This window comes from Akebia trifoliata, chromosome 5 (assembly GCF_017979445.1).
Source record: "Akebia trifoliata isolate Shusen 1 chromosome 5, ASM1797944v1, whole genome shotgun sequence".
NCBI lineage: Eukaryota > Viridiplantae > Streptophyta > Magnoliopsida > Ranunculales > Lardizabalaceae > Akebia > Akebia trifoliata.
Window position 1 is genome coordinate 31,881,682 of NC_141379.1, and position 135,122 is coordinate 32,016,803.

Consider the following 135,122-nt stretch of genomic DNA (forward strand, 5'->3'; position numbering starts at 1 on the left):
ATCAAGCTTGTCATGTAGCTTAGAGCTTCCGAGTGCCAGAATTGGTTAGGGAGATCATGGAGCTTGATCTAGGTAGGGATGACTATTGTTTCCAAATTTTCTAACTCTATCTTGTTCGCCAATTCCTTTAAGACTATAAGTCTTTCTGTAATAAATCATAGCCCCTCTTAGAGTACCTTCTGTCTGTCATTTTCATCCCTGAACTTAAAAAAGTATAATTTATTCCCTTTTAAGTAGGTTTCTAAGCTTCCTTTCGGTTCCAGAGTTTGTTGACTGTATTCTTCACCACTATGTAAGAGAACTTGTGTCCCAGAAAGTGACATACTAAGTTGTCATTCCATTCTTCCTCTCCTTTTTTGAGTATTTCTTTGGGGCAAGAGATGAGATTTCTATTACTGTCAAGAGCTTGGGGATGGTAGGTCAGTTTTCCTTGTCCTCTAGCTGAGACTTTGGCTTTTGTTCCCACCAGCCCTGCCTAGGACGAAGCCTTGTTGTTGTTATTTGGAATGGGCACCTCCATGAGAAGTACTACTAAGGCTTCGTAGGTCCCAGTTACATGTTCCTGTGTTTGAACTACTGCAGTGGTCCCTCCCCTGGATGCTAATTCTGCCTCGTAACCTTTTGCCAAAGTCCTGGTGGGTTGGATGTCTTTCCTTCCTACAATGATCTCATATGGCTGAGCTTTTATGGAGTTGTTTTGCATAAGGTGATGTCTCTCCAAGTCATTTGTGTTATCTCCTATTTTTGGCATTTCGTTGAGCAAATACTATGTAATGACTTGAAATCTTAAAATGTATCTTAAGGAAAGAATTTTATATCATAGATTCTTAATTTTTAATATTTGAAGAAAATTAACTTCACCAATAGAATTAGAAGGATCGAGAAACATACTTTAGCCTGTAAGCACGCCTAAATCTGAAGTCGATTGAAAAAGTTATCAAATTCTCGAGTTTCGCATTAGATATTTTCCCAATAGGTAAACGATACCTTAGAGACGTAATTTAAGAAAACCGATCATACCATTAAATTCGTGTCGAAAAATCACCCAAACTAGAGTATAAGTTTGTCCAATTCGGCATTCGAGAAAAATAATTCCCAAAATGACAAGTATGTCCCAACTTAAGTGATATAAATATCTAAATTCTATTAGAAAAATCAGATTTTTCTTATTCTCCTCTCCAAACAAATCTCAACCCTTTTTCTTCAATATTTGAAACTCAGATCTACACTAAACGAGAACGATCCGAGCTTAGGCGCAAGAAGGAAAGTTGTTCCTCTCGCCGAGGGTTACGTGTGGACGCAAATAAATCCGATTTTCGCCGGAAGAAAATTTTGGAGATTGGCCGGAGGCGATTTTAAAGTCCATTCAACCGTTGAAAATAGTTTGATGTAGGTTGCCTTCCCTTCTACCTTCTACTTATGCGATAATTTCATAGAAAATCCATATGATTGTTGATAAATCGATTTTTTCATTAAATTTATACATATTTGAAAATTTTGAATCATGTTTGCATGCTTATTTATGATTGGTTTTAGTTCATTTGATGTAATATAATCATTTTATAGTTAATATGATATTTAGATCGATTTTGGTCGAGTTTCGACGAAAAATCAGCAATTCAGAAAAGTATCCGAATGTTGAGTTTGGTTCTAATTTGTTTTGTGTTGCTTCCATATAGTATGTATACCCATTTCCTACATTTATTTCATTAAAAATAATTAAGTATTACTTTAAGTTCTTTAATAAATAAATAAATAGTTCGTTTTCAAATTCGACTTTGAAAAATCATTTTTTTTCAACACTTAGTTAAATTTTCATAGATTTCCAGCTTTTATGTCTTATGATTTTATCTTTGTTTTCGAGTCTCTCGACTCAACCAAAATCATCGAATGGAATTGGTTGATGCTTTATGGATTTCAAATTACTTTAAAGGTAAAAATTACTTTAATAGATATGTAGGAAATTAGATGATAGATTGATCGATTTAATTGATTGATGGATAAAGAGAACATATGTTCTCGACTGATTGATGGGACAATGCCTCCAGTTCTACGTAGTGGCCATGCCACGTAAAACGTAATAGATAAATAGAGGGATGAGATGGTTGGTGGATGAAAATGACAGATAACTGTCACTAGAGGGCACTACCAGATGTTGTTTGTATTTTTGATTAAAAGAAATGATATATTATATACAAAATAAATTATTTTGTTTACCAGTAAATGTTTGTAGAAAACCTATAAAGAGTGACGTGTTGCTGTGTATCCGGAAGCGACGAGTCAATTTAGGATAACACTAGATGTCATATGCTCTTCGGTAGTATGGGATACCTTAGAGCATATTACAACTTATGAAATCCGAAAATTTCTCCTACTTATTTCCCCATGAACGTTGTGTGTAAAGGCGGTCTCTGTACAGTGTAGAGCTAGGCGAGGTTCACATGTATTGCCTCTTGATAGGCTTCGACGAGAGTGGTCTTCTGGACTAGTTAGTGATCACTTTTAGTCTGTAGTTGTTAAACGGTCGACCTAACAGTTAGTTGAACTCAGTATTGGGTTCTTAGTCAACGGCCAGTCTGAGCTGGATAAATGGTCATCCAACCGTGGTATGCTAGACCGGCCACAAAATCAGATTATAACGATGGGATTCCACATCGGAGGTTAAGTTTGGAATATCGTATTGCCATAGTCGAGGCGGTTATATCGACATGTTCCTCTGCTCTCTTATCGATTACACCGCCGTGTTCTTATTATGTATCTTTTTCTTATTTTGTAATGATTGATAGATGTTTTCATTTAAAAGATGCATATGTTACTTTAAATGATTGAAAATGATAGATTGAAAGCTATTGTAACTGTTTACTGATTATGCTTAGAAATTTATCGTATGTTACATTATGAAAACTTGCATTTTTTAATTGTTCTGATGATTACTCGTGCATATATGACTCGCTGTTAGAACGACGTTCATCCTGCTGAGTAACATTCCCCTGTTATTCACCCTATTCTTCCCCTTTCAGATTATTCAGCTATTGAAGAGCCGTTCTTTGAGGAGTCTTTTGAGGAGGTCCTCGAGGAAGAACAAATTGATGTCTTGCCACCACCGTGTCTTTGAGGATTAGTAGGGAATCTTAGTGGTTTTTGTTTGTAGATAAGAAATATGTTAGTTTAGAAATTTTTGTAACCTGATGAATTATGAGATTTAGGATCTTGACTTATATCAGTATTTGTCGATTTCTTCCGCTTACTCTAGACTCTTATATATATGTTAGTCAAATGTTTATTCCGCTGCATATATTTTCTTTTCATAAGTATTATTATTTATGAATGTTCTATCAGGTTGTGTGATTGACTATCTCACACCTCGAAATTCTGACTAATGAATCATAGGGATTCGTGTTGGGATTTTGGGGCGTGACTTACTATCCTTGTTCTCTCATCAAAAGAGGTCATTCTTTGGTGGGAGTCAACAGCTTTCCCCTTTCCAAAAATTCCATGGGGCATACAGGGGTATTTCCAAACCCTCTCCTACCACATCATCTGTTTCCCCTACCGCCGTTAATACCCCTCGACTATCCTCCTCCTCTTCTTGGCATCAGATTTACTCCTTTTCAGGATGTCCAGTGTTGTCCATCGTTTGTTGATTTCTTATTCTTTTCAATGCATGCCATTATTGTCGTCTGCTTATCTCAATTGTCAATCTATTTTGAGAAGTAACGATTTTAATGGCCATATTATGTAACAAGACGTATCTACTTTGTTGGTTCTCACACGTTGACGTGGGCACTAGTGTGTTCCAAATAATTTTCCATTGTGAATGATATATACCTCTGTCCCGAATAGATTCCCAAGCCAATTTCGAGGAGAAATCCCCTGTAGAAAACTCCTTCTACATGAGCTTATTTGATAAGCTATTTTGTAAGCTTGAATGAAAGATGTCTTCTATAACTACCGAATTACCCACCATGGCATTTAGTCTAGCTTCAATCTATAAACCATTTCTCCAAACATCATGAATTTTGATTCTCTTATTAATTAACCTCGAGGGAAGAAGACTCAATCAGGCCATCACCTCTCCAGTTATGAAGAAAAAAGAATACATCCCCCATCGTAGACAAGGTGCTTAGAGTTGAGCATAGTGTGGTGCATTAATATATTTATGCCTCTCGAACTAGAACTAACGGACTACTAATCGTATTTTTTCCATTTAAAGGGAGATCATTTGGTGAGAAATATAAGGAAGATGAGGCTAAAGAAGCTCCACTATTGGCCAATCCATCGGCTACCATATTCCCTTCTCTATGCACATGATCAACTTTCCAATTAACTTAAGTCAAGCATTTGAAAATTTGAAGCAACCATGGTCTTAATCTCCACAGAAGAATAATAACATTGAGGCCGTTAATAACCATGATCATATCCATACCCATGATCACCACCAATCAAGGTCCATACAATCCTTAATTATCAATGCGGGATACTTGTCACCACCATAACCCACATCCCAAAATCATTCTACCCTATCTCATCATTACCCCTAAAAGCTTCACAACCCATACCACAATTCACACCCCATGTCATAACCTAATCCCATCACAATTTTCTCAAAATACTCTATAAGTCATCTCCATACCCCTATACCCCATTTTTCTTAATCAACTCACTTAACCCACTCACCCCATATCATTGGACACATGTCATCATCTCTTCCACCCTTCCAAAATATCTGCAACTACTCCCTTTACACAATCATTATTTTAACTAACACCCACACCCTTTAACCCCACCTAACACTCAACCCATATGGGTTGAAGGATCTAATCCACTTTGATCAATAATGACTCATTTCCACCACCTTCCACAAATATCTCTCTCCAATCCAAAAATAATAACCCTCCAATGCCTACATCTCATGCCATTATCCTTTAATTTTTTATTTTTTACATTTCTAATATCAAAAGTCATCCTCAAAACCTATAAAAATCCCTTTCCCTCTAAAAAAACCCATGCTTGAATCCCCTCTCTCAAGCCTCTCAACTCACAATCTCTTTCTTACTTCTCTCAATCCCTCTAAAGAATCTCTTAACTCACACTAAAGTTTATCCCTCTCAAATATTTACATTACAAATATCTCAATCCATATCAATCCTTACACTAGAACAACTTTTACTTTCATTCTTAAAGTCTCAACACTTCAAGATTAAGATTAAAATGAACCTTTCTTGGATTAAGAAGAAAATCCAAAAAAGAATAAAAAGAAGAAGGAAAGTAAAAGCTTTAAGGTGGGTTTAGAGTAGGATTTTCATTTTAATTCTCCATCTCTCCATTTTCCATATCTCTCACTCATTTCCTTAGATTTGGTTTTAAAAGACCATAGGATGCAATGAGTACCCTCCCCTACCTTTGTTAGATCGGACTTTGATTCGGTCAAAAGTGTAGGGGTTCTAACCACTTAAAAAAATATTTTAAACCCTCAAACACTTAGTGCACACACCATAAAACTTATTTTGAGGGTAAAGGTGATTGGGTCCCTTTTCATTTAATCAGAATGAGCCCACAATCGAGAAGTCGATATTTTTCAAAACTTATTCATTTAAGGCAAAAATATGGAGGGGTCTCTTTTCTTAATGAGACGACCTTCACGATTTAAGTCGATATCAAAAGTCACTCGCATCCGAGGGCACAAAAACACCATTTAATCGATTTTTTATTTTTATTATTTTTATTTCTCTAAAATGATTATGTTGTTAAGATTACCATCTTTTGATAAAGAAAGAGAGAGGTGCTTAACATTTTCCCCTCTCTCTAACTGAACCCTTACCTATATCTTAGGTAGATCGGTGTCCTAATCCGTACGAATCACTACAATGTCAAAATGATATTTTTTCTAAAAATACTTTCTGGATGACCATTCACACCCTTTTACAAAAATAATGACGGCTACTCCAAATCATCATAGAGGTTATCTTTGAATTAGAAAATCATGTATCTATAGAAGTCGTCTGCAAACAAAAGGTGACTGGGAACCAAGACATTTTTGGAACTTTAAAATCATTTTTCCAGTATCCACAAACCGATCAAGGCCTTTGTTGAGAATTTCTTCAACTAGAATGAATAGAGACAAAGATAGTGGATCTCGTTGACGAAGTCCTTTGGTTCCTTTTAAATATCCATGAGTTGAGTCATTTATAAAAATTGATAAGAAAACACTTTGCAAGCATCCTTTCAACTTAATAAACTTATACTAGAATCCTAATTTCTCAAGCACGTTGAATAGGAAAGACCACACCAATCTTTCATGGCCTTTTCTCATATTTAATTTTAGCGCAATGTTACCTCTCAGTAATTTTTATTAAGATCATCATTGACTTTATGGGCTAAGATTATTTATCATAAATATTCAAACCTTAACGAAAGCTCCTTGTTCAAGAGAAATTATTAAGGGAATGATCCCACTAAAATCGGAGTCACCATGTGAAGAATAAGATAAATAGAAATCAAGATGGTTGAAGCCCAAAATAGCTTAGGAACATTCATTTCCTTGAGGACATAACGAGCAACGTCAAAGAGATGTCTATTTTTGGTCCTAGTCTGGTAGTCAATTTTATTGAGATGATCTTATATAAAAAGTTACATAAATTTATACGCCTAAATTTAGAGGAGGGAAGGGGGGGGGGGGTACCTCTACTTTCAGAATAAGTATAATAGAAATAGAGTTCACAGATTTAGAAATTAGAGGCAACGATAACTAGATTGTGCATGTCAGTCCAATTAGGATTCCCAAACTATCAACAAATTTTAAATAGTTAATTAGTTATTTAAATTGCATACATTTGATACACTGAGTAGAAGGATTGGCTTAGACATACAAATATTTAATTAAAATTTTAAGGATAGACAACATCAATTACATGATAATCACTACGTGAAAAAGGGGTAAATTTGACGTCAAGGTTCGTCGAATTTACTTGGATTTAGCCTAATTCAACGGATCTTGGCATCGAATTTACCCATTTTTCTCATGTAGTTATAGCAAATCTGTAGACCTTTACAAGAAAAGGATAAAACTGATAGATTTAGGGAATGATTCCAACCCAATGATGTTACAAAGTCTTTCATCTTAATACGATGGATTATCAAATAGACATGTAGAGGATACAAATACAATCAACCAAACTAGAGGATATTGTACTCACTCTTATAGTTCTTTCCACATGGAATGAACTTAACCACCAAAACTCAATTCTTTCTCTTAATCTCCATGCATGGGATGTCCCTTTTCCTTGGGCTTTTATAGGGTTTTTTATTCAATCCCAATCATTCATAAAATAAAAAAAATTTAAATACATTAATTCTTCAACCACTTTCATAAATCGAGTTCTAGATGTTACCACCCAATATATTAAAATTGTTAAGAATCGTGATAATCTGATTACCCCATGTGACACACTCAATTGACTCTCCTGATGTGACAACGTTGAGAATCGTAGATCTGTATGCCTTGGGATACAAAACTGCATTTCCCCATAAAAATGTGTATCCCTAGTGAACTGTGTATCCCGAGGTGCACATATCTATGGTTCCCAAAGTCGTCATGTCAGAAGAGTCGATTGAGTGTGTCATCACATGGGGTAGTCAAATTATCACGACTCAATTGTTAAACATAAGTCCCATACATACATATATATATATATATATATATATATATAGGGAAATGTTCAGCAACAAACATTTTGGCAAAACATTTTTCAAAACATGGGTTAGAGGTTTTGGAATGGGCTGATTTTTGGTGATGATGATCTCTTCGGTGAGGAGATCATCATCACCAAAAATCAGCCCATTCCAAAACTTCCAACCCCATCAAAAATGATTTACAAAAAATGGACGGTTCACGATTTTTCAACTTGTAAACTAGGGCTAGAAGTTTTGGAATGGGCTGATTTTTGGTGAGGATGATTTCCTCACCGTAGAGATCATCCTTACCAAAAATCAGCCCATTCCAAAACCTCTAACCCATGTTTTGAAAAATGTTTTGCCAAAATGTTTGTTGCTAAACGGGACCCATATATATATATAACTCAAAACCCATGAATTTAAATTTAAAGTCCAATAAACCCAAATTGTCCTGTACGGATGTCGATTAGAAGATTTTTCATTCCTGAAAACTTTCTTCAAGAGATGATTATAATGATTAGACATGCTACATAGATAATCAAGTGATTCAGGCCTATTTAAATATAGAATCCGTAGAATTTTTGTCAGAGGATTCCAAGTATGACATGATTGAACCATGCAGGAGACTTGGATGGATGGAATTTTGTGCTTAAAACAGAATAGAGAGTAAGGTTCATAAAGTAGTAACAAGATCTAAGAAGGGAAGATTGAGGATGAGGTCTAGGTCTCACCTGGGCCCTCCGATATTTAGCATGAATTCTAGATTTATTTTTTAGTACTTTTCGTCAAAACAACTTGGGAATAGATTCATGTTTACTGTTCTTGGATATCGGCATAAGAGTGGTTCTAGGAAAATAAATTATCAATGAAGTTTCAACTTTTGGCTTGAAAATTTTGCACAATGTTTGTCTAATGGACATGGAGAGATGAAAAATTTAGTATCCTAGTTATGTCTCGATCGATATACTTGGTATCAAAATGACTAAAAGAGTCGATTAAGCATCTCTTCGTTCAACATTTAGCAACTAATATAGTTCTTTCCTCATAAAAAAATTATTGTTATGTGATCGCCCCATGGATTATTGGATGGGGTACTTGGTTAACCCGGAATGTACAATGATAAAAAAAATGTAGTGATCCAATATATAAGAAAGGTGATCAAATATAGATGTAAGAGCCAGTAAATATTCACAAACTTGAAGGGAAATTAACATTGGATAGGAAATTAAAGGTGTCCTATTGGCTTAAACATATTCCAAATATTGAAGTGAGAGAGAGAGAGAGAAAGTTGAGAATAAGTCAATGATGGGCATACCCTTTTCCCATGAGTGGTGATAATATGATGCCCCTTAAGCCTCCATCACAGAATTAGAACCATCCCTCGGGATACATAGAACCATAAATCTTTTTCTTTTGTATCCCAAGGCATTTGATCTATGGTTCTATGATGAGGGTGTTTGTCAAAGGGGAGTGTCATGTTATCACGGTTCTTTTCCCATTTCCTTCAAGTGTTTTTTTTTTGGTGCTCTACGTCAGTCTATTCTAATAGATTGATAAAATGACTTAAATGCCCTCACCATTAAGGTGTAGTGAACACTTTTTATTTTTCTCAAAATCAGTCACCTTTAACTTCTTGATTGAAATTGTTTACCTTCATTTTCAATCTCACGATTCTACCTACTTCACAACCTTCAAATCTCACAAATAAAATAATTTCTTCGGAGAAGTTGAAGGTGATGGAATTTTGAGTTTGAAAAATCATGGGTTTCCCCTACAAAGTGTTAATGTGAGATTGAAAATGTGCAATGGATTGAAGATGAATAATACCCAAAGCGTCGCCCTCTTAGCGTGTGGTAAGATTCCGCGTAATAGGCCTGTATGATGTGCAAAAAGAGGTCTATTACTCATATGTAGACATGTTTACATATTTTTAAATAAGAATATTACACTGCAAAAGTCCCTTTTTAGCAAAATGATTGATATGGGTATCAATGCGGCCCCCATTTTTGGCCTCAATTTGAATTGTATGGCCAATTTGGGTCTATTACAAAATTATAAAAAGCCAACCCTAAATCTGACTCATTGACAGCTCTAATTAAAATTTTCTATTAGACCAAAATCAATCATTAGAGGAGATGATGAAACATGTGACCTTCTTTTACCCATCACATATGCTAGTAAAATAATTAGTATAATCAAACCGAACTGGCAAACCAATGAATTGACATGTCACATGACATGAATTTTATGCAAAATTTTCATTTTAATTAAGAAACAAATAATACTAAGATTTGATGGAATTTATATGTTAATGGGTTGGCATAAGTTGTAAGTATTCTATTGTGTATCCATCATTTGGATATGAATAATGCTGAAGTGACCTCAAGATTGGATCTCACATTGTACGCCCTTACGTGAAAGTGTATGGGAATCATAGATGCTATTCTTTGAGATATGAGTGAAAGAACATGGTTCCTATCCACTTTCACGTCAAGATGTGTGATATGAGGCCCAATCTTGAGGTCACTATGCATCTATAGGTCTTATCAACTTCCATCTGAGCCATGTGGTTGATGCTTAGCAACATACGATGTTTTAGCTTATAAAATTCCTTTTCAATATTTTGGTTGTCATTGATTTATAAAAAGAATCGTGATAATTTGACTACCCCACGTGGCATACACAATCAATTCTCCTGACATGATAAGTTCGGGAATCGTAGATCTGCATGCCTCGAGATACAAAACTACACCTCCCCATATAAAATGTATCTCAAGACGTACAGATCTGTGGTTCCCAAACTTGTCACATCAAGAGAGTCGATTAAGTGTGCCACGTGGGTTAGTCAGATTATCACGACTCTTACAGAAACTAGTGTTTTTAAAACTTGCTGTTTTATGAAATTCTTAACAAATTGGTTCGATGAGTGAATCACCAGTTTTTGTGAGATTGTTTTTTAATTATGAGATATGGTAATTTAAGAAAAAATATTTTATGTTTTATTTTTAACAAATGTTTGTCGATCCGAACAAATTGAATCATGGTTTGAACGTGATTCGACAAATTTTCAATCTAATCATTAGTAGACACTATTTTTTTTAGAAATATGTTTGATTACCTTTGTTGGACACTGGGTTCAACACTGAACTGACCTAACACTATATAGAGAACCGTTGATTTTCTAACTTGTATCTCAAGAAAATAAATCTATAGTTATTTGAATACTGTCAAATTAGCTCAATGTTGAATTTAGCGTTGAACCCAAGCGATATAGCACGACTCTTTTTCTTAATATGGAATCTTTTATTTCCTTTTGTAGAAAAATAACTAAGCAACTAAACATAGAGGGCTTCAATATAAATTATTTTTTCATAAAATATAAAATTCCATAATATTTTTCGTTTTTCTCTATTGAGGAAAAAAAATAATTCTAAGCAACTTGCCATAGAGGGGGCTAAATTAGAACTTGTCACGTGCGATTGCTTGCATACTATACTATACTCCATAGCCAACCTTTTGGGGGTCCCACTGTAAGTCTGTAACCCAACTTAAAGACCAAAATGTCCTTTCAAATGGGACCTTAAAATAAAATTATTATACCCCACGAGTGTAATTACCGTACTAACAAAAGTTTTTTATTGAAGTGTTTGAGGTGATGGGCCCCCAACAAAACCTAATAAACAAATAGCTCACGAGAAAGGTAGAATTAGACTGACACGTCACGGACGATCATATTGCGCGTACCCCGAGACACGTGTCTGTTACTGTCACGAGTTTTCAATACTGATTTCGTCATTAAGACTGATGACGTGGCAACGACTTTCAGTTGACCATGGTGACGTGCCAAGCTATTGGACTGTTCAGTCGGGTAGATAATTGAAAGTGTGGGCCCCCACTCTAATTAAGAACCACAATAATGGCATTCATAATAATTAGGTACATGGACGATAAATTATGAGAATGTTGATGGAGTTTCTTTAGTCGTGTCCGCAAGACGTAAACATCTATTACATCAATCCAACTTATTTTGTCTAAAGTCTTATCTTTTTATTAATATTGGGAGAAAGTTTATATATATATATATATATATATATATATATATATATATATATATATGGGAAATGTTCACTAACAAACATTTTGGCAAAACATTTTTCAAAATATGGGTTAGAGGTTTTGGAATGGACTAATTTTTTGTGAGGATGATCTCTATAGTGAGGAGATCATCATCATCAAAAATCAGCCCATTCCAAAACTTCTAACCCCATAAAAAATGGTTTACAAAAATTGGACGGTCCATGATTTTTCAACTTGTAAACTAGGGCTAGAAGTTTTGGAATGGGTTGATTTTTGGTGAGGATGATCTCCTCACCGTAGAGGTCATCCTCACTAAAAATCAGCCCATTCCAAAACCTCTAACCCATGTTTTGAAAAATGTTTTGCCAAAATGTTTGTTGTTGAACGGGACCCTATATATATATATATATGAGTCCCATTCAGCACCAAACATTTTGGCTAATATTTTAACCAATCATTTTTGTCCTATATGGATTAAAAGTTTTGGAATGGGCTAATTTTTGGTGAGGATTATTTCTACGGTGAGGAGATCATCCTCACCAAAAATCAGCTCATTCCAAAACTTCTAGCCCTATGTTTACAAGTTAAAAAATCGTGGACCATCCATTTTTTGTAAACCATTTTTGATGGGGTTAGAAGTTTTGGAATGGGTTGATTTTTGGTGAGGATGATCTCTACGGTGAGGAGATCATCCTCACCAAAAATCAGTCCATTCCAAAACTTCTAGCCCCAGTTTACAAGTTGAAAAATCGTGGACCGTCCATTTTTTGTAAACCATTTTTGATGGGGTTAGAAGTTTTGGAATGGGCTGATTTTTGGTGATGATGATCTCCTCACCGTAGAGATCATCCTCACCAAAAATCAGCCCATTCCAAAACCTCTACCCATGTTTTGCCAAAATGTTTGTTGCTAAACATTTCCCTTTCCATATATATATATATATATATATATATATATATATATATATATATATAAGTCTCGTTCCGCAACTATCACTTTGCCCAACATGTTTTGTCCTATATGAGTTAGAAGTTTTGGAATGGGCTGATTTTTGGTGAGGATGATTTCTATGGTGAGGAGATCATCCTCACCAAAAATCAGCCCATTTCAAAACTTTTAACCCATATAGGACAAAACACGTTGGGCAAAACGAAAGGCAAATGGTAGTAGGGTGTCAAACATTTCCATATATATATATATATATAGGGTCCCGTTCGCATCCAACAATTTGCCCAATATGTTTTGTCCTATATGAGTTAGAAGTTTTGGAATGGGTTGATTTTTGGTGAGGAGATCATCCTCACCAAAAATCAGCCCATTCCAAAACTTCTAACCCCTTCACAAATGATTTACAAAAATTGGACGGTCCACGATTTTTCAACTTGTAAACATGGGGTTCGAAGTTTTGGAATGGGCTGATTTTTGGTGAGGATGATCTCCTCACCATAGAGATCATCCTCACCAAAAATCAGCCCATTTCAAAACTTCTAACTCATATAGGACAAAACACGTTGGGCAAAACGAAAGGCAAATAGTAGGGTGTCAAACATTTCCATATATATATATATATAGGGTCCCGTTCGCATCCAACAATTTGCCCAATATGTTTTGTCCTATATGAGTTAGAAGTTTTGGAATGGGTTGATTTTTGGTGAGGAGATCATCCTCACCAAAAATCAGCCCATTCCAAAACTTCTAACCCCTTCAGAAATGATTTACAAAAATTGGACGGTCCACGATTTTTCAACTTGTAAACATGGGGTTCGAAGTTTTGGAATGGGCTGATTTTTGGTGAGGATGATCTCCTCACCATAGAGATCATCCTCACCAAAAATTAGCCATTCCAAAACTTCTAACCCATATAGGACAAAACACGTTGGGCAAAACGAAAGGCAAATAGTAGGGTTTCGAACATTTCCCTATATATATATATTCAGCATCAATTAAAAAATCTCAACGTGTTTGACACTTTATTATTACTTTATGTTTTGCTCAACGTGTTTTGTCCTACACGGGTTAGAAGTTTTGGAATAGAGTAATTTTTTGTGAGAAGATCATCATTACCAAAAATCAGCTCATTCCAAAACTTCTAACACCATAAAAAATAGTTTACAAAAAAATTACGGTCCACGATTTTTCAACTTGTAAACAGGGGGCTAGAAATTTCGGAATGAACTGATTTTTGGTGAAAATGATCTTCTACCAGTAGAGATCATCCTCACAAAAAATAAGCCCATTCCAAAACTTCTAACCCATGTAGGACAAAACACGTTAGATAAAACGAAGGGCAAATAGTAGGGTGCCAAACATTTCCATATATATATATGGGTCAGGATCAAGGGCCATATGAAAAAACATATGTAAAAACAATGTAACATTAATAAATTTTCAAAATATGGATTAGAAGTTTCGGATTGAGCTGATTTTTTGTGAGGATGATCTCTATGATGGGAAGATCATTCAGAAAAAAAACCAGTCCAATCTGAAACTTCTAACCCCATTAAAAGTGACTTAGAATGTGGAACATCGATTTTTTGCCAATTTTTGTTAATAATTTGTAAATCACTTTTGATGGATTTAGAAGTTTCAGATTGAGCTAATTTTTTGTGAGAATGATCTTCTCATCATAGTGACCATCATCGCAAAAAATCAGCTATAGGGGGCGGTTCAAGGGACATATGTAAAAACAATGGTTTTTCAAAATATGGGTTAGAGGTTTTGGATTGAGCTGATTTTTTGCGAGGATGGTCACTATGATGAGAAAATCATCCTCACAAAAAATCGATTGGGTTCTCTGAAAGAGAGAGAGAGAGAGAGACGCTGACGAGTCTTCTACAAATCGATAGAGGGCAGAAACAGAGTATCCCCTTCAATTTTTTGGGTTTTTTGTTGAAGGGTTCCCACTGAGACGAAGGGTTTTCTGTCGAGATGAATGGGTTGGGTTTTCTGTCGAGTAGAGAGAAAGAGAGAGAGAGAGAGAGAGAGAGTGAGTGAGAGAGGGAATTCAGTCGAGGTTTTCAATGGAGACGAAGTCGAAAACAATCGGTTTAATCTGGGTTTTCTATCGAGACAAAGGGTTTTCTGTCGGGACGAATGGGTTTGGTTTTCTGTCGAGACTTGATCGAGAGAGAGAGCAAGTTTAGTCTAGGTTTTCGATGGAGACGAAAAACAAATCAATTGTTCTCAGTCGTTCTGTCGAGACGAAAAGAGAGAACGTGAGTTAGTTTAAAAAACCTAAAAATTGAGGGAGTTGTTTGAAATTTTCAGAAATTTCGTTTCTTACAAGTGAACTGACGTGAGAACGAATTTGCGCCATTGTTATCTCTCCATCCAACGTCCAAGAAACATCAGTTTCTTATCTGGTTTTGAAGACGTCCGTCGAACAGTCCCCTATGTATATATATATGTTTTGTCCTACATGGGTTAGAAATTTTGGAATGGGCTAATTTTTGGTGAAGATGATCTCTATGGTGAGGAGATCATCCTCACCAAAAATCAGTTCATTCCAAAACTTCTAACCCCATCAAAAATGATTTACAAAAAATTGATGGTCCACGATTTTTCAACTTGTAAACATGGGGCTAAAATTTTTGGAATGGGCTGATTTTTGGTGAGGATGATCTTCTAATCATAGAGATCATCCTCACAAAAAATCAGCCCATTCCAAAACTTCTAACCCATGTAAGACAAAACACATTTGTTAAAGTGTAGGATAAAGTTTAGGGTGTTGAACATTTCCATATATATATATATAGGGTCGGGTTCTTACGACCCCTGTTACGACTCATATTGCGACACACCATTTTGTCTTATATGGGCAAAAATATTTGGAATGTGCTGATTTTTTGCGAGGATGATCTCTATGGTGAGGAGATCATCTTTGCCAAAAATCAGCTCATTATGAAACTTCTAGACCATCCAATTTTTGTTGAAAAATTATAGACCGTCCAATTTTTGTAAATCAATTTTGATGGGGTTAGAAGTTTTGGAATTGGATGATTTTTTGTCAGGATGATCCTCTCATCACAGAGATCATCCTCACAAAAAATCAGCCCATTCCAAACATTTTTGCCCATATAAGACAAAATGGTGTGTCGCAATATGAGTCGTAATAGGGGTCGTAATAACGCTATTTATATATATATATATATATATTCAGCATCAGTTAAAAAATCTCACGATGAAACTCAATCGTTGGATTGAGCACAATCCAATGGTCATAAATGCTCCCAATTACAAATCATGTCTAACTTAAAATCTTCAAATTATTATAATGACCATCTTACGTCAATTTTTGTGAAATTACTAAGACAACCCCATCAATTGTTTAAAAAAAAAAACCATCTATCTATATATATATAAGACGGATCATGAGACATATGTAAAAATAATGATTCTTCAAAATATGGATTGGAAATTTCAGATTGAGCTAATTTTTTGTGAGATGGTCCCTATGATAAGAAGACCATTCTCACAAAAAATCAGCTCAATCTAAAACTTGTAAACCCATCAATACTGGTTTACAAATTATTGGTAAAAAATCGGCGATCCACATTCTAAATCACTTTTGATTGGATTAGAAGTTTCAGATTGGACTGATTTTTTTTAAGGATGATCTTCTCATCATAGAGATCATCCTCACAAAAAATTAGCTAAATCCGAAATTTCTAACCTATATTTTGAAAAATTATTATTATTACATATGTCCCATGATTCATCCCCATATATGTATATATACATAGGGAAGGATTCGGAGGCCCTAAAGAGAACCAAATATTGTGCCAAACATTTTTCAAAATAAGGGTTAGAAGTATCAAAATGCGTTGATTTTTTTTTTTTTTTGTGAGGATGATCTCTATGATGAATAGATTATCCTCACAAATAATTAGCGCATTACAAAACATCTAACCCTAGTTTACAAGTTGAAGAATCATGCATCGTCCGATTTTTGTAAATCAGTTTTGATGGGGTTAGAAATTTTGGAATGGGCTGATTTTTTGTGAGGATGATCTTCTCATCATAGAGATCACCCTCACAAAAAATTAGCCCATTCCGAAACTTCTAACCAATAGATTGAAAAAATGTTTGGCTCTCTTTAGGGCCTCCGAATGCCACACATATATATTTGATATTCGGGTATCCTTGTAAACAGCGGATCGAGCCCGTATATGAACTTTGCCCAATCCATAGACCATGATCTTGTCAAAGGATTGGTCTCGAGGCACATGCAACTCCATACATGACACGCACTGGGCAAGAAATGGTGCGCCTTTACGGGTGGCTCCTGAGGAAATAATGCTCATATAGGATATCGAACTCAATACCCACTGGCATTAACTGCTTATCAGTCCGAAATTGCCATTGAGCCAACCCCTCGGGGTTAGGTTTATATCTTTGTGTATTTGATTTATCAATTTGTTTGATTCAAAGTTTGATTATCTAGTTTTTCACTTTAGGACAAACTTGATTCGTAGGGATATGCAAAGATAATTCGTTCATCGTATTATCTTTATTATTTGTTCACCGAACTTAAATATAAAAATTGAGTTCTGACGATCTAAGTCACTTTTTCTATACTCACTTTGGATTCACCCTTCACATCACCATACAAAACTATAAATATATGTCATTGTGTATCCTGAATCAAAGGATCTATACTTATGTAAAGGAAAAGTCCAAAGTGAGTACACAAAAGTGAGTCCGATTATCACAACTCATAAAAATTTAATGAATTGAAACGGTCAATGTAGCAAATTGGTTAGTACGTATTTGTTGTCTTCTATTAATCAAGTGCAAATCATACTGTAAATTTGTTTGCTTCGTTCAAGTTGATTCAAGTTGGAACAAATCTAGTAACATAGGTTTACATTAGCTTTCACAATCACCATAAGTTTATGTTCTTTTGGTCTTCCTCTCGTTTAAATTTTCAACTTGAATACTTCTTTTAATCAAAGTTGTAATCGATCTTCATTGAACACGTCCAATTCATCTTAACCTTCTTTATCTTATTTTTCATTCTATTGGATTTATTCTTACATTTTTTTTTTCCAAATACATCCGTCTAGTTCAAAAGATCATGCAAATTAAAAACTTTAAAAGAACAAAAGAAAAATCTAACAAAATGTGAATTAATATGATGAAAAGGGGTGATAATATATATTTACAATGGGTTGGGTTTCCTTGAGTCAAGAATTGACACATGATCTTGATCGTGTAAATAGAAAATCCAACCTTTCGAAAATTATCATCGAGATAACTATCATTGGGGTATGTATGATCGGGAGACATACAATAAAAAATATTGGATGTTGTGTTTACATGTGTGAACATGAGATTCTCCCTTTCGAATATCTCTCCTACTTGGGGTTTGGAGTCGACACTATTCCTTTATTTTATAAAAGGGTGTGTATGATCACCTAGAATGTATTTTTTTGAAAAAAATATTGTTTGACATTTGTGACTCTCGTACGGATAAGATCCATTTGTCCACCTTAAATTTAGGTAAAGGGGTCCATATTAGGGAGTAGGGAAGGTGTTAGGCATCCTACTCCCTCTACCATTGGTGGTAATCTCGGATTTAGTCGATTAAAAATAAAAATGAAAAAATCAGAAAAAATATGATTTGTACCCTTGAGTACGAGGGATTTTGATTTTAATTTAAATTGTTAAGGGCCTCCTTATTGAGAAAAATAGACCTTTTTATGGCTCAAACTTTTTGTAGTGTGTGCATAAGTATAGAGAAATGAAAGAAGTAAAAGAAGAGAAGTAGAGGGGAGAGAAGAATGATTAGTTGTTTCTTTTTTTTCAAAAACCCACTTTGTTTTTTATTTAACCTAAAAAAGATGAGTCTTCTTTAACATGTCTTGGTTTACTTGAGAGTAAGTAGAGGGTTGAAAGTATAGAGAGTTGAGAAAAAGTTTAAATATTTTTTTTAGTAATGGTGTTTTTACATTTTTTTTCATTGGGGAGATTGTGTTGAGAATGAGGGGTGGTTTTATAGGATTTTGAGAGTTATTTTTAGGTGTGGGATGAGGTGAAATAATGAAAAAGAGTAGAATGATATGAGGATTTGAGAGAGATTGTCTATATATTGAGGGTAGTGGAAGGGGGTTTTAGTGGGTCATTTGTAACCCAAATGAATTTGATCCTTCAACCCATTTGGGTTGAGTGTTAGGTGGAGGAATATGAGTAGTGTTTGGTTGAGAGAATGAGGGTGTAAGAAGGTGGTTTGTTTATTAGTATTAGGTAAGTTGAATGGAGTGGATTTTGGTTAGAAGAATGAGTTGTGTAAGGGATTAGGTGATTAGGTTTTGGAGGGTGAAGGATGTGATGACATGTGTCAAAAATGTGTGCTGATGGAGTTTTTAGATGAATTGATTAGAAATAAGGGATGTGGGTATGGCTTGTGAGGATGAGTTTGTAGGGAATGATGAGAGTAGGTTAGAGAAAGGTGTGGGTAGATGATTTTTTTAAAGAAAGATGATGGAGGTATGTAGTTGAATGAGAGAGATGGGTTGAGGTGGTAACATGTATCCCACTTTGATGATCTTAAGTGATTGGTTGTGATGTTTGGGCCTAGGTTTAGAGTTGGACTTGGGTAGGATAATTGGGTAGTTGATTGAATAGGGGTAGTAATGGGTTTTAAGCCCAATGGGCTTAGGGGGTGAGTTGAGTTGAATTTAATTATGGTTGGGTTGGATTGGGTTGAGAAGTGTAAAGGAGTCTTTGGGGTATGGGTCATGTAGAAAGATAAAAGATAATAGATTTTTGAAGGTTTGGGCCTTGGGACCATTCCAATTTTCGTGAATTTTAAGGTATTTTACATTGAGGTCCTGTCCAAATTTTGGTGTCTACAACATGATCAAGATCACATATTATTTCTTGAGTCATATTTCTCGAGTCAACAGACTCGACCCTTTACAACATTAAGACATTGCTCCAAACAACATTGAATTGACGATGTGATGTTTGGTCCAAAAATCAACCCACATGTTCTTCTAGTACAATTGTAGAAGCCTACTGACCCAACTTCTTTGGGTGATCAACCAAGTGGTGGGCCTAACAGTAAGGTCAACAGATCCACTCCACATGGCATGGGTGACCTTTTTTTTTTTTTTTTTTTTTTTAAAACAAGGTACATTTTGGCAATATAAGGGGGTCAACTTGGGCTAGCCAAACCTAACCATGCATTTAAGTAATCCCAGAGATTTGGGGCCAAACAATATTTTCTGGAGTCATCATGTCTCATGTTTTCATACTTATTTTTACTCCTCATTGGCATTCTTTTGGGTCATTTTCTCATTTTATTTTAACCTTTAATTTACAAATTCATTATAATTGTGATTGTTGTCAACTTACGTTAGACATTTTCCAACCATCCAACCGTGACGTAAAAGCACACGACCCATTTCAAATATGGATCTCACAAAAATTGTTTCAAAATCAGTGTCTATTCTTTGCAGAAATTTCTGACCAAGAAAGAGATGTCCTAATAATGTGCTGATAACCGAATTAGAATCTAAAGACAAGTCAAAAAAAATCGAGTGTTGATTAGTAAAAGAACCTATAGAACAAAGAGTGACCAGTGGTCCGAAATTGACTGAATAGCGTTCCAAAATTGACCAATCATTTAACTATAGCTATAAACTAGGAAGTTAGGCTTAGACATTTGATTTTAAGCATGTTGTGAGATGTCTAGTATTCTTATTGGGCTTTGACTTCAAGAGGCAAGGCAGTATCAAAAAGGACTTTTCCTGATGCGAAGTGGGCTCGGCCTAAATCAGGTTAGGCTACTCGATAAGGGCCATGTGGGGGTTCAGAGGCAATGCCCCCAAGGCTATTTATATATATATAGATATTGTATTTCGAGTAGGATTTCTTTATGTTTTCGCTTTGTACGATTCCTTGTGGCTGTGGACAGAGAGTCTGCGATCTTTATCATTGATAGTAGATTTTTCTCCTTCTACTCCGTGGATGTTGGTAATTTGCCAAACCACATAAATCTTGTGTGTTCGTTTTGTTTTTTTTTATCTTTACTCTTGTCCCACTTCTGCCCAACAAAGCAACATTAGCTCCCTAGGCCTCTCTTTTACTGTAGGGAATGTCCAAGGCATTGTCACAAAATTCTCCGCATTTTTTCAAAGATCAAGAAATATTCGTTGAATAAGGCATCAGCTGATTAAATCAACGAATTGACAAATTAATGGGTGATACCATCATCTTCAACCTTCATTCTTTTCTTTCTTCGAAAATCTTGTTAAACATTCTTTAGTATTTTTTCAAATTCATAAAAGTTTGTGTCATACAACTCTGTAGAAGCACTTCATACAATTGAAGTGAGTGACAACAAAAGGAAAAAAAAAATGCAGTAAAAATAGGAATGTAATTTTCCATGAAAACAAATTATCATCCACATCTAATCATGGAATGATCGCACAGATTAGAGTTTTCAAAACTTGCAAATCCTAGATGTAGTTGGGCTTTTCTGGACTACATATACTCAAAAGTGATTTCATTTTCCATTTTGGAGAATGGTTCTCCTGCTGGCCTAGTTGATGATCTGGAGAATCATTCACATACAATCAGCCTCGTTGGTTATACTTGCATGTATTGGTCCTATTAAATCTGGACCATGGGATCACCAATGCCTAAGTTGGCCTGGCCACTTTCGGACTACACCACTAATGAGCATCGAGAACAAATTCTTTTCACATCACACTGACGACTAAATGTGGATGAAAGATTTCGGATCACGTACCTTGTAATCTAATCAAGCCTTGTAATAGTGTTAACCAACCAACTACTCTAAAAGACTGATCTGTTGGAGAAGGGAAGAACTATGAATATAAGAGGGTCACGGGGCTTAACTGGGATATGACACTCCCAAGAGTGGAGGAAAATATACACTCAACAAATAGGCTGCATAAGGTGCCATGATGGTCTAACATTACTTGCATGACTTGTACATCATACAAATAGATCACATTGTGTGCCACAGGAGATGCCACATGCACTCCTGTTGTGGATCCTTTCCACTTGGAATCGAGCAAAGTGGACTAGTTCGTAAGGTTTGGTGGTTGTGAAGGGACAACGATGACACATGGATAGAACCATGGGTGGCCCAATGAAGGTCTCTCACGGAACGAAAGCTAAGAAAGTATTGGACTTACGTGATAAGGCTCCCGTACTAAACAAGTAATTAAAACCATCCCCAAGAGACCCACTTGAGCTCGCCTCGACTCCTGTTCTCTATTCCTCTGCTTCGTGTCCTGCACCACTCTATCCATCATTGATGCAGTGATGACCAAATGACAACTGACTTGGTTTAGATAGAAATCAGAGCCCACCACATCCATTTGGTGGTAGACATGTGCATCCACACGGGCCTCACATAGTTGTTATGTGGCCCAAGCTCAACTTAAGTTGCTAAAAATGTTCTTATTTCCGTGCTCAATGTGAAAGACAGGATTGATGTAGGGCCAATCCATGCCTCAAGAATTAGGTTTGCACGATTAGAGTTGGAACCGTTGAAAAGGTTCAATTTGATCTTGAACATGTTTTATCTAGATGGCTGTTTGGCGTGCATATGTGCGGAGTGATGGGCCCAAATTCAAGCGTTTACAGCCCCAGGGTGTTGCCATCAAATGGCATCGAAAACCATGAGTGCACTGGCATGATATCTTCCAACTCCCAAGGGTATAGGATCTCTGCACTCTTTCATTGAATGGGTCACAGTCCAATATACAAGAAAGCAACCCAAAAAAATTTTAATCCATTATTTTTTTTTTTTTTCTTTTTCTCCAAGCAGAAACTGTCTCCCATGAGCCCATAAAATTGCAGGTTTAGATAAGACCAACTTTAAGTGCACATTGTGGGCCCGGAATGGTCTCAGTGGATCAATTGGATAAGTCTGGATCCATTCAGTATGTGCTACATGGATATGTTTACAATCAAGAATATAAATGTTACATTGCCACTTATCGACAGAACAGAAAAACCAAAAACAAAAACAAAACAAAACAAAAAAAAAGACAGAATTGCAGAAATAAGTACATAAAACTAAGGACTGTTAGTTGGATCAAATATAGCCTTGACATATATATTGCTCCAAAACTTCTTTTTCTATAAAAAACCTTACTTCATTTTAAAATTTTATTTATTTATTTATTATAAGAACATAATTTAAAAATACAGACTATGAGAGAAAAAAGGCTAGGGGCAATTATATCTGTAAAGGCAGTCTTTAGGTCATATTTTTAGTGGCAAACTGGCAAGAAATTGTGCTTCAATGAAATTTTCTCAAAAATCTAAAACCCCAAAAAATCAGGTACCAACTACTGCTTTGGAAATCAAAGAAACCATCTTGGAGTCTGTTTGAGATTGGAGCAACCATTATTCTACTCATCTTCTGTTGAGAAATCTACACTCCATTGAAAAATAAATGAAACTTATATATTAAAAAAAAAAACTAGCAAACAAATCAGTTGGAATGAGTAAATAGAGAACTGTGGGGTCAAGAAAAACTACACCACCACCATTTTGGGGTCTGTTTGAGGTTGGAGGAACCCCCCTCTTGAACTCTTATCTTCTGTTGAGTAATCTACATTCCATTACATAAAATTGATTAAAACCATCAAGCAAGACTATTGGGGTGTGCGTGTATATAGAGAAGTGAGGTCGAGAAAACTACAACACTACCATTTTGGGGTCTGTTTGAGGTTTGAGCCAACCCCTCTTCAATTCATCTTCTGTTGAGCAATCTACATTCTATTACATAAAACTGATTAAAACCATCAAGCAAGTCATTTGTGTGTGAGTGTGTGTGGGTGGGGGCGGTTGTATATAGAGAAGTGAGGTTGAAAAACTACAACACCACCATTTTGGGGTCTGTTTGAGGTTTGAGCCAACCCCCTCTTCCACTCAGCTTCTTTTAGCTAGCTACATTCTTGAAAAATGCATGAAACATATTAATAAACCAGGCAAACAAATCAGTTGGGAGTGAGAATATAGAGAAGTGGGGTCAATAAAAACTACAGCACCAATTTGGGGTCTGTTTGAGGTTGGAGCCACCCCTCTTGAACTCTTTATCTTTATCTTTTTTTTGATTGATCTCTTGAACTCTTATCTTCTGTTCAGCAATCTACATTCCATTACATAAAACCGATTAAAACCGTCAAACAAGTCAATTGGGGTGTGTAAATAAAAGTGAGGTTGAGAAAACTACAACACAACCATTTTGAGGTCTGTTTGAGGTTTGAGCCAACCCCTTCTTCAACTCATCTTCTGTTGAGCAATCTAAACTTCATTGAAAAACGCACAAAACTTATTATTAAAAATAAAAAGCCAGCAAACAAATCAGTTGGAGAGAGATTATAGAGAAGTAGGGTCAAGAAAAACTACAACACCAATTTGGGGTTCGTTTGAGGTTTGGGCCAACCCCTCTTCATCTCATCTTCTCTTTAGCAATCTACACTCTTGAAAAATGGATGAAACATAAAACCCAGGAAACAAATCAGTTGGAATGAGAATATAGAGAAGTGGGGTCAAGAAAAACTACAAAACCAATTTGGGGTCTTTTTGAGGTTTGAGCCAACCCCTTCTTGGACTCTTATCTTCTGTTCAGCAATCTACCTTCCATTGAAAAATACATAAAACTTATTAAAATCATCAAAGCAAACCTGGAGTATGTGTACATAGAGAAGTTAAGTTGAGAAAAATACAAAAACCTTATGACAAATCAAGACAAGATAAGAAAAGACTCTTCCATGCTAAGGCTGCAAGCTGCTAAGACAAGAGAAATGAGAGGGACAGATTCAAAGAAGTTTACTGAAAAACAAACAATTTGGAAGAACACAGCAACACAAGACACTTCTAAGGATACACAGCTTGGTTTTCTTCCCTTCTCTCATTAACTGCTTTTTGTATCTACTAGTGGTCCTGTCAAGAGAGAAATGATTCCATATGAAAATTTCTAATTTTTCCTAGCTGTTTTAGAGAGAACCCATGGTGTCTCCTACCAAGACAAGCGAATTGAAGCCATGGAATCGAAGTGGAGGATCACCAAAGCCGAATAAGTTTGAACTTCATTACTTTGGGCTGGTACCCAAAAAACCAAATTGATCAGCCAAGACACACATGTCTTCATCTTCTCCTTCCATGTCTAACCTCTCGTTGAAAAATTCCTCCCAGAACAACTCATCCAGAGCATTGTCTTCTTCACTCTCGAGTTCTTGTTCTTGTTCTTGCTCTCCTTCTGCTTCCTCTGGCTCTCCACCTCTACTAAATCCTTGAATTTCCAATGCAAGTGTCTCCAACTCCGAGACTTCAAATCCATAAAAATTGTCAAAGTCCCAAGGTTCGGATTTGACGGTGTTCCCTCTTTCGACACCTCGGCTTGACTCACCCGTTCCAATATCACTAGGCCCTTGACCAATTGGCCTTCTTCGTTTCTTAGTAACCAATTCGAATGCCTTTTTTCTCTCTTTCTGTTGAACCAATTGTTGTATAAAAGTTGAATTATGCATTGCCCTTGCCAAGAACGTCATCATTTGTTGTTGCTTTTGCTCTGCTCCTTGAAGCCTTAGATCCATAGCTTCAAGATGCATTTGAGATTTCTGCTGTTGTTGCCTCAGTTTGACTAGATCTGTCCTTAGAACCTGTTTGTCACGCCTCAATTGATCGATCTCTCCATCTAAATCCAACAGCCCGACTTCGACATAAGGCCCCAAAGTAGGCTGTTGAAGGGGAGGCTGAGAAGGTGCTTTCTTCCTCCTGATGTACTTCAGTAGATGCTTCTGCCCTCTTAGAAATCCTTCATTTGCAAACTCCCATCTATCTGGATCCACTTTTCTAAAGCCCTGAATGAATCAAATCTCACACTTAAGACCAAAATCCAAGTACCCCAATTTTGAACCGAACCTTATTAATTCTAACAACCCCAAAGAGTAACAAAGAAGCCCATCAAAATTGAAGAATCAGAGACAAAATCAGCACTATTATGAAAATCAGCTTAGAAACAGTAACCTGTGTAATTGAAATAACCATTAAATCTAACAATTCCACTGAGATCAAAGAAACCATCAAATTTTTTTAAAAAAATGAGATAACTAAACCACCATGAATATGGAAATTCAAGAACAAGAACAAAAGCATTTTAGTAATTCAATAATAAAGCATTAAAAACAATTTCTACTTGTTAAAACATGAACAAAAAACCAATAATAAAGAAAATCATATATGAAACAAGCCAGCCTACCAGAAACCTTTTATAAAGAAAGTGAAGTTCTAAAAAAAATGCCAATAGCTTCATGAACATAAGCATTTTCTAAAGAGCCCACACATGATTGTTAAACAAAATTCTCTCATAACCACCCACATTCATGAAAAACCCAAAAAACCAGGAGAGAGAGAGAGAGATGAAACAAACCAATCTATTAAAAACTGCATTAAAGAGAGGGATTAAAAAAACATTAGACCCACTTCATGAACATAAACATTTCAGTAGTCAAATCTAAAGGAACCCATATGGTAATTTTGATCAAAATTCAACAAAAATAATTCTACTTGTTCTATTGAACTAAAATTAGATCAGCAATTCTAAGTACTTAATATCATTGATTAAAAAAAAGACACTTACATAGGTGTTGAGCTGCCTAATAAAACTGGAGAAGTTGTTGTGCTTGAAGTATCTGGGGAGAAGATTCATCGAGAATGTGTGGAGATCCCATACAACAAAGCTATTGGCCCCTCTGCTCCAAGAAACTACATGGTCTGTGCTTGGGTCATCGATCATATCGAAGGTCTTTGTAAGAAAAGGAGGAGGGCCTGTGTCATGGAGGCCCTCCATTGGCTGTGGAGGAGGAGGAGGAACCATCAACAGTTCACTTGAGTCCCATGGAAACTCTTCTTTCACTGGGTTTGAAGGATTCATGATTGGGACATGAACACAAGTGCTAAAATCATTTATTTTTATTCTTCTTATGAGAAATTAAATTTGATTGTTGAACAGTAATATAGATCAAATGGGTCGTTTCTTCTTCTTTGGGTATTAAATCAAATGGGTTCTTATTGAAAATGCAGTTTACTACATAGGAATATTAAACATGAGATTTCTTAAAGAATAAAGTCTTCAATGAAATGGGTTTGGTTTTGGTTGAAAATGAGATTTTCTTTGACAAAAAGTTTCTAAACAGAAATGGGTTTTGTTTGAAATCCAAAGAAATCTCAAAGAGAAAGAGAGAGAGAAGCAAAAAAAAGTAAAGAAAAAGCCCAAAAACCACAAATGAAGCAAGTAAGCTAGGTCCTTGAGGCAAAAATTAACTTCAGTTATGATTAAAAGATTATGAAAAGAGATCGAAGGACAAAAGGAATCTTACTTAATATTCTTCTTTCTTCTTTTAGCAATCTTCTAAGATTTTACACAACTCAAAAACAAGTATCTATGGAGATGGTTTTATAGGAACTCCATAGGAATTTAAAAATTGTAAAAAAAAATTAGAAGTTTCGAAGAAGGATTCAAGATCGCTAGAACATCTACATTAAATTTTCTATGTACTATATAGTGTCAGTTTGTACCTCTTCTTATCTCTCTTATTATGAGAAGAAAGTGCTAGAAAGTTCTCAAACTTGCAACTTGCAACTTGCAAGTGGGAGGTGTGGAGGGTTCCTGGTTGTATCTTGTGTGTGGGACCCACATTAAATTAAGGGTAAGAGTGGTTTTGGTAGCCAAACCTGGTTTTACAGCAATACCATTGGCGGTTTTCAAAGGCCAAAGGACCCCACATAAATTGGATGACATCATTGCTTTGTTGGGTGGGTAGGGTGGAAGAGAAAAATATCAAGGGAAAAAAATATTATTTTATTTCATAGATAGAACTGCTATTGGCACCTCAACTTTTACTTATTACACTCGATTAAAAATAAAAATAAATAGATTCTTGAATTAAGTAAAAGTTGGGGTGCCAATAAAAGATCTTGTGTGTATACACGCCTGTGCCAGATTTCTATTTTTTGGGGTTAGGATATTATACGAGGACTCTAATCATAATCGTAAATAACTATTGAAATTATTTAAATGATTGTTATAATTTTTTATATTGTTGAGATTATAATTTGAACTAAACCCTTTAAATATTTGAAGAGTGTTTTAATCTTGAGCTGTGATGAATCGACATGGCAAAATATTAGCAAGTGATGTGGCAAAGGGACAAAATCTTAGATCTTTTTCTTCGAGATATGCAAAGAAAAGATCAACGATTCTTTACCTTTGCCATGTCAGTCATGTACCACATATGTTTTGTTTGGCTGATTTATCATTTGTCTTTTATCTTTATTTGGGGTGTAATAAATAATTTAAGAAATTGAAGTGCAGTAAATAAAAGTGGGGGGTGCAATTAGTAGCTCACTTCAGATAGAGATGAGGTCTATTATCATCAATACACCTTGTCTTGCATGCCCTCACAAAATTCACGGAAACCCTACAAGTTTGGACAGACAAAACTTTTGATCTGGTGTTGATAAGTTGGATAGAAGAAAGGATACGGAGTAGGAGTTAGAGGTGTGCACTTGATCTGATTGATTTGTGTCAACTAAGAGATGGTCTACCATCAATGCCTTGATGGATGAATTTGTTGGGACAATAAACTAACTGACAGATGTCTGATTTCTAATTCTAACTCGTCAAATGTTGAGTCAAACACTTGGGAGATTTTGATTGGTTAGAAGCAAATCAATCCAAGTTAACTTGATTAATATATTCTCGTGGCGTGCCACTACACCGCCCATCGATAGCTGCGAAACACCTCGGCGATTTCAATTGGCTATACTTTGTATACTAGGAATTTAAACACCAATAAATGTCCACGTGTCCATTAAAAATTAAGAATTGAGATAATCTGACAACCCTGCGAGGCATATTCAATCGAGAACTGAAGATATTTACCTCTCGAAATATAAAATTGTACTTTCCCATAAAAATATATATATTATGAAGGAATCATGTATCCCAAGATGTATAGATCTACAATTCTTGAACTGACCACTTCAAGAGAGTCGATTGAGTATGCCACATGGGATAGTTTGATTATCACGACTCTTAAATTAATATTCACACTTCTCCAAGTTTTATTTTTAATTTTTCTCTTCATGGCTCTGCGTGCATTCCACCTCACTTTTGGATAAGGTTCTTGTTAGTGTGTGTCTTTAGGGACACGTTAACGTGTAATAAATACACTTGGGAAATTGAAATTTGTATCGAAAATATATTAAAAAAATATTTTTTTTTACCAAAATATCTCAAGATGTGTATTCTCAAAGTGTATTTATTGCATTTTAACGTGTGCCCTAACAACACTCTTTGCATAATTTGGCAATCTAATTTGTTCAATATACGAGGGAGAATGATGGCAAAGACTTATTTGCTGTAAATATGTACTAAAAAGTCTAATGGTTGAGAATTTGCATTCTTTAAAGCACGTTTTATATAACGTCACTCTAAAATCCACTTTTTGAATATATTTTTTTAAACTACCTAAACTACCCTTCAACAACAACGTTTGAAGAAGCTATGCAATTTCAAATGTAGTCCTTCTTCGATTTAGTGAATAGCTGAGATACCCCCCTAAATCTTAGGATTGATGACATGTCCCTTGACCTTGGTCTTCTCCTATTGATTAACCAAAATATCTAAGTGATGATGACGACCAAGAGGATCATCATGACTCAAGTTATTTTTGATGTGTAGGTAGACCAATCTAAAGTCCTAACACATTTCAACCTCTTCAAATATATCTTAAATTTATTAAAACGTTTAACAATAATTTTAAATAATTATAATGTAGTTGTAATATTCGACACAAATGCTCATCAAATCAAATCAACTAGAAGACTTTTAAGTCGATAAATAAGTCAAATAAAATTATATTAATTTTACAAATATTATCTTAAATAAAGAAAAATATTTTTTTTTATTCTTCACAGTTATTATGTATAACTCGATCAAATTTTTTACCTTACCAGGTGCATTTTCGAGTTGACTCGACAAGTTGGTTCCATCGAGTTTAGAAAAGTAACTGTAAAATCCAATAGAGCCGATAAAAACTTTCTATACATCGTTATCAACTTGATTGGATGTCTCACAAAGTCAATCCCAAACTAGATGGAACCAATTTTCCTAGTCATCTTGAAAATGCACCAAGTCAAGTTGGAAACTTGGCAAGTTAGTTGGTTATAAGTCAATATCTTTTATTAATTTTATATATTAAATATTATTTTGTAAATATTCATATAATTAACATAGTTATATTTAATTCATTTGTCGACTCAGAAGTTTTTGAGTTTTTTCGATCCAATAAATATTGGAATTGAATTTTAAAACTATGTTTTAAATATTTAAAGGGCCTAAGTATTCTAGACCTTCGATCGGTCTACCTATACCCAAAAATTAATTTGATGATGATCATCATCAACATTGACATCATCTAAGAGAATGAGATGCCAATTTTGAAAAGATAAAACAAGGGTTAGTTGGTCATTTAACTTATTTTTCATCAATCTAAAAGAGAAGACTATGGTCAAGGAGTTATCTCTCAAACAAACACAGTTGTTGTTAATAGGGTAGTTGTGGTATTTTTTTGATAAAGACTTTCAAAATTCCTATTTAGACTAATATTTTAAAAAATATGTATTAAAGAGTCCATCTTTTTTATTAAGGGACTTGTCAGTACATATCTCTATAATACACCTACTTCATGATTCAATTTTAGAAGTAATTAGAGATGAAACTTGAAAGTGGATTTTTTCATACTTTTAAGACCACAAAAATGTGGAACATATAATTTGCATTCGAATTGTTGGAACCCTTTAAGAGATTTGTCGACTCTCAATTTGTTTGATGGAAATTTTGAGATACTCGAGTAAATTTAATTGCAAAAATATTTGTTTGAGTAGATTTTTGTTTATATAGCAATCTAAAGGGCAAAGTCAAAGCCACAACAATAATAAAAGAATAATGTTGAAGTGACCTTAAGATTGGACCTCATATTGTACACTCTGACGTGAAAATGTATGAAAATCATAGATGCTTTTCTCTAGGTACAAGTGAAAAAGCATCTTTTGCTCATATCCACTTTCATGTCAAGATGTGTGATATGAGGTAAAATCTTGAGGTCACTGCAGCACTACTCATAATAAAAAGATTTAACCCAAAGATTGTAGTCTCTTAGATGAATCTTGTTCCACCATCCCATTACGTCCAAATCCAAAAGAAATTATAATTAAAAATAAAATCGTGTTGGGGTGACCTCAAGATTATACCTCATATCTTACTTTCCTGACATGGAAGTGTGTATGGACCATATAAATGTTTTTTCACTCGTATCTCAATGAAAAGCATCTATGACTCCTACATACTTCCACGTAAAAAAAAGTGAGGTTTGAGGTACAATCTTGAGGTCACTTCATCGCTATTCTTAAAAATAAATTCATATATGCTTTCACTATCTTTTCATCCACAACTCCACGTCTTTTTGGGCCTTATTTTGTTTTTTTTTAAGCCATCAATTTGAATGTCTTCTAACGAAAACTGTAATCATTCTTCGTTGAACACACTCAAACCATCTGAATCGTCTCTCTTATTTTATCATTTATTGGAGCTAATCTTATATTTTCTTGAATGCATTCATTTATTGGTGGTTGTCACAATTGAATGGGTGATGTGATGGTGCTAGTCACGACAATGGTGGTTGTGGCGATGGCGAGGGTAAGAAAACACGTCATATTAAATACCAATCGCAACAATGAAGTTGGTGGTAGTGATTGTGATGGCTACAATGACGGTGGCTTCGACAATGATGGTGGTGATGGTAGAGATTGACAAGTGTTAAATTTGGTTTTGAACGAAGGTTGAAAGACAACGGAGAGTGAGAGATTTGAAGATGAAAAAAATATAACGATTTTTATTTCCTTTGAAAATTAATATACCACCTAAATGGTATCTTATTATTTCTTTTGGACTCCACTAATCCAAATCATGTTTCGTTGATCAACACATTAGAAATTAGATTGGAAAATCCTAGAGTGATTGTGTTTTTTTTTATTGCATTTCACACTACGTTGACGTGGTAGTTTGCTCAGAATCATGGATGCTTTGCACTCGTATCTCAAGGAAAAGCATCTATGATTCTGAGCACAGAAACACAATGTGAAACACAGTAAAAAAATGCAGTCACCCTACGAAGACTCAATTAGATTGAAGGTTGATTTCTTGCTATTAATAGAAATATCTCATCAGGTTGATTTTTTTTTTTTTTAATAATTTTTTTCCCTAAATTTAAGATTTCAACTTTACCTTTGCATCCTATAAAACCATATTTAAAATATATATATATTATCTTTGAAAAATAAGAGATTTATAATATTATGTTTTGTTAATTTTACTATACAAACCCCAAAATTTTTAAAATACCATTAAATAAAACAAAGATCCTCATTGTTTTATAGCCTAAGATGAAATATATATTTTAAATATACTTATGAAAGAAAAATAAAAATAATGATAAGGAGACTACTAACGTCCCATCTAAATTTGATATCCAGGCTTTTATTTTGAGCCAAGAGTTCATGGTTGAGTGGACCCATATGATTGTCATATGGGCTTTTTTTCACTACAACTGATAAAACTGATATCCAGGCTTTTATTTTCAGCCACAAGTTCATGGTTGAGTGGGCCCATTTGATTATCAAATGGGCTTTTTTTATCATTACAAATGATAAAACTGACATCCAGGCTTTTATTTTGAGCCAAGCGTTCATAGTTGAGTGGGCCCAAATGACTGCTATGTGTCTCTTTTGGTCGCTACAAATGAGATAACACACACTCTCTCTCTGTCTCTCAAAAATTTAAGGTGATTTGACATGCCCTCCACTTCATGACAAACATTTGAGATATTCCTACGCTTTCAAACTGATGAGATATTTCTATTAATAAAATGGCCTAATGAGATGATGGCCCAAGCATTCCTAAATGGCATAAAAACCAATGATTTTTCTCCAAGACTATTCATGTCTAACTTCTTAGTTAAAAGAAAAAATTACCTAATAGTCCCTGGCATTAATTTTTCTTTTAATATAGTTATTGACTATTGCGGGTTATCAAAATAATCCATTGGTAAATCCCTCTTTTCAAAGCAGGCCATGAGCCTCACTTTTGGACATTTCTCATGATTCAAATGTCGAAATTGCCCTAACCATTCAAATTCATTATTTTTCGTCCAAAAAAATTGAATTTTGTCGAGTTTTGGAGACTCCATTCCCATAAAATGGATTTGAGAAGGAAGGAAAAGCTATTTTCAAAGGGAAGGGGGAGGGGAGGGGGTGGGGGGGGGGGGTGTTTCAAGCATTTTGAAGATGTACGCAAAAAATTAGGTTTTTCAATTATTTTACTTCCTTTTTAGATAAAATTTGATTAAGGATGGTTCTTTTAGTTTGAAATCTGCACAAATCATTATGTCAAGTTTTAAGTCGATCATTGTACTTTAGTTGAAAAAATTCGAAAAAATAAAATCGAGTGGATTTTATAACATCGAGGTCAACAAATTTTTTTTAAATATTATTGTCAAGATCACCAATTTTTTAATTATTGTTGACCTCACCAATAATTTTAAAAAATTTTGTTGACCTCGACAATAAAAAAAATTTGGTGAGGATGACAATAATTAAACAATGGGTGACTTAGACAACATTTTTTTTTATAAAAATTGTCGACCTCAATGTTATAAAACCCACCTGATTTCATTTCTTTTTTTGAGTTTTTCCAACTAAAATACATGAAAAATTTGACTTAAAACTTGACATAACAACTTGTGTAAATGCTTTCAAGCCAAAAGAACTATCCTTCATCGATTTTCATTCAAAAAGGAAACAAAACAATTATAAAACCCAAATTTTTTACATACATCTTCAAAATGCTTGAAAAAGTCTTTGAAAATGACTTCTTTCTTTTCAAATTCTTTTAATTGGAATGGAGTCTCCAAAACTCGATTGGAATGATAGAAATCTAAATTTTTTGGACGAAAACGATGAATTTGAATGATTAAGGCAATTTCGACATTTCAATCGTGAGGTTCAGGGACTGTTTTGAAAAGAGAGATTTACTAAATGGACTATTTTGATAACCTGCAAAGGTCAAAGACTAAATTGAAAGAAAAATTAGCACAAGAGACCATTAAGTAATTATCCTTTATTAAAACCTTACCTTCAACTTCTAACGATTCTCTCTACTTCAAAAATTGGAATTTTAAGGAAATAGAGAACAATTTATTTTTGAGAGCCGAAAAATCAAGGGTTTTCTACCAAGGGTTACTACAAGATAGAATAGATCAAATAATTTACCATAGGGCTTGAAACTTGATGGTATGAGATGACGGAATTAAATAGAAAAATTGAGGTTTTTTTGTTTTGTTTTGTTTTTTTTTTTTGTTTTTTTGTTCTTGTGGCTAGAGGTGGAATAAGTGAGCTTATACGAAAAATAATTTACTATTCATAAAATATGGGTAAGAGTAGGGGTTTTGCTAGTATGTTTGCTAATATTGAACCCTAAAATGGTTTGATCCAGATTCTAGAACCCTGTTCTTACTCATTTTCTGATTCTAGAATCAGATTCTATGTTTGATTTGAATTATAAAAGCAATTATCCCATTATTAGAATCAGAAATCCGCTAAAATCAGAAATGAAACAGACCCATTTCTTGTGTTTTGGACTCAGGTATATAATTTTTCATATCACGAAGGTAAGAAAGGAAATTATGATTCTAGATTCTGTAATTAGTTTTGAAAAATAAGATGGACAAACAAGATTTGGAAATCAATTTACATAATCTGATTTTGACAATCCACAATTAGAATCTAGAATCAGAATCTAATCTGAACCAAATGCCCCTTCCACCTAAAAACCAACATAAATCAACCCTATCACAACAAAATGGATTAAATAAAAATAAAAAATAAAAACTCAGCATTTGCTATTACAAACATAGATGAGTAGAAAGGGATAATACAGAAAATTTTGTATTACTTGTAAGAATTAAAGAAACAAAACCTTAGGATAGGAAGAAGTTATCCTTCCTCTGTACAAATCTATGGGTCCCATCAAGAATATTTAGTATTTACTGAACCATTCAGACTTTTCTCTTCCATGGTTCAAAGGAGAACAATAGGTTGGATTACAGAAATGGGTCAACCTCGGGTAAAAAATTTGTGGGACCTGACAAATTGTAGCACTCCATCACCTATGCCCTTGTCGAAGGAGGGAGAAATGTCTCTAGACCCGACGTAAAATATTTTACATATGGTATTTTTTTGTTGTAAATGTAATACCTTGCAGAACATGAAGATTAGCTTCAGGGATGTAAGGAAATGAACTGCAAATGATTTAAAAGCCCATGGAATGAATGGAGATACCAAGTTTCTATGTTCAAGTGGTAATATAAGAGAAAAATATTGTACTATTATAAAGTTACGCCGAAGAAAGAATAGGAGAGTACCATTTTAAGCGATGGAAAATTAGCAAGTGTTATCCACATGGTCATGTCTGAGGAGTAGTTTGAAAATAAGGATGCTTCAAAGCCTCATCAACACTCAACCGATCCTCCTGTAATTCAAATGTACTTTAAATCCAAGAGTGATATATATGATAATCAATGAGTTTAGGTAAAAAAATTACATTAAATTAAATAAAATAAAGACAATCTTAGAGAGGGCTACTGAAATTCTAATTTCTGAAGAAAGTGGCAATCCACCTGTCACACTGATGATCCTACAAGAACCTTCATACTAGTCCTTGAATGCTAAAATGATGATCCCTGATCTATCATATAAGATTCCATTTCAACCCTAAGTTACAGAAGAAAGAACCCATAAAAAAGACCATCTCTTTATCTCTAATTTTTTTCTACTATAAGCCAATCTAAACGTGCTCCAATATGATTAAAATATAAAAAATTTCAGTGGCAAGACTTACTGGATCCCATCGTAACAGCTGGCGCACCAACCGCAAAGCCCAAATATTTGGAAACCTGAAAATATTGACAAAAGCTTTACAGTAAGTAGCATAATAACATTTGGTGACATTGTAAAGTAAATATATTGTGGCTTAATTGAGGGGAAAAAAGAGCATTGGCATCCACAACTAACCCTAATTTTAGAGGATCTCTACTCTTCACTTGATTTGAAAAGGACTCTTCAGAGCATTTCCAGGATGCTGGCCAAACTCCATTCTTGATTCCAAGAGATGAACTGTTAGTATACATGCATGATATTTGTATATGCATACAAGGATGACAAGCTTATTTTATTTTTACTTTTTTTCATGAGCAAGGATGCATGCCCTCAAGGTAGTCTCAGTAAGATATAACTTGCTGTTAAAAAAACAGGATGACAGGCCCAAGGTTTGAATCTTTGAAGTTTTAATGAGATATAACTTGTTGTAAGGAAAAAAAGGGTATGAAACCACCATCCTACACTCCAATTTCTAAAATATGATATGTGAATCCAAGTGTAATGCATGGATTAAAGGTAAATGTCTTCGTATCCATTAAGGTTCGTCTGAAACGGGCCGTTTCACCCTTAGCCCTTACTTAGCTAGATGAAGACCAGTTATTTAAGGACATAAGCATGGTATACTACTACATTTGATTTGGATGAAATCCAATCAGATGCAAATTTCCTATCGATCCCAGTCAAAAAGAAACAATTTGAGTGGAAGGTATGCAATTTTTTATTTTTTAAAAATCTTTTTTATGTTATTTCGTACTGTACAATTTCGAACTAACAGTGCTCCCGGGGAGAACACCATCTATGTTGGTCAGCCAATTGTGATGCTTAACAACTTCACGACTCAAGCTCAGGGATCCCCATGGGGTGGCCTGTAGGAATGGGGATGGTGAAATTCTTGAGGTGATATGGTCCACTAGGCATTGTGGATTCAAATGAAGCAGAGATCAAAGCTCTATTACATTTTTTAAATAATTTTCAAAGAAATTCTAGGGACCTTATATTATCATCATCATCAGACTCATCCCAAAATTAGGGGTTCCCCTTTCGAAAAAAAAAAAACTAAATCAATGCCTCTTGTTAATTCAAGTGTCAAATCTGTCCTCACTATCTCAACCCTCATCCGTTTTGGTCTTCCTCTCGCTTTTTAAAAGGTTTAATTTGCACCTTCCTTCTATTTGGGCTGTTACAAGTCTTCAATATGATCAAAACATCTCAAAACACTTACCCTTAGTTTATCACTTACCAAGGCTACCCCTAAATTCTATGGGAAACATCATCCTAAATTTCTCCATCACTAGGATAATAAAACCAAGAAAACAAAACTGGCTCTGGCTTATTTTCTGACAATCAAATTCACAAGACCATTTTCTCTTTTTGTGTCCTTAAGAAAGTTGCACTCCATGTACCGTGTCTTGGTATGCTTTGCAAATTTGCAGTCTTTTGCAATGATTTTTGGATGTTGAAGTTCTGAGTGCATTCCTTAAGAGAATGGGCATGCAAATTGTCAACAGGGAAAGCAAGCACTAGAAGAAAATTTGTAGTGTTTTACACCAATTTGCAGCCATAACAAGCAAAGAGTATAAATGGAAAAGATGGTAGACTCACACAATCCTTCATATCCCGACTCCGATGACATTTTGTCGAACTCCCAGGGATCAAGATGCACATCTCCATGAATGATCTAAATCTGACACCACGATAAATGAAAATTACATTTTACCCACAAAACTTACTTAAATGAAAACATATAAATGACATTCTCTTTTCATAGAGTAAAACTATTATTTTACATGAAGCAAAGATGATCGTGTGAGGAACCAAAACACAACAATACAGATTAGGCATAGCTGGTCGATCATATAATCCACACTGTCCACATCATGATATCCTCAAGACTGAATAGTAAGAAACAAGTATAAATGTCGGAGTGTGAACAAGAATTTCCACAGAAAAAAGACCTTGGTTTTATTAACTTTTAAATGGCATGAGAGCAATAATTTAACAACTTGATAGGATAATGTTATAGGATAGCTTAATTGGAACTTCTGACATAACAATAGGGGAAAAAAAGTGGACAAAGGCAAGGACCACAATGTTTTCAAACAAGGTAATACTAAGTTCATAACTCCAATATTTCAATTGCAATTAATTGCATTGTTGAATGTAGAGACCATAATCTTATTGATGTAAATCGTTCAAGGACAAGTGTAAGCATCAGGCATGAACAATAAAAGAAGATGGCACGGCCATGCTGACATGTCCACACGGTTGATCTTATAAAGTACCTTCCAGGTTTGCTTTGTTTGAAGGTACCCATTATGGTCAAGAAGCTTTGGGCAGTTATAGAAAGTGTAAAAAGGGATTTGTAGCACATCTATTTCCTCAATGCACCCAATGCTCTTCTTACCTATCAATTAAATAGAAATAGTCTACTACCAATGTAATACAGTGAACATTTAAGAGGTCGCAATGCCAGGCATCTCTCAGGTACATGTCAATCCCTCCAATATGGGCTTAGGTCTGCCAATGAAAGCCTAAAGCTTTATAATGGTGGAGACCAATAACTCCTGGGAAAAGGAGTGATTAAGTGCAGGTTGAAGGCTCAAAAAGATTGAGAGGAAGGCCAAAAATGTAAGAACTTTTGTAAGACGTATGCAAGTCAAATGTGTTCATTTCACCAGTGTCGATGTATTTAACACCTTTAGCCTTATCTGATGGTTGTCTTTTCTGTGAATATTCCAGGATATTTATATGAAAAACGCTTGACCATCACATCTAATTCATGCTCACTCTTGGAAGGAAAAAAAGAAGAGAGAGCCTATAAATCAATAAATGTCTATTCACGTAACTTCATAAAGGTAGGACTCACTTATATGCAAGCTCCTTCGTGGCTTCACTCCAACCCTCAAGATGCTGATCTAAAAGAGCACGGGTTCGAGAATTTAATTGGAAAACATGGGGTGATCCTATGATCAACTCTAACATCACAACACCCACACTCCACATATCATACCTGTCAAAGAAAATAAATACTGGCTGTTCAAAAATAAAGTCCATCCAACATAAAGCAATGTGTTTGAACAAATATAGAGTTCTAGATGACGATAAAAATTTTGCAGTTCAGAGTTAAGAAAATGATAAGAGTAAATATTAAATTCTTGAAAAAAAAAAGAAGAGATAAATTGAGTCAATTATTGACTTTTCCACAATTCTATTAAAGGAACTTGACATACTTCAAATTCTTGCTAGTTAGCCCCTCAAACCATGTGGAATTCAGAAAGGCTTCTGGAGGAGTATACTCATACGTCTGTTCAGATCTGAAAGACAATAAATAAATAAATAAATAGTAAAACGACACGAGGAAATATAGTGAAAATCCATAAAAAGAACAGGTTGATATAATTTAATTAATTAATTTTTAGTTCAGTCATATCTTTGAAGGAAAAGAGCTCTGTGTTCAAGACATCATCCTCTTGGTTTTATCTTTGTTGTTGTTTTGGGGTAAAGTCTTTTAGGAATTTGGAGGGGTTTTCTTTAAAGATTTTCTAGTAAGATGGGATAGTGTTTGTAGTTTGACAGCTGCTTAGTTGGTAAGCTATTTTTCCCTTTCTTCGGTCTTTTTCATTGTAATCTTTAGTTTCTTTTGGGTTGGTCACCTCAGCCACCCTCAATAAAATCTTTGCTCATCAAAAAAAAAAAAAAAGAATTGTAGTTCAGTTAAATCAAATTATGAAATTATAAAAGCAACATGAGTCGAAAGACAGAACAGAAAGCAGGGAGAGGATTCAAATTCTCGAAAAGAGTTTCTAGGGGAGAATAAGTTAAACTAAAATTAGTAAATGTATCCCTTGCCAATTCCCTTGGGTTTAAGAAATAATTGATGTGAAGAGTGGCACCACTTGTTTGGTGAATCTTGAAGATTCACGGTTGACTAAGTGAAGTTAGTCTAAAATATTTCAATGCATCTTACTGCTCAGAACAGAACCTTCAAAACTGATGAGAAGAGTTCAAAAATAATTCGATCTTGATTTTTTTTCTATGTTTGTTGCTTTTAACTTTTAAGAGGTTCTTAAAAGGAAAAAATAAACACTCCAATAAAGGTTTTCAAGTCAAAAAAAGAGCATGCATGGGAAAAAAGCTAGATCAAAGACTCCTTTGATTGTGTATTTTAATGATGTTAAATATGAAAATTAGAATATTCCAATAAGGCAAAGTTGAAGCAACTAGAGGAGGTCAGGCATTTAAACAAAATCAAATGTGGACTTCCAACATAAATTTATCTTTAGCTGGGAGTTCTCCAATGATCTCGTAGCTGCATTCTATGATAAATTATTCTTTACTAGTGGGCCCATCAACATTGACTAGGGGAAGAATTGGTCATGGCATAGTTGTAAAAAAAATAAAAAATTGATCTTGAAAAAAACAGATAAAAAAAATTGCATCTTGAAATTAGATGGAAGGGTGGAAAAGACTTAGATCCAGTATAGTTGAGTTCGAAATGGATGTACAAAGATATTGGATGAGGTTCACCATTTGTTTATCACCTATTATCATAGAACTCTAGCATGTAAAATAAGGATGAACAAGGATTTTGGACAGGGTTCACCAACATGATAGTCTCATCATCAAGTTTTTCACTATTAATATGTAGACTTCCAGCAAAAAACTAGTTTTAGTTGGGAATTCTTGTGCTATCACCTTAAATGTTCAATGACCATACGGGATTCTCCTCAGCATTAGACCCTTTGACATCACTGCAAGGGAAGAGAAATCCTACCCAATATAGACAAAATGATGAACTTTTTGATACAGTGTTGGGTATAACCATGAAAATGAGATTGAAAAATAATATTTATTATACATAAAAGGAGCTTCATATTGAGTCCATTGATGTTATTAAAGATATGTATGCTGAAGTAGTAACTAGTGTTAGAACAATTGGTGGTAAGACAAGCATGGTCGCAATTAAAAAGGATTGCACCAAGGACATGTACTAAGCGTGTGCTTTTTGTACCAATTATGGATGGATTAATTGCCATAATCCCAGGAAAACTATTTTGGTGTATGTTATTTGTACATATTGTGTTAGTGGTTGAAAACTAGATGACTACAAAAACTTTCAAGACCTATAATCAATGTGTGGTCTTCGACTATGTACAAGCCTCTGAAAACGTTTGCACGTACTCATCCATCAAAAGCGTTTCTTGACATATAAAAGAATCTATATGACTAGTACAAATATTATTTCTCATTCGTGAAAATGACTCATACCTAGAGGGTCCATTCGACCCATAGAGATGCTTGATAGTGAACTCATCAATTGCACTACCAAAGTCAATAATACGCCTGAAAAATAGGAGAGAAATGATTTAATCATCGTCTTGTCTAACAAAGAAATTATAGTAGCATATGCATTTGGAAATCTACCTTTCATCTGCATGTACTATTATCATTTTTAATGCTTAATTATTTCTTTCTATAACTCTTCGAGTAGATGTAACCATAGAAGCATTGTCAAACTACTCAATACTATAATAGCAAACCCAAGGTAACCTGGGAAAAACATAGATGCCTTGCTTGTTTATGTTGCAGACAGACTACTATATAATTATATAATATCATGCAATTCATGCAAAACCATAATTATCGAGGTGTGACCCTACAGAAAACCAAATAACAATGAGGTATTCCCAATCTTGTAAATGACGATAATTCGTGCTTCAATGTTCTCACACTGTCGGGGAAGCTAGTCACTTAGAAGGACCGCATTAGACAGTTACACCCGTCAAAGATAATTATGGACAACCAAACCAACTCCCATGGAGGGGCAAATTTTATCACAATTATCCTCAACACCATTGAGATCACGAAGATAGAAAAACTGATGGAACCAAACACATAACAACTTGATACACTTGCAAGTGCATAATGAAACACGCATAAATATATTGCCAAAGGATGCATAATTCTTCATTAATATTTGACTATCATGATATTTATATCAGAAATTAAACTACCACCAAAGGGATAGACATAAGAACAAAAATAAAATAAAAATTAGCAGCATAACATTGGCAATTTATTTGTAGTTTACAGTGATGAAATGAAAACTTAGATCTTTCTCTTATGTTTCAACTTCACAAATATAAAACGGGAGAACCATAAAACACAATCAAAATACACAAAAACCAACATCAGGCTGGGATAACTGGGTTATCAATCACCCAGAATTATTTAGCCTTGAAAGGAATCCCTTTCTAATTCACATGGGATTCCACGTGCCCCATGACACACGGGTCAAAGCATAAGCCTACTGATGGCTCAGGCTGAGATAACTAACCCATGGGAGCAAATATGTGGAAAATAAAGCCTAGTTTATGAGGTCGGTTCATTTGGGACAACCTTAAACAAAGAAACAGCAAGAGGAGAGTAGCCTAAAAGAAAGAAATTATAGAGCTGAGTACATTTTGGTGTTATAGCGCTTATCTCCTATTGAACTTCCTTTCGAGCATCTTCCAGTGTTTTCATCTTCAAAGCATATTACCATGTTCTCTGCCAGACAAGACATATAAAGTAATTCTTTAACATAACTTTTGAATGTCTAAATTATCATTTATAAAATCTTTATAAACAAAAAAAGCTCTTCATAAGTGCATATGTAATTTATGCATATACACATGCAAACATAATTGCATAGATACATATAAATGTCTGTTTATTCAAAGCAACAACAGGAGCATTGTGTTTCAACGAGCAATACTCTTGAACTCTAAATACTTTCCAAGTAATCAGATCTTCAGACTGAATTGGTATTATAATGCCAAATACGCCACAATTTCAAATGTCTGTTAATTTAAAGAGTTCCCTTTTTTCTCTACTTAGACAATGAATAATGATGGTCATTGGGTTGCACCAGACAATTATTTGACTGGTCAGCTTCGTCCAATTATCAGAGCTCATGATAGGCTACAAATAATTGGGTCTTGAACAAAGAAGGCAAGCCAAAGAATATCCTTAGCAGCATCACTAGCTTTTTCTTATAAATATTTATGGTAGAACAGCTTTAACACAAAATAAAGTCCATTGTCCTCACCAGGTTTAATATCCCTGTGGGTGATATTGCGATCATGACAGGACTTGAGCGCCATCAACTAAACAAAGGAAAAAAAAAAAGAATTGATAAGCTATATCACTATAAAACAGTAAACCAGTAGAAATGAAAAAACTGACTGAGAAAGCAATAATTAACCTAGAAACAAATTCAAAGACTTTAATAGTGTAGAAACAGATCTAAATGTCTTTGAACATCAGTTCAACATCAACCACTTTAAACCCCACTAACAAGCATATTTTGATGAGGGATTTAGAATCTGAATATTGAGCTTAAATGTTACAGGGATTAAGTTAAAACTTTTGACATTATTATACCTTGATTAGTAAATCACTGAAATTTAGTAGTCTCATTTTGATTTTTTATTTATTTATCAAAAAAAAAAGTCACATTTTGAATAAGATTTCAAACTAAAAATGATTAATACCCAAAATCTTCTTCTTTGCTTACCCCTTCCTTCATCTTTCTTCCAAATTGTATTCAGGAAAATCCAGTTGCCTCTTTTGTCTCACAAAGTTATCTCGATCAAAAAAGCAGATTATTATGTTTCATTTATAGTTTCAGCCAAGTCAACCAAGACCACCGCTTGTTTCAAGTCCATGAAGGCAGCTTGACAACTTTCTGACAAATGCCAAGGTCGGAATAAGTCGGTCAAGGCAGCAGCACGGTGTGATTGGCTAGGGAGAAATATCCGATAAAAAATAGTTGACCAGGCCAAGAAAGGCCCTGTCCACGTAACCACCAGTGCACTTGATTTAGTCAGTCATATGACCAACATAAAATTAGGGTTTGATTATGATTTTAGATGATCTATGTGACGTTTTCAATAGTTAATGCAATATTTCAGTTGTGTCACAGTCAAATCTTTCTGATTTTTTCAGAATACTAAATTGTTCCTTTTAGTGACTACAGATATTTATTCCTTTTTCTTTCTTTTCGATGCATGTCATTGCTGACAGTCTTATGTAACAAGGACACTCCATTTTCTAAGTATTTTTCATCACCGAATCATACCCACTTGTCAGACAGACTTTACCACAAGTAAAATTAATCATTTATTCAAATATTTAATTTTTCAGCTTAAGTTTTGTATTTTCTTCAAAGTTGAAGAACACAAAAACAAAAGAAAAAAGAATAAATATTCCTAGAAACAATGAATGTGTACTCCTACATGACACCATTAGAGATGATAATAAAGACTGCTGTGATTATTACTAGCAATTTTGTAACTTTCTATTACAGCAAACTCCATCAACTAGCAATACCAGATGCCAGAGATGTATGGTCAACCATCAGTAAAATTACATGCCTTTCATGCAGCCGAGGAATGATGCATCCATGCATGAAACAGGTATGCTTGGAAGTCCTTGTGTATATGCATCACATTCAATGCTAAGTTACTCAAACAATCAATCCATAAAAGCTAACATTTTCAAAAGGGCCCAAAGCTATCCAAATGATTCCTATTAAATTGAAGGGGACAATTCTGATCCAGACATACCAACTGCCATATAAGGTTGCGCATTTCCTCTTTCCCTGATTCTGTTGTCCTCAACCAATGCCACCATGTAGATGGATGCAGTACCTGAACATTGTTTACTTGTTCATCCTTTTCTTTGTCTGTTTCTTCAGTTGTATACATCAGCTTCGACAGGGACACGCCTTCATTTCGAAATACAAGCCATATTTCCTTTGATCGAGATTCAAATGACTCAACGTATCTAGCAATATGTTTCAAACCTTCTTCGAAGACAGCGCTATGCGTCCTAAATGAACCTGGGAATATGTTTTCTTGATTCCACATGTCTCCTATCTCATTTTCAATCGCTTTGTTTGCTTCTAAAAGCTTTTGGTTATCATATTGTGCTTCTTTCGAAAATGAATATGACAATCCTTCTGACAGCAAACCTCCAAGAGACACAGAGGCATTTAAGAAAACCTCCCCAAAATACTTCTCCCGTAATCCACTTAAGTAAACAGCAGTTCCTCTCTCCACCTGTTTCAAATTCATTATTGCAATAAGATTTCATGGATTAAAAGTCAATTTAGAAACAGAAGTACTCTTATTCTAAACGAACAGCCTCTCTTAAACCTGACTCAAGATTCAATAGCTAGTAAAACACCAATGTGTAGCATACTCCTTATGCTTTCATGAAGCATAATAAATTAATCAACCATTAAAAGTCAAACAAGAATCTGGAAAAAATATCATAATTAAAAGTAAAAAAACATAAAAACAGTTTTTCCAATCAACTTACCTGCTACATAAGTTGCAAGGTGCAAGGCACAAATATAATAAATAGATTGCAGACCAATAGAACAAAATCAACTAAAAGCATCTTTCTTAAGGTAAAACCCGTAGAATGATAGATTGCAAATGCCAAAATCACAGTAAACAAATGTTACTGCAATTAAACCACTAATAGTTGTTTTCAACAATAGTTACGTGAAGCAGAAGAAAGTCAGGAAGTTTAAAGCTTACATAGTAGAGGCTTCATTTCTTATGATGAAAAATATGCTTACACCAGGAATAGAAGCACAAAGAACATTACATGTATGTCCATCTAAATCGGTGGCTTCATTGAATACATTTTTATTATATAAAATTAAAAAAAAAATTTAAAAAGGCAAAAGCAGGCTGCACTGTCAATGCAAAGTAGCAACCTTCTTGCCATGTTTAGATGGGGTTGTTTCCCTATGAGCCTGATTTGGCAAATCCAGATAGCCCTTGTAATAAAGAATCAACTGAATTGGTCCCACGGTGAGTTCCCTTGTAACACACCCATAACCATACCATACATACCACATATTGAACTTTTCCTGATCATTTTTACTAAGTATGATGCATTAAGAATTAGCCAAAAAGGCTATATTTCCCCAAGAACAGAGTAAGTTAGATCTACAGTAAATACAAGGAAACTGGACAAGGAAAAAGAGCTGTCCAATTACAATGTCTCACCCCTAAATACCAAACTTGAAATAAAAGACCTTTTTAAACTCCAAAAATGAGGTGGACCACCAATAGATCAGCACACCCCTGTATCAGGTCAGTGATGGTGCCAGCTTGCTAAGTTTATTAAAGTCTGTGAGCACCGATTACCATGACTAGGATTCCAAACCCGCCTTCAACTTTCGGGCTAGGAAAATCTGCATTCAGTGTGAAAGGCATCGAAATGAACCTCCTCTAGTGCATTTAGTCCAAACACGAGTAGGACTACTTGCAGATTGAGTGCGAGTGAGGTAGTGGGCGTCAAAATGTCGGGTAGTGGGGGTGATAGGAAGCATTTACATTATAATCAACTAATATGCTTCCCTATTTAATATAATATTAGAAACCAAAACCTTTCTAGTTATAATGATAAAAATTCAACTTTTATAATAATGATAATCTAAAAAATAATAGAAGTGTAAGCAATACAAAATTACTTAACAATGGTTGTCAAGAAAGCACCAGAGCAACGGTTGTCAAGAAGTCCGAAGTGATGTAGGCTCGAAAGCACTCAGATTATTTGAAACTCAAAAATGTTTCTCTTTCACTTAATAGAATACGGAATATAGATCTACTTACCAAATATCGAAAAATAAGATGAGAGATCTTAATGACTGACCATTATACGCTTCAAAATGAAAAAATCGGCATCGTCGGGACCAGTATGACAGTGATGACTGGACGAATTAGTTTGAGAACTTGTGTTATTCCCATTCACGTCAAGATGAAAGTTATTAACTGAACAAGTTTTGTTTGGGTGGATCAAATTCAAAACATCGCCATCTTGAGAACGATTCCAGTGAAAAGCCAACCAAACTTCACCATATGATCCACGACCAAACCTTCTCTTTAATACATACCTATCAACAAGAATTTTAGTCTTCAGAAATTGTTACAAGAAAAACAGAAGAAAACATAACATTTCATGAAAATTACAATACAAAAATAACATTTCTAATTATCAATCTCTAGAATAAAGTTTGACATTTAAAGCTAAGAACTAACATAAAGATGTTACATCCAATATCAACAATCAAACCCAACTATGGTTTGATATCAAAAACATGCTTTTATTAAGTTATGGTTTATAGAAATGTTAAGATGATGTCTCCATAAGAACAATGGAATAAATTTTTGATGTATAATGTCTTAAGAAAGTTAACGCAATTGAGAGCTACAAACTGAAGAATCTTACCTCGAGGCATGTGTGTCATATCCAAATAACCCAGAAGAATTTGAACCACTGTCAGGGAAAGGAATTGATTCAAGTAATGCAAGAAATCTAGCAAAACCTTCGGGATTTACACATTGGCCCTTATCTCCTTCAATATCCACCCCAAAGTGCAAGCACGAATTTTGGTCACTATAAAAATTTAAAGGACCACCTGAAAACAATAGATAGAACATTTACAATGCCTCCATGTAGATGAATACAAGTTCATGACAAAAATCACAATACAGACATTTGGTATTTGAAAGACGGGTTATGGAACCATCAAGCAATATCTATCACTCGCTTTTTTTTTTGGTTGCAATTGCAAGGAAAAATCTAAAAATTAAGAATATTATCCATTGAAAATGCATCTATCATGCATACAGAAATTTCCAGCCATAAACAAGGAATCAATAAGAGTAGTGTAACAATAAAGAACTGATTTCCATACAACAATAAAAATGGATTTTAGAGAGTAAAGTAATAACAGATGCAACAATACTTACTGTGGTGGTGCCCAAGGGCTCCAGGTAAAGCCTGTGGTCGATCATATACTTCATCTTCCCAGTCATCATTTTGTGCTCCAAACATATAGTCCATGTTTTCATTAAGGTTTTTATATAAATAGAAAAATCCAAATCTTCCATGTGCTCCTTCAACCTGAAGTGAGATTCAAGCAACAAAACATCGTAAAACATGAAACATCCGCACAATAAATTTGGGGAAAATATTTCAAAAGTTAAGCATGAGATATCCTTTCTTTTAGCAGTCGCAAGAATACAGTTACCTATCAGTGTTAATACCCCAAGGTATAATTCTAATGAATTTGAAACCCAAAAACAACATTTCAGGGTGGCATGGTAATTAGTTTTTTTTTTTTCGATAGATCAAGCAGATATGAACAAACTTCCAGTAACAAAAGACTTGGCTTTGTACAGAGTGGAATGGAGGAACCGGATTCATTTAGCCGACCCCGGATCTTTAAGAATTAAGAAGGTGCTGGCTAGCTTAGTTGGTAAAGTCTATGGGTAATGATACCATAGACCTGGGTTCGATTCCCACCATCATCAAGTTACTGATCTCATTAAAAACAGGGTTTATCAATAAAAAATAAATCTTTAAGAATTAGGTTGATTTTTAGAAGCTCTAAATAAGCTATTAACTAAGAAACCAACTTGTTAACAGTTTCCACAGTTTTTATTATGAAACAAGAAAAGCCCTTTTCTCATTTCCAATCACAATTACTTTTGAAGTAATGGACATAAAAATAAGAAAAAAGTCAAGCCTAAAATTTCTAGAAAAAAGTGCATTTATGGATCTCCCAGATAATCAGGTATTGGTATTGAGCAATAAGCCTGTGAAAGTGGTGGAAAATAAGCTTCTAAATAATGCTACAGTCATCCTCATAACCAGCCAAACATACTCTGGCAAAAGCAAGCAAGAAGTCAGATACAGTCTCTACTGTCAAGAAATAACAAAGAAAATTTCCTTTTTCAGATAAGTGATAATTAATTTCTACATCATGCAATGAAATTTCCAGTTTTTCCTTTCATCAGAAGGATTTTCTCAAACATAAATTAAGGAATACCATGTTATCAAAGCAGCAGGATGCATGAGGGTCCTTTGGTTGAGGGAGAACTAATGGAGAGGTTCAAATGAAAGTACGAAACCCATCTCAATAGTAATGCCAACACAAGGAGACTACCAAATGAAAATGGTCTACCCCTATGTTACTTCGTTTGTCGGTTGGCTTGGGTCGAATTCCAGTTCGCGGTTTGCTACTCTAAAATGAACCTGGTTCGTTGAGGTAGTTTCATAGAGGCATTTAGGTCATTTATGTTAGTCTCCGAGAAGAAGACCAGGTAATGTCATCCATTTGAAAACACGGGTATCTCTAATATTGACCAACGTGGAGGGGCAGAATATTTTCCAAAAGATGGGGTATCACTAATATTGACCAAAAGACAGGGTACATGGGTTCACTGTTTTCCAAGAACCCAGTACAAACCCAACAGCTAATAAGTTTGCTTCATACTGGTTCTCGGTTCGGCATAGTACGAACGAATCCGGTAACATTGGTCTACTAAATCATGAAATACTAGGAGATGAATCCATAGAGTACAAGAGATGGGACCCGATGGTATACACTAAGTGATAACAAAAGCTAGATAGACATAGACTTGCACAATTCCTCTCAACAGAAAAATGAAAATTGTAAACTAAGCTCAAGCAAACTCTGAAACTAAATCATCCAAGTTTGGAAAACAAGAAAATCACATGGAAGTCAACAGACAGACAGAAAGAGCTAGCAGTGCTTGCATTTCAGCCTTACCAATAACCTGTTGAAATTGGCCATTACTTGAGAAGCATACTCTATTGGTACAAGGCCAGAAGTGATAACATTAGCTGAGAAGAGTCATAAAATATGATCAAGTCAGTGAAAACATCTGATCAAAGTAAGCATGAGATGACAGGAAAATATGATTCAGATAGGAAAATAAAACTGGTACAGATCTTTGGTGGGTAAGCTGGGATTCAATCCCTAACCTCAACGTAAAGGGTACCATAAAATAGGACATATATTTCAGGAAATGTTTGGGTTAAAAATAGAAACATAATGCAATGCAAAACCAATTTCATATTCAATAATGGGATTATTAAACAGTATTACATCTGAAGCAAGGTTGTCAAAGCAAAAACGCCGTGTGTTTTACCCATGTAAGCGCCAAATGTAAGAACAAGTGAAAGATGTTTTTTATTCCTTAGTAACTAACATTAAGACACAAGTAATATTTTTATTAGGCTGGGTTAGCCTAAAAATGAAGAGCTAGGAAAACTTTTTCTGGTAACAGAATTTTTTTTTCAAAAAATAAAAGGTTTCCTCAATTTGGTCAAAGATAATCCTTGTATTTTCTTTTACCTCCAACCTGAACCATTACTGTTTTGCAGGTTTAGATATTTGAAACGAGATTTGATATAAAATGGATCAGATTCAGAGCTAGGAAATAATGGAGATCGAGTTGCTGTTTCCAAGTCTTCTCAAGAACCATTGCAAGGAATTGGCGGTCCGATGACTAGGGCAAGGACAAAGCGGATGGAAGAGGCATTGCAAGGCTTGATTGTGGAAGTCCAATACAAAGAGGCCATTCTAGAAGATTCTAAGGCTAACTTCGGAGATATCAAAGTTTCATCAAGGATGGTCAACTACCTTTTTATGCAAGAGATCAATTTGAATACAAGGGTTAATTGGGAATTTTTATGTTCTAATTGTCTTTAGTTTGAATTCTTTATTTCCTAAGGACTAATTAGACTTTCTTTATTTTTCCAATGACTAATTAGAATTAATCTTGATCTAATTTGTCTATAAAAGGACACCTCATTTTGTAATTGAAACACAATTGATAATTTACATCTTATGAGATTTTGAAGTTTATTCAAAGAAATTTGAGTTTTGTTTCATGTTTTCTTTATGGGTTCTTTATGAGTTTTCATTCGAGTTCTTGAAGAAAAGACATGACTCTTCGACTTATCAAGGAAGTGATCAATCCTTGTGGTGTCATTAGATTGAGGTTTCAAGGACTTAGTTTCCTTGGGGTTTTAGTCCGATCAACATTTTAATTTGTTTTAAAACAATCTAGAATATTCAAAGCCTTCGAATAAAAGGGTTCCTAGAAGAGATCATCAAGAGAAGGTCTTAGTCCAAGAAGGTTCACATCATTTGGTATCAGAGCACCAAGATTGCTGGAAATTAGATCATTATTGAAGGAATCCTTCGAAGATTTGGTTCGGGCGACATTGGATTGGAGAACAAGACGGGTAGATCTTGCTCCCCAACCATAGATTCCCACCAATTCACAACCAAACATTGCTGGAAAATCAGGTTTTCTTTTCTTTTTTTGTTTTAGATTTCAAAATTCTTGCACATGCTTGATTGAAAAGAAACATTCTTTGTTGTTGTGTTCATCACCAATGACGTTGCTATGTTTTCACCATTGTTGCTTGCTGTATTATTATTTTTTTTAATAACGAACATTATTTAAATCATCCTTTGCTGCCATTTTTTTTTTGTTTTTTTTGTTTTTTTGTTTTTTTTTGTTTTGTTTGTTTGTGTTTATCGTTGGGTTTTCATTTGATCTAACTTTGCTGTATTGAGAACAACGTTGTAGTATTAGAATCGCTGTTCGTTCATGATCTTTAACATCGAACAAAACATCTATTGAATTGCTGATCACAACGATTATCTGCAAGGTTTTATCATATACATAGTCATTTCTTGCTGCAACCAATAGAATATACATAGTTGTTGTGTTTTCCACCATCTAGACGTTTGTTCTTGCTGGAAATTTTTGAATAAAATGTTTATTTCATTGTTGATCTTTCATTGAAAATAGAATCTGGCACTAATTACATTGCATGTTTTTCTTCAAAAGAAAAAGAACCCCCACCTTCTCCTTGAAATTTGGTATTTCCCAGCTACTTCTTGATTTAAAAATAAATAAATAAATAAAAATTGTGCAAGCTACCTTCTAGTGGGAGATCCATCAGAATATGCCCAAAAACAAATTCCCCAAATTCTCAAATACTTCTGGTCACCCTACTTCCCACCTTTCTTTTATGAGATCTAATCACATCGGATTCTGCACATGCCCTCAAGCTCCTATTTGTAGGCCTGTACACACCTGTAAGTATCCAAGAAAAGCACTACCCCACTTAAATGCAAGATATCAAAGTGAAGAAAGCTCCAACAAAACACGTCCTCAACCTGGCTAATATCTTATCCCAAATAATTACTACCCACACGAACTGATCTTGAAGCTTGAAGTCGAAACCTACATCTCTAATTTACAAACATTCTTAATAATGGTGTTATCCATGTTGTCCATTTTTTTTCACCTTCAGAACACTCTCCAACCATGCATGAAGAAGAAGATCAATGATATCCAGCCACCATCATCCACGGTGCCGACAACTCTGTATTAACCCATTAGAAAATTCCATATGTTGATATGAGTTCAAATCCCTTAACACCCTTCTGCTACTTCAAAGCCTAATCTGCACTTATCTATGTTTCGGGTTTGGACTTCAAGAATCTCCCAACAAGGCAGCACCTGACAAGCTCCCCTTCATCATTCAACCCTTATGAGCTTATTCTTCCAAGATTACTCCTTCTAAACAAAGAGTGCTTCCACTAGCACTATGACACATGAATTTGTTTGTAGTCTTGGGTTTCAAGTAACAATAATTGAAAATGAAAGGACCTGAGGGTGAACACTATCTTTCTCCTTCTTTTTTTCTGATAAATGTAATATATACCAGTAGACAGCTAGCTCATATTCTGAACTTTGTAATGGGTCCCCCAGACCCATGCAAACAAATTGTGGTTCTATGAGAAAATCCCCGTCGGTCTAAGATAACAAATATTTCCAGCTCCCAATCTAATATCAACCATTTCCCTAAAATACGTTTTAGTACTAAATAGACTGCAGTTGCACATTAGTTAAAGGTAGCTTTTTGCATGGTATATATCTGAAGGTTGGTTTTCTTCCTCTCCCAGAGGAGTTAAGAAAATATATTTATGAATACTAACATTATGGTACACATTGCCTGACAAAATTTATGACAAAAAATGCCTGTATTTTCTGATTAGAAATTAGTTTAAGGGGAAACATTGCCTGATTTAGTGTAGCTGAACTTCTGCAGTCCAGAAACTGAGGCACTTATGCTTCCCTCTCCATCATATCTCTCCTTTAACAGAGTCCCCAAATAAACAGATGGTCTCAGAGGAACCACTACAGCTGCCATGTTATCCATGCTGCCTTTCTCAAAAGCAGTGTTTACTATGCAATCGGCTAATGAGTACATGCATGAAGAAAAAAGTTTTGACTTTTCGCCACCCTCTGTATGCACATCCCATAATAGATCACAAATGTCCTGTGTAGTCAGCTTTTCAAACACGCCATCAGATGCAGCCACCAGGTAGCTATCATTGGCAGTAAGAGGTAGCCAACCTGTCACCTCAGGTGCAGATATAACACCATAACTGACAATAATCAAGAGTAAAACTGAATGAGAAAAGCTTCATCTCTAGTTCTTGAATGAATTACCGCATACAAAGTACAGAATTGGCAGACCATGAAAGAACAAGTAATTGTAGAAAACTCGCCAAAAGATGATTGGAAAATTTGACCTTCATATGGTCTAATTATTACCACCCTGCGCAACTTAACGTAGCCAAGGGGGTGGGAGGATGTATTAAACCAGAGACGTTCTATACTGACTTCCTACAACACTGCATTCAACGATGCGCTAATGTGGTGAGTGAGCATGGAACCATAGATATTTCACTCATATCTCGAGGAAAGCATCTATGGTTCTGTGACAACTCCACGTCAATGCAGTATTGTAGGAAGTATATTTAGCATTTTTCATAAACTATCCTCCCAGTTTGAGAACACACCTTTTGAAGGACACATCACCAATAGCTCGGGACACAGCTAGCACACCATTTACTCGAGCCACACCAGCCCAATCAACAACAGAACCGCCAGCAGCTTCCACTCGGGCTCTTTCATCATCTCTATCTGGATGGTGATCTCTGGTCAGCTCCTTAACAAAAAAATGCGTCAATCCACCAGAGGAGCCTGCCAACTTCAGGTTGCCATTATCATTTACAAGAGATATACCACCACCATTACGTCTTCTCTGCCTATACAACTTCAATAAAGTTCCTGCAATTCAAAAGAGTTGTTGGACCAATCAATTTTTACCTAAAATGTGCATGAAATACAGTAGAAAAATTGTGCTGGGGCTCAGGTAAGAGCATGCAACAGCATAATTACATTGTTTCGTACACATAAAATACAGAAAGCACAATGGCAGTAAACCATTTTGTTGCAATATGGAATCAGTATCTGCAATTTTTAGCAAAAAATTCTAACCTTTAACCTCCTGAGGAGACTGAAATTTTTCGGAGCATAAAAGAGCCTTTGAGTCTCCAACATTGGCAACTAAAATTTGACCATCTACTATAAGAACAACAGTGGCTGTGGATCCCGAATCAAGATTTTTTCTGAAAGCTTCCTACATGTACTATATGGGTAAAAATCAAAGCAACGGAGGAACAGTAATGGAGAAGACAAGTATACAACAACCAGAAACAACAAAACTGATACTTGCCTTAGAAAATGTAGCATCGATATCATGGATAGCCCTTAACAATGATTCCTTCAAGATTTCTAAGTGAAATGATCCATCGAAGATTTCGGGCAACATCCACTTAGATCTGCAATAGCAATAACAACTGTCTTACCCAAATTTATATATCATTTGCGACAATTAAACCATCCAAAAATGATGAATGAGATAATGTATCCTTTGATGTTTTAAATGTTCAAGATATGTAATTTAGATAATTATCACAACAACAGGGAAAATAAAAAGAGTATGATAAGGAACAACCACATTTGATCCATAATTCTTTAAAAAGCTAATAAGCCCAGTCTAAAAGGTCAACAAGGGTGGACTAAAGGCTAAAGGATGATCTGCATCAAATAATATATTGCAGATTGGTATCTACAGGAGCGAGGGTTCAATGAAAAAAAAAAAAATAGAATCGGAAGCTGTGACTGATGCATGACAAAATTCAGACTGAAGACGGGCTGAAACAGAAAATTAGGGGTTGAAGTATATCTCCTCAATCCATAAAGAAATTTTTTTTTTGCCTCAGTTTTTACACTTCGTTTTTTTCAAAATGTTTCAGGTTCCCATGAACTTCTTTCCCTCGCTCTTGATACAACTGGTCATTTCATCCCATGTCACTGTAATTTCTGCTCGACGTTTCCTTCTTCCTATACTATTTTTTCTACGAAAAACACTATAATATCTTTCCATGTTCCACCACATAATTATTGAGCACTTTTTATTTTTTTTTCCTACCACCTCTTATTGGATTCATGACCTCTAAGATATCTTGTATGGTTAAATTCTCCCTTGCGATCACCTCACAATCTTTGCATATTGAGCGATCATTCTTTGAAGAAATCAATCTGAAACCCACACAAGCATAAAATACATAGATTATATTGAGATTAAGAATATATAGGTGAAAATCATATAATGGTCCGTAAATAGTGGCTGGGAATGAAGTATTTGACAAGTTAGTATTTGCACAAACAAGAGTTGCATGCATCCAACACATCAATATAACATTCGAGTCCAATAGTCAAATTTTTAGAATGAAATATCCTTGTTACATGATGTAAGTGCTACTCAATTTCATTAGTATCATTTAATTTTTTTTAAAAAAACGAAAGGAAAATCTAAAATCTGAATACTTAAAACTCTAAAAGACTGATCTTAATCACAATATCCAAGACAGGTAAAGGATAGGGACTCAACATTTCATGGATCCATATAAGAGCTCTATGAGGACAAAATCAACACAATCTGATGATCTAAAATATAAACCATCCAATACCACTCTACTCCTTTGGACAGTATTTAAAATAAATAAAATAAAATAACTTCTAGCAAATTCCCCAAAGGTCTTGAGATCAGATGGATAAAAATCCATCCAATCATGCCAATATATATATTTTGATAAGTACCAATCATGCTGATATTTCACTACGAGATCTTTCAAGTGGGACTATGAACTGTTGATCCTGACCAGTGTACTGTCTAGATATCATACCTTAAAAGTAAACTTATTGGGCTCAAATCCTCAGATATAAGATGCTCCAGATAATATAAATTGTGAGGTCAACTCAATCACATAGAGAACCCTTGAAGCGTTCTCTTTATTGGATACAATAATCAGGCACACCTGAAATTTTCAAATCTGACTGCATCAATTTTAAGAACGCAAGTCCATTTTTTGTTTTTTGTGACTAAACTTTCCCATTTCTTTATAATATATCTAAAGCCACTCAATAAAACTTCCTCCGCATCCATTTGCATGCATTTACCAAACAAAATAGGACACACCTTCCAAGATCCAGATCGTGATTGTGCGCTTCCTCCGGATTGAATACTTGAAAAATGACATCTAGGTCTCCCTTATGCAGCAACTTTCCTGTGGATTTCTTCAATGCAACAGAATATATCCCATCCAGAAGGAAGTATACATGCAGAAAAAAGTACTCCAACAGAAGCTTTGAAGCCATCTCACTAGCTTCAGCACCATTATGTCCATCAAAAATTGCTATCATTCCAACCTTAACATCCTTGATCCCTGTCCTACCTGCTCCAATATCCAATTTTATATGTTACAAGCCATATCTAGCCGTAGAAGTTGGAAATGAATGTATCTCATAAATAAGGTCCTCTATTTTTTGAACATAACAAAACCACCCTATTTTCTTTTTTTTCCATTTTGGAGGGTTTTGTTTTTCTGATGAGCATATACAAAAAAGATTATAAACGCTTAACCTTTGTTCTGTCAGCTTCAAGATAAAAGTTGTATATATGAGAACTCTCTCCTACAATTTAGACTACCCTAAATAAGTTTTTTATCTTCTTTCTCTGTTTTTATTGTGGTAGGTACACCGAAAGGAGGTTTCAACTTTAGTGATTGTTTTAATTTCCTCTGAAATCAGAATTCAGAGAAAAGAAAAAAAGACAACAACAACAAAAAATCAAAACAAAACAAAAATACACCTTACCCTTCTTTAAAGTATTCAGAAATGAATTTATGTCCTTCAGTCAAACTTGAGAAAGTCGCTATATTGACATTACTAATAAGATGTACACTAAAGCCGTAACCAGTTTAAGAACAGTTGGAGATGAGACGAAAGAGTTTCTTAATACACTGGGTTTGTACTAGGGATTGGCCACTTTCTAAACCACTTATGAAAAGATTATCTACCCAAATTCAAGGAGATGCCCCTTCGAGTATGCTATTTGCAGAGAAGTGCCAACTTAGGTAAGTTGGTAAGACGTGTGGAGTGTTGTTCCCACGTTCTAGATTCAAACCCCCTTGAACCCAACTTCACATTGCTAACCATTGGACCTTCATCTATCAAAGGAAAAGTATGCCATTTGCAAATGATGTAAAGCGAGTAAAATCAAAACTAAAACCATGAAGAGATACATAGGAAACCAAGGGTTCTATGATAAGTAGAACCAATAAAAACATATGAGGTGAAACTTTAGTATTGGCACTCATAGGGAATTAGGGTTGAGATGATAGTTAAAATGGACAGGTAAGAAATATCCAAAACAAGCATTTTGGTTCAATTATCCACATAAATGGAGAGAATTGTAACCATTGTTGCTAGAATTATCTAACAAGTATTATGGATTTTATTCACATGAGTGGGTTGTATGGTAGTCCATGCTTCATTTTGCAATTTTTTGGGAATATGGAAAGAACCAAACAATTGGATTTTTGATGGTGAGGAAGATCAAGATGTTGATCGTCATGATCAAAGCATTGTTCTTTTGTTGGTACTTTGTAGATAAGGATTGCAAAGACAAGGTCTAAAATTTTGACTCAAGACAATGCTTCGACTAGGAAAACATTTCAAGACAATCCAAAACATTATCAATGTCTTGTTTTGTACTCAGCGGAAATTGGAATTTTGCCACTAAAACAAAACTTTGAACCATCTGTGAAGGGTTCTTTTTTCTGAAGTTTTGTTTTAGGTGGGATTTTAGCATTTTGAGGAACTTCTAGTCTTCCGAAATTGAAAATTTTGGTAGTATTCATCCCTTTTCTCCTAATACATAATTTACTTGTAAAAGAAAAAAAAATTGGTGCCTGGTAGCCAAATGGGGATACACTAGTAGAAAATTATGCGATCAATGTGTATCGGAGTATCTTAAAGAGGAAAGTTTTCAAAATAGCATTAGGATCAATGTGTATCGGAGTATCTTAAAGAGGAAAGTTTTCAAAATAGCATTAGGACCGTTCTTCCTTATGGAGTTGGATGCTGGTAGACAAGACTAAGAAAGAAAAAACAAAAACTGTATATGTTTAAGTAAACAAAAACCTTTGATTTTCTTTTTTTTACATATAGGTCTAAGTATGAAAGTGGCATTTAAATCTCAATTTTGTGGTAGAACACGCTTCCACCTAGTTGTGCCATAAATAACATTCCTTTTAAAGAAGTAAGACAGGTACTTAAAGAAGTGATTGTGCTCCGTAAAGGGTAAGTAATGAGCACATAGGAAATGTGAGAAAATCGTTAATTTCCTTTTTTTTGGAGAAATATACGCTCGAAGTTAGACAAAACTATCAAATCCACGACCATATTGTTTTGAATAAAAGAAAATCAAAAAATTTATATCTTAGCGATCCACAGGCCCTTCATCTACTTAGTACCAATTCAATTTTTCTCCAAGATAAAACTTTTATAAATTACAAGCCATCCCTTCTACCATTAATAGTGCTAAAAAATTTAACAAACTGAGTATCTCTCCAAATTTGAAGTAAAAGGGCCAAAAAAGGGGCCCTTGATCTACTTAATGTCAATTCTATTACTTCCAAGATCAAACCTTTACAAATTACAAGCCTCCCTTTTTCCTATAATTTAATTCTAAGTTTATATCACAATTAAAGCTCCTCTTGCAACAAAATTCAAACAAACCCAATTATACTCCAAATTTGAACCAAAATTTGCCCAATAATTTAAAAAATAAATAAATAAATCAAAATAGAAAGATTTGGGTAACCAGGGAACGGGATTCGCAAGTCAAGTGCGCAGAAAGCACGATCCTCGTGATGTTTTCTTCTTCCCTGAAGCATGGCGTACTCACAATTCTCCATTCTCCATCGAAAACCTTCTGTAGAGAGAGCCCAACGAGGGCATTTCGGAGATTGAAAAACCGCGGGAGCACCACCTTCTTTGTAAACCATAAGACATGTTGAGGATTCTCCATGAGAACGAGGAAGCGAAGAGCAGAGAAGATGAAACCCTAGAAATAACAGAAACTTGAATCTTTCAATCATGATTTGAATATTGCGAAGATTGAGAACGAAAAAGATTGTAAAAGAGCGGGGAAATTTAGAGGGGATGTTATTCGTTGGCTCATCATTACTTGATTTGTCGGAGAGGAATTTTTCTTTTTTTTGTGTGGAAATTTATAGTTAGCCCCTTTAGTTTTAACACATATTATGTGAACACCCAATATTTATATCCCACTTTACTGTGTGCATTTCAAAACAATCTAAAATTTCCTAAATTATGCCAGGCACATTTTGCATAAATCTTTGGAGGGCACATTAGGATCCAATTCATCACCTCAACCTGGTGATATTCTCCTAGGTTCAATGGGAAAAACAAGTAAATGTTACAACTGGTGAGAAGCACATGAATGAATTTTCATTCTTCCCTCCCTATGGTGTATGTGCTTTTTCCTGCATGTGTGTTTTTTTTTGGTGGGCTCGTCCCCCTCCTCTCTGGTTAGAAGAGGGAGGGATACGACCCAGGAAACCCCTCCAAACAATATTACCCATCCTTCGTGTTGTAACTGGTACGGGCGTACATTGGATCGAGCCAATTTGAGAATCAAACTGAATCAAAGCATTTCGAATTGTAGTTTAACCTTATTGTTGTAACTGGTACGGGTGCACATTGGATCGGGCCAAATTGAGATTCAAAGTATTTCGAATTGGTTTGATTCAATCTTTTAGCTCATTGATTCGATTTTTGTTTACAATTTTGAAAAAAAAAATTGATTGATTTGGATCAGTTATCGATTCAAGAAATCCTAGAACTTTTGAATTGAGAACTGAACCAAATTTATTATATATATATATGGGGACGGTTCAACAGCCCTAAAGTTTGCCAAGTTTGGTGCCAAACATTTTTCAAAATATGAGTTAGAAGCTTTGGAATGAGCTGATTTTTTGTGAGGATGATCTCTATGATGAGGAGATCATCCTCACCAAAAATCAGCCTATTCCAAAACTTCTAACCCCATCAAAAGTGATTTACAAAAATTGGACGGTCCACGATTCTTCAACTTGTAAACTAGGGTTAGAAGTTTCAAAATGAGCTGATTTTTTGTGAGGATGATCTCTTCACCGTAGAGATCATCCTCACAAAAAATCAGCTTATTCCAAAACTTCTAACCCCATCAAAAGTGATTTACAAAAAATGTTTGACACCAAACTAGGCAAACTTTAGGGCTGCCGAACCGCTCCCAATATATATACATTTCTTCAACAAATAAAATGAAATATAACAAAAAAGAACTCTCACTATTTGTTTTTTGTATTCTAACAAATTTAGTCACCAAGTTAAGTGATTCAAAATCCAAATGGCATGGCCCTAACCATCTGTTGAATTTCAATTTTGAAAAAATCACTCATTCTAGTTGATAATTGAGATCATAGAGATATTAATATTATATTACCAATGTCATTCTCTTTATTGTGCCTTTAACTGAAATCATTGACAGTCGTGAATTTTTTAACCATAAGATTTGATAATTGGTGTCTTGATATCTATAGTTAAGAGACCCGAGATTTGGACCGAACTAAAGTTGATTTGTGTTAGTTCGATTCGATTCTAAAGGGTAGTCGCTTCGATTCTGATTTCAAATTTGTAGAACCGATCAAGTTAGATTCAATTCCATTTTTGCCCCCAAATCGAATCATGTGCACCCCTACTAACCAATACATTTTGCACCTTCAGGCCTTGACTCTTGATGAGTTGAGTCCTGAAATTCAAGTTGTGGAGTCACCAATCATCACAGCACCTCAATTTGATTTCAAAAACATATACTAAATTTAAAATCCCATCCCGAAGCATAGCCTTGTTCAGAAGAAGAACAATCAAGACAGTCTCAACTGAACACATTCCAAAACAATGGCTTATATATCGCCACACCACCAACTTCAATATATGACAGAAACTAATGATTGGAAAGAAAAAAAAAAAAAACGATTTTGAAACAAATGAGAGAGTGGGGAGGGTGGTAATCCAATACAAACCATTAACCAGCACTCCATTTCTTTTTCAATCTTTCATTTAAATAACCAGATCCTTTAGTATTCGAAAAAGCTTCTCACACAATAGTAATCTAACAGAAAAAAAAAGAAAATAGGGTGTGATCATTAAAAAGAAGAAAGGTCAATGACACCCAAAATCCATATTTTATTTCATTTTTCGGTGTATTAGAAAGAACAATTGGTTCCTAAAAAATCTCACATTTTTTAGCACCAGAACATCATAAACCAGCCAGATCACATACACAACAATGACAAGCAGTGCTAGTCATCAAACGTTTAGCTCCAAAGAAAGTTCTAAAAAAAAAAACATAAAACACACAGCAGTTGATGACATTTTATTTGGACATGTTTTTATCAGTCACTATCAATAGCAATAGAGCCTCTACAACAGCAGACACCAAGCCATACAAACTCAGTATAAACTAGTTTTTGTATAAGAGTACATATTATTCAAGCCACGTTAGCTTATGAAAACAGCTTTCATGCTGCAGCATTAACAGGATGGTTGGCGACTTCTTTCTTCACGAAAGTATCAAGATACTCCTTCCTGAAAAAGTAAACTTCTATGAGTAAAAGAAGCAAACACCTATAATCCAGAATCGTCACAAATGGGAAGTAGAACCCTCTATGAAAGAGATTGCAAAGACTGAGGGCCGGAGGACCATTACCTGGCAGGAAGATCATCATGAGGACGATTGAACGGAGTCCACACTGGATCACCCACAAACAGTCGCATTGCCTGCACACCATACAACACTTCCTTAAGGCGAGTGCACACGGACACAAACATGCAAGAACAGATATTAAGATGGAAAGGAAATATATATATATATAGGGGACGGTTCAGCAGCCCTAAAGTTTGCCAAGTTTGGTGCCAAACATTTTTCAAAATATGGGTTAGAAGCTTTGGAATGAGCTGATTTTTTGTGAGGATGATCTCTATGATGAGGAGATCATCCTCACCAAAAATCAGCCTATTCCAAAACTTCTAACCTCATCAAAAGTGATTTACAAAAATTGGACGGTCCACGATTCTTCAACTTGTAAACTAGGGTTAGAAGTTTCAAAATGAGCTGATTTTTTGTGAGGATGATCTCTTCACCGTAGAGATCATCCTCACAAAAAATCAGCCTATTCCAAAACTTCTAACCCCATCAAAAGTGATTTACAAAAAATGTTTGGCACCAAACTTGGCAAACTTTAGGGCTGCCGAACTGCTCCCATATATATATATATATATATATATATATATGGGTCAGGTTCAAGGGCCATGTGAGAAAACATGTAAGAAAACTTTCGGCGGTAAATAAAAATTTAAAATATGGGTTATAAATTTTAGATTGAGCTGATTTTTTGTGAGGATGATCTCTATGATGGGAAGATCATCCAAAAAAAAAAATCAGCCCAATCTGAAACTTCTAACCCCATTAAAAGTGATTTAGAATGTGGACCGTCGATTTTTTTTCAATTTTTATCACTAATTTGTAAATCACTTTTGATGGATTTAGAGGTTTCTGATTGAGCTGATTTTTTGTGAGGATGATCTTCTCATCATAGTGACCATCCTTGCAAAAAATCAGCTCAATCCAAAACCTCTAACCCTTATTTTGAAAAACGAAAGTTTTCTTACATGTTTTCTCACATGGCCCTTGAACCTGACCCTATATATATATATATATATATATAATATATATATATATATAGGGTCCCGTTCAGCACCCTAAGCTTTACCACACATTTTAACAAACGTGTTTTGTCTTACATGGGTTAGAAGTTTTGGAATGGGTTGATTTTTGGTGAAGATGATCTCTATGGTGAGGAGATCATCCTCACCAAAAATCAGCTTATTCCAAAACTTCTAACCTCATCAAAAATGGTTTACAAAAAATGGACGGTCCACGATTTTTCAACGTGTAAACATGGGGCTAAACATTTCAGAATGGGCTGATTTTTGGGGAGGATGATCTTCTAATCATAGAGATCATCCTCACCAAAAATCAGCCCATTCCAAAACTTCTAACCCATGTAGGACAAAAAACGTTTGTTAAAGTGTGTGGTAAAACTTAGGGTGCTGAACATTTCCCATATATATATATATATATATATATATAGGGTCAGGATCAAGGGACATATAAAAAAACATATGTAAAAACCAATGTAACATTAATAAATTTTCAAAATATGGGTTAGAAGTTTCGGATTGAGCTGATTTTTTGGGAGGATGATCTCTATGATGGGAAGATCATCCGGAAAAAAAATCAGTCCAATCTGAAACGTCTAACCCCATTAAAAGTGATTTAGAATGTGGACCGTCGATTTTTTGTCAATAATTTGTAAATCACTTTTGATGGATTTAGAAGTTTCAGATTGAGCTGATTTTTTGTGAGGATGATCTTCTCATCAGAGTGACCATCCTCGCAAAAAATCAGCTCAATACAAAACCTCTAACCCATATTTTGAAAAACCATTGTTTTTTACATATGTCCCTTGAACCGCCCCCCCCTATATATATATATATATATATCTTCTTTTTGATACGGTACAAAGAAGAAATGAATGGAGGTTGAAGACATAATACTCCCCAATATGGTCCAAGTCTGGAGGTGCCACTTACTAAGTGGGTTAAAATCTGTAAGCCTTGATACCATAACTGGGGTTCAAAACCTACCAATCACGTTTGCCTAGAAAAGAAAAATATGTTTATGGTTCAAGTCCATGGAAGCAAATAGTAAGAAGAGCTCGGTCAAGGTGTGAAGAGAATGTAGTTGTAGGAATCTAGAGCTACAAAGACTTATTAACAAAGTTAGTGCTGGAGGAGGAAAAGCTCTCTCTATGAGGAAAACACTGTTTGCGATTTGTTGGGGTATTTGGAAGGAAAGTAATGGGCGGTGCTTTTAAAAGGGAAAGAAGCAAATGCAGACACGGACACAGTGTCTTTTCGATCCTTTGTAGCTTGTTCTTTTGGTGTAAGGTGTACAATGAGTTCAGGGGCATCATTCTTAACAATTTCGTGGGTAGAGATGGGAGCAGGTTTGTAGAATTGCTGTGTCGTAGTTGTTGTTTCTGTTTTTTTATAGTTCTCAATTTGTCATCTCGACCACTTTATCAATAAAATTGCTTGCTCATATATACATGAAGAACACCGACTGGTTGAAGTAGCCCTAAGGTGTCCTGTTCCTTTGATCGAATCCAGCTGTTGCTTTCAGTGTCAATCCCTTTATTATACCCATATTTTCTCATACAGTACTCTGCTGAATTGCAATCAACGGCCCACCATTATCCTTTACGAATTTCATAGCCACTTCTAAAAGACAACCAAAATACCCAAAAAGGATTTAAGACAAATTTGTTCTCATTGTGTAAGAATAAGACTATAAGAGGACAGGTGGGTAACCCAGCAGTCTACCAAGAAACCACCAATCACAATGTGAATTTCTCCCCCATTTGTGCTTTACCATTTATTTGATAAAACATGGATTACTATTTTATCCTCAGTCATACACAATAGTTCCATGTACATAGTTTATTGTAAAAATTAATAAAATCAATCACAAACAACATACCTTAATGTAGTTGCTGCTATCTAGAGTAAAACGGTGATAAATCCCCGCAGGTAAGACAATCATTCCTCCTTTCTTCACCCATACACGAATCCAGCCATCATTTTCATCCCGCACATCAAAATATCCTTTGCCACAAAATTGAAACCAATCAAATAACTAGAAATGGATGGAACATGAGTATTAACAACTCAAAACCAGATCAGTAACTAGTAGTCTTACCGCTGCCCGCCACACAGTAGCGAATTTCCTCATCAGTGTGAAGATGTTCTTCAAAAAAGTTTTTTATCTTCTCCTCATAATTTGGCAGCTTCTCTGGGCACACCTCACAGAAGTCCTATATTTTAAAACTTAATTCTGTTATGTAGTTCAATCACATATGGTGTAACACAGAAATCTGGTTATCAAATATGTAAAACAAACCATATAAGAGTAGCCCCGGGCTTCTCGAATCTTCTTCAATTCCTCATCAGTTTCATAGTTATCCGCATCTAAACGCCAGCTGAGCACTCCTAGCTCTGCAATGTTTACATAATTTCTCTTGATGAGTTAATTTAGAGCTTCAAATACCATTGTTTGGTAACATAATAACATGGAGATGCATACCAGCAAGTCGGTCCAAAGTCAAGAATTCCTTGGGCTCACGGTGATGGGGAAGCCTCTGGTCTTCATCGCTATCATCCATGTACCATGCCTGTATGACTTCCTCCCTACCGTCCTGTAAGAAATAAAAGAAATCAATATACACTACATAATTGTACATTTTTTTTTTGCTAAATTATGTCAGTAAGGCCTTGCTTGGTATGCTGCAAATCTTTTGCAATTTCAAATAATTTTCTGAAATCAATTTTACTGGTGCTTGGTTACACAATGCAAATGATTGGCATAGATCAACTAAATTCTTAAGAAATTTTAGCAAATGATTAGTGGCACAAAAAGTACTGCAAATTATTCACAAAATCACAATAAAAATTTTTACTGCAAAGATCTATCACAAAAAAAAAAAAAAGATTCGCAAGAGATTTTTCAATGGTTACCAAGGAACAGTAAATCCTTCATCGCAAACTACTTCCATTGCAAATCATTTGGAAATGTAGATGATTTCTAGTGTACCAAGCAGAGCCTAAGTTGATAAAATTCATGTGGATATTCTACTTGTTTTCCCAAAACTTATACATCGTTAATTAATCTAATCAATGATGTATATCAAAATCATGTACAAATTCTTCCTCTTTTCTCAAAACTTCTCCATCCGTTAATTGATCAATGATGAGCACCACCAAATCTTTTAATAAAAATAGGAGATATTATGTAGAGTCAACAGTTACGATTATTTTGCCTTCTCTATTAATAAATAAGGTTGGAATCTTGTAAGCATGGTTTTAAAACTCGATTTCACTTCTCATCTCATCCATGCCAAATACCGAGTCGTCTCAGACAAGTTTTCCGATATGTTTGAGACGTATCTTTCAAAAAAATGAAAAATGAAGTTTAGTATCTCGTCCATGACTGATACCGAGACAACTCAGGCTATACGTCTCGGACAATCTAGTTGTCACTCATGGTTTCAAAACTAGTCCGAGAAATATTGCCCAAGTCATCTCAGTATTGCCCAGCTACAGGACGGACAGACGGACATGTTTTTTGGGTTTTGTGGAATCTCGTGAGACAAACGATACATCTGAGACATCCAAGACGATCAAGATATATCAGTTTTCACCTCCAAATCGATTTTTCCTCTTCTCAACCAAGTGAACTAGAGAACAAAGGGGTTTGCTATATAAAAAAAAAATCATCTTCCTTCTCTAAATCAGGACAAAATCGAAGAGGGTTTACAGATTTTTTAAATGGTTTAAAACCATTGTCTCATTCCCGAACGAGACTAGATGACTTGCCCGAGACAACTCGTTATCGGGAATGGACGAGACGGGACGTGAAACCGAGTTTTAAAATTAATTGAAGGATTCTCGGGCAAAATTTGAGGACGGATGTGAAGATATAATCAGATCTGGAATAAATATGATGGGACTGTTAATTTCCCGTCATCACATATCAACAGAAAAGGGGAACTAATCGAAATTATTTCGATTCAGATTCAGATGATTCTCAATCTGGTCTAGGGTTTAAGGTTTTTTGAATTCTAGGGTTTAGGGTTTTTTGAAGCAGGGTTACGGGTTCACAGCATCGATCAGGGGAAAAAAAAAAACAAGGCCAAATGTTCGCTATGTTGCGCAGAAGAGAGAGATAAGAGTCAAATTTTCGCTATTGTGCGCAGAATAGGGAGAGAGAGAGAGAGAGAGAGACTAACCTGGCATGAGGACCCCATCTTCGTCTCCAAATAATGGCTGTATTTCTTTGTAATCGTTATTCGTTAGGCGTTGAGGCAACGCCAGAGGCCTTTAAATAGAGGAGATAGGTAAGACCGTAAGAGTCGAGAAAACATGGATTCCTGATGACGTCATCGCTTACTTAGAAAAAAGACAATGTTGGATTGACTGTTTTTTGCACACGGAACGATGGATATTTTCTCGAGATACGAATTAAAAGCATGTAGCGCAGTCAAAAATACAGAAAAAATTTAAATAAATAAAAGAAATTCAAAATCTTATTCCTATTCTAATTTTTCTCACTTTTTAATCCGTAATTTTTTTAACATTTTATAAAATAATAATGCAGATTTCTAAGACATCTTGATATATTTCTTGTACACAGATGTATAAATAAAAAATAATAGATAAAAGAATGATTTTACCAAAAATTTACGATTTTATTCATAAAATTTACACAATGTCGAATCTCATCACTGGAATATATTATAGCGTCGAGGCTCAATAGTATCTAATGTCGAATATCAACGAAATTGTCTAATAGAAAATTTTCAACTTGTAGTAAAATCTCTCATATCCAACATGTATACACACACAAAAAACCATTGATTTTTCTTCTAAAATCATTCATCTTCAACCTATCAAGTAAAGTAGCAAACCCAACTCTTAACTCTTTAATCTCTATTAAAAAAACCTTGATTTCAAAGTAAAAAAATCAAGATTTTATTTATTTATTCATTATTGATGGAGAGAGAAACTCATTTTCTTGAGTTTGGAGAGAAGAAAAGTTGAAATGCATAAAACATGTTAAAGAGAAATATTTTATTATTTTATTTTTTCAATTTGATCAGATATTATCGGATCGAATGTATCAACATCCGAATCCGTTTCCAAAAATCATTCGAATATTAAATAAATATCTAAATCCAAAAGTTTTGGATACAAATTCAAATTTTCAACTATCTACTGACATGCCTAACAGGATCGTAAATCAATTTCCTCAAGATATTCATAACCATAAATCTTTTTTCTTGTGTATCCCGATGCAAATGATCTATGGTTACGTGATGAGAGTGTAGGGAGGCGTCATATTATCACGACTCTATATTTTATCATGTTGGACCCCTGTAGAATGAGGATACGATTGTTCTATAGTTGATTCAATAACTTATAAGATTGAAATCGGATTCTTATTGAAATCTAAATTCTCATTTCAAAGTCAAAGTTATCAAATTTAATTCGATTCAATGATAACCCTACTCATAATCATATTAAAAAACAATTCACAAAGTGTTGGTATTAGATGCTATGCTTATTGCTTCCATTTTTTTCACAAATATTTTTTATTTTTAAAAAATAATTATTTTTAAATATAAATAATTAAAGACAAAATTAACTATTCTTAAAAAATATATATATATAACCAATGACTAAGAGGTGAGAATATTCCCAGGGATTCTTAATGAATCCATGGAACACATGTAATATTCAATTCGTATGACACGCGTTTTGCATCCCTTCAATGTTTGTCATTGTTCATGAATGGTCAAACATTTGAAAGTCAAAATTTCAAAGATAAATGTTTTGAGCAAAAGTGATAGTATATATGATTGTTGAATCTAAGTATGTTATCCTAATAATATTATTTATATGAATTTTGTTGACTTTAGAAATATGATTCAAAATCTTAATCGTATAAACACAAAATCTAATAGGTTAGATTTTACGTGTATCTCAATAATACATATCTCAAAGATAATTTTTAAATATATATTTGAGCCGTATTTCTTAAGTCAAGAGAATCCAACCCTATTTTTTATTTTTATATATATATATATATATATTACATTTTAACTTATGAGTTAAAAGTTTTGTGTTTGAAAATATAATAAAAAATAAAACTGGGATGGCTGCAATAAAATAGCCTGATTGTAAAATAACCTATATTTTGATATAAATGGATTGGATATTATAAGTATACAATCACAATTATAAATACATAACATCTATCCTCAGAATAAAACATGTATCTTAATGATTTGTCACATTTCTCTAAAATAAATCCCAAAAATTGGATTTTGTATTTTAACAATCAAAGTCATACATTCACATGAGTCCACATAACTGACCTATATTATTGAGAATATAACTCCACCCAGGCTCTTCTATCAATTAGGTTGAGTTTGGGCTAGTCCGCCGAAGTTACAACCCTCCTTTTGGGTGGCTTCTAACTTATCCAATCGCGTGTTGGGGAACTTTTGTGAAATTGGAGGGCTAGTATCATAGGCAATGGGAAAAGATAGTAATATAGATAATAATAATAAAATAAAAATAATTCAAGTCAATGATCATAAAATCATTGATCAGGCAAACAAATAAAATACACCAGGTGTCATTTTATTATTAGTTTGGGATCATTAAAATTACAGTTATAGTCTCTCTCAAATATTGAGAAAAACTATTGGCACACCAACTTTTACTTATAACACACCTTTTAAAATTGAGAATTAGATCATTATTCCAATGTTGTAAGTTAAATTTGAAATCCCGAGGGGGTCTCCTTGATGGCAATTTCGAACTGATAAGTAGTTAATGCCTGTAGGCCGTGAGTTCGATACCCAGTATGAGCACTAATTCATCGGGATCACCTACAAGGGTGCACCCTTACTTACCTGATGTGTGTGATGTGCGGGTGTTGCACATACCCCAAGACTACTCCTTGGACAAGGGCGTGATCTATGGATTGTGCAATGCCCAGATACTGTTCAGATCCGTTGTCTATAGGGATATCCGATTATCAAAATAAATAAATAAATTGGTGTGCCAATAAATTACAATTATAATCCCCCGAGGTGAATCTCCATTTCATGTGTTGAATGTGACAAATTTTAAAGTTTGATACAATGTTCATTTTAATTCTCAAGACATGTTTTTACAGTAAATTCATTACTTCTATAATCTACGAACTCATGATTTTGTTATTTTTTATATCAATGAATTCATAGATAAAAATACCAGCAATTATGTCATACTAGTGATATCAATGGTAATTTATCAACGAATTCAAATTCATTGATTATAAAAGTGACGAATTCGCTGGGAAAACATGTATGAGAATTAAAACACACTCTACCTAAACTGGAATTTTGACATAAGTTGTGCATGTTTTGGGGAAAATCCATATAACATCTCTCAAATATTGAGAAAATCTATTGGCACACCAACTTTTACTTTTAACACATCTTTAAAAATTAGATCATTGTTCAAGCATTATAAGTAAATTTTGGTGTGCCAATAAAAGCTATCCTAATATTTTAATCACCAAAATACCCTCATCTGTCATCACCCAATCTTTCTGGAAGTTCAGATTCTCAATTTCTTCCTTACTCCCATATCTCCACTCTTCCAAGCCTTATCCGTTTAAAAAACGGTACTTTTTTTTTTTTGGTTTTTGGAAAAAATAACTCAAACCAGAAAGAGAACTCAGAAACCATGGAAGAAACCATACATTTCTACTGCAACAATGGCTTTCGAACCCTCCCAATTCGCTACACCCCTTCACACTACATTCATCTTTCCTCAATTTCCCCCACAAAATCCCCCCATTTTCGCTCTCTCTCCTCCAAAACCTCAATCTCTCTCCCCCAAAAGCCCTCCAAAACCGCCAAATCACCTCCTCTACCTCGAAACCCCCAATCAGGAAAATTCGTAGAGAAACTAATTTACTTGGAATCAATCGGAATCGATCTCTTCTCCCCCTTTCATAATTACCCTCAAATCATCTCCACATCTCTCGAAGACATCAAATCCACCGTTGATTTCATGCATTCCTTGGGATTCACTTCACCAGAGTTCTCTCGGATCTGTGGAATGTGTCCGGAGATTCTCAACTCTAGGGTTTCGGATATTGTTCCGGTCTTCACATTTCTTCTACGAGAAGTAAACGTAAAGAGCTCCGATTTACGGAGAATCATAAATAGACGGCCGAGATTGCTTGTTTCCGATGTCGAAAAGCGACTTCGTCCAACACTCTACTTCTTACAGAGATTGGGGATCTCAGAGGTTGATAGATACACTTTTTTGTTATCTTGCAGTGTGGAGGAGAAATTCATTCCAAGAATCGAATATTTGGAGAAAATCGGATTCTCATATCGAGACACTGTTTCAATGGTGAGGAGATTTCCTCAGTTGTTCTGTTACAGTATTAAAGACAATTTCAAGCCGAAATTTGATTATTTTGTGGTGGAAATGGGGAGAGATTTGAAGGAATTAAAAGAATTTCCACAATACTTTTCGTTTAGTTTGCAGAACAGAATTAAGCCAAGACATCAATTATGTGTGGATAAAGGTGTTTGCTTTCCTCTCTCAGTAATGTTAAAGATGAACGAAAAACAATTTCGACGAAGATTGGAGGTATGTTGTAGTTCTTCACCTCCATTAAAAAGTTCCCCATTGTGGTATACAAATGTAGATAATTATTCAACTTTAATAAGTTAATTTGTGTTGTTGTTGTTGTTGTTGATGTATCATGTATGTATGTTTAACTGGAAATGTAAAGGTTTTTAGGTTTGAAGATTGAGATGCAAATACATATTCAGAATTTTATGTTAATTTGTATGTGTTTTCTGTGACTCTTATTAGAATTAGAGCATTTAGTTTATTAGTATAAGATTTCATTAGAAGAAGAAAAAAACAATGGAAACAAGGATGAAGAACCTAAACTGTGTTTCACCTCGTCGATACCCACATAATCTTACATGAAAGTGAAATCTTCGAAAAGAAAATCATAAAATTCTTTAAAAACTTCGCACCCAAAGAACAATAATCCAATAAGATTATGATGGCCTTGCTCTACTGAAGGTCCCTACTAGCAATAACAAAAGACATGGTTTTGGACCAATGTTGTTAAATAACATATGCAACCATGTACGACTAACACGTGTTGTTCACATATGCGATTTTGCACATCGCATGTGCTGTAAAAAAATAATTCTGACCATTGGACAGTATGCCATCGCACACAAAAATATGCTATCACATATGCTGTAATTTTTTTTATTTATTTATGACCATTGGACACTATGCCATTGCATATTTGTCAGATAGCATATTTTTGAATATATGATGGTAGCATATGCGACCGTATTTGACAACATTATTTTGGACAGAACGGGATGGAGGAACATGATTCGTTTAGCTGACCCCAAATCTTTGGAATAAGGCTTTGTTGTTGTCGAAAGGTGTAGAGACACAGGCATGATTCATGCTCAAATGTGTTCAGTGTAGTTAGCATAAACAGTCTGGGCATTAACTTCCTACATTTCTTGGAAGGTAGTGAGGAACATTTATACATACCACCATGTCAGCACAGTGTTGTAGGAAGTCAGTGTAGAATGGCTTATCAAAATATGTTTTGATAAGTATAATTTTATTGAATAAAAGAAGGGAGGATTAAAAGAGAATGCTATTAGACCTGAGCGATTGAAATCCTTCTTGAATGTTGCATTCATATTGGTACTTGGGGCTGAATATAATTAAGATGGTTGGGTTTGAAATAATCACTCTTTTGCCACGTCTTAAGTTTGAAGTTTGGAAACTAGAAATCAGACTTCAGAAGTTTCATCCATCATCCCCCATCGTTGGTTCAAAACTTCTGAATTTTGATCATGAAGTCTGAAATTTGAAACGAAACAACTGGAAATAAAGTTTATGAAGTTTGAATTTAAAGGTGGATCACCTCCATTCAGACTTCAAAAGTGTTACCAAACACACAGTTAAAGGTGCTTCATTTGATGTCTCGGTAATCTTTTGAATAGCACTTTTGTGGACCAATCTAAAGGTGAACTTTAGTTGAGAATGATCACGCACTTCTAGTTCATTCATATTATTCATGGTCCCACAAAGATCAATTCTTTGATTTCCTACGACCAAGTTAACTCGAATCTTGATTGTAGGACCGAAAGATAATAAGTATATTTTGTTCAAATTCGTGAGGGAACATATAAATCGATATTTTGATTAATAGGTTGGTTATATACTCGCAAAGGTTAGATTAAATAACCAACGAACTAATTAAAATTTTTATGGTCGGATTCTTGTTCATTTGTTTAATGATCCCCCAAAACTCATTTTTTAACCTCCTAAAATCAGGTCCAATGGTTGCCTTTGTGTCCATTCGGTAATAGAGTGGAATTGGAGAAAAGTCCTCCCACTTGACCATTTGGTTTTTGAAACATCTAAACCGTTGGAATATATTCACAATATTTGGGAAAGGTATGGCAAAAAATTAGATTTGAAAAACCCAAAACTCTTGGATTCAACTAGTCGCATGCGCATGAAAAAAATGATGATGGAACTCATGCATCTTTGATTCTAGAATTTTGGACTTTGATTTTATTTTGTTGACCTTTGGCTAGTCAATGGATTATAGTAGAGATCGACCTTGAGTCAGGTAGAAATAGGAGTGGCAATCTTAACACAACCCACGAACACGACTCAAAAATGACACGAAATTAGGGGGGTGTGAGTCATAATAGTGTCGAACCGTCTAACATGATTATTAAATGAGTCGGGTCTAGATTAGGGATGTCAACCCATATTGACACATTTAGTTATTTTGTCATTAACGTCTTGATTTAAATCATGAAACATAGGAGGTATCTCAAATATCAACAATTATTTAAGGGTTTTTTTTAATTACCCATTTTTTGTTCGAATTTTGTAAATAAATTTTTCGTAATACAGTTTTTTTCAAATTTTATAAATATATAGGATGTTTTAAGATATTTTTCAAATAATTAATAGTAACCTTTTAGTTTGGAAAAGAAAAAAAACACTTTTCTTACTAAGTTATTTATTGATTTATTTATATTCATATTTTTTATTATTTGAGTTTTTCATTGAAATTTAGACGCTTGTAGTGTTTGATTCCTAATTTGATGATCCATGCAAGCAAAATGACCCTTCCAAGGCTAGTGTGACTCGTACGATAATGAAAAACACTTTCCATACTAAATAAGGGAAATATACTTTTATTATTTGTTTTTTTAGAATAGGTAGAGATACGTAAATTTTTTGAAAAGTTAAAAAAAAAAATTACATTTCTCTGTATATACCAAAAAAATAATTATTAAAGATATGTAGTTTTTGTACGACACATTTTTTTGTTCTTTTCTTTTCCCTTTAATTGATTGTGATATATTTTTAGTAGTGAAACTTAGTTAAGTTTTGGGATACTTAATTTATGTTAGTAGATGTTGGTTTATAATCATGGGACTTTATTTTTGATAATGATATTTTATTTTTGGTGTTGGAAATAAAATTTATCTTTTTCAATTAAGATTATAGTTTTATTAAAGATGTTATATGGGTCAGGTTAAGTTACCTATTTAATATATGTATTGGATTTATATTTAAATTTCTGACACGATTATTAATAGGAGATTTGGAAATTTTTCATAATGATCCATTGCCACCCTTAGGCAGAATCGGTTCCTTACAGATTCCATAAGTAGAGCCATTGTTTATTATCTTTATTGCAAACTGACCCGAATCCATTTCGATATTACTTTTTATTTCCTAGACCTAGAACTACGTAACGACTCAAAATAGAATCCCGCACATAGGACAAGGCACTTTCAAGTCTAGACTTAAGGAGATCGTTAGAGTGACAACTCATAAAATCAACCTATATGTATTTCGATGTTACTTTTTGGTTCCTAGACCTTAAACTATGTGACGACTCCCAAAATTGAATCCACACGCTGGACAAAACGTTTTCAGGTTTGGACTTTAGGAGATCATTAGAATGATAGCTCATAAAATTATTTTGGAGAAAAATTCATTTAGGTGAGGCATAAGATTATGAAAATGGTTACAGTTTTTTGAGGACGATATTCTCGATACAAAAAATTCTTGTATGGGTGGATCATCCAACATGATACCTATATAAACGCTCAAAATACCAAAAAAACATTTTGGAAAGCATAACAAAACCTTTGTGTGAGATAAAGAGAGGGTGTAGATGACTTGTTAGAGAGAGAGAATTGAATTAACTTTTGTGAGTGAATGAATAATTAATTTTTGTACAAAGATCTTATTGCCCTTATTAAATAGAATCGTGATAATATGACGTCCCCTTCTGACACGTGCATCATCATAGAACCGTTGATCATTTGCCTCAGGATATACCAGAATAAGAATTATGATTTTGCACATCTCGAGGCAAATGACCTATGATTATGAGAAGAGAGCATGTGTCAGAGGGGGAGTATTAAATAACTGGAGTTGACACTATGCCAAGGACATCTTTTGCCAATTGAAAGAATTGGATGATGCTAACATCCCCACAAACTTGGATTCCCCATGTATATATATCAACAAAGGCCCCTCACTTCCACTTATCCAACCAAGCAAGAATCCTTCACGGTTTTACCTTCAATCACTGATTTTCATATATTTTCTACAATTTTCTCTCCTTTCATATATGAAAAATTACATGAGAGGAAAGGGGATGGAAACTACGGGAAAAATAAAACTTCTGATGATCTCAATAAAATAAAATAAAATAAAAACAATAAATGAAAAATAGAAAATAACATGGATGATGATGCTATATGTAAACTAGTAGCTCCTGGTCATCTGTTTCAGGGCTCCTGGGTGTCACTTACACGGCTGTGAAGCTCCAGCATTTCTGGATGGTTTGGGTCAACAGAAAGTGTGGCTCGGCAGTCACGAAGTGCACCTGAGATATCACCCATGTGCTCATGGAATGTAGCTCGTAAATGTAGAAGTTGAAGATCGGCTTTGAACGCGATCGCCCTTGAAAGCTCCGCGATTGCCTCCCTTTCTTTGTGTCTGTCCATCAACACTGCCCACCACACCACCAAAACCAATGTTAGCTGTCTACACAAGAATCATCCTTTTTATTGCCACCCCAAGTTTTAATTTTTTTTTAAAACACACTAACAACATAAGACTTGGCTTTGGACAGGATTCATTTAGCCACCCAAATCTTTGGGATAAGGCTTTGTTTGGTGTTATTGAGAGAGAGGGACATTTAATTGGCATGTCCATATCTTTAGTTGGCATGTTATACATAGTTCCATACAGTGCTGTGTTTTGGTGTGGCAATATAAGTTCTCAAGATTTATCTGGGATAATTTTCAGCTAAATAACTTAAACAGATGAATATAAGGGTAGTGATCAGATGATAATGTTTAGACAATTCCACAATATTTGGCGAGATGGGGGGACCAACTGAATGATGGTTCAATGGGTCCAATTCCAATCACTTGCATGAAGGTCTTGTAAACATTCCATGTGCTTACAATTTTAAGATGAGCTGAGATGGTGTCCCCCAGAGGAGTACATCCTTGGGTCCACACCATCAAATCAGTCCTCGAGATTTACGTGGTGAAAATAACCAAGACCATCATTGTGAACCATTGTTAGAAACCCAAGAAATAAGGGCTTAAGTCTCCGCATCATTATTGCTTACTCGGTGATCTATTTGGTTAAGTTTGTGTCAACCAAAAAGAGGATGAAGTGATTTGGACACACCATCATAGAAGGGAGTGAGAAAAGAAAAGAAACTGACCTGCAGCTCGATATCTGTACGGATAAACTCGGAGTGGATCTAATTGGGTGACCATCTCAAGATCCGCCTTTGTGAGATCATGATCGCAATATTCTGACCTTTTCTCATATGCAGATGCATTGTTTTGGGCCTTTTCAATTAGCTTCGTCATTTCCTTGTACGCAGCACTCCTATCACTTTTGAGAAAATGGACCCGAGCAAGGCCTTGGTGGGCTCGAGTATGCCTGATATTAAGAGCACTAGTGTAGCAATCCGCAGCCAAGTCTAGTTTTCCACAGTCAACGTACACGCTGCCAAGATTGTTCAGGGCCTGTCAAGTGCAAATCAGATCCATAATCAACTACATAAAAGGGAAAATTCCTCTTGAAACACCAACCAAGCAACAAAAATGCACATAGCTCTTCTACATTTTCTGGCTACGACACGTAAATTTCAAACAAGCATGCCCTGTGAAGGGTGCAATTCTGTAATTTTAGTAAAACAAAAACATGCCCAAATTTATTATATAATCCTATATATCCGATTATACCAATTACTGTTATTGTGATTTCCAATATTTTTTTTTGATAGATAAAATGATTTCATTAATAATACTGAAAGAAACAAGACCGGCGGAGTTAGGCCCCGTTTGATTCAGCTGCTTGAATCTGCTGTCAGAATCTGTTGTCAGAAGCTGAAACATTGAAAAACTTGTTTGATAGAGCTTTGTAAAATTGTTGTGCTGTTTACCAGAATCTGGTAATTATTGTTTGATACAGTTTCTAAAATCTGATGTATTAGGATAAAATGACCAAAATACCCTTAAGATTGATAATGCATCTAGAATGCATCAAAAATTATCAGAATACCCTTATAAATATATAATTACATTAAATATATAAAAATAAAATAATTTTATATTAATAAATTATAAAAATAATTATTTTAATTTAAAAAAATTTATAATTCTTTAAAAAATTATAAAAACATTTATAATTCTATAGAAATTTCGGTAACATCTCCTCTTCAAACTAGGACAACCAAAAAATAAAAATAAAAATTGTGTGACATAGGTTCTTGCATGAGCATGTAGGTTTGGTTCAAATCTATTCCAACTTCATAACAATAGTTAGCCAAATAATGCTACATTACTCAAGCTTTTAGCCCACATCTATATACTAATCAAATTCATATTTTTAAAAGGAAACAAATTTCAAAATCAACTTCAAGAAATATTGGGAAAAAAATGGTATAAAAAACAAACTACACAGTAGCTTTCCAAGACTAGGATTGACATTAGTGGAAAAATAAAAGCTCTAAATGAATCAAGAGCCCAGAATCCCATCATGTAAATAAAAATAAAAGAATAAATGGGTTTTCTTTATTCAACAAAAACAAAAAGACCCTCTCTTTCTCATGACTCAAAAAGCACTGAAGCCAAGAAATCACAAATAATCTGAAAGCACTATTTAAAACAAATATATCATAAAGAGATAAGGAACTCCAGAAACTTCTAATTGTAAGTTTAAGAAAGAAAAATCCAAACAGAGCCGCTAATATCAACAAGAATAACCAATTTGGAAAACCCTGTAGCACCGAATAGGAACAAGCACAAATATTTAAGAAAAATACCTAAAAAAACAGGTGAAGAAGGCTTAAGTAACAAAATTACCTGCGACCCGTCAAAGGGGTTGATGTAATTAAGCCATCAAACCAAGAAAAATGATCAAAAGAAGTGATTTTGCAAGAACCCAGCGAAGCTTTTCGTCTGATTATTGCTTAGAAAAGCGATTGAACCGAGAGAGAGAGAGAGAGAATAAAAGCTGGGAAAGCAACTGGAAGGGTTGAAGAAAGAAGAAAAGAAGACATGGAAGGAATTTGGAATTCTTGTAATATTTAAAGACCTGATTTGATTCTCAGCTTGGTTCAACTCGAAACGACTCTCTCTACCATAGGATGGGTGATCTGGTACTACACTCCATGATTATTCTAAGAGATCTATGTGAGAAAGAGAGAGAGAGAGAGACCGAACAGAGAAGAGAAGAAAAGAAGAAGAGAAGCAGAGAGAGATCTGTGAAGTTCTGTCAAGATAAGAGAGACGAGGGGCAAAACAGTTATTTAAATCAAACCGTTTTATCGGTGTTTCAACAGCTTCTCGTATGTGCGTTTAAAAACGCAGCTTTTTGAAGCGATTTTTTTTACCAAACGATAATTACGAACCAAAACGTAGATTTTAGACGCAAACGCACTAAAATCTGCGTTTTGAAGTTGAAACAAACACCACCTTAGCCACTCAAGCGAAAACAGTACACAAAAATGTAATGCTACAAACCCAATCTCATCTTCCTAAAAAATCTGCAAAGAGGACCCCTTTCATTCCAATATCATTCTCCACAAATTTGTCCTATTTAATCTCATTTTCTTATAATTGATAAAGGGGTTAGATCCCAATATTAACTTCAGCAGCAAGTCCTTGGAAGACCATTTTGAAGTGGCCTAAGTCCTATTGCCTAGCATCTGAACCACCACTTAGGGCTTCTATTTGTACAATTTTGTTAAACCATTTTGAGTCCTCATTAATTGGTTAACTGATGCCCCATAATTTGTAGTCACTTTTCAGTTCCTTGGTCTCATTAACAATGCCAAATTTCAACTAAAGTATAGCACAGTTGAAGATGGGAAAAGATTTAAGATTTAAGATTTAAGATTTAAGATTGTGCCCCTCTGCTGCCTACCATAAAAAAATACCATCGTGCGTGCTATCCCACATGCTTGGGGCAGTGAACATGCAGTCGAGCCAAGAACCAAGGGATTCAAAATCTCCAGTTAGCCATGTGACAGATACCTTCTTAGTATTGCAATTAGAGAAATACCCTTATATTGCATCTCTCCAGCGGTACGAACCCAAAATGATACCTCAACATTGAACCAGATAAATGATAGTTTGAATGTGTTCCATTCAAATATGATGATTGATCTGTTGATTCTCCAATTTAAAGACCATCCTAATGATTTTGCATCCCTCAACAATGTAACTAGAAAAGGCAATCATCAAACTTTTAAAATTTGTTCACAGATTGAACCCTAGCTCCAAATCTACAACCATATCTCTCACAAACTAATTACCCTTAAACCCTAAAAAGTTTATCTACTTTTGCCCTTCATTATGAACAGCTTCTGAGCCAGTTTGGAAAAAAAGAAAAAGATGGGTAAAACGGTCAATTACCAAAACTCCATTATCAAGAGAGAAAACAAAAACCCAACAACCGCGAGCATGTCTGCCACATGACTAAAAATATATAGCATCAAAACTAAGAATCAAACTTATCTCATTTGGTTGGTTGACTAAAAAAGATCTGACTCCTAGTTGCAACAAATCATTTCTCAACCAAATTTAGTCACTATGAATGGTGATTCTAAATGTAGAATTGATGAAGGGAGATTCATCAACGAAACGAGGGAGACATTTGTCATTCAACAACTAGAAGAGGGTGTTTTTTGGTAATTGACTACTGGGGGAGATTAGGGCTGACCTATCTACAATTTTTTGTTTGTTTGTTTGTTTGTAAAGGGAACTTAACCTAATCAAGTAATTTTATCAAAAACTCTTTTTAAAATCTTTCTAACAAGCCACTCTTCAATTCATTTCTTTATTTCTTCTTTTTCTTTAAACATTTGCAATTTTATTTTGGTCGGTGCTTTGGATTTTTTAATTATTTAATATTCTTTCAATCTTTTACGCTTTTTCTACTTTCTCACTCAACACTATTACTTATTTTAGCATTAACCATTAACCAAGGATGTAAGCATCTTTCATGTTGGACTGGGATAGAGCCTCCCTGTTACCTAGGATACCATTGGAATGGAGAAAATGAATGAGCTTAAAATGTCACGATGTGATGCAAGAAAGGCAACCTGTATTCAGATCTAAGCATTTTTCGTGCGAACATTTATTGGATGCGTAGTCTTATAGAGGTTTATTTACTCCTTTTATCAATAGGTTTATTTACTTATTTGACATCCATGAAGAAGAATGTCCAATAAAAATTGATGGTCTAGAAACATCCCGAACCGACCAACTCGGGTATATTACACCCCAGGATGAAAAGATTGAGGAAGATGTTGCCTATAGAATCAGAGCTAGATGGTTAAAGTGGAGGTGCGCTTCTGGAGTGCAATGTGACTGATGCATACCAATCAAATTGAAGGAAAACACTAAAAGAAGGCAATAAGACCAGTTTTATGCTCTATGGAGCTGAATGTTGGCGGTCAAGAAACATCACGTTGATAAATAGATAAAATTAGAAATGAACGTATTCGAGAAAATGTAGAATTGACTACAGTAGGCAATAAACTAAGAGAAAGATGATTGAGATGGTTTGGGCGTGTTCAACGAAGTTTGATTACAGCCCCAGTTAGAAGGAATATACGATTTGAAGGTTCTAAAAGAAATTAAAGGCCAAAAGAACACAGATTGACATAGTGAAAGCTGATATGAACACAATTTTAGTAACAGAAGACATGGCTTAGCACATAATTGAATGGAGAAACATGATTCGTTTAACCAACTACAAATCTTTGAAATAAATGAGGTTATTTACTTGTTCTTGTAATTCTTCGTGTTCTTATGCTCTTCTTCAATTCTTTTGTCATCTGCATCCCTATATTTCACTTTTGTTTTTTGAGTGTTCAACGCATTGCCCAAGTATAGCTGACTAGTGTCATAAAGAAAACAAGAGACTTAGTCTTTTGACAGCATGATTCACTAAAATAAGAATATTGGTGTCTAAGCTATTCCGGAAGACATTAATAATCATATAGTGGGATTTAGTAATCAAAAGATGCCGGTTGCTTTATTAAAGAGATTATGGTACACTCCCAAGCACTAAACAATTATAAAAAAACAGTAAAACATCATGGTTATCAAATACACAAATCGCTGTTTATACTTCTCAACATTTCAGCTGAATGCATGATCTTATTGATTAAAAAAGCCATTTCTGGGGTGAAGCTTAGCGACTTGGTGCATGCAAGTTTCAAAGATTGAGTATGAAAATATGGAGTGAAAGAAAAGAAAAAAAAAACACACCTGTCCCTTGCGAAGTCTGTCTGAAGGGCATTTCAAAGCATCTTCAAGAAGTGATACAACAGTTGAAGAGCTTGATGGATCAAGACTAGAGTCAGCCAAAGCGTAGGCTTTTAGAAAAAAGGCCTCAAACGATCTCTTGAGGTTGATTGATCCTTCTGCTTTCTGAAGCCCTTCTCCACAATGGCCTGTATCATATAAAATCCAGCCCTCGTAAACCAAACGTTCATGTTCACTCGCAGCATACTGTCGTGCCAACTGCAGGCTTCTCATGGCCGCATCAGGACAGTTCAACCTGATCAAACAAAAGTGTCAGGTTTCCTATCTTCCTTGAAAAAAAAAACACTCACCAACTGGAATACACTAATGGGTCCAAGAGATACTAAATATACCTGAGGAGAAGCAAAGACTGTCTGAAGTATAGGACACCTTTCGCTGCATCAGACTCAAGCATTTGGTAAATAACTGAAAGGGACCCAATATCATCAACCTTAGACCACCGATCATACAATTGCAGCCAACAATCAGCGGTCGTCCAGTTCTCAACATGTTCCCGTACAAGCATACGGAGTTGGGTTGCAGCCACTCGTCCCTCAAACATTCTATATTCCGGAGACAGCGTGAGAATTGCTTGAACATCACATAAGGCCTCTTGGTATTTCTCAAGTGCTAGATAGAAACAAAACCGGAGTTCCAAGCAATCCAATGCTAGTTTGAACCCAACAATTCGATTTATTTCGGCCAAAGCAGCTTCAACATTTTGTTTCCTCATCAGGGATGAGGCACGATACATGTACGGATAATTAAGTGTGGGATCCAACTCTGTCGATTTCTCGAGATCCTCCAACTTCTTGTCACCTTCACAGTACAATGACCTCTCTTGGTACATCCATCCATGAGGGTTATAGGAGGAGATTACAGAGCTGAGCTTCTCATAAGACCAAAGTTTCTGGCCCTTAATGAAACCCAATCTAGCCAAGCCAGAGACAGAATAAACATGACCCGCTGAAAAAGCTTCCCCGAAGAGCCGTTCCGCTTCATCATATTCTTTCCTCAGAAGCCTTACGCATCCCAACAGATGAAAGGCCAGCTGTCTCTGCCTACTATTTTCCGCAGACTCAACTAATCGTTCCAAAAAACATGTAGTAACATCTGATTGGGGATCACGAACCATGGAGACCTCACTTAACAAACAGTAGAGCGAAAATGAGGCTGACCCAACCATTATCAATCTCTGTTGTTTATTAGAGTTCCCGAATATTTTAACCACTCGATCATCATTCAAACAATCAGGAAGTTCGTGGAGGAACACTTGCAAACATGAGGCAGCAAGGACAGGAGAGTTCTCTTCGAGAGCATATTCCATGAAGTCTACTGCATCTTGTCTTGAGAAAATCAAAGATGCAAGTTTCCTATCACAAACATCTTTGAGTCTTTCACAGCAAAACTTATTGGCGAATATTAAGATTTCAAGCAAAATGTCTGGAGGAATATCATTTAAGCTGCCTGTTTGGCTGAAATCACTGATTGCTCTCATACCCATTGGGGAGATACCATTTCTAGACAAATCTATAACTTCTTGAAGTGATTCGGTGAAACACCCATAAAGCATCGAGTGGAAAGGAGCCGACAGGTCTGCAATCTTCCGTCTATCACAGACTATTTTCTCATCTCCAATTTGGAAGAATACGGTATTTGAAACACGATTCCCAATTATCTCGAAAGATTCGGGGGAATTCAAGTTCAAATCGGTGGGAAGATTAGAAGCAACATCTAATGGCCCGAACTCCTGTGTGCATATCCCACAAGAGGCGAGCAAATCAGTTATGAGTTCCTCTCCTTGTTTCTCATACTTCAACCATGCCCCAAAGACAATTTTCTCATGAACTGTGCTTGCTTTCAGCCAAGCCGAACGGAGGCTCCTCCGCATCAATTTGATTTCCTGAAGGCCTTTAAAGACCTGAAACTGTATCAAGAAAAGGTTCGACCTTTCATGGGGAGGACAAGACTCAAGTTCTTCGTGAATCTGAGCTAGAACTTCTACGTAATCGACGGGCTTAAAGAATGGGAGAATGGGTGGTTCAGGGACCTTGATGAGAGATTCTCTACATAAAATTAAAAATGACTCAAATTTGATGAAAATAAATAAACCCATTTCAAAAATTAAAGAAAAAGAGAGAAAGAGAACACAACTTACATGGAAGAAGAGGAGTGAGGAGAGAATTTACAGATCTTTCCTCTCTCTACTTGAAGCCATGATTGTGGATTTAGGGCATGAAGTTGGGTTTCTTTACAGGATTCTGAGAGGAAGAGATTCTTCATAGGGCATAAGAGATGAAACAAGTCCCAGATCTCCACAATCTCCAAATTGGTTTCTCTCCAACACTCAAAAAACCAAGAAAATGGGAAGGAAAAAAAAAAAAAATTCTTACCTTTACCCACAAATCACAACCTTCAAATGAATTCTACCCAACCCCACAAAATAACAAAAAAAAAACGCCTAAAAAATAAAGAAAAACATAAATGAAAGAGACCCCTTCACTGCCAACCTCTGCATGAGCTCCTCTTAAACCCTAAACACATTTAGAGAGAATAAATAGATAACATCTGGGCTTAATTTAACTAACAAAGTAATTAAGCTTTAAGCAATAAAGTCTCTAAAGCTATGATCTTGCTATCCAACAATACAGATTACAGTCTATCTCTGATCTACAACTAACAAACTAAAATACAGATTATAGTCTCTCTCTGATCTATAACTAACAAACAAACTCTTTTAAAGCATGAAAGGGAAACATTAATTAGAACCTAAAAAACACACAACACGAGATCTCTACCAAAAACACCACCAAATCCATATCAAAACCAACCGAATCTCCAAATAACAGAAACAAAACAACAAAGAGAGAGTATAGCGACTTCACACCAACCTACCTTTGTTGGATTCGTTAAAATGAAGCATTCCACACAAGCCAAGTTGAAATCAAATCATGCCCATTTCATTTCAAGCTTGAATTTCCAAAACCCAAATCATTAAATTTACAGTCTATGTGATCATCAAAGACATGGAATCTAAAGAAAATTTATGGCAAATCGCTTTTACTTTTGTTTGGTAAAAGGAAATGTTTTTCGTTCTTTTTGTCACTTTTTCTTGCTTTATTTCCGTTGGAAAGGGCAAGATCGAGGGCTTACTAGTTACTACGGATGGAATTTAAAATAAAAATAAAAAGTAAAAAAAGATAAAAATAAAACTATTAGTTTTTTGAAATTTTCTCCATAACCTTTCACAAGTCTCAAAAATACTCTTTTCAAGTTGGGCTGCTTTTGCAATATCCCCAAGATTTTAGTGAAAATTAGACATCCCCCCGCCCCCAAAATTTCAAACTAACAACATCCCAACCTTTTGACCACAATCTTTCATGAAGTACAAGAAATATGATGGAAATGCCCTCTATTTGTTATGAATTCAAATAGAGTATTGGACACAACACCATGTCTCTGAGTTTAAACCTTTGGAAAGGTAAGGGAAGCAAAGCCAGCTGAAAATGGTCATTAGAAGCATTGGTGAAAGATGCAAATGGGGAAAGAAAAAAAATAAGGGTACGAAGAGTGAAAGAGACACCACAAAGTGGTCCATTATGGATGTTACTACGAACGTGGTACATACATCGCAAAAGAGATGGGGGTTAACTTGCCCCCACCACTAAAACCTAAATATTATTGATATGTAGATTGGGTTCACATCAGCATTTAATCTCTTGCAAAAAATATTATAGAATTTTTTTTTCAAAAATTCATTATCATCAAATTGTAAGGTTATTATTATTATTATTATTATATTTTTGATAATTAACCCCAAGGGGTTAGTCTAGTGGCAAGCCGAGCCTTGATAAGCTCTTCAGGAAGGGCAGGTCAAGTATTTCAAACCCGAAACCCTATGAAGCAATGAATTCCTTGTGACCACCCTCCAGGATTCTGTTGACCCTCGACTCAACAAGTTATAGGACTTTTTGAGGGGTTGGTATGTGTGACAATGGAATTTGTCTCACTCGAAGGGTGGGGATACACATGATAAGCAAACAATTTTACAAAATAAAAAATAAAAAAGGTAAATTTTTCTAACTCATTCAACCTCCTCATGCTTATCATCTTCAAGCTCTAGCTAAAAATGTCACTATTTTCAGTCTCTTCAAAATCTCTCTTGTTCATGAGGTTTGGAGATGGAAATAGAATTTTTTTTTTTATCATTAAAGGTAAAGAGGAAGAAACTTTTTTTTTTTAGGGAGAGGGGGATCAAGAGTTTTTAGTAGCATTTAATCCCTCAAAAAGACTGAAGTGAATGGGTATGTCATAAAATTTGGAACCTAGGGTTTCTTCTAACTTTTCACCAAATCCATATCCATAGTGTACCTCAAAATTATCTTTATTATTTTGTAACTAACACAATATATCCCACTAACCATGATCTAATCACAATAAATGTGACTCTTTAACATCCAATTTTTTAGAATAGCAGATCCAGACACCTTACTTCGGCATTTTTATAATCTCAATCGGCATTTGAGACTAAGTATATACAATTGAGATGGAAGTGGAAAAAAATACAGATTTTCTAAAAATCTTAGGGATTCATTTTTATAAGAGTTGTCTATTTGCACACATCGAAATGGCCAATTGCACCCACTTGCTTGCAATACCCACCTTAACTTTAAAATAACTATTTGCACACACCTAATAAATCTGTTTTTACCTCTATTGCTTATTGCACACCTCTAAAGATAACTTTCCATCTCTCTTTTTCTTATTTACATCTAGAAAGATTTCAATTCGAATTTTAAGCATTGATCTTACTTATTTTTTGTACCTTAACAATTTCAATCGAGTCAAAGCCATTCACATAAAAAAGTTATGCTTGGTAGGTACATACCGAATCTGCTTTGTAAGATTCGGTGGGTACCTTTCGAATTAGTTTTGTAATATATACCTACTAAATCTATTTGATAATATTTAGTAGGTACCTACATAATTTGCTAAAATAAGTTCGATTTAAATCTTTCAAACAATATCTATCAAAAAATCTCCAAGTTCTTTGATTCAAAATTATCGTTATGAATTTTAATAGTGTGATCTTTTCATCTTCCTTGTGATTAAAAAAAATTCAAAGAAATAAGATAACTTGAAAAAATAAAAAAATCCTAAAACCTAATCCTCATCGATTTCATTTCTCACAAACTCAAAAATAGATGAATATGAAGAAATATAGAGAGAAGAAGAAGATGTGAATTTACCTTTCTTTTTTTTTTATATACAAAAGTTATTTAGATGGGTGCAATTGATTATTTTGGTGTGTGTAAATAGACCGACCCTTTTTATAAGGAATATGTAAGCTCATACGTATGTATGATGCTTCACTTGACTCAATCATCATTTCAGGTGAATATTTTCTTTTATTTTAATCATTTTTTTGTTCCATATAGGAATATTTTTGTTATTTTACGAGAATTGTTTATATATAGTCAATAGTTGATGTGTAAACGTGTTAAATTAAATTTTATAAAATCGAATTGGGATGATAAAGTCTTCTATTAAGAAGGTAGATAACAAAAGAATCGAAGAGGATAATATTAGAGAGTTTCTATTGCCACACCAACTTTTACTTGAAATCCTCATATACACATCTTGGAATGCTCTAAGTAAGAATTGGTGTCACAATAGAATCTCTCAAACATTAAAAGATGAATATACAAAGAGGGTGAGAATTTTTCCAAAAGATGAATTTTATTTTATTTTATGAGTCGTGATAATATGACTAGCAAGGTGGCATACTCAATCGACTTCCTGTCGTGACAAGCTTGAGAATTGTAGATCTGTACACATCAGGATACACTTTTTATAGGGAAGTGTACTCACGTATCTCGAGACATATATCTACGATTCCTTAAATTGTCCACGTCAAGGAGTCGATTGAGTATGCCACCTGGCGAGTCATATACTGAGGACTCTTTTTTTAGTAGTAATTGTGGATCATCTTATGCCAAGTGGGTTTTTGATTAGATGATTACGATCATCTGATCAAAGATGGAATGCTCTGATTGTTGGATATAATTATCATTCTGTACCAGGGATTTCACCTGATCAATCCTACTGGTGGTGGGAACCTAGTGGGGCTGGAGAATATATTAGAAAATTATTATCTTTTAAAATATAGATAAAATTGGGGGTAGTGGGTATGGTTACACACTTGTCACTTAGTTTCAAATAAAAGGGGTTTTCTACTGGACACTTTTGGCCTTTATGTTGTGGGGAAAACGGTTTTAAGGAATTAAATTTCCAAGGAAAATGGCCATTTGAAAATGTGTTCCACTGCTTGTTTGCTCTTAAGAAAATGTCAAAAAGTATCAAAACTTCTAACCCCATCAAAAGTGATTTATAAAAAATGTTTGGCACCAAACTTGGCAAACTTTAGGGCTGCCGAACCGCTCCCTATATATACTTTAACAAAAGTGTTTTGTCCTACATGGGTTAGAAGTTTTGGAATGGACTAATTTTTTGTGAGGATGATCTCTACGATTAGAAAATCCTCCTCACCAAAAATCAGTCCATTCCGAAATTTCTAGTCCTATGTTTACAAGTTGAAAAATCGTGTACTGTTCATTTTTTGTAAACCATTTTTTATGGGGTTAGAAGTTTTAGAATGGGCTAATTTTTTGTGAAGATGATCTCCTCACCATAGAGATCATCGTTACAAAAAATCAGCCTATTCCAAAACTTCTAACCCATGTAAGACAAAACACATTTGGTAAAGCGTGGGATGGTGAACGGGACCCATATATATATATATATGTATGTATGTATGTATGACTAGTCTAAAAATAATAATTTGAAATTAACTTTTCATGAGGTTATAAATGTGGATTATAAAATTTTTGTTTGGAATTTTGGATGATTTTCATTATATGAATGATTAATTGTATAATCGTATAGTCAAACATGATAAGTGTATAAACAATGCAAGCAAGAGTACAAATATGTCATAAGTAGAGTGTATGCTAATATGTCAGATTTCGTGACGACCATCATCATTCTTACTAGGTAAATAGTAATACCCCGAAAAAAAAAAAATGATTCCATTTTGTCTTTCATTACAAATAGTAAAATTTTGCATTCATCACCTAATATTTTTTTAAATAACCTTTTGAGATTTTCATATTCACTTTAAAAAAATGTCATTTCACAATCGACGTACTTGCCTTTTATGTTAAAAGATAAAGAGTTGTGATAATCTGACACCCCCCTCTAACATAGGCCTCCATCAGAATCGTAGATCATTTGCCTTGGGATATATAAGAAAAAAAATGTATGACTATGTATCTCGAGAAAAATGATCTACGGTTCTGTGATGAGTGCCTCAGAAAATCATTATTCAAAGATAAAATAGTAAACATCTTTTAAGATAATTTTCTTTTTAGCTCGATAACATTCTCACAAAGTCTTAGATGCTCATTTTGGGGTCAATATCAAAGCTTGAATGCTCATTTTATCGATCACCTGATTGACAATCCAAACAGGTTCCATGGATAATTTTTTATTTTTTATTTACTCTGATGTCCATCAAAATTTTAAATTGTTGGAATCAACAACTAAACAATTTTGGGAAAAAAAGAAGAAGGAACAATAGTGACATTAGAGATAAAGGAGTATGGAGGAGCATGGATGGCTTGAATTATATCATACTTTTGTCATTTATTAGGGTTGCTGTTGAAGCATTATTATTATACGATTCCATCCACACTTTAATTATTCGGGGTACACTACACCCTCTACAGGGACCGTTACAACCACTTTATAGTAGAAGCCAACTTTCCAGTTGTCTTACTGTAACACCCCTTATGTAAACAAAATCAAATAATAACCCCTGTAACTTTCAAATTTTAGAAGTACCCCTTGACTAAAATTCAACCATGATTGACTTAACTGAGCGTGACACAGTTACATCATGCGTTCATTCAAAGTTTTTTTTTTTTTGGTTGTTGACAATAGTGTGATTTAGACATACCCCCTTGATATCAGTCTACTCTAATAGATTGTGAGAAATATCTTAAATGCCCTCATCTACAATTTTTGGCAAAAAACCGTTGCTTATTCGTTCCAAAACCAGTCTGTAAATCATCTATACCATTTCAACCCTCAAGCTTCAAAAACAAGATATGCTTTTCGGATATGTAGAAAATTACATAATTTTGGGTAAAAAATCAAGTTTTTTCAATAGAAAGGTTAAGACACGGCCAAAAATGATGGATTGAAGATAAGGTTGAATAGATTTATAATAAAGATGAAGAATGACCAATTTTGAAAAGAAAAACCAAGGGTTTTTAACATTAGGTTAAAGATAAGAGCATTTATGTCATTTTTCTTAGTTTATAATAGAAGACCAATGTCAAGAGGAGCATGCTATCAGATTGAAAATATAGAGGAATCTCAAATATTGACCAAAACATTGGTGAAAAATGATTTTATCTCTAATTTGCCTGTCTGCATTGCCTCTCAAAACTTTCTGAGGGATAAGATTTTGATGGAAGTTTGCATAAATACCCACTTTATATTTAACCAAGAATACAAAACATCATTATTAATACCGATAGTCATATCCGAGGATCTCTAGACTCATTGGGGAAATCTCGAGTCTTATTAATCGAAATAATCGGACTCAAAAATTCTCACTCGATCAACATGGAAAGTACTGAGAAAAAGATCTACGGTTCTGTGTACCTGTCATGTCAACCAATTACAGACCAGGTGAAAATTTTTGAGTCAGACTATTGTGACTCTAATTGAAATCTCAGATTCTAAATGACCATAACCATAAGGGCAAAAGCTGCTGCCATGAAAAAGATTAACTGACGCATAAGGTGGAGAACCAATATAATGTGATGAATCTCAAAATTAAATTTTACTTTATACTCCTTTCGACGATGCAAAGAAAATAAGAAAACCTCCAAATGGCTAAAATTGATTCCATAATCCGCTTTTCTCTTCGGGCTCGTTAAATACTTGCAGTCTGATTTCAAAATCTACATGAACTTTTACTAACAATGCAAAGACTGCAAAATCTCTAATCCTTCGTAGATGGGGAAAATATTACCTTGATATTACAAAAAATGAAGACATGTCTTGGAAACAAACCAATTCATTGAGGAGTTCCATCCTTAGCGAATTCTGGAGATTTTTTAATCCAATCATCGGACAACTATCCTGCATGCAGCTGAGAATGTGTGCTCGATTCAAGGCTAGTGGGCTCCCAATTGATTTTCTTTTGCTGTTGTTACCCATGCTTCTACTTATGGCAAGATGATCTCGGGCACAACCGGCTCTAAATTGGAACAAGGCAAGCAATTTTTTGGTGTCACTGAAATCAAGCTTCTTGCAAATCTGAAATATCAGAAACCATAACAAATCAATTGTTGTGTAAATGTCTTGTATTCTTTTGGCGGTATGCTGAGTTGCAGGGGTGCAGAGGGTAGAACCCCCTACCGGGGGTAGGGTTACGGAAAAAGCAGCTGTGTAATATTTTTCTCTCAGGGGTTTTTCTATTTTTGGGAGATAGATGCGTTCTAAGTCTGAAGAACTTGAAAGAAAATAGTGATTGTTCTGGTTCTGATCAGTGGAGCCGAACCACATAATCCTCATGTTTTTGTATGTCTTTACTCTCTTTGCTATTTAGTTTTTTTCACATTGACCTGCTGATTTCTCAACCCCTTTTACATGCCAAGCAGCCATACATAACATCACTTGGTTCCGTTAGATGAGACTTGTATGGGATGCAAGTCATGCTGGGCAATAGTAGATATGTTCCCACAGATTAAAACTCATCGTTTTGATGGCATTGCAGTTATGGAGAATAACATTGTCAGTTATCGGTTTCGGAGAAATGAACAAAATAGTGCTAAAGAAGGACCCACTATGCCGACCTTTACCATGCAGTACATTCTCAGGGTTTTTTATCGATAAATCATCTAGGACAGCAAATGTTCTAATATAGAATCAAATTGGATGCACACTACCACACAATTCGAATCATAAAGAGAAATTCTATCCATCGAACGGCTGGGATGCAGCATGCATTCTTCCTCTTTTTAGTCATACCCTAATAATGAATGTAATTTCTTTGATAGGTATAATAACATTATAACAGGGATTAATTGACGTCGAGACATTAAGAGAAATTTAGCCTAGTTTACAATGTTTTCAAGGACCCACTTGTGATGTCTGAGATGAGACAATGAGGGACAGACCTGAACAATGAGAGTACTAAGTATATTAGAGCCATCATCCAAGTTCTTTGATCAAGGTGAAGAAGAGCAATTATATAACAGGAAACACTTTCAACAAAAAACTTGTTTTCATCCATATTCGAGGTTTGAAGAATATAAACCATGCAATTCAGTGAGAATTTGATGGTTAGGTCTTGGAATTGTTTAATATTAGTAATTTTGTGCCTTATGTACCTCATTAAAAGTAGGCAAATCGAATAATATAATGAGCTAATCCAATATTTTTATAATTTCTTCGAACAAAATGAGTGCTTGATAATCTAATGGAAATGTGTCAAGGGAGGATTTACGTAGCTTACCATCATCGTTGAGATCAACAGAGAGACCGACATTCTTGGTCTGGTTATCAACTGAACTATGAGTGGGAGTGTGAAGCGGTGGTCTAGGTTGGGGTGGGGAACAAGTGCCACTTTGGCTTGATTGCTCAATTGGGTTCAGACCCCTCACTTGATGGTTCAAGTAAATCTCCAAACCGGAAGAAGGGGATGCTCCCGTCTTTTTCTTGCTCTTAAATCTTCCCCTTAGAGGTAAGTGAGAGAAGGAATAGTTTAAATTACCAATTTGAAGGGCATCTTAGCCAAGTATATGTACATACTAGAGCAGTTTCAGTCTGGCCATAAAGAGTATTTTAGTTAACTAATAGCATACCTGTCTTTTCGCTTCTCAAGGTATCTTTGCAACGATGCTTTTCTGCTGGTTGGACCCTCTGCATCAAAAGCCAAAAAAAAGTACAGTATGTCGAAGATCATTGAAGTGTAACAAATGCATTATATTATTAAAAACATAAAAATGCATAGAATGTCACTGTTCCCATGGCCAACGACTTGCATCAAGAAGGTCTTATTTTTCTTATCGAAAAAAAAGATTGTACTAAATTAATTAACCACTTGGGTTGTAAACTTCTAACATTAAAATCCTTTTTTAAGCACATTAAGAAAATAGCCAACGACTTTGGCCATGCCAAAGTAACAAATTTAAAATGTCCCTGCTGTTTTAAATGGATAATATATGCATAAGACCATATCAACTCTGGTCCAAATTGTACATAAAACAAAATTTAAGAAAAAATCACCTCTATTTTTCAGACAAAAAAACTTCATTGCTTTATTTCCCCTTGCCTTACTATATAGGGGTAACGGTCAAGGCTAGTTAATATTATTGTCATGATCCAGGATATTTCGACGTTGTACCTAAAATTTACCTCGTAAAGTTATGCAAAGAGGTATCATACTCTTCATCAAATAGAGTTTGAGACATGGTGGCATCACTTTCATTGATATGTTGCTATAGTCCAAGGTCAACAAAATTTTGTGGGGAGTTTCTAGAGATGGCATTCATCTTCATCATTCATCATTAAAGTATTATAGAAAATATTTGGAGTAGGCATTAAGTAATGTAAATAATTTCTAAGAGAAACAGGGGTAATAGAAGCCTTACCAGGTTCGACTTCACGAGACAGTGCTACTTCTTCGTTGCATTGCCGAGAATTTTCACCTATCATAGTAAAATAACAACACAAATGAGTAGGTAAAGTATCAAACACATTACCCATTACAAATGTTCTCGTGGTTTTCAACAGCAATCAGTGTTTAAATTGACTTATAGTAAGCAACCAACAAGTGTGTTGCTTAACAACTCTTCGCGATCCATGGTTTATCAGCATATCATTTAGTAATGAATATGTTTAAAGGTAATAAAGACACAGTTGGTAATTTAAAAAGGGTAAATTACAGGTTGACGCCCTATGGTTTGATGTTAGTCTATGTTGACCCCCTGACGTTTTGATAAATGCATTTACCTCCCCTGCCACGAACAATGTTAAGATTCAGATTTTACTATTTTACCCCCTCATCTTATCTTTTTTATTGTAAAAAAATAAAAATAAAATAAAAAAAGTCCCATGTTCGTGGCATGAACCCATTTTTTTTCACAAGGATATTTTTGTCTATGAAAACGAATGATATTGTAAAAAGGATAAAATGGTCTTTATAAGGAGTAAAAAACATCTTGTTAACTGTTCGATCAATGGCAAGAAGACAGAAGGTGGGTAAGTGAGCCCTGTTAGATAACTATAGGGGAAGTAAGTGCAATTTTCAGAAATGTAGGGGGTCGACATAGAATTATGCCAAACCATAGGGGGTGAAAGTGTAATTTACCCTTTAAATAATAAAGGAGGGATCGAGTTTTCACCATCGAGTACCCTACCATTTTGCAAGGTTGGAGAGACTGCACCCGAAGTCCGTCCTGGTCTGATGGATGTTGCTGGTAATTGGCACGGAAAGGATCGAACTGCTGCAGTTCCAGCAGATGGAGTGTCCTGAGGCAAATAGACAGGGCTTGCCACGAGTTGCAAGATAGCTTGTGCCTGCACATTGATTGATTGTACATGTTAGAAGGTCAACAAGCTATGGAATTTACAGCCATGCAAAAGAACAGGTTCCATTACCTTATCAGTGGGCATACCATCGTAGACATTCACCTTGCCACAGTAAAAAATTGTCATCTGACCCACCGACCCGTTCTTTATACCCATGTCTCTGTGGATATTTTGGGGAAAAAAAAAATTTATTTGAGACTTTCAAGCATCAAAATATAAGAAGAAACTCTAAAACCCAAACTATGATGTGGCACAATGTGCTCGTCAATCGGGACCATCAAGGTGTTAGGTTACTCATTGTTTGGGAATAGATATAAATCTTCACCTATTACATAAACCCAAAAAATTAGAACTCGGAACTGGACCATCAGACCAGTGTATATTGGAATTCCAAAGAGTCATAAGACGGTCTAGATTGATAAGCAAGTGTGGCACACATACCACAAAATTCCAGGAAGGCTGTGAGAATGCATTTTCCTTGGCTATTTGCAGGCATAAATGGTTCTGTGGACCTCGAACATTGAACTCTTAAATGGTTTTCAAAACCTTAAATGTCTTGCAAATCGGTTTACAAGATTCTGTAAAATCTCAGCCAGTTTATGGTTCAATTCATCTAGAGTCTAAACATATGCTAAAACTGAGAGATCAATGATTAGTGAAAAGTGCGAAGATAGTTTTAACCCAACTCATGGTGCCAACCTTGTAGTGATGCTATGATCACACCCAGTTTAACTTCAATGTGAGAATTAAAAGATAAAAGGCCTAATTTCTCCATGTACAATGCATAAACTGAAATGAGACGATCATAATTTACAAGCATGAGCATCCAATCACTTCATAAAAGAGGTGTCTAAAGCCTATGACCCCCCCCCCCCCCCCCCCTGCCTGCTACACACATTTTTGGTAGGTAAGGCGTTAGTGGTTAGCAGGTGAAGTTGGGTTCAAGAGGATTGAACTCTCAGTTCTCCCACTGCTGGGATCGGTTCATCAATCCCACCCGTGTTATCAATCAATCGAGCATTCCACCTCCCACTATCGATAGCCTTCCCTACCTAGGACATGAGAACAACACACCACACATCTTACAAACTTAGTTAAGTTGGCATTTCTATGAGGAAAGAAAACTGAGTTTTATATCACTAATATCCTTGGGAATTAAATCCCTTTTGAATGTCCATTTGATTTCAATTTCCAACAATATGCCACAAGTGAAACCACGAACCATTTATGCAGTTTTATCTTTAATCATCATTGCCTATTCTCTAACCCCACTACTAGGGGCCTTCAACAACAATCTGATTTCTCCATTCAACTCTGTTTAGACCTATATCTTCAGTCAAGGCTCATCATTTCTTGCTACCTTAATCCACTTCATTTTTGCTTTTCCCTTTGCCCTTTTAGATCCCTTAAGTTGCATGAAAGAACTCCTTGTTGTGCTGTCACTGATACATTGGCTTCGCTGTAATCCAGTGAAGTTCCTTTGCCCTTCAATCTTTATGGTTTTAGCTTCGTGATTGGTAAGCCTATCGTTTGGAAAAGGACATTATTTATCTCATTTCACAAAAGCACACTAAAATGCACCTCTAAGTTCTTTTCCTTTTGATGGATAAGGAACAATTGAACATGTGTAGCAAAATAACATGACTTTAACAGTGAACCACCTGAAACAAGCTTTAGCTACGATTCCAACCTCCTAGAGAAAGAACATAGACTGAATCAAAATTGTCATATAAACTATGTTTAAATGTACCAATGTTTAGGACCCAAAATTAACTGAGATAAACGCTCAACAGTAATTAGACTTGGACAATAACCGATAATAAATTTTGTAACGAAATTATAAATCTATATCGAATGTGCCAACTTAGGAACATTGGTAAAGATGAATGGAGTGTTGATCCCACAACCTAGGTTCATATCTTGTTGAACCCACCTTCACGTTGACTACCAACCAGCCCGTCTTTCCTAGCAATAAAAAATTAAAAAAAAAAAAAAAAAACTATAAATATATATTTATATTTTTCTATGCAAAGAAAAATAACAAAATGAATGGTCATTCCTTCACTCTTCTAGAAACAGTTGCAAGATTGCATCAAATTCTCCAAAACCCCAAATTTAACATAAATCTATTGGATAAGAATTTTGAACATCAACCTTATTATATTCCTCAGTTCTGCATTTCATCTAGCACCGTTGACAGATCTTATTATTATTGCTGCCATTAGATTGCCAATCATACCTAGAAGATTATTGGCTACTCCAAACTCTCCAAATCCAATAACATGAAAACATCCATGCAAAGTGGTCAACTGAAACAATTGGACCAAATGCTCACTTACACACCTTTTCTACACTTTGATACCCAATGCTCTAATAAAAGTTGATGAATCAAAATCCAACCCCACATTCCACTGGGCACTGATTCGATTCACAGAATCCTGAATCACCTTGGACCATTCTCAAATTGAAAAACCAACAGTGATAAGAAGACATGTTGCATTAAGCTTCTAATTAAACACGACTAATGATGTAAAGCCTAAACTGCATACTGACACCTTAATATTTGGTGTAACCATTTATTGCACAAATAATCAAATCCCCATTAAGCAAGTAAAGAACCTTAATTTGTGCCAATTGATGCAAGTGACCATGATAATTAATCCCCTGTTTACATCAACCATCTAAAACCAATCACATATTTTATTCTGTGTGCAATTTGCTTAGATTGTTAATATCGATTAAACGTAGAATTGTTGATTAATAAATCATGCACAGCGACACGACACAGTATCATCATCATTAATAACGACATCAAAGACTTATGCCAAAAAACAGTTGGCTGGACAAATCATGTTCCTCCATTCAACTCTATCTAAAACCATGTCAATTGGTAATTCAACTGCCTTCATATATATTCTTAATACTACAGTATGCATCCCTTTGGTTCTTTCTTTCGCTTTTTAGAACTTTCAAATTACATCTTTCTAACAAGGGCTATTATTGGTATTTTTTTAACGGGTCAGCTGGGCTTTAACTAATTACCACAAATTTACATTGCAATATGCCAATCAACTTGCTTCTTATCGGTCTTTGGTGTACAAGACTAAACCATCCCAATCTACTAATTTATTATTGGATCTATCCTTTAATCCTCAATATCTTAAAATTTTCTACCATGTTGAATCAGTGAACGTGTTTCTTTGACCAAACGAAGGCCCATGATAGGAGGAAGATTATATAATTGAACTTATTTAAAAAAAAAAAAAACGATTACATTTTTTTTTTTTTGAAAAGTGAAAAAAAAAAAAAAAAAAAAGATTACATGATTAAGAAATGAAAGTGATTGAATACTTAAATGCACGAGATCAAAGCATATCATCAAAATTCAGGGTGGAATTCAACACGATCAGGTGGGTACAAATTTTGGTTCGGCTGCTTGCTCTTGACCTCCTTGAACAAACTATATCTATACTTTTGAATCAACACCAGATGGTACCTATTATTGCACTTCGAAAATTAAGTTAGAAATGATGTCGACAGAGTTTCAACTTAAAATGGCCTAAAATTGCGTGTGTTGATCACCCATTTATAACTAGGGGTCTTGGTGTAACACTTCTTTGCTTGATCTTATCATTTTCGGGAGTTTCGATACATGTGATGTTTGCATGGAAGCTTTTTTTTAAAATGATGATATTCACAAAGACTCAAGATCCAGTAAGGTGTCCCCAGGGGCGGACCCAAAAAAGTTCACTCGTGGGGGCCGAAGTAAGTGTATGAAAATGAAATTAAAAAATATAAATAATAATGTATATATATTTTTAAAAATTATAAAAATCTTAATTTCGTTCTAAGATCAGAAACAAATAAATATTAAAAAAAAATTAACATTGAAAATCGATGAACGCCTTATTTTCAAAATACCCGACCAAACCATAAATTCATTGGGGTTTTTAAGTGAATGAACTTTAAATCACATACCTCGAATGCCTTAATGCACTATACTGTGGATCAAAATTAGCACAAACCTCCTATTGCATGAAGAAATTAAAAAAAGAATCTCCTTTAATTTTGTTTCCTTGAATCAGTACCAAAAAATTGACAAGGTAGAAGATTCATCGTTGCACTTTCTGGATTCTAGAAACCCAAAAGAACACATTATTAAAGGGAATAAATCAAACGCGTGTCTAAAAATAATATCCACAAAAAGTGCAGAAAATAGTACTCACCAAATTCAGAGACTTTTGTAGCAATTTGGTTTGAAAAAAATATATTCAAAAAGGATGAAAGAAGTAGACGTAATTGATCTCAACCTGGAAGTGGAACCGTGTGTAGGGTTTCTTGCTGATAAAGTTAAAAGAGGACAAAGGTATAAACACATAGATAAGATGAAAAATTGGGAATTGTATGTTTCTAAAAAAATTGTAAAATAACAACCACAACGACACCCCTCTCACCAATTAATAAAATAGAGATACCTCTCACCAATAAATAAAATAGAAATATTTCTATAGAGTGCAGAGTAGGAGTTACAAAATTTTGGATATCACAATTATCGTCACCTTTATATTTAAACAGGGTTATTTTGGTAAAAAACCAAGAGAATTGCTATCACGCAACACTAGGATCACGTTGGTTAGTTTTCAAAATTACAAAACTAATTTTTTTCACTTTGTAATCTTAAGAGAAACTTCCTTACTTAGTAAGATGTCAAATCTTAAAAAGGATTGTTGAGGTCAATACGATTACCAAATGGGAAATCTAACATCACAACCTTCTAGATTTCATGGAAAAAATCATATAAAAAAATTCAAAAAAAAAAAAAATTAATTAATTTTTATGGGTTTGATCCAAGTTTTTGAAAATGGATTGTTACAACACTACCACAAAAATCCCAAATTTAAGGATGAAAACTAATTCTTTTTTAACTTTTTTTTGAGTTCATAGAATTTTGTCTTGTATACATCCCTATAGCATTTGATCATGTTTTTGGATACTACAAAGTGAGCTCAACGACCCTTAGTAAGAATTGAAATCTTACTACATTTGTAAGGCTAGACTAACTCTAATCTTAAAATCTTTTTACTTAAGATTTTAAATTAAAAATAAACTCTCTTCACAATTATGCGTTTGCACAACTGCATATAATAATTTTAAAACTTTGTAAGCTACAACTATACATGTAAGCACAAAAAATGTATATATATAAAAAATAAATTTCGAGAATTTTGTGGGGGCCACAGCTCCCTTAAGATTCCGCCAGTCGTGAAAAATATATATGAAATAATAATTTGTAAAATTTTTGTGAAAGCCATGGCCCACCCTAGCTCATGTAGTAGTGTATATACACCCTCAACTAATACAAAGTCAAGCCCACAATAATTCGTTTAATCCAACAATGGGCTTTTAAAAAAAAAAAGCCCAATGGGTTTTTTTTTTTTTTTAATCATCATCTATCCGTAATTGTATGTGGAGGTTCGTACGGGGACCGAAATGAACCCTAACAGAGAGAAAATATAACATGCGCCTATGCTAATGTCACATTAACCTAAACCACAGATCCAAAGCGCAATTTAGCGAAATCTAAACGCATATTTGCTCAACGCTACCAGCGCACAATAGTGACACCCCTAAACAAATATTCGCGAAGCTCTACATGCGCCGGATTTTTCCAACTCTGATTCCCAAATTAGCCCCCCCCCCAAAAAAAAAACAAAAAAAATTGAAAGAAGAGATGAGGAGAAACCTGGAAGCACTAGCGTTAATGCCAGGGGCGGGGAGACGACACGACACATCTCCAGAAAAAGAGGGTTTCGGGGGATCTATTCGCCGATACGAAACCGATTCGCTTGCTGATACCGAGATCTGAATATCGGTTCTCGCTACTTTCTCTGAACCTAAAGGGACCTACAAAATAAAATATTTTATTTGAATCTTAAAATATTCAAATAATAATATAATATAAATAAAAAGTTGTCAGCTTTTTCTTTAAAAAAGAGAGAAAAATTCAGTGCTTGGGCTCACGTGAGGTGGATTTCCCTCCCGGGAAACATGGATCTTCGGCCGGAACCCGGCATCCGAGTCAGATTCCGTCCCGGTTTCAAGTAACGTTTTGAGAGAGATAACTTGTTCGATCGCTTGTGATTTGTTCCAAGAAGGACGACGCATACCTGTACGGTCAAGATGAGAAACCGACACGTGCCACTAAGTCCTGATTTTCCGATTCCTGGAAAATGGAGATGCCAGAAGAAAAAAAAGATTAAAAATTGAACCTTTTTCTTTGAGATATCTCCGGCAATCTTCACGAGTGAGCTGTGAGACGTCATCTTCTGTGAGTTTGCAGAGAGGCTTTTCGAGCGGTGACCGGAAAACCGTCTCTTCCGGTTGCATGCCGTCAGATTCCGGCTCTCTTTCTCTCTCAAACTTGGAGAGAGGAATAGCAGAAATGAGATCCACTGAAGCACTCTCTCTATTTTTTCACATATTTATTGATTTTTTTTTATTTTCTAATTTTTGGAGCCAAAGAGAGCTTTTTTTTCCAACTTCTCAGGGTTTGGCCGCGACGGCTCCGCTTCACTGGGGTTTTTTTTAATCTATTTGCGCTCACCCCATGCCGCCACGTAAGTGCTGGTCATTTATTATTTGAAGCTTTTAATTACTATTTTACCCTTTGAAAAATCCATAATAACATATAATGCCATCATTTTATCTTACCTAAATACCCTTCTCTTATGAAGAAATACCAAATATCACTGGAGCGTCGATACATGATAGACAAGTAGACACCACGACCCGCGTTGTTTCGAAGAAAAAATTCTATATACTCCGGTAGTTGACACAGTAGAATCTTCGTCACGAGATCTACACTGTTAATCATCTTCGAGATTTGTGTTGATGCTCCACGTCATATAAGATGGCGCTAATGGTTATATTTGCCATTTTGAGAAAAAAGAGGGGTAAATTACGGAAATCTCCATTAATATGATTCCTTGTTCGTTTGAAGGGATCTACTTTTCTCTTTGTCAGAAGAGATACGTGTCAAGATATAAGTGACTTTAATTTGACCCCACGAGAGCAAAGCATATATTATTTGATGCTGTATTCCTAGTGAGAACTACATCTACATATGTCAACCGTTGATGGTCATCTGAAGGACAATCCAACGATTAGGACACTAGGGAGGATGTCATCCTCTAGATGTAAAACTAATCAAACTTAAAAGGACAAGACGATAACTCTGTTTAGAAGGTGGCAGACCATGAGAACTGGGGGAGTGTGTATGCCTCAAGGATGATAGTAACTATGATAGAGTTTACTTGACATTTAAAGGTTCGAAAGCGATAGATAAGACAGATCATGTAGTGTAAAATGGGTAATAAAAGTTCTTTTTGATAGACAAAAATGGTTGATTATTAGGTAAGGGGTCTGCCGTCTGTGTGATTAGAGAAGATATGTTATAAAACTCGTCGACTCGAAACACTGGCCAAATTAGATGAATCAATATAATATAAATCTTTTATGGAGTTGCTATTGGCACCACAACTTTTACTTATCACCCCCAATTTTTTAAATTATTTATTGAATAATGTTGGAGTAATGCTGGATGGGAACCTCGTATCGCACTTTAGATGTGGAAGTGTATGAGAATCATAGATATTTCTCATCAAGATACGAGTAAAAAAACATTTATGATTCTTATCCATTTTCACGTCAAGAAATGTGATACAAAATTTCAACATGAGGTCACTCTAGCGTGACTCTTATTTATCACATCCTAATTAATGATTAAAACACACTATTCAAACATTAAAAAAAAAAAATTGGATCAAGTTATTACCTCGACATTACAAAGCATTATAGCACATTCAGACAACTTCAATAGTACTTTACAAGTAGGATTAAACTCATATAAAATCTTAAATCGTAGTCATTGAATTTTTTTATATTTAAATATGGTGTGATAAGTAAAAGTTGGGGTGCTAATATAAATTCTCTAAATCTTTTATTAAAAGGACCTCGAATTCAAATAAATTTTACTTATTCTACTCTAAAATATATATAATTCTCCCCAAAACCTCACTTTTTCCCTCTTGTTAATAATATTCCTTTTACAAATTTATTTATCTGTATTGATTATATTATCCTTCATTTCCAACGATTGAGTATAAAAGATGATTATAATTGTTAGTGTTGGACACAAAACATCTATACCATTGAAATATTATTATTTTAAAAAGCAAAATAATCTTCTTTTTTTATTTTATACGATTAAAAATAAAAATACTTATTTGGATTGAGGAAAAGTATGGAACACTTGCACATCTAAAGTGAAAGAATATTCTTAGAAATTATCTATATGAAATTTATCATATAAGCTAGGAAACCTATGTTTTGTCTCCCACCGAAGCTTTTTTTTTTTTTTTAAATATAGAATAATGCTGAAGTGAACTCAAGATTGTACCTCATATCTCACTTTCTCGACATGGAAGTGTGTAGGAACCATAATTGATTTTCATCAAGATACGAGTGAAAAAGCATCTATGGTTCTTATACACTTTCGCATCCAAAAAGTAAGATATGAGATACAGTCTTGAAGTCACTCCAGCACGACTCTTTTTTTTTATTATCAGTAAACTTGTATTAATGAGTGTATTAACTCGGTGTCGAGGGACCTCTCTCTCTCTCTCTCATGGGTACGTTGGACTCAAATCCACGACCTCAAAATTACTTTACAATGTGTCAAATCAATTGAGCATAGGTCAAAGCCCTAGCACCTACACTTCTTGTCAAGTTGACTTGACTCAAAAGTTATTCCAACCAAGTTAGATTGAGTTTTCGAGTTTTATAACAACGTTTAACATTTAAAATTCATGTTGTTCCTTGTTAGAATTTTAATATCTAGGAATTTATAGCTAGTAAATAAAATTAAAAGAAACAAAATTAGCATAATTTATTAACAAGATAAAAAAAAGAATGAATCAATAAAAACTTAATAAATAAATGAACTTTTGTCTCTGCAAAGAAAAATAGAACTAAAAGAAAGATATTGGAGAAGAACTTAAATGATCATGTATACAGATAATCATAAAGTATGAGAATATTAATTGAAGATGTGGTCCTTGAATTTGACATAACATATGACTTTATTATAGGAAACACATATTTCAAAAAGGAGGTGAACTTTAGTTACTTTTACTAGTAGAATAAATAAAAGTTATATGGACATTTTTCTACTTAGCGAATATGAACAATTAATATTCAAATATTCTAAAAAGAGAAGAATATATTCTCCTTTAAAATAAATTGAGGAGGAAATATCACATATAGAAATGGATATTGAAGCAATATCAAAAATAGAATGAGACACAAAGCTAAAAATAGCAGAAAACTTGTGAGCCACATTGTGACATTATCGAAATAATAATATTAGATTATTAAATTGATTTAGGTCAAGACCCCATTGGGACTTGGTAGCTTGGGTGAGCCCTAACACACTTTCGAAAGAGACCGACTAGCCTTACTAACATAGTGAGGAAAAAAGGCCTTACTAAACCTCATCCACCACTAACAAAAAAAGACATTGGGATTCGTAAAAACAAGTCATCGAGATTTTTAAAAAACTTCAAGGTCTTGTTTTACCCATCTCGAGGTCTTTATGACAATGGATGAGACTTGATACGGCTGTTTTCTTCACTATCTTAGTAAGGAAAGTGTTTCTCATTTTGAGAAAGGAGGGTTGTACCTATATTAGTCCTAAAACTCCATTGCATCTAAGTTGACTAAGCCCAGCCCTTACGGACTTATGGTGAGCTTGAATTGATTTTGACCTATATAAAAATATTATATAAATTCTTGATCTTTCAAAGGCGTTCAATGCTAATTTTCATCGAAATAGAGATCCAAACTCCATCCTTGTTAAAGAACGATTAGAGTTAATTGTTTTTTTTTTCTTCTTTTGTAACAAACTTATAAATCTAACTACTTATAATATAAATATATGGTTAATGACAATTTGACCCGAAAATTTTCACTCACCCTATACTCGATCGACGTTCCAAGTGCACAAAGCCGTGGATTTTTTTTCCTTGTGTATTTTAAATAAAAAGATCTCTAGTTCTGTGCACTTTCCACATCAACCCAGTATGGGTCAAGTGCCAAAAATTTGAGTCAAAATATTGTGACTCTAAATATCTAAACTAAAAATAAATAATATTTCATAGTAATAACAATACTCTTACTTTTAAATTAAAAGAAATATACATATATATATATATATATATATATATATAATATATATATATATATATATATATATATAATATATATATATATATATATATATATATATTCTAAAAAATGTTTATGAAAAATTAAAGATCATGAAGTTTGCCAACGCTCACACAAACTCTCAAAATCTAGACTTTATCCTTGTTTTTTGGCATAGGAACTCTCAATTTTGAGTATTTTTTGCTCACAAAATTTCTTGTCACATTGCTCACAAACTTTAACGCATACAACGTCGAACCTAACCAGGGTAATTTTGCAAGTTGGGGATGTCATTCAATACAAGCAGGCTCATGTAATAGGTGGATCTCGAATTCTACCAGCACTCAATGATTCATAAATATCTTTTCAATATATATATATATATATTTTTTTTTTTTGCGTGGTATTACATTTTTATAAATATATATTTTTAATAATCGAGTATCCTTGTAGATAAAGGATTAGTCCCAAGACATGTGCAACATCCGCACATCACACTCACCAGGTAAGTGAAGGTGCACCCACACAGGTGGACCTGAGGAATTAATGCACATACTGGGTATTGAGTTGGGTAAATTCCCAAATTTTATTGAAGTTTTTAGAAATATCAAAAATGTTATATTTGTTGACACAACTATCATATGATATTGACAAAATATTATGAATTTGTCAATATTAATAATATTTCGAGAATACCCAATTTTTTTTTTTAATTATTTGAGAATTAACCCCACGGAGTTCACGACCTACGGGCATTAGAATCAGGTTTGTGGTTGAAGTTTGATTCGGTTTATTTTTGTTTCGGGTTGGGTCTCAGAGGAGTGTTGTTATTCCCGAGGAGGGCGATCTCCATAGATTTGGACCGTTGGATTTTCCTTCAAATGTACGTTCGAAAATGTTAATAATGGTCTGCACTCCAGGGAGGATGTCCTCCTTCAGATGGGACAACACTACTTTTTTTTAAATTTATTATATTTCTGGATTTTAATCAAGGTAGTACGATCCTATCTCGTGTGGGACCATTTTCAAATCAAAATCCCAATATTGAAAAAGTTACGAAAATATCTCTATCAAATTTCCGATAAAACCACCTTATGGAGCCACGTGGCAGATTCTTCCGGACCACTAAAACGTGTGGCTGTTCTTGCTTGAAGAGAAAATAGAATGATTGGGGACTTCTATATAGATAGATTCAATCATTATTCATTAATGTTTTCTAAAGTATTTTTTTTTAATAATCGAATTAATGTTAAGAAATCATCAACCAATATTAATCCTACCATTTCCATTTTCAAAAATGTTGGAACAAACATAAATTTACGAAACAACGTCATAGTAACAAAGTTTTAATTCGATAATTATTCGATGAGGGTTCAATTCAATTAATTTGAATAAATATAAAAAAAAATTATAATTTAAATTTAACCCCTGATACTCTGATTCATTTATATTTAAAAAAATGAAAGAGACTATTATAATAATGAAAGAAAATAAACAAATTAGTCAGATGCACATATGTAAGTGAGTGAGTGAGAGAGAGAGAGAGGTAGAAATAATCGAGAAGTAATTAGTATGAAAACTAATAGACGTGAAAGAAACACAAATAATTATTTAAACGTTAAAGTATTTTTATAAAAATATTTCTTGATACTCGAAGAATTCATATCAACGTAAGCTCAAGATTCAACATGAATGATAAATCTAAAGACATTTTTTTATATGTTACTCTCCACAAATGTATTTAATCTTTTTGTGAAAATGTCCTAATTTAATTCTAATTTTTATTTTTATTTCAAAAAGTAATTGAATCTCAACCTTCGATTGCCTCACTGATATATTTCTTGATGTTATTCGATCTAGACCGAACCCACTAGCAATTTGATTGGATTTTGATTGGGGTTTTGATGTCTAATAAGAATACTATTCAATAACTTATTGGATAGAATAACGATCTAATCTTTTGACGGTTCTATTCTTCCATTAGTAGATATCGTATCATTTGGGGTCTAAGCCTAGTCAACACCCACCGTCTTATCCACGTTAAAAATGTGAAATTTCACATTTTCCCCATAAAAATTATATAAAATTGAAAAAAAATGGTCTACTCACAAACAATTATTTATTATTTCAAAATATACTTTTAGTAAAAAAATCTTCATCAACACCTTAAAAGAATAGATTGGAGTGTACCAACTTAATTTTAGTCTTCAATCAAAGAAAAGTTATTTATATTTTTAAAATAATTAATTATATAAATAAATAATTATTTATTTTATTGTATAATTAGTTATGGGACCAATAATTAATTAACGATTGAGAATGTTTACCAAATAATCAACAATCAATGAGCAAAAGAAAGAATAGAGTTTACTTTTCTTGACTCAGATGTTCGCACCGTACGAGACAAAATCACTATCGTTCACACGAACGCATTCACACGAGTGTTATCGGTACTGTTCTAACTTGAAAAACCCCTTATTTTATAAATATTACATCCCAGTCCAGTTTCCTTTTTAATATTTTCCGTACCCACCATTTCTCATCAACAATCTTCTTAAAATGTGAGCTCTAATGACTATATTATTATTAACCATTCGAAGGGCACCAATTATTTCTTCTCACGAACATCCTTTATTCTGGAGAATTTTTTTGCTGCAGTAGAAATTCAGCAAACTCAATACAAACGGTAAAAGATAAAAAAAAATATTATTCTAAAAATCACTTAAATTAAATAATAAATCAATAAAATCATTATAATTATGAGAGTCGACGTGTGTCATGGCATGTGTAGAGATAGAAAACCTAAGAGATGCTAATCTCAATTATTGTGTGCACAAATAAAACCCTTTTTTTTTTTAGTTTCGTTAGTGGTCCACAGTGTCTCCAATAACATGTTTCTTAAAGTTAAGAAACGTGATTCATGAATAGATCACGCCGTGACAACCAACCGAGATGTGGACGAGTACTTGATGGAAGCCTCGATGAAATCTGATTATATTTAAATATATTTGGTCCCCAAACTCCTTACTCTCTCAATCTCTCATTCATTTTTACACATCATCGATCAAGAGTGAATCTGCGTTTGAAAGTGTTAAAACGAGATAAAGTCTAGTGGGAAGACGTGCGTAAGACTCAATGGGCGGAGGTATGATTTTTGGGCATTTTCAGATTTTGGTTCTCTTATTGAATTTTTATTTTCGTAATTTTTGAGAATTAATTTTTCAGATTCAGATTTTTATATTTATTTTACAACAGCAACAATAGTGATGCTATGCGATGGAATGAAATGATCAAATCGAGAATAGGGGTGGAGCAAGAATTTTCTTGCTGATGAAAAAGATTTTAGATTATTTTCCATTAGCTTATAAGAGGAGTCTTAGTCGTCAGATGTAATGTCATCTTCAAAAAATTGAAGGGGGATTTTAAAAAAATTGAAGGAGGTGAGGATGTAGGAGCAAATGAGGAGAGAGGTGAGGGAATAGAGCAACTAGGGCATGTAATTAGTTGAAGATACTAGGCTATCTCAAAAGTTTTGTGGACTGACTCCTTACTAATGATATGCTTTCTTGACCCGAGTCTTATTTTACGTGATTAATATAAATGACTTAAATATCCTCTACGAGCCATCTTTGTTCAAGAGTGGAGGAGAGACCAAGTCTCGGAAGCAACTGTAAGCTTTTTTTTTTCTCTTTCTAACCATTTTTAAATACAATTTTATATTTTCCACTTTCTAAGTAGACTCGAGAGTTTAAAATTAGGATTTCAATCAATGTTTTAAAAATTGGATCATAATTGGACCAAAAAGTTCATATTTCACATTGGCGAATGTACAAATTAATTGGGGATTTATCAATTAATCATAGAATATGATAATATTCTTATCCTTAGTCTATTTTTATTTTTTATCTTCAACATTCAAATATAATTAAAAGGATAAGGTTTTGAGGAGGTTGAGGATGATGGGGTTTGGTGAGAAATTCAAAAATGTCGTCATTTGCATATTTTAGAAGTTTTACCGATTTTATTTTACGAAAATTTCCCAAATTTATCATAATTGAATCCTTGCCAAATAATTACTGAATCCAAATTTTGTTACTATTGGTGCAATCAAAATAATTCCCACATTAATTTTCAGACTACAAGACACCTATCACAAGACCATTACCACTCGAAAACAACGATTTACAAATCTAGGCACATTGTTTTACTGTACGCATAAATTCGTGAATTTTTTCCCTCATATGGGCTTCGAGACACTAATAAACATGTACAAGCCCATCCAAAAAGCCCTGAAACTATGGCACGTGGCCCACGGCTAAGGATGCAACTTGGGCGGGCTGGACCAAGTTCAAATCCCGGACTCAACTCCATTGATGGGTGAGCATGGGTTAGAATAATTCGACATAACCTTAATCCGACCTCGGGTTGAGGATTTGGGAACCAACTCAACCCATACCCGAAGCTATATAATAATATATGTAAATATTTCTATATTAGTTATATGCTTTTTATTTATTTTTAAAATGATTTCTTGCTTAAAATATAAAATTACATTGCTAATAAAAATATAGGCTTGTTGAACGAGCCCAACACACCCAAAACTACCTACTCGGGCTAACCCGTGCTCAAGCTTGGGTTAGTGAGCTCAGCCTCAAGGCTTTGGTGGAGTTGAGGGCTCTGTCACTTGAGTCGAGCTTGGGTCAACTTTCCAACCCACCGAGTTAGCAGCCCTACTATGGCATACCAAGGGAGGTTAAGCCCTACAGTAAAAGATCCACACTTTGCAAGGGTGTGCATGTTTTTAGGGCCTAACATGGTCGGGTTCGAGCTGGATACAAGTATGTCCATATCCAGTTCTGACTACGATCGTATTAGTCAAAAGGCCTAAAACCATATCCAAACCATTTAGTTTTCACTAAACATGAATCCCGACCCAACCCGACCGAATTACTTGAGTCGGATAATTTCCGACGGTTCAACAATTGTTTTTTTGCTAAATTTGTTTTCTAATTGTTTTAATATTCTATTTTACCATTATAATTCCCTTTTTTTGTTTTTTTTTTTATTTTAAAAAGAATTCTTAGTATATCAAAGTAGTAGAAGAAAGATATCTCGAAAAACATAAAAATATAATTTTCAAAAAAATATATCATTCTTCTAGGCAGATTTAGGGGTAGATCTGTATCCGACACGGACCCAATTCAGGTCAAGGGACATCAACTCATATCTGACCATTTTTATTCGAATATACTTCAAGGAATCAAACCCGCTAAATTCAGGTTCAGATAAAGTCCGACCCATTTTATGCACTTACGTGTTTTATATGGAACTTTGTGTGACATTGTATGGATCAGATCCTGAACAGATTCAGGTTGATCTAGGACCAATTTAATATGGATAAGACCCTTGTTGGACTGCATGCTTTTTTATTGGATCTCTATACAAGGATCCAAATCTAAAATCTAATTGAATAACAATCGGATCGAATTGAATCCAACTTGATATAAATATATATTAACATCACTATTCAAATTTTAATTATCCCAACCAGTAATATTGATTGAATAGATAAATAACTACGTGAAAAAGGGGTAAATTCGATCGACCTTGGCATCAAATTTACCACTTTTTTCATGTAATGAATAAAAGGCACCATAAGTTGAACTATACTCCAATCAAATACCAAACCGTGTATTAAGATATACAACTTCGAGTAAACTTGCATAATTACAACAACTTATTTGGATATTAATCCAAGTTGATTATTCTTCAATTATGGGTTATTCTCGATCAAATAAGTTTGGTAGTACTTGACAAGGTATTACGTGCCAAGTATACGATTGAGATGCCTAAAGATTTTTTATGTCCCCAATTATTATCGACATTATTTGAAAAAAAATAATAATAATATGAACCCAACCGTATAAACTTAAAATCCAACGGTTGAAATTTATCCTTGAGATATGCATTCTCGAGATTTGTGTTATCTCCTAACATTGGATTTCATATTTACAGACTGTCGAGATCATGTGGGTTTCTCATTAGTCATTATTTATGAGTATTGCAGACACCCCATTTTTGCATCCGCCTGATTAATCAACTCGTCAACCCGATCACAATGATTCTCAATGATGGATGTTTATTCCATTGCTTTATTTTGTTACCAGATATGTTTCAGAAATCTAGAAGAGGTATCTCGAACTGACAAAACTGTAGAAACCACGCCACACTAGGAAAATTTGACCTCAGAAACATAGAAACCATCATCTTGCAGACCAAAAAGAAGTTTCACGATAAAAATCACTAAAAATGACCAAATGATCAAAATACCCCCAACATCAAAATATCCCTAGAGCCTAAATTACGCTTAGAAAAACTCATCCAAACACATAAAATAACAAATCGAAACCAAATAAATCATTTCACCAATTTTCACAAAATTTGATAAAATTACGAAAATGCCCCTCATAAAGTTCACAACCATTTTACACACAAAATTTCATAAATGACACAAACTAATATTTCCATTGAATTTCTTACGAAAAATCGATTCTAAAATATCCTAGAACATTAAAAACTGACTTAAAACGTGAAAAGTCATTTTCGGGGGTAAAACAGTAATTTCATAATTTTCATAATTAAAAATTTTGATATTAATAAATAAAACATTAAATAATTAAAGTGAAACACTAATGAAATTAATTTAAAAGTTTGAACTAAAAAAATCGATCAATTGGACTCTCATGAAAAATTGTTGAGGGTTCATAAGATATTTCTTTAAGGACCCCTCCATTTGGGGGTCCAAAGAATTAAAGATATAATAGAGGAGGGTTCTCAAAAAAATTAAAGTCAAGCAAGACTATAGTCAATGTACTAAAGTCAATCAAGTGAGACTAAAGTCAAAATTAAAGTAAATTAAGCAATACTGAAGTCAAGATATTAAAAGTCAATCAATTAAGACTAAAGTCAAAATATTAAAAGTCAATTAAATAAGACCAAAAGTCAAAATCATAATAGAGTTCTAATTAAATAATAACTCTATCTAATAGAGTTCTAACTAAAACACAACTCCACCTAAAATAATTCTTATTAAAACACAACTCTACCTAAAACAAGTCTAACTAAAACACAACTCTAACTAAAAGAACTCTAATTAAACACTAACTCTATCTAAGTCTACCTTAAAAAAAATCTATAAATAGAGGTCTTCACACCCTATTTTCGTATCAAATCATAAATCCTAAGAGAAGTAGGTCAAAAAGCCTCCCTAGCCTCCCATAAATCCTAGTTTTGGAGCCCCAACTCCTTACCTAACACCCATACCTCAATTTTAGTTCAAAAAACACCTAAAAGTCCTTAAAAAACACCCTCAAAATCTATAAATAAATCCGAAGAATCCAGATCTAAAGAAGGGATACCTCACCTCGGAGATCAGAAAACAAATCCGGAGACAGACTGAAGTAAGGAATACTGAACAAGGAGTTACTCTATCAGATCTAAGGGAACGATAAAGTTATCTTCGGAAAGGTATAATTTCTTAATGTTTTAGCTAGGTTTTGGGAAATTAGTAGAGACCGGCTTTGGCCGAGCGGGATTGGTGCCTAACACCTTCCAACCCCGTAATGTGATCCCCGGACTTAGTTTCTTATTTTTCGTAGATTAGTTTCTTTTGCCTTTAGAGTCAATGTTCGGTTCCTAGACCGTAATAACTAGGTGGTGACTCCCAAACCTCAAGGGTCAAAAGCGGATCTGCGCACCCTACGGATCGAGGGCGCTTTCAGTGACGACTCCACTAGGGACTATTGAGGATCAGACTTGAAAAATCCCAAGTATGGGAACATTGCTATGATGACCTAGTTTTTTTTATTATTTAGTTCGATTTATTTTATTTAGTTATTTATTTTTTATTGTTTGATTGTGGATGATTCTGGGTATTGCATTTTTGTCCAATTAAGGGTCACTTTTTGATAGCCCCTAAATAATGAGAGATTCAAATTGACATATGAAAATGATGGAATGATGAAGGTTGGGATAGCAATGTTAAAATATTTTTACAGAATATTCTAATAAGAATTAAGTCTGGAAACCTATTAATAAAATGTAGATCTCATCGAGTAGATTAATTTAGAATCTGAATTCACTCGATTTCGTTATCGAAAATCTTGGATATCATCAATGCAAATTCAATATGTGAATCTGGAATTGTTGTTGAATGAAAGTTGAGACAGTAATGTTAAAACGTTTTTACAGAATATTTTAATTAGAACTAGGTCTGATCACCTATTAATAAAACGTAGATCACATCGAGTAGATGAATTTAGAATCTGAATTCACTCAATTTTGTTATCGGGAGCCTTAGATATCATCGATGCAAGTTCAATCTGTAAATATGAAATTGTTACTGAATGAATATTGGGACAGTAATATTAAAACGTTTTTACAGAATATTTTAATAAAAATTAAGTCTGGAAACCAATTAATAAAATGTAGAACTCATCGAATAGATTAATTTAGAATCTAAATTCACTCAATTTCGTTATCGGTAGCCTTAGATATCATCGATACACGTTCAATATGTAAATCTAAAATTGTTGTTGAATGAAGGTTGTGACAACAATGTTAAAACGTTTTTACAGAATATTCTATTCAGAATTATGTCTGGGCATCTATTAATAAAGTGTAGATCCCATCGAGTAGATGAATTTAGAATTTGAATTCACTCAATTTCATTTTCGGGAGCTTTAGATATCATCGATGCAAGTTCAGATTTTATTTTTTTTAATTCACAGAAAATCCAAATTTATCTAATGTTAACACAGTTAATGTTCCTGAGAGCAAGCTCATTTGGCACTAGGATCTTTCTCTTTGATTTTCTTTTGGGTTTTGTTTCTAGTTTTTTTTATAATTAAAAAAAAAGGGTTCATCGCTCCTCATCTTAACAATTATCATTCTATAATCAATGTAACATCTATTGGAATTTCGATTTATTTTGGATCACCAAAAAGTGATCATTGATTGGACCTTAAAAATTATAAAAATTATTCTATGCCATGATCATTAATTGATTTGCCATGATCTTGATTCATATATATTTTGATGTGCATACTTTAATCTTGATTTTGATGCTTTGGATATTTATGTTGTATGATTACATTTTCTAATATCCATATTTTAATGGTTTGACCTGGCTTATGGGTCTACTTGTTTGAAAAAATCCCAGGCACACCCCACCCTGTTTTGCACACACCACATGCACGTTTATTGTTTTGCACACTTACACGTCCTATATAGCCAACATGGCACTAGTGCATGGCCTAGTCTCTTTGGAGATGCGTCGTCATTCATGAAAATCACAACTCCAGTCATGTACCTTAGGATATATCAAACTGGGGCATCAATACCGTCTGATCAGGTGATTCTGAGAGGTATATTGATGTACCTAGGCTGGAGCGACCTGAGCCTTTGACCTATTGTGAGCCACACAGTCACATGTCCCGATTGTCAACGTAGTACTAGTACGTGATCGGTCCCCTCGTGGGATGCCAAACCATTTATGAAAACTACAACTCTTGACTCGTACTTATAGGTATGTAAAAGATAATCTAAGTATATCAATTGTACTTGTTGGTCAAAATCGGTGCCTAAGCGAGATCCTGCCTCGATGTACCCTACTGTACGAGGGGGATAGACTACGTCTATTATAGGCGAGAGGTATTTAAGTGAGCCCTTACTCAGCATTGTGCGCCACCTCTCAATTGGGGATCAAATTGGCTGTTTTTTTTACTTCAGAGAAGTGAGTTAAGATTTTAGATTATCACCTATACGATATATCAAACCAAGTCACCACGTATCAAGAGGTATATAGGTGTATTTGGGCAAGGGTGGCCAGATAAAATGCATTGCACGTAGTAAGCTTAGAGTCTAGAAACCTTCTTTGTAGGTCACGACCCGAACTGACTATGACTGTTCCCGGGTTGCTTTATTCAATTCAACCAACAGGTAAGTGGGCGGATGGATCCAGAATAATCAAACAGAACCCACAATATCGATCTGACCCAATTGGTGAAATGTACCGATTAATTTGAACCATTTAATCTAGTTGGCCCAATTGACAAATGGATCAAATTGATCAATACCAAATCAATTGGACTAATTGGTTTCACTTTTAAAGATCCAGACCACTTTGTATAGAAAGATTCGATCTTAGGATCAAATTAATTTATCTGATCAAAGGTTCAATCCCAATTAGGAGTAGACCCGTGTCTAACCTTTCTCACTTTCTTGGTCACCATAGACTTATAGTGCATTTGGATTCGATATTTCCCATCGAACTTGAGCTATTCTATATCGAAACTTTAATCATGTGGTTAAGAGTTAAACCTTCAGAATCGATAGTTAATCTTAGGTGCCCCTAAACGTTCTAAACCCTTATCTGTGTCATTTTGGATCCGTCAAAAGAGTCGTCTAGTCAAAGTACCAATGTCAAGTCTAAGTAGTCCATCCACCTAGAAGAACCTTCTCACTTTACAGATAATTGTCCTTGAGTTTTCTTTGAGTTTCAATCTAGTTTTCGTCAATTTTTAAATCCAGTTAGTTATTTCAACTACGTTAGTCTTTCTTCAACTCTCGAGTCTTCGACGAGTTTATCAGTTTATATTTTTCAATTCCAATAAAATATAGAAGCTTCTGATTATCATGCGTGTAATAATGATTTGAACATAATATCTAACATGAGGATTGACTTAAAGCTCATTAATCAAGTTTGATAAATATTTGAATTAAAGAGTACACTCAAGAAGTGTAAATTGGTGATACATTACTCTCAGAGGGATTATGAGAAAATAATAAACTTATTTGAGAAATTCAACAATATTCTTATATGATCTCATGAGGATAGATTGTACCAAAATAGATCAAGCCATAAAGTCAAGGGTGAACTTCAAAATCAAAGATTATCAATCAAGAATGATGTAGTTCAAACCATCACAAATGTGTTAAGACCCACAAGAAGGTATCCATCATGTTTTTCACTCAGAGAAAAGAATTATCATTCGCAAAAGAACATGAGATTTTTTTTGAAGTTTGGAAATGGTTGAACGAGTCAACGTCAAATACTAAGAACTCAATCACACTCAATTTCGTAGAAGAAGACTGAAGATTACTCATTCTCAGAAGAAAATTGAAGTTACTCATTCTCAAAAGAAGACCTTACTCGACAAAGCAATCTAGATATCGAATTCTTGAAACTTTGACCAAGTCGAGCAGCATTCATCAAAAAAGGCCTCCTTTGATCGAATCTTCCTGTCTTACCAAGAAAAATACAACTTTCTAGCCCCTCACAGCCTTTAAAAAATTAATAGCTTCTTCTTTTTAAACCACACCAACCAATCTCGGGAGGGATATTTTAGTATGAACTACGTTTTGACCTGATCCCAAAAGTAAAAATAAATATATTTGGGGTACGTAGACAATCTGAGAAGTTACTTCAGGCCCGGTCATGCAAAAAAAAAATGTATTCTCTTAAAAAAAGTGTTATTTAAAAGAAAAACCCCTTATTGAAATGTTCAAAAGAAAAGAATGTCAAACTAGGGGCATTTGAAAAAAAAATCAAAATAATTGATAAAAGAAAAGAATACCAAATTAGGGGCATTTAGAAAAAAAATCAAAATAATTGACAGAAAAGAGAGAATATCAAACTAGGGGTATTTTGGGAAGTTGAGCCTTATATCTTTTCTTTTTGAATCATATCCTAAGCCTACCTATTAAGTCCTCTTGAATGCTAATTTCTTCGGTTAAGGTGCAGGGAACCAAGAAGTTGTCGAGTTGGTTATTCAAGATCATCAAGAAAAAAATAGAAGTCCGCTAAGTCAAAAATCTGAAAAGGCGATTCAGGCAAAATTTAGGACATAACTATAAAAAAGAAAACCTGTTAGGTCGAAAACCTGAAAAGGTGACTTAAGCAAAAATCATGGCATTATTAGAAAAAGAAAAACAAAGCCCGCTAGATTGAAAATTTAAAGAGGCGATCTAGGTAAAAATTAGGACATCATCAAACAGGAGAAAATGTCCCATTAAGAAGAAAAATTTAGAAGGAAGCTTTTGTGAAGAAACTAGAAAATACAGAACCATTCAAGCCACAATATTCATTTTTCAGTCAAGAGCTTACATCCGACGAAGACAATGTTGAAATCGAAAAAATCAAAAGTCATCTTGAACATTGTAGGATCTTCAAAAGTATGTTTACTTGTTCAAGTGTTCGCTAATGAAAGATGTAGAATCATCAACCACTTTGAAGAGAAAGATCTTCTATTCTAATATTTATCAAGATGTTTTAAGTCCAACTCAAGCATTTCTCAAAAATAATGATCAATTCTTTATTGTATATATGATAATCTTAAGAATCTTAAATTTAAGAGAATCTCAGTTCTTCTATCTGTCATACATCAGAGTCCATATTTTTCAAATATAATCCATTCCATCAGTCTCGTAGTCAAGTCCCAGTTAAAGTCAACATTGAAACTAGGGGCATTTTTGAAGGTCATTTAATTCCAAAATTTTTGTTCTTAATCACATGATAAAAAAAAAATCTTACTTAGAAGTCCGATGAAGTCCAATGATAATTATGAATCTAGATGCATGATAAGTCAATAAAGACCCAATCATTCAAACTTTGAGCTCGATTTTGAATCATAGAATGAATTAATAGGATTGTTTAACTTCCTATAAATCTAAGCCTGAGAAACGTGACTTAGTAAGTTCGAGTCTGAGAAACGAGACTCCAATTTTTTGAATCATAGAATGAATAGGCTTTTTGAAGTGCCTACAAACCTAAGTTCGAGTCCGAGAAACGAGACTCCAACTTTTTGAATCATAGAATGAGAAGGCTTTTTGAAGTGCCTATAAACCTAAGTTAGAGTCCGAGAAACGAGACTCCAACTTTTTGAATCATAGAATGAGTAGGTTTTTTGAAGTGCCTACAAACCCAAGTTCGAGTTCGAGAAACGATACTCCAATTTTTTTAATCATAGAATGAATAGGCTTTTTGAAGTACCTACAAACCTAAGTTCGAGTCCGAGAAACGAGACTCCAACTTTTTGAATCATATGCTTTTTGAAGTGCCTACAAACCCAAGTTCGAGTCCGAGAAACGAGACTCTAATTTTTTTAATAATAGAATGAATAAGCTTTTTGAAGTGCTTACAAACCTAAGTTCGAGTCCGAGAAACTAGACTCCAACTTTTTGAATCATATAATGAATAGGCTTTTTGAAGTGCCTACAAACTTAAGTTCGAGTTCGAGAAACGAGACTCCAACTTTTTGAATCATATAATGAATATGCTTTTTGAAGTGCCTACAAACCTAAGTGTGAGTCCGAGAAATGAGACTCCTACTTTTTGAATCATAGAATGAATAGATTTTTTTAAGTGCCTACAAACCTAGGTTCGAGTCCGAGAAGCGAGACTCCAACTTTTTGAATCATATAATGAATAGGTTTTTTAAAGTGCCTATTAACCTTAGTTCGAGTCCGAAAAATGAGACTCCAATTTTAATAGGATTGTTTAAGTTCCTCTAAACCTTAGTTAGAGTCCGAGAAACGAGACTCCAGCTTTGTTTGAATCATATTGAATTAACAAGATTGTTTAAGTTCTTTAACCCGAGAAGCGTGGTTACAATAAGTTCGAGTTCGATAAATGAAACTCATATTTTTTCGAACTCTAAAAAAGAATTTCAAATATGATTTAACGAAGTTCCTACATTGTTATGACTCCAATTACCTCATTGTTCAACCTTGCCATGATTGCTTTCGTTGCATAAGCACATTTCAATTTTGAATCATTATTGTCAGTGAGAGAAGATCTCTAGGACCTGACACATTTTTACTCAGTTTCACATAGTACACATACTCATAGTTGCACTTTTTAGTCAAGGAGAATTCTTTAAAATTCAAGGATCTGACACTGTTAGTGAGAGCTCACGCTCGAGGACCTGACAACATTTTTGTTCGGGGAGAGTTTTACCCTCAAGGATCCGAACACCCCGACGAATTGCTAAATCAGGCTGCAAAATGAACTATCACTAGCTTTGACATTCGGATATCGCACTATCTACTAAAATAGATTTGCTATCTAGTTTGCTTCAACCCTCTGCCAAAGAGGGGCATCTGTAGACACCCCATTTTTACATCCGCCTGATTAATCAACTCGTCAACCCGATCGCAACGATTCCCAATGATGAATGTTTATTCCATTGCTTTATTTTGTTACCAGATATGTTTCAAAAATCTAGAAGAGGTATCTCGAACTGACAAAACTGTAGAAACCACGCTACGCTAGAAAAATTTGACCTCAGAACATAGAAATCATCATTTTTTAGACAAAAAAGAAGCTTCACGATAAAAATCACTAAAAATTGGCCAAATTACCAAACTACCCCTAACATCAAAACAACCCTACAGCCTACGTTATGATTAGGAAAACTCATTCAAACATATAAAATAACAAATCGAAATCAAATAAATCATTTCACCAATTTTCACAGAATTTGATAAAATTACGAAAATGCCCCTCATAAAGTTCACAACCATTTCACACACAAAATTTCATAAATGACACAAACTAATATTTCCATTGAATTCCTTACAAAAAATCGATTCTAAAATATCCTAGAATATTAAAAATCGATTTAAAACGTGAAAAGTCCTCTCCGGGGGTAAAACGATAATTTCATAATTTTAATAATTAAAAATTTTAAAATTAATAAATAAAACATTAAATAATTAAAGTGAAACATTAATGAAATTAATTTAAAAGTTTGAACTAAAAAAATCGATCAATTGGACTCTCATGAAAAATTGTTGAGGGTTCGTGAGATATTTTTTTAAGGACCCCTCTATTTGGGGGTCCAAAGAATTAAAGATATAATAGTGGGGGATTCTCCTAAAAAATTAAAGTCAATCAAGCAAGACTAAAGTCAAGGTATTAAAATCAATCAAGCAAGATTTAAGTCAATTAAGCAAGATTAAAGTCAAGGTATTAAAGTCAATCAATTAAGACTAAAGTCAAGATCTTAAAGTCAATCAAATAAGACCAAAAGTCAAAACCCTAATAGAGTTCTAATTAAATAATAACTCTATTTAATAGAGTTTTAACTAAAATACAACTCTACCTAAAATAATTCTAATTAAAATATAACTCTACCTAAAATAATTCTAACTAAAATACAACTCTAACTAAAAGAATTATAATCAAACACTAATGCTATCTCAATTAACCCTTAAAAAAAATCTATAAATAGAGGTCCTTACACCTTATTTTCGTATCAAATCATAAACCTTAGGAAAAGTAGGTCAAGAAGCCTCTCCAACCTTCCCAAAACCCTAATTTTGAAACTCCAACTTCTTACCTAACACTCATACTTTGATTTTAGCTTAAAAAATACCTAGAAACCCTTTAAAAATACCACAAAACCCATAAACAAATCCGAAGAATTCAGAATTAAGAAAGAGATACTTCAACTTGGAGATCAGAAATCAGATCCGGTGACAGAACGAAGTGAGGAATACGGTACAAGAAGTTGTTCTATCAGATCTGAGGGAAAAAAAATCATTGCGTTCGAAAAAAGTAAGTATTTTTTTATTTTTTTTATTGATTATGTCTTTTTAGCAATGTAGTTCTATTTGGGAATTAATAGAGACCGACGTTTGCCGGGCGGGGTTGGTGTCTAACACCTTCCAACTCTGTAACGTGATCCCCGAACTTAATTTTTTATTTTTCGTAGATTAGTTTCTTTTATCTTTTAGAGTCAATGTTCAGTTCCTAGATCGTAATAACTAGATGGCGACTCCCAAACCTCAAGGGTCAAAAGTGGATCCGCACACCCTGCGGATCGAGGGCGCTTTCAAGTATATAAAGCCCAACCCATAAATAAATAGGAACTATGATGTTGATAGAGGTAACGTGGCTAAAGCACTTTAATTGAGAAACAACTTTTGTTGGCTTAAGCCCACTTTTAATGAGCTGCAAAAGATTCATTGCTTTAATATGGGCCTGAACCTATTTTTGGTTTGTAAAATTAAGAAGAAGTGGCGAACTTTCTCCACCAGGTCCAATTAAATAAATGAATAATCCCATCTGTATGAAAACAATTTGTTGCTACCCTAAATGTTGTGTGGCACAATTCTGGGCCCATTAACCCCTTGAACATGTGGCCTACCCTTTAATGGACCTACAAACAAAGTCAACCTGAATCTAAGAAGAGGCCCATGAATGGGCTAAAAAGGATGTCTCATGTGGCATTCTTAATGGGTGAATTGGAAAATTTTCAAGTCCTTTAGGACAACAAAAATATTCTTGGAGGTTAGGTTTATACATTTATTGGTTTGGAGAAAAGAGGGCACTTGCTTTAAGTACTGTCCCTTCCGAAAACAATGAGGAAAATGTGGTAAAGCCTTAAAGCTAGGCAAGAGGAGTCAAAATAATAAGTCCAATTCCACTCTTTTTTTTTTTTATTTTAAAGGACACCTAGTGATTACTCATTGGTTTAACCTCTTAACACCCTCATTGATTATTTGATGAGCATTTCATCTTACATAGAACAAATTTAAAACTAAGAATAATATGATGTTTTTTTTACATGATGGGGGTGTTCCAACCAAAAAGCCCGATTGGTAGGGACGAAACAACTGGCATTTTCGAGCATCATATCTCGCCCAAATCGCCAGGTGCATGCCATACCCCACAAATGATACATATCAGGTAAGTCGGGATAAATCTTTGTGATCAACGAGGGGGGTTTGAACTCAGTACATCAAACACTCGTTGGGCAAAACACATACTCTTATTTAAATTGAATGAGACTTCACACCATGACACATAATCAAAACAATCTAGAGAAATATAAAAGACAAAGGAAGAGTAAAAAATAAAATAAAAATTGATGTGCAAATTTATAAACTTGGACTTAAAGTAATGGATTATGGTTAGTTATTGTCTAATGGTGAGCCTTGAAGTGTAAGGGGAGAATAAAGAAAATATTACCATGTGAGATTGAAATAGAAAGAAAATAATAAAACAAATAAAAGCTCATGTGTTTTCAAATTTCAACCATCTTTACACAGTTTTTTTAGAAAAAAATAAAAAATAAATCACAAAATGAATAAATCGTGAATAGTTCGGAAAAAGTATAAAAAAAAGTCCCTAGTTTTTTAGAGGAGTTCAAATTGCAACGGAATGTGTTATTAAGAAAATTGTGTATAATCCAATTTTTTTTTATAATTGCAAATTATCGGTTGGATATAGAGGTGAAAAACCAAGTAGGCCCGAATCTCAACTTAGCCTAATCTGAAAATCCCCAGCCCAACCACATTTTAAGCCCAAACCACCACGTTATTAATGTCTGGCGGACCTTGGGTTAGGTTTTAGAAACCCGACCGAAACCCTAGCCTGTTATGAGCTCAGCTCATAGTATGGTGGATGGGTTATTCCCTTTCACTCGGCTAGTGATTCATCCCCTCCTTGGTCTATATATAGTGACAGGGCGGTGTGCCGACTCAGTCTTGACCGCCGCACCCTAAACTTTGGCTGTTTTTAAGACCCTACTCCCTCCCCACTCCTAATGTTTTTTCCACATAAAAACCCCTAACCTAATTCAATTTGAGGCTTGACCCATAGCCTGCTACCTTTAGGGTCATGAGTCGAAGTTGGGCTTGAGTTTTGTAAATCGGCTGAACCTGATATTTTTATAGATAAATCCGACCAGGCCTAAATTAGGCCTAGCCGGATTTACACCTATCATTGGGTAAGGGTGATCTTTACTAATATTATAATGAGAGAACAAGAAATACATTACAAATTTATCCTCAAAACTTTAGATGACTTTTTCCAAAAGATTACATATATACCCCAAAAAAAAATTCGACTCATCTGAGCCCGAAAAGGTCCCCTTAGATTTTGTCTCCTGAAATCGAAGCCCAAAAAAGAATACAAGACATCCTAGAAAAACAAAAGGTACATCTAGTTTGTTACACAAAATGAAAAAACAAGCCAAATCAATCTTTTTTTCTTTTTCTTTTTCTTTTTATCTTTTGTAGGATAATAATATTTTATTAGAGAATTATAGATCATACAACAGCTACAAACTTAAAAAGATGAGATATAAGACGTCATGCATCATTCGCTCACTCACTCACTCATGGATCTACGTATATAGTAGACTTATTCATAGTTTTCAAACCATCACACATGAAAACTAATGACTTAAGATTTAATTAACTGAACTGGATCAAGCTTCACTGGTGCAAGGCCAGGTTCATGAATGATAGATTGAAGATCTCCTTTCTCTCCTTCCAAATAATCTCTCATGAAAGCAACAACAAGCCCACCCACACATCTCCTCATGGGATCCCTTGGACCATTCCCATTCTTACACATCCAACCTGATAAAGTACCCATAGGCCATCGTGGGTTATCATCTAACATATCCACGTGACCATAGTCCTTAGTAACAAAATAACAACAAGGGGGTTGACATTCATCGAAGAAACACCTATGATTCGCTCCATCTGGAGCAGAACATGGTAAAGGCCAAAATGGACTCTTATTTCCCAAACCTGTTCCGATGACCATTACTGGGATTCCAAGATCCATAGAGTGAGGGATGTATGTTAGAACATCGGGTGGAACTTGATCCCCTTTCTTTGGTCCTGCAACAGGGTCTAGACCGATTAATATAGAAAAAATTTGGGAGGTCGGACGTTGGCCGAGTGCAAGAGAGAATGCTGTCTTGCTTCCTCTACTATGACCAGCAAGGGCAACCTTTCTGAGGTTTGCTTCAACATTTTGAGGAAGGACAGATTGTAGGCCTTTGGATAACCAGTCTGCCACTAATGCCGCTGAATTGAGCTCGTCGTAACCAGATGGAGGAATCAAGGAGTATAACTACAAACACAATTTGTATCATTAAATTAGATAACTATATTGTTAGTGAAAATAAAGGGTATGCTAAATTAAGTTTAATGCAAGTATGGGAGGTCAGCAGCCAATTTTTTTTCTCCATAAAATCATGTTTTTTTTTTTTTTTTTTTAATTTCTTTCAAATATGATAATTTTTTTACTACTAGAAGGCAAAATATGATAATTTTTCACATTGAATTAACTTTGTTGTAACTTGTATCAAGAGGTATAACTAGAAAGACAATTTATATAATTTTATATATTGAAAATGTGTGTGCGGGTGAGAGAGAACCTGGGGTGCAACAACTATGAAGCCATGGGTGGCTATGTGTCTGAAGAGCTGAGTGTAGAAATCGTTGGATAAGAAAGTCCCATGAAGGAAAACAAAAACTGGGTATTCTCCTTTATCAGTTGGTGTGACAATTAACAATGGCTTGGGAGGGGAAGAAGCATCAGATGTTTCTATTGGGAAGTCATCTACACCCAACCTTCCCGCTTCAAATACAGACGTAGAAGTACTAGAAGCATTCTTAATAGCTTCCAAGGTTGCCATTTTTTTTTGGTTGATTTCTGCTTGAGTCCCCTCCCTATACTTATAGTAGCTTAGTGACATTATATGGATCGAATCCTGAATAAATGTAGGTCGATCTGGGACCAATTTCATACGGATCGAACCCTTGTTAGACTGAGTTTTTATTGGATCCAAATCAAATTGTACTACAATTCATTTGGATCGAATAAGCTAAATAAACTCCACATAATAAATAAAATATACTATTGTAATTTGGGAAATGTTCAGCACCCTAAGTTTTACCACACACTTTAACAAACGTTTTTTTGTCCTACATAGGTTAGAAGTTTTGGAATGGGCTGATTTTTGGTGAGGATGATCTCTATGATTAGAAGATCATCCTCCCCAAAAATCATCCCATTCCGAAATGTTTAGCCCCATGTTTACACGTTGAAAAATTGTTGACCGTCAATTTTTTGTAAACCATTTTTGATGGGGTTAGAAGTTTTGGAATGAGCTGATTTTTGGTGAGGATGATCTCCTCACCATAGAGATCATCCTCACCAAAAATCAGCCCATTCCAAAACTTCTAACCCATGTAAGACAAAACGCATTTATTAAAGTGTGATAAAGCTTAGGGTGCTGAACGGGACCCTTGTAATTTATATTGCTTCTCATCACATTTATCAAATTGGATTGAATATAATTGGGTAAAGTCCGATCCATTGAAAGTTCTCCGTGTCCCATGTGGCAAATTATGGAACTTATGTTGTCCGTACACATTTAGGTAGATATTTCAATGGAAGAAACTGACAATAATTAAAGAAAATTAGAAAATCTGGTCCTCACCACATACAAATGTTATGCTTTCGGATTGGTTGAATCATTAATGCTTCTTTGATGACAAATTGACTATATTTTTGCAAGTGTATTTTGTGAAGATCTATTTAATGATGAATCACTTTCAAAAACGATAATGTCTCAATTTTTTAAAGTAACAAATTTATCCTTTTTTTAACACACTAAATTACATGGATAGATCTTTGCAAGATACCAAAATGTATATCTAATAGAGTCAAGATTTTCTGCCTCCCCTCCCCTCCCCTCCCTCCCTCCCTCCCTCCCTCCCTCTCTCTCTCTCATACTCCCCCATACTCTCCTAATGTGGTATGTTCTAGAACCATAGATTTTTCCCTCAGGATACACAGCTGTACATCCTCATAAATATGTGCAGTTGTGCATCATGAGGAAAAATCTATGGTTGTAACTCATGCCACGTCGGGGGGGGGGGGGGTCAGAAAATCATTATTCAAATGAAATATTACTCAAACAATCATATTTGTTTAAAAAACTACTGTCTAATCAAGACTATGATTGGATTTCGTCGCTTTTAAAAAACAAAAAAAAAAGAATTATCAAAGCTTAAATATAAAATATCGAATTCTTTGCCTTTTTTTTTTTTTCAAAAATGGTGACATTCAGCATTATTCTTATTCAGGGTATAAGTTTAATCGAAATATCGCTTTTACTATTATTATTTGTACATTTTAAATATTTCTCAAAGATTTGTCAGTCAAATTCGATGATTTTCAAAAGTGATGAAAGAATTCCTTACTTTTGCATAGTAGTAATTTCGATGCTTTTAAACAAATAAATAATGCATATAAATAATTAAATAATCTTTTAAGGTTGGGGAACGATATGGATTTCACACCATTTTTTTTTTAAACCATGGTAGACTTGAATGGGTTCAATTGTGGATTTGAGCTCCACTAATTAACATAAAATATATTTGGTGCACACTATCTAAAAAATTATTGCATCGCAATACAAAGCAATTTTTAAGGACATCAAATTATTTGCGGAAAGAAAACAGCAAATTTAAGCCTCTTATAACGTGTTAGATTTAATAGGATTTGTCAAAATTGACGAGGCTGGAAATAATCACAAAAGTTAGAAAAAAATAGTTCATGTAGAAATGTTATGGGTGGGGACCTATACAAAGACGCGACTTTAAAGTCCACCAAGTTTGAGTAATTCGTTTTGAAAAGTTAATATTTTAAAATTAATGATTATGTTTATTTTTAATTTTCCAAAAGTAAATAAGTATAAATATAACTACATAATTACAAGTCAGAACATTATTGAGTTGATTCAATGAGTTGGTTTAAGAAAGTTTAGGCCAGTTGATCATCGCAAGATTTGATAGAGTTGAGTTGATTGACTGAATATCAAGTCTGATAAGTTTTAAAAGATGTTTTAAAAGAAAAAAAAAAAAAAGCCCTATTTTAATGGTTTTGATGGGCAAACCTAAAAGAGTCATAGCTTATCCGAAAAATTGTGAGTGTTAAATCTTCCATTTGATATTCAAAATTTTGAAACTCATTCCCCCATGGTGATGACACTCACTTTCGTTTGTAGCGAAAGACGTGAATGGAGGATCAATATATTTTTGGAAGGATAAAATCATTTGCACTACTATAATTATCTCATATATGGCTCAAATGCTAGTTAAAGATCCATAAATGACTTAAATTTGTATAGAATAGATATAATGATGTTAAAATTTTCCCTCTTAATTAATTTTTATTAATCAACCAACTACTCCAAATGACCGATCTGGTGGAGAAGGGGAGAACTATGAATATAAAAGGGTCATGAGACTTACTTGGGGTACGATACACTTGAGAGCGGAGAAAAATATACACTCAACACTTTCTCTCACCCGTGAGGGTGAAAATAATTGAACTTGTGATTTATGCGAACCTAATGCTTTAATTCCATGTTAACTAACCAACTACTCTAAAAGATCAATATGTTAGAGAAGGAGAGAACTATGAATATAAGAGGATTACGAGGCTTAATTGATACCCCCAAAGTGGAGAAAAATATACACTCAACAACTTTCATAATGCATTAAGCCATCCACAACAATGATCATTGACATCACTATCCAAGTTTAATTATCCCAAATAGCAATTCACACCAAGGCTAATTTAAAAATAATAAAAAAATTGTTGCTACCCATTGGGACTTCAACCCTAATAAATGTTGTGTGGCACAATTGTGGGCCTACTAATCCCTTGGAACATGTGGCCTACCTCTTGATGGACACACACATAAAATCAACTGAATCTTGATTTTCATCCATTCATTTCGACCCTGTGTTGGGCTTCAAGCAGAGGCCCATGAGTGAGTTGACCAAAATATTCACAATGGCTTAAAAGGGTGTCCCATGTGGCTTTTAGAGTGGGTGAATTGGAAAGTTGGAAGTCCTTTAGAACAACAAAAATATTTTTGATGGCTTGGTTTATACATAATTGGTTTTTAGGTTTTTTTTTTTTTATTGTTTTTTTTTAAAGGTCAATAGGTTAAGGCAGCCCCAGACCAGCTACAACCTTAAGAAAGAAAAACCCCTACGATCCTTATCAATGATAGAATCGAGGTTACAAGGGAGAACTTCACTATCTATTTCAGAACATTCCATAGAGTCTGGGGAGGATGTAGGATAATCCGTCGCTTGGTTAATTTCCTTGAAAACATGATTGAAGGTGTACCTGTGGAAACTAGGAATAAACCTTCTAATGGACAGGACTAAGTGTATAACACTCTATGGAGTACTCCATTGGCGTTAAGAATATTGACAGTCATTAATGAATCTGCTTGAACCCAAGTGTTGAGGCAACCTTTTACGATACACAACTTGAGCCCTTTAAGGATAGTTTGTATTTCGTGATAAATGATTGAGATTGGGTTCACCCGGCATGCAATAGCAACAAGTACCATTCCTTCATGGTCTCGAATGATAGCTCCAAGATCACCTCGAGTGTCCAAGAATGAGCCATCAGTGTTGAGTACCCACGTGCCAATGTCTAGCTTTGGCCAGGAGCAATAAACTCTCTTAGGCTGAGAGAAGGTCGCATTAAATTCTCAAGCTTGAAAGAAGTGTTGAAGGTAATTAGTATCCTCGATCTCTTTCAAGGAATCTTCGAATCATAATTGGTTTTTAGTTGTTTTCAACATTGCCCTTCCTAAAACGTTTGTGGAAAATATGATAAAGCATTAAAGCTCGATAGAGAAATCAAACAATAATTTCAATTTCACTAATTGGGAGGACACGTGGTGATTTTCTGTTGGTTTAACAGCTTAAAACCCTCCTTGATTAACAACATATCTCCTTTTTGATGTGGAAAATATGATAAAGCATTAAAGCTCGATAGAGAAATCAAACAATGGGTCCCGTTGAATAGCTAACTTTTTGGCAAAACATTTTTCAAAACATGAATTAGAAGTTTTGGAATGGGCTGATTTTTGGTGAGGATGATCTCTACGGTGAGGAGATCATCATCACCAAAAATCAGCCCATTCCAAAACTTCTAATCCCATCAAAAATAGTTTACAAAAAATGGACGGTCCACGATTTTTCAACTTGTAAACATGGGTTAGAAGTTTTGGAATGGGCTGATTTTTGGTGAAGATGATCTCTACGGGAGATCATCTTCACCAAAAATCAGCCCATTCAAAAACTTCTAACTCATGTTTTGAAAAACGTTTTGCCAAAAAGTTAGCCAGTGAATGCTACCCTCAAACAATAATATCAATTTCACTATTTGGGAGGACACGTGGTGATTTTCTGTTGGTTTAACAGCTTAAAACCCTCCTTGATTAACAGCAGATCTCCTTTTTAATGCGATGGATACATAAAACCAGAAAAACTAAATAACAAATATTAACCCTAGATTTTCTCTAAAGACTTTGGCTATGGTGATTGTTACATGGTAGTGATGGGACATGAGAGATTGGTGATGTGATAATGTAGTAAAATATGATGGAAATTATTATTATTTTACTATAAATTAGAAAATAATTATGTAATTACTCGTGAAAGTAGTTGTGGTGGTACCAATTAGATCTGTCAACTAAGTCAGTGATCGATCCAATTTTAAAACATGGTTTTAAATTTTAAGAAATAAAAATAAAAATAAAAATTCTTACGTTAGATTAAATGATAAATCTATATAATAAAATACAAAGGTGGAACTCATTCTCTTTATCGTCCACATAAAAAGATATTAAGATTTAATATCACCACCGATCTTGAGGATAATTTTTTAACTTTATTCTTGTTCTACTTACTTTATTGTCTTTACTCTTCTATCTTTATTTTCAAGAATAATCGATTGACTTTTTTATATTTCTTCTTCTAACCATTATTTAATAATATCCCCTCCTCTTATACCCCTTAACCCCAAAGAGTATATGGCTTAAAATTAGATTATCTATTAAAATAATTTTAAAGATTTATAAGAAATAAATTTTTTTTGGAGGGTAGATTTATAAGAAATATTAATCATATATAAAATTGAATTATCTTTTAGCACATGCCACCTAATTCTACTTCAAAGTTGCAACCTTTTAGTTATATTATTAATGATAATGTCTAGCCTTACTAAATAAGATTTCAAATCTTACAAAAAGTTGTTGAGCTTATCTTGAGGAATTCAAAAACATGTTCCAATACCATAGGGTTGGGGGTGTACAAAATACCCGAAACCCAATCCGGAAAATTTTGAATCTAAATCTTTTTTTTTTTTTTTTGTTGGAATTCGGATTCCACCCTCGAGAATTAGACAAAATCAAAATAAGAACAAAAAATAGGAATCAAAATCCAAAATCGAATTCGGGCCAAATCTAATTTAAAGAGAGCACGAAGGCCTAAAACACCTCATACGCATCTCTCTCTCCTTCCAGATGCATACACAAAGCCACAAAGAGAGACAAACAAAGAGTTCTAATCTCTTTTCTAGCATTCATGGTCTCCTCGAAAAATTGACCCTACACTTTATATTTCTCCTCTTTAACTTTTCAGAAGTTGAAGTTTTCTTGGTTGGAGGAAATGTCAACACGTGAAAATTGAAACCCCTTTCTTTTCATTTTGAATCTCTAAATCAATAGGTAGAAACATTTCGTTTCCAAATTGGCGACTCCTTACTTAACTTTCGACACCTTCAATTTATGTTTCTCTTTAACACACTTTCAATTTCTAGTATTTATATATAATAAAAAAAAATCAAAATTTTGACTTCCATTGAAACACGATTTGAAGCCGAACCTAAATCTGATTTAATTTGAAAAAATCAGTTTTATTTGATTTTGGGTTTGGTAAAACACGAATGTACATCCCTGGCACTGGTACTTAGAGAATTTTTTTTTATAAATATAATAACAAAAGTTTAAAAAAGATTAATTTTTATCATTAAATTTTAATTTTAAATTTGAGAATTGTTGTCAACCCTATGGTTGTCCATTTTCAAAAACTTGTGTCAAGTTAAAAAAGATTTAGTTTTTTATTATCTCTTTTAAATTATTTATATTTAATTTTTTTTAGATATGGGTTTTGCCACAATGTATAGAGGGCTATGGTGTTGGATTGTGAATTGGATGATGAGTCATGCTCGTGTCAACTTTACATATTATGTTGCGTGCAGTGTGGAGGTGCCCAGTAAACCATAGATGCTTTTCAGTGGTATCATGAGGAACAACATCTACGGTTCCATACACACTTCAACGTCAGCACAGTGTGAAAGACAGTCACTCCAGCATTTACTTTGGGCAATCCATATTTTAGCTCAACCACACAAGATACGAAATCTAAGGGAAAGCGTTTCTCTTAAGAATAATGCTAACGTGACTATTATTTATACTGCATAGGATACTGAACTAACGTGGAGATGTATTCAGAATCATTGACGTTTTCCTCGATATACGAGTTCAAAACATCTACGTTTCTAAGCACCCCTCCACGTCATCTCAGTGTCTTGCGAAGTACAGCATTGTTCATTTCTATGAATCTATTTGCATTTTGGAATCTTTTGATAGTCAACCGTCAACTGACATCGGAAACCTAACTTGGAAGCGAAGAGAAGGAGATCCAACGAGAGAAGCCTAGAGTGTAATATTCCACACACGTGGCTCCTCACAATTTGACACGTGGACACCAGCATGCATGGGAAATCCCGAAGTTTTTCATACAATTAACTGTAACCCGAAATCTCAAACCTCACTCACAATATCTTCTTTTCTTCTCTAAAAGTAATCCTAAATCTTCCTTCTCTTCTCTACAATTTCAAGAACAGAAACCCTAACCCTCAATTTCCTTCCTTAAAAACTCTGAAAATTTTCTCTCTAATTTCAAATCTGTAGATATGTGGAGACCAACGAACGATAAATCTGTTAACATTGAAGCAAGAAATCACCCACTCTATCCAACAATGCTCGAGTGTCCCGAGCTTCGATGGGCTTTTATTCGAAAGATTTACACAATTTTGGCGATTCAATCCTTCTCTTCATCCTTAAGAAATACAGTTCTTGAGAAAAAGATTCTTTCTTTAAGAACTATTTTATTAAATTTTAGGAATTTTTGTTGAAGTTTCAGACATTTTTGTGTTTTTATTTTTGGGGAATTCTTTTTGCCCTATGTTTTACTTTTATCAGAAGCATCCGGTGAATTTCATTCTCCTGGCTTTGTTTTATTGTACGCATAAATTCGTGAATTTTTCCCATCATGGGCTTCGAGACACTAATAACATGTAAAAGCCCATCGAAAAAGCCCTGAAACTATGGCACCTGGCCCACGGCTAAGGCTGCAACTTAAGCGGGCTGGGCCAAGTTCAAATCCCGGACTCAACTCCATCGATGGGTGATTCTGGGCCAATTTATTTAGAACATTAGTTGAGCATGGGTTAGAATAATTCGACATAACCTTAATCCAACCTCGGGTTGAGGGTTTGGGAACCTATTCAACCCATACCCGAGGCTATATAATAATATATGTAAATATTTCTATATTAGTTATATACTTTTTATTTATTTTTAAAATGATTTCTTGCTTAAAATATAAAATTACGTTGCTAATAAAAATATAGCCTTGTTCAACGAGCCCAACACACTCAAAACTACCTAACTCGGGCTAACGCGTGCTCAAGCTTGGGTTAGTGAGCTCAGCCTCAATGCTTGCGTGGAGTTGAGGGCTCAGTCACTTGAGTTGAGCTTGGGTCTACCTTCCAACCCGTCGAGTTTGTAGCCCTACTATGGCATACCAAGGGAAGTTAAGCCCTACAGTACAAGATCAATACTTTGCAAGGGTGTGCATGTTTTTAGGGCCTAACATGGTCGGGTTCAAGCTGATTACGAGTATATCCATATCCAGTTCCTACTACGATCCCATTATTCAAAAGGTCTAAAATCATATCCAAACCACTTTGTTTTCACTAAACACGTATCTCGACCCGACCAAATTACTTGAGTCGGATAATTTGGGACTGTTCAACAATTTTTATTTTATTTTTACTATATTTTATTTTTATTATTTTATTTTATCATTATAATTGTTTTATTTTATAAGAATTCTTGTAATATTAAACAAGTAGAAGAAAGATATCTTGAAAAACATAAAAAATATTATTTTCAAAAAATATATATCATTCTTCTAGGTGAATTTAGGGGTGGATTGTTATCTGACAAGGGTCCAATTCGGGTCAAGAGACATCAATCCATTTACGATCATTTTTATTCCAATATACTTCAAGAAACCAAACCCGTTAAATTCAGGTTCAGATAAAATCCGACCCATTGTACGCACTTACCTACTTTATATGGAACTTTGTGTGACATTATATGGATCGGATCCTAAACAGATTCGGGTCAATCTAGGACCAAATTAATATGGATCAGACCCTTGTTGGACTGCATGCTTTTTTATTGGTTCTCTGTAGAAGGATCCAAATCTAAAATCTAATTGAATAACAATCGGATCGAATCCAACTTGATATAAGTATATATTACCATCACTATTCAAATTTTAATTACCTCAACTAGTAATATCTGCCGAATAGATAAATAACTATGTGAAAATGGGGTAAATTTGATCCACCTCGGCATCAAATTTACCATTTTTTCATGTAGTGAACAAAAGATACTGTAAGTACTCATTGTTTGTTGTCGAACTATACTTCAATCAGATATGAAACCATATATTAAGATATACAACTTCGAGTAAACTTACATAATTACAACTTATTTGGATATTATTCCAAGTTGATTATTCTTGAATTATGGGTTATTCCCGATCCAGTAAGTTTTGTAGTACTTTACAAGGTGTAACGTGCCAAGTGTACAATTGAGATGCCTATAGAATTTTTATGTCCCCAATTATTATCGACATTATTTAAAAAAAAAAAAAAAGGGTTTGGATCTGTAATTGACTCATGTAACAAACACATGAACCCAACTGTATAACCCTAAAATCCAACTGTTGAAATTTATCCTTGAGATATACATTCTCGAGATTTGTGTTGTCTCCTTACATTGGATTTCATATTTAAACACTGTTGAAATCGTGTGGGTTTCTCATTAGTAATTATTAATGAGTATCTAGTAGAGGTGCAACTTGGCGGTTCAAACCGAGAACTGAACCAAACCGATGGCTTTGGGGTGGTTTGGAATAAGTTATGGTTTAGTTCTGGGTTACAAAAATGGAGAACCGATCAATTTGGTTCGGTTCTTGGATCAAGCTTGTATAGAACCGAACTCCTATGCAATAAATAAATATATATGTATATAATAATTATTATGAATTATTTTAAGAGTTATTACATAGATTAGTGATCTTTTATGGATAAACTAATGATTTTTTATGAATAGATTTGTGATTTATTATATGAAATTTAATGTTTATTTTTTTCATTAAAAAATATTACTTATAATTTATAAAATATTTGTAATCCGTGGAACCGAACCGAATCAAACAGACTTTAATTTGATTTGGGTTGATTTGGTTCCAATTGAATTTAGTTCGGTTCTAGTTCTAATTTAGTGGAACCGAAGACTTATGTTGGTTCGGTTCCAATTTAACCTCAAACCGAACTGAACTGAACCAAGTTGCACCCCTAGTATCTAGAGTCCAACCCATAAATAAATAGGAACTATGATGTTGATAGATGTAACGAGGCTAAAGCATTTTAATTGAGAAACAACTTTTGTTGGCGTAAGCTCACTTTTAATGAGTTGTGGTAATTGGTGGGCATTACAAAAGGTTGGTTGCTTTAATATGGGCCTGAACCTATTTTTGGTTTGTAAAATTAAGAAGAAGTGGTGAACTTTCTCAACCAGGTCCAATTAAATAAATGAATAATCCCATCTGTATGAAAAAATTTGTTGTTAACCCTAAATGTTGTGTGGCACAATTCTGGGCCCATTAATCCCTTGAACATGTGGCCTACCCCTTAATGGACCTACAAATAAAGTCAACCAGAATCTTGACTTTTTTTAGCCGTTCAATTCGACCTTTTTTGTTGGGCTCTAAGAATAGGCCCATGAATGGGCTAAAAAGGATGTCTCATGTGACATTCTTAAAGGGTGAATTGGAAAATTTTCAAGTCCTTTAGGACAACAAAAATATTCTTGGAGGTTAGGTTTATACATTTATTGGTTTGGAGAAAAGAGGGCACTTGCTTTAAGTACTGTCCCTCTTAAAACAATGAGGAAAATGTGGTAAAGCCTTAAAGCTAGGCAAGAGGAATCGAAATGATAAGTCCAATTCCACTTTTTATTTTTATTTTTAAGAGACCTAGTGATTACTCATTGATTTAACATCTTAACACCCTCATTGATTATTTGATGAGCATAATCTTACATAGAACAAATTTAAAACTAAGAATAATATGATGTTTTTTTTTTTATATGATGGGGGTGTCCCTACCAATAAGCCCGATTAGTAGGAGTGAAGTAATTAGCATCTTCGAGCATCATATCTCAACCAAATCGCCAGGTGCATGCAATTCCCCACAAACGATACATACTAGGTAAGTCGGGATAAATCTCTGTAGGTGGCTAACAAGGGGGGTTTGAACTCAGTACGTCAAACACTCGTCGGGCAAAACACATACTTTTATTTAAATTGAATGAGACTTCACAATATGACACATAATCAAAACAATCTAGAGAAAGATAAAAGACAAAGGAAGAGCAAAAAAAAAAAAAATGATGTGCTAATTTATAAGCTTGGACTCAAA

General features: G+C 34.5%; 7 protein-coding genes across 28 annotated transcripts; 1 reads left to right on the forward strand and 6 right to left on the reverse strand.

Annotated features, from left to right (window-relative positions):
- Positions 1 to 22,650: 22,650 nt before the first annotated feature.
- LOC147402236 (heat stress transcription factor A-7a-like) lies at positions 22,651 to 27,316 on the reverse strand. 13 transcript variants are annotated; one of them, XM_086443830.1, is made up of 5 exons: positions 26,387 to 27,316; positions 24,477 to 25,607; positions 24,313 to 24,377; positions 24,156 to 24,224; positions 22,651 to 24,045 (listed from the first exon to the last, which is right to left on the reverse strand). In XM_086443830.1, the coding sequence occupies exons 1-2, from the start codon at positions 26,678 to 26,680 to the stop codon at positions 24,837 to 24,839; spliced, it is 1,065 nt and encodes a 354-aa protein (XP_086299956.1). In that variant the 5' UTR covers positions 26,681 to 27,316; the 3' UTR covers positions 22,651 to 24,045; positions 24,156 to 24,224; positions 24,313 to 24,377; positions 24,477 to 24,836. The 13 variants fall into 13 exon arrangements, with proteins under 13 accessions (XP_086299956.1, XP_086299953.1, XP_086299954.1 ...); XM_086443827.1 differs by having other exon boundaries at positions 22,651 to 23,890; positions 23,983 to 24,045; positions 24,156 to 24,377; XM_086443828.1 differs by having other exon boundaries at positions 22,651 to 23,695; positions 23,790 to 23,890; positions 23,983 to 24,377.
- A 7,426-nt stretch (positions 27,317 to 34,742) lies between these two features.
- LOC147402237 (kinase superfamily protein) lies at positions 34,743 to 59,187 on the reverse strand. Of its 6 annotated transcripts, XM_086443835.1 has the most exons (21): positions 58,786 to 59,184; positions 56,098 to 56,353; positions 54,289 to 54,394; positions 54,051 to 54,192; positions 53,570 to 53,840; positions 52,785 to 53,152; positions 49,445 to 49,518; positions 47,619 to 47,772; positions 47,095 to 47,284; positions 46,519 to 46,759; positions 44,412 to 44,906; positions 42,893 to 42,950; positions 42,264 to 42,351; positions 41,071 to 41,145; positions 39,033 to 39,116; positions 38,669 to 38,812; positions 37,405 to 37,486; positions 35,938 to 36,020; positions 35,765 to 35,819; positions 35,289 to 35,395; positions 34,743 to 35,165 (listed from the first exon to the last, which is right to left on the reverse strand). In XM_086443835.1, exons 1-20 carry the CDS (start codon positions 59,060 to 59,062, stop codon positions 35,330 to 35,332), a joined length of 3,309 nt encoding a protein of 1,102 aa, XP_086299961.1. In that variant the 5' UTR covers positions 59,063 to 59,184; the 3' UTR covers positions 34,743 to 35,165; positions 35,289 to 35,329. The 6 variants fall into 6 exon arrangements, 4 of the variants coding, with proteins under 4 accessions (XP_086299961.1, XP_086299959.1, XP_086299962.1 ...); XM_086443833.1 differs by having other exon boundaries at positions 34,743 to 35,395; XM_086443836.1 differs by lacking the exon at positions 56,098 to 56,353 and having other exon boundaries at positions 34,743 to 35,395; positions 58,786 to 58,921.
- A 2,007-nt stretch (positions 59,188 to 61,194) lies between these two features.
- On the reverse strand, positions 61,195 to 67,088 carry LOC147402238 (acireductone dioxygenase 2). Its single transcript, XM_086443838.1, has 7 exons — positions 66,938 to 67,088; positions 65,236 to 65,347; positions 65,053 to 65,147; positions 64,852 to 64,966; positions 64,633 to 64,757; positions 61,738 to 61,808; positions 61,195 to 61,616 (listed from the first exon to the last, which is right to left on the reverse strand). The coding sequence occupies exons 1-7, from the start codon at positions 66,953 to 66,955 to the stop codon at positions 61,550 to 61,552; spliced, it is 603 nt and encodes a 200-aa protein (XP_086299964.1). The 5' UTR covers positions 66,956 to 67,088; the 3' UTR covers positions 61,195 to 61,549.
- A 3,228-nt stretch (positions 67,089 to 70,316) lies between these two features.
- EMB3114 (Mitochondrial transcription termination factor family protein) lies at positions 70,317 to 71,567 on the forward strand. The gene has a single exon (XM_086443839.1). It carries the CDS (start codon positions 70,449 to 70,451, stop codon positions 71,451 to 71,453), a length of 1,005 nt encoding a protein of 334 aa, XP_086299965.1. The 5' UTR covers positions 70,317 to 70,448; the 3' UTR covers positions 71,454 to 71,567.
- Positions 71,568 to 75,325: 3,758 nt separating this feature from the next.
- On the reverse strand, positions 75,326 to 84,940 carry EOL1 (ETO1-like 1). Of its 2 annotated transcripts, XM_086443841.1 has the most exons (6): positions 84,554 to 84,940; positions 83,817 to 84,192; positions 82,012 to 83,724; positions 81,623 to 81,914; positions 76,555 to 76,864; positions 75,326 to 75,825 (listed from the first exon to the last, which is right to left on the reverse strand). In XM_086443841.1, the coding sequence occupies exons 2-6, from the start codon at positions 83,939 to 83,941 to the stop codon at positions 75,602 to 75,604; spliced, it is 2,664 nt and encodes an 887-aa protein (XP_086299967.1). In that variant the 5' UTR covers positions 83,942 to 84,192; positions 84,554 to 84,940; the 3' UTR covers positions 75,326 to 75,601. The 2 variants fall into 2 exon arrangements, with proteins under 2 accessions (XP_086299967.1, XP_086299966.1); XM_086443840.1 differs by having other exon boundaries at positions 83,817 to 84,940.
- Positions 84,941 to 90,603: 5,663 nt separating this feature from the next.
- Positions 90,604 to 100,936, reverse strand: LOC147402241 (protein TIFY 4B-like). Of its 4 annotated transcripts, none has more exons than XM_086443843.1 (9): positions 100,597 to 100,927; positions 100,349 to 100,494; positions 100,071 to 100,231; positions 94,397 to 94,487; positions 94,141 to 94,315; positions 93,388 to 93,444; positions 92,599 to 92,656; positions 92,250 to 92,470; positions 90,604 to 91,048 (listed from the first exon to the last, which is right to left on the reverse strand). In XM_086443843.1, exons 1-9 carry the CDS (start codon positions 100,712 to 100,714, stop codon positions 91,032 to 91,034), a joined length of 1,044 nt encoding a protein of 347 aa, XP_086299969.1. In that variant the 5' UTR covers positions 100,715 to 100,927; the 3' UTR covers positions 90,604 to 91,031. The 4 variants fall into 4 exon arrangements, with proteins under 4 accessions (XP_086299969.1, XP_086299970.1, XP_086299971.1 ...); XM_086443844.1 differs by having other exon boundaries at positions 94,156 to 94,315; positions 100,597 to 100,923; XM_086443845.1 differs by lacking the exon at positions 92,250 to 92,470 and having other exon boundaries at positions 100,597 to 100,936.
- A 21,530-nt stretch (positions 100,937 to 122,466) lies between these two features.
- On the reverse strand, positions 122,467 to 124,107 carry LOC147402242 (chlorophyllase-1, chloroplastic-like). The gene is made up of 2 exons (XM_086443847.1): positions 123,832 to 124,107; positions 122,467 to 123,524 (listed from the first exon to the last, which is right to left on the reverse strand). Exons 1-2 carry the CDS (start codon positions 124,090 to 124,092, stop codon positions 122,844 to 122,846), a joined length of 942 nt encoding a protein of 313 aa, XP_086299973.1. The 5' UTR covers positions 124,093 to 124,107; the 3' UTR covers positions 122,467 to 122,843.
- Positions 124,108 to 135,122: the final 11,015 nt, after the last annotated feature.

Bases quoted from the DNA above. Each gene is read 5' to 3' on its own strand.
- LOC147402238 (XM_086443838.1), bottom strand. The intron at 64,758-64,851 runs GTAAGACTACTA...TTTGTGGCAAAG, and splicing joins CTACTGTGTGGCGGGCAGCG to GATATTTTGATGTGCGGGAT. The intron at 61,809-64,632 runs GTATGTTGTTTG...TATGGTGTGCAG, and splicing joins ATAGCAGCAACTACATTAAG to GCAATGCGACTGTTTGTGGG.
- LOC147402237 (XM_086443835.1), bottom strand. From the start codon at position 59,062: ATGATTGAAAGATTCAAGTTTCTGTTATTTCTAGGGTTTCATCTTCTC. The intron at 56,354-58,785 runs GTTACCCAAATC...ATATTGGAGCAG, and splicing joins CTTGCGAATCCCGTTCCCTG to GTAGGACAGGGATCAAGGAT. The intron at 47,773-49,444 runs GTAAGGCTGAAA...ATCTCACTTCAG, and splicing joins CCAATTTCAACAGGTTATTG to GTTGAAGGAGCACATGGAAG.
- LOC147402242 (XM_086443847.1), bottom strand. From the start codon at position 124,092: ATGGCAACCTTGGAAGCTATTAAGAATGCTTCTAGTACTTCTACGTCT. The intron at 123,525-123,831 runs GTTCTCTCTCAC...TTGTGTTTGTAG, and splicing joins TCATAGTTGTTGCACCCCAG to TTATACTCCTTGATTCCTCC.
- LOC147402241 (XM_086443843.1), bottom strand. From the start codon at position 100,714: ATGCAACCGGAAGAGACGGTTTTCCGGTCACCGCTCGAAAAGCCTCTC. The intron at 100,232-100,348 runs GTGAGCCCAAGC...TTTATTTTGTAG, and splicing joins GGGAGGGAAATCCACCTCAC to GTCCCTTTAGGTTCAGAGAA. The intron at 93,445-94,140 runs GTGAAAACTCGA...TTACTATGATAG, and splicing joins AAATGGTAGGGTACTCGATG to GTGAAAATTCTCGGCAATGC.
- EOL1 (XM_086443841.1), bottom strand. From the start codon at position 83,941: ATGAAGAATCTCTTCCTCTCAGAATCCTGTAAAGAAACCCAACTTCAT. The intron at 76,865-81,622 runs GTGTGTTTTTTT...TGCACTTGACAG, and splicing joins ACAGACTTCGCAAGGGACAG to GCCCTGAACAATCTTGGCAG. The intron at 75,826-76,554 runs GTCAGTTTCTTT...TGTGGTGGGCAG, and splicing joins GTACAGATATCGAGCTGCAG to TGTTGATGGACAGACACAAA.
- EMB3114 (XM_086443839.1), top strand. From the start codon at position 70,449: ATGGAAGAAACCATACATTTCTACTGCAACAATGGCTTTCGAACCCTC.
- LOC147402236 (XM_086443829.1), bottom strand. From the start codon at position 26,680: ATGAATCCTTCAAACCCAGTGAAAGAAGAGTTTCCATGGGACTCAAGT. The intron at 25,608-26,386 runs GTAAGTGTCTTT...TGATTCATTCAG, and splicing joins TTAGGCAGCTCAACACCTAT to GGCTTTAGAAAAGTGGATCC.